Source organism: Phoca vitulina, unplaced genomic scaffold, assembly GCF_004348235.1.
Source record: "Phoca vitulina isolate PV1807 unplaced genomic scaffold, GSC_HSeal_1.0 scaffold53, whole genome shotgun sequence".
Taxonomy (NCBI): Eukaryota; Metazoa; Chordata; class Mammalia; order Carnivora; family Phocidae; genus Phoca; species Phoca vitulina.
In genome coordinates, this window is record NW_022589756.1 from 2,624,017 (window position 1) to 2,759,796 (window position 135,780).

The 135,780-nt window shown below is 53.8% G+C and overlaps 6 protein-coding genes across 23 annotated transcripts in view; 4 read left to right on the plus strand and 2 right to left on the minus strand.

Annotated features, from left to right (window-relative positions):
* The first annotated feature begins 9,625 nt into the window (after positions 1-9,625).
* Positions 9,626-31,494, plus strand: SORBS3 (sorbin and SH3 domain containing 3). 7 transcript variants are annotated; one of them, XM_032389197.1, is made up of 21 exons: positions 9,626-10,021; positions 12,552-12,708; positions 12,962-13,079; positions 14,750-14,943; positions 15,771-15,834; positions 17,897-18,063; positions 18,517-18,610; positions 20,572-20,659; positions 20,907-20,993; positions 21,087-21,140; positions 21,923-22,009; positions 22,592-22,638; positions 23,024-23,163; positions 23,386-23,438; positions 23,563-23,609; positions 23,796-23,910; positions 25,304-25,429; positions 26,607-26,915; positions 27,719-27,813; positions 28,364-28,470; positions 30,673-31,494. In XM_032389197.1, the coding sequence occupies exons 13-21, from the start codon at positions 23,100-23,102 to the stop codon at positions 30,732-30,734; spliced, it is 978 nt and encodes a 325-aa protein (XP_032245088.1). In that variant the 5' UTR covers positions 9,626-10,021; positions 12,552-12,708; positions 12,962-13,079; positions 14,750-14,943; positions 15,771-15,834; positions 17,897-18,063; positions 18,517-18,610; positions 20,572-20,659; positions 20,907-20,993; positions 21,087-21,140; positions 21,923-22,009; positions 22,592-22,638; positions 23,024-23,099; the 3' UTR covers positions 30,735-31,494. The 7 variants fall into 7 exon arrangements, with proteins under 7 accessions (XP_032245088.1, XP_032245082.1, XP_032245083.1 ...); XM_032389191.1 differs by having other exon boundaries at positions 18,025-18,063; XM_032389192.1 differs by having other exon boundaries at positions 18,025-18,063; positions 18,544-18,610.
* Positions 31,495-35,269: 3,775 nt separating this feature from the next.
* Positions 35,270-47,990, plus strand: PDLIM2 (PDZ and LIM domain 2). Of its 2 annotated transcripts, none has more exons than XM_032389101.1 (10): positions 35,270-35,314; positions 36,426-36,520; positions 37,217-37,368; positions 40,194-40,263; positions 40,379-40,530; positions 40,690-40,768; positions 44,310-44,392; positions 44,641-44,786; positions 46,291-46,408; positions 47,416-47,990. In XM_032389101.1, exons 2-10 carry the CDS (start codon positions 36,428-36,430, stop codon positions 47,591-47,593), a joined length of 1,071 nt encoding a protein of 356 aa, XP_032244992.1. In that variant the 5' UTR covers positions 35,270-35,314; positions 36,426-36,427; the 3' UTR covers positions 47,594-47,990. The 2 variants fall into 2 exon arrangements, with proteins under 2 accessions (XP_032244992.1, XP_032244993.1); XM_032389102.1 differs by lacking the exon at positions 35,270-35,314 and adding an exon at positions 36,176-36,221.
* A 5,382-nt stretch (positions 47,991-53,372) lies between these two features.
* Positions 53,373-57,944, plus strand: CUNH8orf58 (chromosome unknown C8orf58 homolog). Of its 3 annotated transcripts, XM_032389230.1 has the most exons (7): positions 53,373-53,453; positions 54,612-55,123; positions 55,475-55,654; positions 55,740-55,857; positions 55,993-56,105; positions 56,329-56,435; positions 56,955-57,944. In XM_032389230.1, the coding sequence occupies exons 1-7, from the start codon at positions 53,405-53,407 to the stop codon at positions 57,064-57,066; spliced, it is 1,191 nt and encodes a 396-aa protein (XP_032245121.1). In that variant the 5' UTR covers positions 53,373-53,404; the 3' UTR covers positions 57,067-57,944. The 3 variants fall into 3 exon arrangements, with proteins under 3 accessions (XP_032245121.1, XP_032245120.1, XP_032245122.1); XM_032389229.1 differs by lacking the exon at positions 53,373-53,453 and having other exon boundaries at positions 54,096-55,123; positions 56,353-56,435; XM_032389231.1 differs by lacking the exons at positions 53,373-53,453; positions 56,329-56,435 and having other exon boundaries at positions 54,096-55,123; positions 56,955-57,012.
* An 831-nt stretch (positions 57,945-58,775) lies between these two features.
* CCAR2 (cell cycle and apoptosis regulator 2) lies at positions 58,776-73,136 on the plus strand. Of its 4 annotated transcripts, none has more exons than XM_032389041.1 (21): positions 58,776-58,883; positions 59,749-59,843; positions 60,120-60,211; positions 60,639-60,730; positions 60,929-61,043; positions 61,212-61,341; positions 61,526-61,622; positions 65,645-65,764; positions 67,427-67,649; positions 67,736-67,849; positions 68,216-68,379; positions 68,833-69,004; positions 69,091-69,321; positions 69,431-69,652; positions 70,176-70,320; positions 70,443-70,522; positions 70,925-71,071; positions 71,243-71,354; positions 71,457-71,645; positions 71,802-72,007; positions 72,129-73,136. In XM_032389041.1, the coding sequence occupies exons 2-21, from the start codon at positions 59,786-59,788 to the stop codon at positions 72,171-72,173; spliced, it is 2,754 nt and encodes a 917-aa protein (XP_032244932.1). In that variant the 5' UTR covers positions 58,776-58,883; positions 59,749-59,785; the 3' UTR covers positions 72,174-73,136. The 4 variants fall into 4 exon arrangements, with proteins under 4 accessions (XP_032244932.1, XP_032244928.1, XP_032244929.1 ...); XM_032389037.1 differs by having other exon boundaries at positions 70,440-70,522; positions 72,129-73,135; XM_032389038.1 differs by lacking the exon at positions 58,776-58,883 and adding an exon at positions 58,942-59,514 and having other exon boundaries at positions 70,440-70,522; positions 72,129-73,135.
* Positions 73,137-73,168: 32 nt separating this feature from the next.
* On the minus strand, positions 73,169-115,313 carry BIN3 (bridging integrator 3). Of its 4 annotated transcripts, XM_032389043.1 has the most exons (9): positions 115,212-115,313; positions 93,694-93,742; positions 87,236-87,276; positions 86,767-86,828; positions 83,098-83,234; positions 82,553-82,593; positions 77,105-77,246; positions 76,771-76,905; positions 73,169-74,072 (listed from the first exon to the last, which is right to left on the minus strand). In XM_032389043.1, the coding sequence occupies exons 1-9, from the start codon at positions 115,217-115,219 to the stop codon at positions 73,926-73,928; spliced, it is 762 nt and encodes a 253-aa protein (XP_032244934.1). In that variant the 5' UTR covers positions 115,220-115,313; the 3' UTR covers positions 73,169-73,925. The 4 variants fall into 4 exon arrangements, with proteins under 4 accessions (XP_032244934.1, XP_032244936.1, XP_032244937.1 ...); XM_032389045.1 differs by lacking the exons at positions 93,694-93,742; positions 115,212-115,313 and adding an exon at positions 89,530-93,679; XM_032389046.1 differs by lacking the exons at positions 93,694-93,742; positions 115,212-115,313 and adding an exon at positions 88,155-88,256.
* Positions 115,314-134,462: 19,149 nt separating this feature from the next.
* The window catches only part of EGR3 (early growth response 3), a 4,487-nt gene continuing 3,169 nt past the window's right edge, over positions 134,463-135,780 (minus strand). For all 3 annotated transcript variants that reach the window (XM_032389175.1, XM_032389174.1, XM_032389176.1), the window contains exon 2: positions 134,463-135,780. This exon is cut by the window's right edge and continues 1,570 nt beyond it. The gene's annotated coding sequence lies outside the window, so the exon portion shown is untranslated.

Below are 135,780 nucleotides of genomic sequence, written 5' to 3' on the forward strand. Positions count from 1 at the left end.
AGACCTCTTACTGGGTTATGAATAAAACATATGAAAGGAGGGAAACAAAGTCTTGAGTAGTTATCTTTACCGATCATCATTTTTTTACACTCAAAGAAAAGAAGGAATTCTTCATCTGGATAGCCTCACACTCCTCCCTCCCCCAGTCCCACTCTAGAAAGGACCACTGTTTTGGAAATCTCACCTAATATGAAGGTCAGTCCACATGACAGATTTGATGGATGGGAGTCTCCATCTCTTTCTCCCTTTCCCCTAGCTGAGGCTGTTGTACATACATAATCTGCAGGTAGAAACCACTCTTAAGGGCTTCAGTCATCAGGCACGTAGTGAAATAGTTATTGAAAATCCTTACAAGCAAAAAATACTGTTCTAGTAAAAAGGATTATTATTTAGGAATGTCTTCATTATCTTCTCAAAAACAAGTTGTATAGGAAAGCAAGTTTCCGGGGTGCCTGGGTGGCTCAGTCGTTAAGCATCTGCCTTCGGCTCAGGTCATGATCTCAGGGTCCTGGGATCGAGCCCAGCGTCAGGCTCCTGGCTCAGCGGGGAGCCTGCTTCTCCCTCTCCCTCTGCATCTGCCCCTGCTCATGCGCTGTCTCTCTCTGTATCTCTGTGTCTCAAATGAATAAATAAAAAATCTTAAAAAAAAAAAAAGTAAAATTAAAAAAAAAAAAGAAAAGCAAGTTTCCTTGACAGAGGCATGGCAAAAGACCTATAAATACAGAGAACAAACTGAGGGTTGCCAGAGTGGAGGGAGGAGGGGCAAAGTGGGTGAAGGCGAGAGGGAGATCCAGGCCTCCAGTTATGAATGAATAAGTCATGGGAATAAAAGGCATAGTGTAAGAAATACAGTCAGTGATACCATAATAGGGATGTAAGGGGACAAATTGGTAGCTACACTTGTGATAAACATAGCATGATATATAAACTTGTCAAATCACTAAGTTGTACATCTGAAGTGTAACATGTATGTCAACTATACTCCAAAAAAAAAAAAAAAAAAAGGATGTATTTTACAGGTACCCTGTGAGCTGTGGAGGGATCAGCCAGAGAGGTAAGAAGTCATGATTCAAGAAAATCGGAGTGAGTTTACGATAAAGCAACAAGGAAGTTAGGTTTGAAAATTCAAATTCTGTTGAATTCTAAAGGTAGAGGTATTTCTTATGTTCTATAGAAAGTTGGGGTGTGTGCTTCAACAATTTACAAAGTTGGGTATAAATGTGTCTCCATGTGGTACAGCTAGCTTCTGAAAGTGAGACCGTCAATGTATACTTTCATCTGTATTTGTACCTATGACTCAAGACGGTTTAGAAGGCATGAGCCTTGGGGATATATATAGAGAGAGAGATATATATATGGATATACATATTGTGATAACAGTACTTGTTCTTCACTTTAGACTTCATTGGGGAGTTTTTAACATATTTTCAAATGTTTTAATCTAAACAGTAGCTCCCAGGATGGCTGGTTTCCTGTTCCGGGTTTGCCTAAGGCCATCATTTCAAACATTTTAACTGCTGTCAGAGCTCTGCAGTATCCCCATTTTCAAAGCCTCTTCTGTTTTATTAAATCTTCCCCCCGCGTGTCTTAAAGATACTAAAAACGCTTTTCTCTTGTTCTCCTTCACTTTAAGGTCCATAGGGACCTTATTTTCTTCAACTCCTCTCATCTGGGGGAAGAAAAACACTTCTTACATCAGTTCCCTAGACATGTTGGAGGACCCTTTTGTATACTTTACTGAAATACCATTTAAAAAATGACACTACCCAAGGACCAGTTTTTCTAATTTTGTTTTACATCTACATCATATGAAATTTCAAATTGATCAGATGACTGTTTTTTTAAATAAAAATTTGAAAACTCATCTAACACAAGCTTAAAACATACATCCTTTTTAAATCTCTGTGTTCTGAATATTTAGAGCAAAAACAACCCAAGAAGCCAAGGGTGTGTGTGTGTGTGTGTGTTTTTAATGGAATGCTAAAACAAAAGCAGCCTCAGTTTTCTTTAAAACCTCAAGGCAAACACTTGGTTATGGGACAGACATTGCTGATTCACTGGCCTTTTGTGACTGGATACTGACTGGCAAAGTGAAACTTATGTATCACACTCTAATGGGCTTGATCTGGCTCCTTGCCTAGGGATAGGAGAATCAGACTCTCCAGGAATATCAGTATTTCTCATATGCTTCTATCTATATTTACATTGCCTTTTCTGTTCCTACACAAACAGTTGTGGTTCAGTGAAGCAAGTTCCTGTCAATAGCAGAGATTTGATTTCTTATCCTAATAACTTAGGTATGACTTCCTGACACTGTTCAAAATAGGAAAAGAAAAATCCTTCTTTTGTTTTGCCAACAGAATATTATTATTTATGTCATTAAGGAGCAAGCGTGAAAATTCTAAAATTAGATAACTTTGGGGTCTTTCAGCCTTGTCTTTATCCCATAGATCCTCTTCTAAGTAATTATAAAACACAAAGTTTGAGGCAGCTGCTCTTCATAAGAAAAATATTGTAAACCATGCTTATGTGACATGCAGCTGGGCTTACATGGTCAAGAGTGTCCAGCCTCTCAGGAGTAAGGGTAAAATCACTTCCCTCCACCCTCCTTTGTTTTGTGTAAATATTGTAGCTGATCCCCAGAATTTTTGACTGTACTCTATCTATAAATATAAAACTCAAGCTCTTGAGAATTAACTGTTTAAGTTAAACAGTTTAGATTTAGGAAGAGCTTGCCCCAGATTGACTATAGTTTTTCTTTGTATTAATTATCAGATTTTTTCTCTAGTTTTTATATTGAAAATTATTTCTGAACCCATAAAGACTTGTTAAGACATCATTCTAGAATCCCCAATATTTATTATAGTTGTTATAGTAACAGTGGAACCCAAGTTTTTTTCAGAGCATTATTCAGCTTTTCATATCTAGGCAGAAACAATTTCAGAGGGAAGGTAAACCCAAAACCCCAGTTATGAGAATGAGGCTCCAATTTCCTAAATCATTTGTGGTTATAATGATGGATACCATCTTGCCTGGCACCTGGTCCACATCTTTCCCGAAGTCTACTATAAGAGGGAGTAAAGAGCAGCCTGTGGGGCCCCAACAAGAGCCAGAGGAGGGTCTGAATGACGTGAAGGGTAGTTCCAAAACACTGTATTGCCACAGTCCCTCTTCAGCACTGCTGTGATCAAACACTCATAGGAAAGCCAGAAGAAAGAGCAGATGTGTATAGAGGAAGAAAATTGTGTAGTCGGAAAAAAAGGGTTGTTACTGTTGAGTTGTCCAGAGAACTGTGTTAACAATAGAGCTTTGTGCCTTTGCCAGAGTGTGAAAGAGGGAACCTGTGTTACTCTGAGACTCATGGCCTGCCCGCCTATGTCTAACCAGCCAAAGTGAATGGGGCCAGGCTTAGCTGCCTTCATCTATGCAGTCACAAAGGTAAAGATGATACTGGCGAGGATATTCCCTCCCGGGAGGCCTTGGCCTCATGCCCCAGCAACCTTGGCAAGACTTGCTAAATAACACCTTTGTCTGAGACAGGGTTATGCATCTTCTCCTCTTCAACACCCTCATGACAAGTCAAGGTGGCTTAAGATCAAGAAGCAAGGACATGGATGTGGACCATCCCTCTGAGCAGCTCTAAAGTAGGGCCATGCACACTGCCTTCCTGTAAGTTCTTGCCCAGATCCCCTTCACTTCCTTGACATAGCTATCTCCAAATAACATTTTGTGGGGTTTTTTTTTGCATGTTAAACTGAAAGTGCATGTAATAAGAAGGAGGCCTACCATATATTTTGATTTGTAGCAATAAAGACAGGTTTTTTGGTTTGTCAGAGAACCTTTTTGAAGATGCCATCATCAACGCCTTACTTTCCCTTTCTCAATACACTGTGACCAATAGTATTTTTCCCAGTGGAAATGTTAGCAGGCATTTTCCAAGAAAGGATCCTGGTTTTTCTTCCTAAAAGGTGGTCAGACATAGATTAGCTCGTGATGTCATTTTTTAAAAGGCTTTTCTGAATGATGGATTATTTGCTTGTGCTGAGAGATTACTTACTTTTTCTTGCTTTTGGTTAGGTTAAAGAAAATGGTGGAAATGTTATTTATTGGCAGAAATTAACTAGTCTTTTTTGTGATCAAGAAATTAATTTGTTAAAACTTTCTTTTTGTAAATCGGAAGTCATCTTAAAAAAATACTGTTAAAATTAAATGATAACTTTACTGGCTTCCTGTGTCTTTATTTCCTTTATTTCCTGGTAGAGACACTTATATTTGGCTCTTACCCATTTAATAATTCCAGGGGAATTCAGGGGAAAGCTTGATATTTGATGTCTGGTCTGGTCTCTGATAAAGGAATCTCATCACAAAAAAAAGACCTCTTTCCCTTACCTCTTCAGTCTTTTCTTTAGTTTTAAATAGGTTTTGGGGGCTGCAGTGTTGCCTCTCGCACTCAGAATCTACTGCCTTGGTCCACCCTCCTTCCCTGCACTCTGCCCACCACTAACTCATGCTCAAGTCCCAGCTCCCCCTGTGGCTTCTCTGGCAGAGGCCACTACTTGTAGAAAAGGAAGAAAGACATCCCAGAAAACATATTGTCTTTACAAAAGATAAAAATAATTTTTATTGTAGTAATTTAATAACTCTGCATATGATCCTAATAATAGACAGGCATGAGTTCCATCTTGGGAAAAGTCAAAGGAGCCAGAGAGGCATTGAATGTGGAGCTGGACTAACAAGAAAAGGAAGTGTAAAACCAGCCTTTTGATTCCTCCCCCAAGTAGAAATATCATGAGGCGCTGTGGATTCACAAGGGAAAATAAGTGGAGGATGGAGGGGAGGGGAAGCACCCAGGGCCCTTGGAGAGGATAAATGTATCCATGAGGGCATTTTATCATTTCTGGCAGGAGAGGCAGAAAGTCTGAATCCAGGCCCTGCCAAGCCTGAGTAAGGCAATTGTACTGTAAGTGCAGCCCCCGTCAAGGGCCACAGTGCAGTTTACAGGCCGGAAAACAAGCCCAGATTCCTAATTTCAAATAAGCTGGGTATGCATTTTGGGATCTTTGTTATCCAAATAGCGTCCTGACTTAGCAATGTCCTTATACCTCAGCTAAACCTTCAGTAAAATGAGGCAATGTTTGCCCTTATTTCCAGAGTTGTGAAAAAAGTTATTTAAAATCCTGGAAATTAAGAACTAAAATGCAAACTCCTATTTACCTCCCACCAAATGTAGATTCAATCCCTACCTTCTTGCCTGCTATATGTAATTACGTGGTCTTCCTGGGTTTTCTGTCATGACTTGCAGGTTTTAGAAACTAATTAATTTTGGTCCAGTAGATTAATAACGTAGTGGTAAATTAGACAATCTTTTTGATGTTGATGCAGTTCAAGAGAAGGTTTGTCATAGAATTCAAGAAGTGGGAAGACCAGGTTATTCTTTGTTTGGAGGCCAGTAGACCCCGTGAAGTCGTGCTCTGATCAACAAACCAACCCTCTTATCTTCCTTATCTCCGTTTACCTGCGCCAGGAAAGAAGGTTGATGCAGACCTAGTTTTCCAGCCCCTGCTCTGTGTGCCCTTCTTTGTGGCTGAGTTCACTTGGCTGGGTTTTCCCTCTGAGGTCATCACTTATTTATCCTTCCCTCATAAAATCTGCTTTCTAAAGAACTGACAGCCACTTGCTCTTTCTTTCTTTCCTGAGAACTGAAAGAGGTTCATCCAGCTCAGTTCTTCTCAAAGACACCCCATGTGCACATGATGCTTGTTTGCTCATCCATAAAAGGAGGGAGAGAGAACAGTCGCTGATGTGATGTCAGTGTAAAGGCTTCCTTGAAGATAGCCTAGACAGTTGGGCAGAAGGCTGAGTTCTGTCGCAGCCTCCGGGGTTGGAATGTGACTGACTCTGAGAACCCTGCCTACATGATGCTACAGAGAGATGTGCGCAAGGCAGGCCTGAAAGCCCTGTTCTCCACTCCCGTCAGGGTCTGCTCACACACCTGGGCCGCCAGGTGCGGACCATATCTCACCTGCGAGGGATATTTTCTCCTCCATTCTGGTCTGCTCGCTCAGTTCCTCTGGCAGAAAGAGAACAGTCTTCTGGGAGCACAAATTAAAAACCTGCTCAAAGCCTAACCAAAAAATATGCCAGAGTTCATCCCTGTGGAGGAGAAGGGAAGGAATAGCAGATGCCCTTCCTTTGCCTAATGTGGGAGGACTGAGGCACAGGGCCAGGAAGCCACTTAGCTGCTCAGGGCAGATCTCAGAGTGTGACATTCAAATGCCAGACGCCCAGTACTAGATAAAGATCCTTCTCCAGAAATTGAGAGTTCAGGTGTATGTGTTCTGGGATCCCTGGCTTCCTTTTTCCCACTTGAGAAATAAAACTGAATTCGGGGCGCCTGGGTGGCTCAGTTGGTTAAGTGACTGCCTTCGGCTCAGGTCATGATCCTGGAGTCCCGGGATCAAGTCCCACATCGGGCTCCCGGCTCGGCAGGAAGCCTGCTTCTCCCTTTCCCACTCCCCCTGCTTGTGTTCCCTCTCTCGCTGTCTCTCTCTCTGTCAAATAAATAAATAAAATCTTTAAAAAAAAAAAAAAAAGAAATAAAACTGAATTCTCTGCTCACTTACAATAAAAAGCCACTTAAGGGCTCTTTCCATTCGTCCTTTTTCTTGGCGACAGAGGTCGGTTTTCAGAGTGACCCGTATTCCTGTATGAACAGCCACCTTCTTTCTCCCACTCCATGTGAAGAGCCACATCTATTGGGAGTCTTCTTGGCTAATCATCCCATAGTGTGGTGGGCATGGACGGATCTCTGTTGACATGGGTGCCACCTGGGGAGAATTGACAGAACAAAAGGTGGCAGGCTTGAGGAGCGGGGGTGGGGATGGGGCATACTGCTGACCAGGATCAGATAGCTAGGATAAACAGAGCAGTTATGTAACTGTGTTTACTATGGCTCAGGTGACTCTGAGAAGGCAGAGGCAGCCCCCTGACAGAAGGCAGTGCCAGAGACGGGGAAAGAGTCACAGGGAGGGAGGTCCCTGTTAGATAAGGGAGTCACCAGAGCAGAGATAGTACATTGGGATGAAAAGAATCTCTTTGTTGTTGACAACAGCCAGGTCACCTCGGACAGCCTCTCCCTAAACCATGCCAGCTGTCTGCGGGGTTAGGCCGGCAGCAAGTAGAACTGAGGCTGGAGGGAGGGGTTGAGAAATCAGATACCTGGTTCTTGGCTACATCCCTGGACTTTGCTACTTCCCCTCCCCCCTTTTCAGAGGAGGGAGTCTTCTCCCTAAATATGTGCAGAAAGGGAGGAATCGGTCGAGATTCCTTATGCTCTATGCTCCTACCAATCTCTCATCCTCTTTGCTATGAGGCCTGATGGCCACCAGGGAACATGCAGGGATCCTGTTATAGCTCGTCCTTGGTCCAAGCACATGGCCTAAGACTCAGAAGGAGAGTGATTTCCACTGGTACCAGGGCAGAGCAGGTTCTGACCTGAGAAAGGTGAGAGGCCCAGCAGAGCCTGGGCCTAAGTAGGCAGAAGTCAGAGCAGCTCAGGAGAAAGGTTCAGGTCTCCAGTGGGGCCTACCCGCCTCCTCCTACAAAGCTGTTTACTGGACTCCCTATTCCCATAGAGATGAAACTGGTAGCCAGTCCCTAGCTCCTCACCCCTGGCTGCTACCTCCCTTTGTGAGAAACAGGAAGTAAGGACCTTTGTCAGCTCAGCTGCACCCTCTACATTAAATATTTATCTTGGAGTCCAGGTCAGAGCCCTAGAGAATAAGAGACGCTCGCTGCTGGTGAGAGAGGGTATGGCCAGGATTCCTGGAATTGGAAGATCTTCAGCTTCACCATCTTTGGAGAGCAAGGATGAACATGAAAGAGATGTGGCCCTTCTTAGTCGCAAGGATTCTGACAGGTGGGAAAAAAAAACTGGTGACAAGGAAATGGGCATATATTTTATCCCTGAGGGAGGGAGGAGGATGGTGCTGAGGGTGGGTAGGTAAGTATCCAAGCTTTAGGGGTAGGACAATGCACTGCTGCCTGTCCTCAAGAAGTCCCAGAATGCCTACACTCCTTTCTGCAGCTGTCTTCTGTGGGTTGGGGCTACCCATCCTATCCTTCAGCTTTCCTGCAGAATTAGAGATTCTTGGAAGGGGCTTTAAAGGTGACCTCATTCAGCTCCCTTCTCAATGCAGTCTTTACTTTTAGAGAGATGCCCAATGATCAGTAGGCTTGGAACCCCTGTAATCCTCCTTGAAGTTCTTCCTTAGAAACCTTGGATCTGCTTCCAAGTATGCACCCAAGGGTCCCACTTCTGCTAGTGCAGCCATTCCGTTTCCACATGGCAGCCCTGCAGACAGGGGACGCTAGCCAGCATGCCTGTCTCTCTCAAGCTTCTAAACATGCCTCCTTCCTCTTCCACATGTGATATTGTTTCAAGCTGGTTCACCACACGGGGAGAGCTCTTTTAACTGAATTGAGAAAAGATAAAGCTAATAGCATCAATAATGGTGGACTTAAAAATTTTTTTTTCATCTTTTCTCCATTCCCTTCCTTCTCCACTTTTGAGTTGAATGATGTGGTTGGAAAACACCCTAAAGTGCATGGTGGTCTCAGGACACCAGTCTTACACCCAGTAGGCATGTAATAAATGTTTTCATATTTTTATAATTTATCTTTGATCACTCCCCAGATGGACGTGAAATTGCTGGATAACTACTTGCTATTGGTTGGTTTGGGGCTTGGGTCCCAGAACCAAGCCAAGGGCTAAGAAGTACTCCAGTTTTTCCTTTACCAGTAAACATTCGTTAAGCACCTTCACATTCTATAACATGCTCTGTGCACACAGAGGCTTGGAGGAGAAGGGAAAGACGGGATGGCCAGAGGGGTTGGGAGCCAATGGGCGCAGCCTCTTGAGACTGGTGTCAGAGCAGCAGGAACAGCGGAAAAGCAGCAAGATCAAAACAAACACGGTGTATGGGAACACCAAGACCCTGGTAACCCCATCCCCGCCAAAGGGACCCCGCCCTCATCCTCTTCAGGGGCGCGGCACGCCCAGGGGGCCGCTCCCTAAGGCCGATTTCCTCCCCGGGCTGCCCTCATCGGTGCTTGCACGTGTGTGAGCATCCGCCCATTTGCCGGTGCACGCGCATCTGTGTGCGTGTGTTTGTTTGCACACGCCCGGACGCGCGCTTACGAAAGCACAAAATCTCCCCAAGTGGGGAAGGAGGCGGCGGGACCTTAACTCGGTCCTCTGAGCCACTCTACTTGTTGGGGCGCCCTTATCTCGGCCCCAGCCTGTCTGCATCTCGGTCCCGTCTGCGAGGCTGCCGGTCCGGTATCAGTTGCTGGCTTGACCCGGGATCTTTAATCATTCCTGCCCTCTGTCCTGGCTCCGCCATGCAGGGCTCCCTTCCCACACGCTGGAAATGTCGCTGGAAACTCTGAGTGGCGCTCGCCCCCCCACCAACACACGCACCCCCCGCCCGGACGCCAGCCCTGCGGTGGGGGCCGGGGAAGGCAGCTGGGAAACCAGAGCGAGCTCCCCAGGGACCCTCGGCGGCCCCTCCCGGCGCCGCCCGCGGCCGGCCCGGCCCCCTCGGCAGGGGGCCACTTCGTCCCCGCGGCGCGGCCCGACGGAGGGCACTCGCACGCCCCAGCCGGCCGGCCCGAGCCCCCGCCCCACAGGCTGGAGAGGGAGTCGCCGGCCCCTCCACCCTACCCGCGCGGCCCACAGCGCAGATTGGAAGGAGACAAACTGCGCCGCCCGCCCGCGCTCCTCTCGCGGTCCTCCCTCCCTGCGCGTGCCCTCCGCCCCGTCGATCTCCCTCTTCCTCCTCGGGCGCCCTGCCTCGCGGAGCCCGTCCTGACCCGGTCACGAGGGCGAGCGGCACAGCCCGGACTTCTCCCTGCCCTACCTTCTCGAGGGCCCGCCGCGGCCGCACCAGGCAGCAGCCGGGCAGAGATGCTCCTGCCCTCCCCGGCGTCCTCAGTCGGTGCCACCTGCTCGCTGGGGAAGGTAGGTGCCGGGAAGGGGAGGGGGCGGAGAGGAGGCGGGGGCCCGAGGGTGGGGAGGGACCCGTGCCCAACCCGAAGGGAAGGCAGAGTGCCCCTCCCCCGGGGGTCCTCGTCCCCATCTCCAGGGTGGAAAGAGGTGAAGTCCCCTCTCAATCAGGAAAAGGCGAAATTCGAGAAAACCTGTCTTTGTCCACGTGGGTTTGTAACTGGAAAATACCTGGAAAAGCTCCTAGGGCCAAGCCCCCAAGGTCATGGCCATACTTGGAGGTGGAAAGGAGTCTGCCAACTACAAACAGTGGAGCGACTTCACATCTTCCAGCCCTTTGGGCGAAGGACTGCCAGAATTCTGGGAGGACCCCAGAGATTTCCTGGCACCTCTCTGTCCTCGGCCAGATGCAGGACCAATGCCTCCATGCCCCCATCTCTCTATGAGAAGTGGCTTTTAGTTTCTCCTGGCACAGCCACTGAGAGAAAAAGTGAGCCCACTCTTCCCCATGCACCCCTGTCTGTCTCTGGAGGTTGCCTGCCACAGGCAACAGTTGGGGAGGGGCAAGCTAGGCCACCAAGGATCAGTAACCCCTGAAAATTGGATGGTATGGGGGGACATCCTGTCCTCCCCAAACTACTAGAGGGCAGTTCTCATTGAGCAGGGAAGGGTGTGTCGGGAGGAGAGGGAAGGAGGCCGGGGTCAGCTGATGGTTGGGACTGCTGATGCTGACCTTGCAACTTGGCTTCACGCAGTCAGCTGGGAAGGGAGGGGTTGCTGCTAGGAACCAGCCTGCCTCAGGCCTCTGGATCTCCTGCTCTCCCCTGCCTCAATTTCCCCCTCAAGGGGAGGGAAAACAGCGGGAACTGGGGTGTGTCCGCATGTTTTGCTTTTGGTCGGAGTCCTAATTGGATCCAGCTGGTGAGCAGCCCCTCCTCCAGCCCCAGCCCTCACTCCCCCGCCCCCCCACAGCCAGGGATGAGCATGGAAAAGCTATGTCCCCAGTAGGTCTTTCAAATGTCAGAAGAAATCCCCACTCAGAATAGAGACAGGGACCTGTCACCAGCCTTGTCTGTACCCTCCAGCCCTTGTGGCCTGAGCAGGAACTGGGTACAGAAGTAATCACAGTCCCCTATTGTAACTTCACCCCCTCTAGTCTCCACAGTTCTTGTGCTGCTCATATGAACCCCCATTGCATACCCCCCACTACCATTCAGTTGACATCCCTCTGTACCCACAACTCCCAAGCTGCTCACATACCTCCCAGCCCTGTGGTACCTCCCACAAGTCACATTCACAGCACTGTACTCCCATTCCACCACACACAAACACAGCACCTCACCAGGCCCTCTGGGCCTTCTCGTGAGCCCCCAAACCCCACAGGCACACGCAAGCCTAACTCCAAACACAAATGCCAGAATGGGTCCGGCCCCAGCAGTGGAGGTTGGCTCAGCTCTGGTCCAGTCCAGCTGCACAGGTGGGGAGGCTGAGTTCTGCACCACAGCCCGCAGGGTTGAAAAGCCCTGTTGGACAGCCTGACCACCTCCATCTCCTGGGTGCCTGGAGTAACCTTTGCATGGGAGAGAAGAACCAGGCCAGCCAGTCAGGCATGGTGCTGCCAGGAAGACCCTCTGTTCAAAAAAGCCCTCTGGAGGTTAGGAGCACCTGGCTGGCTCAGCCAGTAGAGTGTGCGACTCTTAATCTTGGGGTTGTGAGTTTAAGCCCCACGTTGGATGTAGAGATTACTTTAAAAAAAAAAATCTTAAAAAACAAAACCAGCCTGGAGGTATAAAAGAAAGTGGTGTGTGGGGGTGGGGGACACTCAGCACCACGTCTCCATGAGCAAGTCCCACTTGGCTCCTATCCACTGCTTTGCTTTCCATCCCACCCCTCACTGGCCCCCTGAGTCCTCTGAGGCTTCAGTCCCAGGGAAGAAGGCCAAAGAAGGGAGCTGATACTCCTTTGAGCTCAGAAGGAGTGGTTCCTCCCGCCTGGAAATGCCCCCACACTCTCCCCCTCCCATAACCTTGGCCTTGCTGGGCAGTAGGCGGGGGGCCTTGCTGTTGTTCTGGGCCTCTCCCTCAGCCCAAGTAAGGCCTTGTGCCTGCTGGCAAGCAGATGCTCACGGAGGGACTGGAGGAGGCAGAGGGGCCTGGAACAAAGTCCTGAATGCCCAGGCCCTCCTGAGCCAGCTGCCCCAGTCCCCTCTGCCTTCCCTCTGGGGGAGCAGGCCACACTGTGCAGTGAGTAGGCCCGTGTGCCCAAGGCTTTGTCCAGCAGGCCCGCTCCCCGCCAGCCGCCCTCCTCCTCCTCACTAGCCTCCCCTCCCCCACGCCCACCCCGAGCTCCTGCCCAGGCCTAACAAGCAGCCCTTTGTGCCTCTGGGGGCCGCCTGGGCAGCCCTCAGGCCAGGGCCCACAGAGGCCTGTTTCCTGGGTCCTTGAGCTCCCACACCGCTGCCCCCTCCCCGCCCCCAAGGTTGAGCCCAGAGGGCACAGGCGGCCGAGCCCAGCAGGGCTTCCCCTTCCTCCTTCCTTCCGCACAGAGGACACACAGACGAGCAGCTGGCACAGCCGGAGCCCCCCAACCTTGACCCAAGCATGCAGGCCCCACCCTGCAACCTCGCGGCTGGGCTCAGCCTGGACCACCTCCTCCCCGGCAATCTCCGGGCCCACGGAGGGTCGTCCTCCCGGGGGGCACGGGTGAGTGAGACAGTGAGGAGAGGGTTCCTGTGGGCCCGGGGTGGACGGGGACCTCCAAGGACAGGTGAGGGAGCAGGAGGATTAAAGGAATGGAGGGAAGGGGCAGAAGACAGCTCCGGAGAGCCTCACTGGCTACCAGCAAAGGGGTCGGGAGGGCCCTCCAGCCCTCACCGTGGGGTAAACTGTGTCTGCGCTTGCCACCCTTCTGCGGAACCTTCGGGCCTGAGCTGCAGCTCCTGGCCCCTCCCCACAGGTGCCTGTGATCCGGAATGGTGGCTCCAATACCCTTAATTTCCAGTTTCATGACCCTGCGCCCAGGACCGTGTGCAATGGGTACGTCCCCCAGAGGAGAGATGCTTCCCGGCACCCAGGTAGGTCTGCTCAGGAAAACCTGCTCCAGGAGCCCCGTGTTGGGGGTGGGGGGATCAGAGCCTCCTGAGCCCTACCATCTGGCACCACCCTGTGATGGGCAGGAGGGGCATGGAGGGCTCTCAAGGTCCCGGGCCTCTGAGCTCATCTAGCTGCCCTTCTCTGTGTGAACACTGATGGCCTGTGAGTGTGAAATCTGCTGAGGGAGAGAGCAGGCTGACACATCCCTTCCCTGCCAGGGGAAGGAAGTGTGCAGGGGACACAGCCTTGGGAGGCACGGGGACCTCTAGCAGGTTGGGGAATAGCTTGGACTGGGGATGGAAGGGTGGAGGAATGTGAGCATATGTTGGCTGCAGAAAGAGCAGGGGGCCAAACCCCACAAGTCTGTACTCACCAGCCAAGCAGAAGTTTGGAGAGGCAGCTCTGAGAGCCCGTCAGCCCCTGGGCTCCCACAAGTCATCCCAGCCTGGGCCATGGAGTCCAGAAGATCCCAGGACCTCCTGGGAGCAGGTCAACCCCTGGGACCCCTTTCCCGAGGAGGCAGACATCCTTTACTGAGCATCTCACTGAGGCAGGCACTGTGTCAAGTAGTTTATTCATTTCACAAATAATTGTTGAACCCTTAGAACATGCAGGACACTGAAAAGACACACTATAAGCCTTCTCTCATTTAATCCCTTGATGTCCTAGAAAGATAAGGTACAATTATCAAACTCTTCCCAGCGAGGAACCGGAGTCTCAGAGATGTTCAGTCATAGAGTCCGAGCTGAGATCCAACCCTGGTCCTTCCAGCCCCAACGCTCTTATGCTGCAGCTCTGGTGACTTGGGGGCTGAAGGTTCTGGGGAAGTTGAGGACACAGTCACCATGTCTGGTGAATGAGTTTCTTTTTTTTTTTTTAAAGATTTTATTTATTTATTTGACAGAGAGAGAGATAGAGAGGGAATACAAGCAGGGGGAGTGGGAGAGGGAGAAGCAGGCTTCCCGCTAAGCAGGGAGCCCGATGTGGGGCTCGATCCCAGGACCCTGGGATCATGACCTGAGCCGAAGGCAGACGCTTAACGACTGAGCCACCCAGGCGCCCCTGGTGAATGAGTTTCTATCCCTCTTCAAGAGCCTTGTGACTGTGTGTCAGACACTGTGCTAGGCACGGTCATACACACCAGATCTCTCTGGATGTTTGCCATGATTACCCTCGTTTTACAGAAGTGGAAACAGAGGCACCAAGAGGTTGCTTGCTGTGCTCCAGGTCACATGGCCAGTAGGTGGTAGAGCTGGTGTCTGAATTCTTTGTCCCCCCTTCAAGCCCAGTGTCTTTTCTGCCACACCCTGCTGCCTTCCCAGCTAGGATTGTCCCCAGCATTCTCTGCAAGTAATGATTCCCAGCCCTCATTCTGAAGGCTTTTAGGACAGCCCTCAGAAAGGATAGGGCAGACACGGGCACCGATTTCTCAAGACAAAATCCATTTTCATTTACTTTAACTAAAAAATAAACAAAGGCCTCTGGTCCTGCAGGGAATGGGGAAGGCTGTAGAGTCTGTCTCATCAAGTCAAACAAACAAGATGTTGAAACTTTTGAACCCACGGGATCAATGTTCTGAAGAGCTAAGGGACAAACAAGTCCAGGTGGGGCCCCTGCCCATTGCTAATGCTCTGCTGCTCATTCCCTACAGACCCTGCTTGGTATCAGACCTGGCCCAGTCCTGGCAGCCGGCCCTCGGGGAGCCAGAAGACCCCTGCCTCCCAGCATCCCCAGAACTGGTCAGCCACATGGACCAAAGACAGCAAGCGTCGGGACAAGCGCTGGGTCAAATATGAGGGAATCGGGCCTGTGGATGAGAGCGGCATGCCTATTGCCCCCCGATCTGTGAGTCCAGGGCTGGGGGCCACTGATGATGGGGACCAGGGACCTCACGCTGAGCTCCACTTCTGTGAATTAAAGTGGGAGCAACGAAGAATGCACCCAAACCATTTCAGACTAAAGCAGCGGTTCCACCATGATGGGTGGAACCACATAAATTACAGGCGCTCTTGTGGTCTGAGTTGCACAAGTGGTCTGTGGGGGGAAAGGGAGATCTAGAATGCTCCCCCAGGTTCTCAGAGGTGCAGAGCCCCTGCTGTAAGGGCTGCCCCGGGGAAGGGACCCCCTCTGTTCATAGCCCCAGGGCCTGGCACAGCCGCTAAGTGAATGACTGGGCTGAATGAGCCGGCAGAGTCCTGAGTGAGATGCCCTCACACTGTGGCAGGCTTGGAAGGATCCAGAGCCCAGGCTCCGAGGGCCCTGCCCTTCTTCCAGCTGCCTGCCTTCAGTTCTGCATCTGAAAGTGAAGTAGGTAACATACCTCCCAGGGCTGTTTTCAGTCTCAGCTGTGAAATGCCATTCCACCCCTATATTATTGCATTTATTTGTCATTACATAGAAATACATGTTTGTTGTAGAAACATCAGAGATATAGGAAAGCAAAGAGAAAAAACAGAAATCACCCCAAATCTTACAGCCTCGGGATAGATCATCACTGAGGAGATCCTTCTCTACACCTTATTCATATGTAATGTGCCATATGAAGTTACTTTATTAGACCTATCACAACAGCCTGCCCACTTCAAGGGTGGCCAGAGAAAGGACTCAGGAAGGAAAAACTTCTGTGGCTTCCTATTAAGAAGGTGGCCTGACTTTGTCTTTTCTGATCCCAGAGTGTTGATAGCCCCAGGGACTGGTACCGGAGAATGTTCCAGCAGATTCACCGGAAAATGCCAGGTGAGACACCCTTCTAGGGCCCTCTCTCTGCTGAGTGGGCTCCAGCCCCTGGGGCTGGGGTACGAAGGGGCAGAAAAGGGAACTTAGCCACTCTGGGAGGTCTTCTCCACCCACCCCAGGCTCTGTGGTGGGTCCTCCCTAAAACAGGCCAAAGGGGAGGAGTCTCCAAACTCTTTTCTGTCCTTGGGAGGACAATGACGAGACACTGTCCCTCGTCTCCTCTGACAGTACTGGGAAGCCATGCAGTCACTCATTTGTTCAATCAGTCCCCTGACCATCTATTGAGCACTTACTGTGTGCCGAGCACTATTCTAGGTGCTGAAGATGAAACAGGGAATAAAAAAGAATGTCACTTCCCCAGTGAAGCTTAAGACAGAGGGAGAATAAACAGATACATATTTAATATGGCAGATGGTGTAAGGGCAAGGGAGAAAAAGGAAAGGTCAGTGCCCAGTGCAGACTGGTGAGGGAAGGCCCTGATAGGTGGCATTTGAGCCGAGAGCTGAGGGAGGGAAGGAGCCAGCCCTACAGAGCCAGGGGAGGAGCCTGGCAGCAGGGGGAGCAGCAGAGACCCAGGGGCAGAAGCAGACCTGGCCGGTTCTGGAGCAGCAAGGAGAGGCTGGACGGGAGTGAGAGGGGCATTGGTGGGAGACGGAGTCAGAGTGACGGGATCTGGTCACGGAGGGCCTTTGGGGCCCTGATCAGGGCTTTGGCTTTTACTGTGCAAGAGCTGAGGAGCCAAGGGGAGGTTCTGAGCACAGAAGAGTGACATGCTCTGAAGGCTCACTCTGGCTGCCAGCTTCGGTGGGAGATGAGGCAGTGAAGGACACAGCAGACCACTTAGAGGGCCTGGCTTTCATCCAGGCTAGAGGCCAACAGTGTCTCAGACCAGAGCAGTAGCAGCGGGCCTGGTGGGATTCTGGAGACAGTCATGAGAATTTGCTGATAGAGTGGATGTGGCATGAATAAAAGAAGTCAAGGGTGACTTGAAACCTGAGCAAGTCAAAGGATGTTGCTTCCAAAATCAGGGAGGACTGAGGGAGGTACGGTCTAAGAGGCATTCAGTTTTCAATGAGGTCCATCTGGTTGGAGATGTCAAGTAGGCAGTTAATATGCAAGTCTGTAGTTCCGGGGTGAGGCTTAAGCTGCAGATGGAAATACCTGGGATTCACTCAAAAAGATTTTGATTGAAAGCTCCCCAACTAATTCTAATGTGAATCCCTGCAATAGATGGGGTTTTTTAAGCCAGAAGACTAGACAGGATCACCTGGGGAGATAGACAGAGGCCCAAGCACTAAGCCCTGAGGCACTTGGATGTGTAGAGGTTTGAGAGATGAGCAGAAGTCAGCCAAACAGACTAAGAAGGTACAGCAGAGAGGAGAACCAGAGTTGTCTTCCTGAAGCGACATGAAAAAGGAATTTCAAGGAGGAATGAGCCACTGTGACAGATGTTGCTGATGGGTCAAGTATTTTGATTTGGTAACATGGAGGTCACTGGCGTCTTTCTTAAGAGTGATTGGGGCAGTCGTGGTGAGGCTGAAATTTACTTACGGGAAAGGGGAATTGGAGACAGTGAATTTGTTATGGCCAACTCTTTGCCGCAAAGGAAAACAAAACAATGCCGGAGCTGGAGGACGGTATGGGATCTGGAGAGAGGCATTTTGGTCTGGATTTAAGACAGGTGCTGTTGTGGCACGTCTGCATGCCAAGGGGATCAAGTGGGTTGGCGGGTCAGTAGCTTTTCCTAGGAGGCCCCGGAAAGTCATGAGCGCCATGAGGAGTGGATCTGGGCAAAGGGGGAAGGACCAGCATTGAGAAGAGGGTGCAGAAAGGGAAAGAGGGAGAAGGAGAAGTGGAATTTCCCCAACCTGACTTGGTGAGGGCCGGTTTACAAAGGTCAGGGAAAGGGTGTGTGTGGGAACGCAGGGAGGGAGGAGCAGGAGGGTTTGGGCAAGTCCACTGCCTGGGTTGGCTCACTCAGGCCCTAAGTCTGCCAGAGGCATTTCAAACCCTCCAGAGAACTGCCCTCCTAATTCCTTCCCTCCCTCGGGACATTCTTCAGGCCCTGACTCAGCCCCTTGTCCCCTGCCCTAGGCAGGAGGACGGCTGGGAGCCGCTGAGGCAGCCTCACGGGGCTCGCCATCCTCGCTTGCTGCCCCACCCCTGATCTGGTCCTTTCTGCTCCCGCAGACCTGCAGCTGGACTGGACCTTTGAGGAATCACCCAAAGGTGAGGGGGGGCGGGTGGCCCGCCCCAGCTCAGTGCCTGCATTTGCCCATCTTGTAAGCCATGCCTGGCTTTGAGGCTCCCCAGTTGGCTTAGTTCAACTTGAGAAGTTCGTATAGCCCATTTCCGGTGAGCTCCAAATTCCCTGGTAGGTGGCAATGAAGAGCCTCGGCTTCACTGTCCAGTGAGTGTCTTTGCCCTGGCTGTGATTTCCCTGGGCTTCTCTATCCTCATCTGTAAAATGGGGACACTACCTACCCCAGAGTTGTGAAGATTTAGTGAGGAGTGTAAAGCTTTTGATGCAAAGCCCCCATAGCGTGGTCCAGAGCACCCCTAACCCTGTTCCCACAGCCACCCAAGAGCATGTGTGGGAGTGGGTGCCAGAATCTTCAGTGCTCACCCAGTACCCTCAAGCTGAGCTCTCACCTCCCCTGGCCTGTCTTCTCCCACCTTCAGTGGCTTCCTCCTGTGCCGCCTCTACAGACTCCAGGCATCCAGGGCCCCAGCAAAGACCGGTTGCCAGGCCAGGCCAGGCCTCTTCTCTGAGTGGGTGAGTCCTCCTGGGAAAGGGGCCCAAGGGCTGCAGAGGGAAACTGGCTTCCTGGCGGGGACTGGCACCCCCTGGTGGCCACAGCCAGTACAGCCTCTCCCCCCACCCCATCTCGCAGCTCTGCTCCTTCTTAGGGTCCCCACCATTCCAGATACTCTCTCTCTCCCTGCCGGGGCCAAAGGGGAGTGGTGGGCAGGGGTGGACTTTGCACCCATTCCTGGTCAGGAATGCTTGCGTTGCTTTTGTGGTTGGCAGCAGGAACTCATCACGCCAAGATCCACAGGTCATAATGGGGTGAAGAGTGGGGTGGCCCATGGCTAGGTGTGGACCTGTGGCCATTCACTCCAAAGCCTGAGAGAAAACAAGGGATGTAGAGGATCCTAACTTTCCTCCCAAGAGGATCCGACTTTCCTCACCCTTCCACATAAGTGAAGGATGTATCCCTTTGCTCTGCACAAACCACACAAGCCCAGCCCAGGCTGCCGGGGCCCTGAGGGGGCTCAACCAGACTTTGAGAATCAGCAGCTTTGCCTCAAAGTGAAATCAATGAGTTTCTTATTCCTTTACAGGAAGGTATTAACCTCAAGAACGTGGCCATACCTGGCCTGTGGCTCTTGGCATCATTAATAAGATAGAGGCTAAGAGCTCAAGAGTTGAACGCAGAGTTCGGATTCAAGCTGGTGCGCTGCCACTTGCCATGTGACCTTGGGCAACTTAACCAGTCTCAGCTCTCTGCTGAGTGGGGACCACACCGTGGTTGTGAGGGTTTGGGCACATAGCAAGTCTCTACGTGTTACTATTTTTTAAAGATTTTATTTATTTTTTTGAGAGAGAGACACAGAGAGAGAGTACGAGCATGAGTGGGGAGAGGAGCAGTGGGAGAGGAGCAGAGGCAGGGGGAGAAGCAGACTCCCCGCTGGGCAGGGAGCCTGACATGGGGCTCCATCCTGGGACTCCAGGATCATGACCTGAGCCGAAGGCAGACATTTAACCAACTGAGCCACCCAGGTGCCCCTCCACGAATATTATTAATATACGGGCTCAACTATGACTAGAGCTTCCCTAAATTAGGAATGATGTATTCTATTCTCATTATCAGTGGTATTGCTAATATTATTATTTCTAAAATAGAGAATAGAGTCATAGTTACAGCCAATAAATCCTGACCCTCCGGTCAGACATTCCATCATTTGATAATCTTGGTACAGTGGTGGAAACATTCAGACTCAACAGAGTCTGGAACACTTAAGCCAGCCAAGAAAGGAGCCCTGGAGGGGAACGAAGGCAAATGTGACAGTGTGGAGCCTTGGTGGCTGGAGTGGTTTCACAGATGACATCACTGAATGCAGCACCCCCAGGGAACTGAGGCGCAGGGAGCAAAAATAGCTTGCCCAGGGCTCCCGAGTCAGGGCTGCAGGCCCTTATCCTGCCCGGGATTCTCCTCGGACTAGGATGTAGACCCACCCACACCCTTGGGCATGTGTGCAAGACCACTCGACTGCGACAACCTGGAAGACCAGCTTCCTCAAAGCTGCACAAACATACATAGCCACAGCCGTGGGGCCAGACTGAACACGCACGTAGGGTATTTCACTAAGGCCAGTAGGAAGGGACTGGCCACTCATGGAGCAGATGCACGTGTTAGGCCTTCTCCTGGGCATCTCACATATGTTCCCTCACCTGAGCTTCACCGCACCCTCACGAAGGTGGGACTCCTTCTCATATTATAGGTATTGAATCTGAGGCTCTGAGAGCTCAGTAACTTGCCAAAAGACCCCAGCTAAGTGATGAAGCTGGCACTTGAACTCCGAGCGCATAACTCTCCACTGTGTAACACTGTTTTCACAGGCTGGAGCCAGTAGCAGGGGGCAGGGGGTCGTGGTAGCATGTGCAGGGCTGTGTTCTCACTTACGCCGTACTCCCTAAAAGGAAACTGAAGAGATGTCCTCCCCTTTCTTTAGAAGAAGCTGGGACCCCTCTGAAGAGTTTCCTAGAAGCACCTTCAACTGCAATCCTGGAGCATCCTCCCTACACCAGACCCCAAATCAGGTACCCTTCCCAGCATCCTGCCCTCACTGCCCCGGCACTGTGCTCTTTGGCCAGGCCCCTCTGCTGAAGGGTAGGATCATGCCCTTTGGGTTTGGAGCCTGTCCTATGTGGCCAGGAGAGCCCAGCATCCTTAGGAAGGCACTGGCAGGCAGAGGGCTGAGGCAGTGGCCTACAAGCCTGCTTTTGGAGCCTGGATAGTGTCCTGGTGCCCCTCTGCTCAAGCTGATGCCCACCCACTTCCATGCAGGTGCCCAGACGCCAAGAGAAAGCAGACAATGTCTGGACGGAAGATTCTTGGAACCAGTTCCTGCAAGAACTAGAGACTGGACAGAAGGTGAGTGTCCTGCTAGCCCTCTGAGAGTGCACATGCTCCTTGGTTAGTGCATTTTGGAATCCTCCCCCTCTGACTCACCCTTCCCACCCTTAGCCCAAGAAACCGCTAGTGGATGACCCTGTTGAGAAGCCCTCCCAGCCCATTGAGGTGAGTGCTGCAGGATATGTTGGAGGGGGAGGGAGATAGCTATGCTTGGGGACAAATGAGGGAGACTTCTGGGTGGTTGTTGGCCCCAGTGACCATGGGCGGAGGCCAGAGACCCAAAGCTCTGACCCTCTCCAGTCCCATACAGTTTACGTCTGTATCCCCAGCACCTGGGACAGTGCCTGGCATACAATACGCACTCAAATATGTGTTGAATACTTGTCTAGTGACCAGAGTGGGAGCAGAGAAGGGAGTGGTCAGTGTGGACTTGTATTCTTGGAGGTGGAGCTGGGAGGGCTTGGCCAGGCAGAGAGAGCACGTGCTCAGTGTGGAGGAGTGCAGAGACAAAGGCTGGAGGGACAGTGGAAGGGAAAGCAGGTGGGGTACAGGCTGTGGAAAGCCATAGAAGACTTGATGAGAGAGGAACTGGGGAGCTTTATGGGCTCTCCAACAGCAAAGTAACAGGACAAAAGGCACTATCAGGAAGTACTAAGGTACTATCTTGGGAGTAGGGATGGGTGAGCTGGACCGATGAGAGGGCCAGTGAGAAGCTGTGGAAGGGCGGTCCTGACACCCTGAGACACAGCTCTGGGCAGGCCCACAGGCAGGGAGCCTGTCCTGGCCCTGTGCCCTGAGCCTGCCCTTTACCCAAGCACAGTGTGCTTTGCTTTGTCCTGCTGCCCACTAAGTTTCTCACATCTGACCTTCGATCAGTGCTCCCCCACTGTGCCCTCCACACCCCACCCCCCCACTGCCCAAGTCTCTCCCCATAATCCTCCCCCCAGGTCTTGCTGGAGAGAGAGCTGGCCAAGCTGAGCGCGGAGCTGGACAAGGACCTGCGGGCAATTGAGACCCGGCAGCCGTCCCCCAAGGTACCAGCCTCCCAGTCCCCTCCTGGGTGACTCTGGGACCCGGAGTCCCCCGCACAGCAGCGGAGCGTGGGTGGGAGGGGCAGGCAGAGCAGAGGTGTCGCCTCCAGCCGCACTCGGCACGACCTTGGACGGACTTCATCCCTGACTGCTGTCTCCTTTACAAAATGCAGGGCGTTGACTTTTCCAAATGACCCCTAAGAACCCTTCCAGGCCGATTCCACGTCAGCCTGACGTCCGGGTGCCAGGGGCTCCCCGCCCCTACCTCGCCCCGCCCCCCCCACCCCCGACCTCAGTCCACAGGGACCCCAACCCTTACCCGGCCCCGGTTTCCTGGGCCGGCCTCCCCTCTTCCCCCCCCCCCCGGCTCCCCCCCCTCCCCCCCCCCCCCCCCCCCCGCTCCTCGGCTCCTCCTGGGCTCTCGGCCCGCCCGCCTATGCGGGCGACTCTAGGACCCCGCGTCGCTCCTACCCCTCCCCACCCCGCCTGCCCTTCCAAGCCGCAAACTTTTCCGGAGGCGGCGGCGCCGGCTGCCGCGGGGACCCGGCGTCCCGGGCCCTGACCGCGCCCCGTCTCCCCTCACAGAGCTCCCAAGTGCCCCGACGGTCCCGGGAGCCGCGGCCCCCCGCGCGGTGAGTGGCCAGGCCGGGCGCGGGGGACGTGGCGCGGGGCGGCGGCGGCCGCGCGGGGAGGGGGCGAGCCCCGCGGAGGGCGCGGGAGGAGGGGCCTGGAGGCCGGCGAGTGGCCGCGGAGGGCAACTGTACCCGCCCGAGGACTGGGTGGCCGCGGCCCGCGGCCTCGCGCTTCCCACGCGCCCTCCCGCCTCCCGCGGCCCCAGGCCGCACCCTTTCCCGGCCGCGACTGCTGGGGAAGTAGGACATCCTGTTGAGAGCCCGGGACGTGGGAGACGCCTTGGGAGGAGGCGGCGGGAGACGGGGAGACTTTCGGGCGGCAGGGGTGAGTGGCGTAGGGTGTGAGGCCTCAGACAGGTGGCTCACACACTGTGTCCCCGCGCAGTCCGGCCCCCGCCTGGAGCTCCAGTTCCCCGAATGCACTTTACCGGGGTTCCTCCCGGCCCCTGAGCCCCCACAGAATGGCGGATGGAGCAAGCCCCTTCCTAGGTCGTAGGGACTTTGTCTACCCTTCCTCGGCTCGAGGTAAGGACCAGATCCTGCTCTTTTTCTTATCCAGAGGCCCGCCACCCTGCAACCGATATGCTGGTGCCCCGTGCGGCTGGGGTGGGGCTGGGGTGGGAGGAGGACGGTCACAGAGCCCCCTCTTAACACTGGCCCTGTGCTGGGGTGGGGGGGAGCAGAACCCCATCCCAACACCCCGCCCCAGACATGGCCTTCCCAAGCTGAGGTAGCGCTTTTTCACAGACCCTAATGCCTCTGAACGAGGGGGCAGCCCGGCCAGGAAGGAAGAGAAGAAGGTAAGGAGGGGTGGGAGCACTAGGGTAGGGTGCATGGGGATCTGGGGTGGTTCTCGTGATGGCTGTTCTAGACCTGCCACCTGTTTGACTAAGGTGACTCCCTCTGTCCTCTCCCCCTGCCCAGAGGAAGGCTGCCAGACTCAAGTTTGACTTCCAGGCACAGTCCCCGAAGTAAGTACCCTTCTCTCCAACCCCCACCCCCAAATGTCTCTGCACCCTGTGGGAGGAGAGGGAGGACAGGGCTGCTACAGCCTCCCGCAGAGGGTGGAGGAGACTCTGGGTGCACTAGACAGGGTCTGAAGGGAAGGAGGATTGGGAGGACCTCACCTTGCTGGATATCCTTGCTCTGGCCTGCAGGGAGCTGACTCTGAAGAAGGGTGATATTGTCTACATCCACAAGGAGGTGGACAAGAACTGGCTGGAGGGGGAGCACCATGGCCGGCTAGGCATCTTCCCTGCTAATTATGTGGAGGTAAGCAGAGGAGCAAGCAGGAGCCCAGCTGGGAGGGTGCATGGGTTTGCAGAGACTTAGAGTGCATACCCCTTTATCCCTGCACGGCCCCTCTGTGGAGCTGATTGCTCCTCCACATCTTACAGGCTTCCTGGTAGGTAAAACTGTGAACTCCAGAGGGCAGGGGCCAAGTCAGCCTCATTCATGCCCTCGGCCCCCCGCACGGTTGGGCCCAGTGCTTTGCCTGCACTCAGGACATGTTTCTTAAATGAGTGCCAAAGGTGGAGCCCAGCCCATGGAGAACCACATGACCCCGCTTCTGCACCAGAGGCCACCAGCCCAGACTGTCACCATTCAGCATCCGTCTCTCGCACGCTGTCTTTGGGAAGGATCCTGAGGGCAACTGCCAAGAGCATGAAGTGTGTGACAGCTTACAAATCACACATACATTCATCACTTCCTTTGTGTGTATTACCTCCCTTGTTCCTCTCATTAACCTGAGAAGTGACTAGTCATCCCCATTTTACAAATGTGTTTGCTAAGGTTTGGAGACAAGTGGTTAAGTACAAGATCCAGAAGTGTCTGGCTGGCTCAGTCGGTAGAGCTTGCAACTCCTGATCTTGGGGTTGTGAGTTCGAGCCTCGCAATGGGGGTAGAGTTTACTTAAAAATATGGTATCAGCATTTAATGATATAAATTTCCCTCTAAGCACTGCTTTACCTACACCCCATAGATTTGGATTTTTTTTTCATTCAACTCTATTTTCTTATTTCCTTTGTGACTTCCTCTTTGACCCATGGATTGGGTTGTTGTTTAATTCGGGCTCTCAATTTGACAAGCATCAGTAGGCCTCCCCTACCTTCAGAACAGTCGCTCTGATTCTGAAATTCCACAAAGTACAGCCAGTATTCCATCGTATCAGTAATTTACATCTTAGTATGAACTAGTTTACTAGCTTCTTGATTTTTTTATGAGTAGGATGAAGCAAAGAGAATATGGGGATTCTGGGCACTGGGTGGGGTAGAAGGGAGGGGAAAGAGGGACACTTGGTTCTCAGCAGTAGTAAAATGTTAGATCCCCACTTTCAGGTCAGATTACCAGGTGTGTGCTGCTTTTTGGAATTCCTCATTTACTTCTGGGCTCCAATTTAAGCTGTCTCTTAGGACTGGCTTCCATCTTGCCTACTCCACACCTCTAGGGGAAATTCTTCCTCCGGCAGCCTTCTGCGACTAACCATCCCTTGGCTGTGCTCACCCCAGCCACCCCCAAACTTGTGTCTGGTGTCCACGTCCTCACTGGCTTTGGGGGCAGATCACGCCCATACCATCGTCTCTTTGTTACCCTCCCAGGAGCCCCAGGTCTGTGCCCGGTTGATGCCCGGGCTGAGTCTTTCTCATGACCTTTCTTCCTATAGGTGCTACCTGCAGATGAGATCCCGAAGCCCATCAAGCCCCCAACCTACCAGGTGCTGGAGTATGGAGAAGCTGTAGCCCAGTACAATTTCAAGGGAGATCTGGAGGTGGAGCTATCCTTCCGCAAGGTTCGGCCCTGCAGGAAGTGGGGGTGGGGGCATGTGAAGACATAGGTAAATATGTGTAGCGTCAAGTGTACCCATCGTCACCCAGTATTTAAAATTTTTCCTAATCCCTTTGGATATGTTTCCCTTCATTTAGCCCATTTTTTAAAAAGTTTGAAACTAGAGTAGTTGCATTTTTTTTTTTCAGTTGCAGGTTGGTAGGCTGTGAGGATCACAGTCAGCATTTTTAGAAGAGCAGAATGGAAATGTTAGAATGTCTTGCATGTAGAAAGGGTATTTGGTCAAACTTTTAAGCAGTTACATATATACCCGTGGACATGTGCGTGTATAGGCTTGTTATTAGGACATATTTTTTGCTATAGACCATGGTCAAGGTAAGTTTGAGAAATGTTGTCCTAGAAAACAGGGAACTGGTCTCCCTTTGGTTGGTTTTTGGGACAGGCCATGTATGCCCCTTGTGAATGTCCTCCAGAAGAGCTGGCCCCAAGGAGAGAGAGGGAAAGGCTGGGTGGAAAGAGGTGGGGGGCAGGAGAGGGCTGGAGACCATCCTCCCCAGGGCCGCCTCACCTCATGTCAGCAAGCATGTTGGCTGGAGGACACACTGGCCGCCCTCGGAGAGTTCGTGTTTTGATGCACTGGTGATGGATCACCCAGCGAGGAGGCAGGGACAGGACTGTGTCGTGGCAGTGGTGGCTCATGCCTGTCCAGTGCTTCTTACCAGTCTGCCACTGATCTCCTTTGCTCCTCACAGCAACAGGATTGTTATCCCCACTAAACACGTGAGGAAACTAGGCTCAGAGAGGCAAAGTCACTGGTCCAGGGCTGCACAACTTGGAACTGGCAGAGCCCAATTTGTTAATAGCCACCAGAACTCTAGGGACCAGAACTCTGGGGAGAGGATGCTGTGAAGTCCAAGGAGTAGGTGTCGGGTAGGCTGCCCAAAGAGGCCGGCCTTGATCCACACCCAGTGAGGCACATTGTGGGAAGAGCCCCGACTTCTGGGCTCCCTCAGGCAGCCTGGCCTCGGCTCCTGACTCTACCATTGCCTTGTGACGTGACTGTGACTTCCTGCTCACCTGCTCGGAGCTGGCTCGCTTGCGCAAGGCGCCAGGTCTACATGAGACGGCCCCCCGGGCCTCCCGAGGGCCTTGCAGATGCTCATGGCCTTCTGCACCCCCAGGGGGAGCGCATCTGCCTGATCCGCAAGGTGAACGAGAACTGGTACGAGGGGCGCATCTCAGGCACGGGGCGCCAGGGCATCTTCCCCGCCAGCTATGTGCAGGTGTACCGCGAGCCCCGGCTCCGTATCTGTGACGACGGTCCCCAGCTCCCTGCGTCTCCCCGCCTGACCACTGCCCGGCTGGCTCGTCACTCCGGCTCCCCGTTAACGCCGCACAGCCCAGTGGATCCCACCGACTGGGGGAACCGGACCTCCCCCCGCCGCACCGGCTTCTCCTTCCCCACCCAGGAGCCCAGACCCCAGACCCAGGTAAGGTGACCTGCCTCAGACTGGAGAGCTGATCCCTGCTCCCCACACTATTTCCTCCATTCCTTTGGTGGATTTGCACTTTGGAATCCTTCCTGGTGTGCCCCAGGACAGAGCAGTGGGAGAGCAGGGCAGAACCACCCTAGCCTTGTGGCCCTCACACCCGTGAAGTTGGTTTTGGCCCTTGAGCTGCAGTTACAGCTGGGAGAGGCATGGGGCAGCCAGCCAGCTCTAGGTGTGACCCCAAAGCCAGCGCAGGCCTCCTGACCCTATAGACTCCACTCTCGTGATCTGCCTATATCAATTTCTGGGACACAGTCCTGAGGGAGTCAGAAGTCTGCCATTCACCTGCTGTGTGACCTTGGGCAGATGACTTACCCTCTCTGGATTGGGTTTTCTCAGCTGTGGAATGGGGTAGTTTGAACTAAAAGTTTGTAGTAGCTGATGGGTAAAAGACTTCATTGGTCCTCATACTGAGGTAGGCCGTAAACAAGGGCCTTCTCTCCTGTGCTCGTCCATTCTCTCAGCAAACCGACGTGAGCGGGCAAGGCTAGTGCACGGACGCCTCCCATCCCCTCCCATGTGCTGGCCGTTAGAATCAGCCTCCTACCCTCCCTGGGCCTCAGCTTCCGAGCACCTGTGAAGTGAAATGATCAAACAGACCTCTCTGTGTCATGGGGGTTGAGCGGATAAGATGGGGACAGGATGAGAAATGCTGCTTCAGGGAAGGTGGGGGGGGGGGCCATGACACTCTCCTCCCTCCCTCATGCTTGTGTGTGCCTGCCTTTCCTCCTGTGGACCCCCAGAGCACTCCTGGGTCAGCTCTGTCCCATCCTGGAGGCTCCAGCCGTCCCCTGGACCTGGGGATGCCCCCCAACACCACTCAGATACACTGGACTCCGTGAGTACCATCTGGGGATGCTTGGTCAGGGGTGGCATGTTGCTTGGCAGGCAGTACTGAGCACACTGACGCCCCCGTAGCCTGCCCCTTCCCCCCTAAGATGGATTTGGAAAACTCCTACCTCTGGCACTTAGGGATGATTTGGTGGGGGGCCACTTGTCTGTGATGGGCCTGACCTGTCCCAGCCAGCCCTATAGCCTTAAAGCAAGCCTCCCACTCTCTGTCCCTCGGCCTCAGCCTCCTATCTGGGTTTCCAGCCCTGAGGTCGGTGCGTGTATGTGTGAAGTGTGCGAACTGGTAGAACAGACTTGAAGTCAGTGGGAGCTTCGAGGAGGAGGGGTTGGGGTGGGTAGGGCTCGGAGCACAGGGAGCAGGCCGGGGAAAGAATGCATTGAAGCCAGACAGAGTCACCTTTCTTGGAGCTGGGCCAGGGGATAATGGGGTCCTCTGGAAAATTGAGGGGATGTAGCAACACTTGGGTTAGACTCTCTGGGCCTGACCTGAGGCAGGGGCCAGGCTCCAGTGGTTGCCGTGATGCTGTCTCCCACAGGTATCGGGCCATGTACCAGTACAGGCCCCAAAACGAGGATGAGCTGGAGCTGCGGGAGGGGGACCGGGTGGATGTCATGCAGCAGTGTGACGACGGCTGGTTCGTGGGTATGTGGGCCTGGTGGGTGGGCTGCGGGGTCGGCCAGAGGGGCCTGGTGGGTGGGCTGCGGGGTGGGCCGGAAGGGGCCTGTGGGTGGGCTGCGGGGCCGACCGGAAGGGGGCTGTGGGTGGGCTGCGGGGCCGACTGGAAGGGGGCTATCTGTGAGTACCCCAGCGGGATAGCTGGGGGCAGACCAGAGGGAGTATCTTAGGGTGCTGGGGGACAAGTCAGAAGGGGACATATTGGGGGTTGCTGGGGAGGTTTGGGTGGGCTGCCATGGCCTGCCAATGCTGGTTCAGCCAAGATTCATGTCTGATAGACGAGGCCAGGGTCATTGATGAGGTCGGTATAGACTCGGGGCAGCAGGTTTCCCGACCCTCACACCCCTGCTCCTTCCCACCACACACTTGTCTCTGGAGCAGTTTTGGGGGGAGGGGCCTGTCTCCTGAGACACTAAGTTCCTGATGGAAAGGACCAAGTCTCACTCACACCCATGCATCACCCACCCCCACCCCCAGTTAGCAGCTGGCTCCCTAGTCCACAGGGCTGGCCCTAGGGCAGCTCAGGCAAAGGACTAAAGCAGGAAGCCTCAAGTTGGCCTTGGCCTGGTTCAAGGTGACCAACCCAGCAGGCTTCACATGGCCTTTTTCCTCCGAGTGGACAGGGCCATATAGGCCTCTGCTCCAGAGGAAGGGGCCATCCTCAAAGAGTAATGAGCAGCCAGAAGCCCTTCCCACTGCAGAGCTTAAAGGGTGGCAAGGCTGCTTGGGCAGAGGGGGCCCCAACGGCAGTCTCTTGACCTGGCAACCCATCCTTTCTCATCTGAATCCTAGCACGTCATTGCTGACCAAGTTTTAGACACACCAGTGATTATGGAGTGCTAACTTGTTAACGGTTCTTGCCTTGGAGGGGTGGGCTTGGGGGCACATTCTCATTTTACTCTGTATACCTCTGCATTTGAATTTTTTTTTTTTACCACTCATAAAGTTTTGCAAATATAGACAAGAAGAAAAAACACCACTTTTGTGGTATTAAAACCACAAGTGCTTTTAGAGGAAAGGTTTAGAAAGTTCAATGTCTTAGTCACACTAGCACATTTCTTTCTTTATTTTTTTTTTTTTTAAAGATTTTATTTACTTATTTGACAGAGAGACAGAGAGCACAAGCAGGGGGAGCGGCAGAGGGAGAGGGAGAAGCAGACTCCCTGCTGAGCAGGAAGTCCTATGTGGGGCTTGGTCCTAGGACCCTGGGATCATGACCTGAGCCAAGGCAGACGCTTAACCAACTGAGCCACCCAGGTGCCCCCACATTTCTTTTTTTTAAAGATTTTATTTATTCATTTGACAGAGAGAGAGAGTACAAGCAGGGAGAGGGACAGGCAGAGGGAGAGGGAGAAGCAGACTCCCCACTGAGCAGGGAGCCTGAGGCAGATGCTTAACCAACTGAGCCACCCAGGCGCCCCACACCAGCACATTTCAAGTGCTAAGTAGCTACATGTGGCTAGTGGTTATCACTTCAGATAGTGCAGGCAGGGAAGGCTTCCTGGAGGAAGTGGGGGAGCTAGCCCTTAAGGGGCAGGTGAGGCATCCCAGGCAGTGGGACAGTATCGGCAAGGCCTGGGGGCAGGGTGAGCATGGGCTGCTCATCAGGAAGTCAGGATGCCAGCCTGCCAGGAAGGGAAGGTTCAGGACTTTAATTTCATTTTACATTCCTATATCTTCTAGCATTCTCTCTTCTCCACTCCAGAACACGGGTTTCTTTGGGGTTGTAGCAGACCAGAGGACAGGATTTTACTCCCGCCTCTACCCCTAAGCAACAGAGTGCTTTTGGGGAATTCACTTGGCCTTCTCTTTAGGCCTTGCCTGCCTGTCCCATGTCTAAATTGAAGGTGAGACCAGTGAGTTTCCTCCACATTTAAGTTCTGGATTCAACCTCCGGCTTCCTTGCTTTCCTGAGGAAGGTGAGGAAACTTGGTGCTGTGTGCCAAGTTACAGGGGACCCAAATTCCAAGTCCTTGAATTAGGAAGTGTAGCTTTGCCCCTCTTCCCACTAGGGGGCAGAAGTGAGTAAAACAAATCCTCCATCCCTGGGACAGGGACTCCACCTGCAGTTCCGGGCACTGCCAGTAGGGGGAAGGTCCCTCACCCCCACATTCCTACTCAAGAAGTCTGGGGAATGCCTTTTATGCCTTTTCTCTTTTTTTCTTTCAGGTGTCTCCCGAAGGACCCAGAAATTTGGGACATTCCCTGGAAATTACGTAGCTCCGGTGTGAGTGGTCTCCGTGGCAACTCAGAGCCCAGCCAGGATGGGGTGGGGAGCAGTAGCACTTATGGGGAGAGGATCCCCCCTCCATCCTCCTTCCCCAAGACCTGAGCTGCTGGCATCTGCAGACAACCCCAGCAGCCGTTCTTCGGAGCCCCCCTCAAAGCCCCCTGGACTGCTTCCCACCCACAGCTCACAAACATTCCTCCAGCAGCCTTTTTATTTCCTCCCCTACCCCACTCCCCAAATATAGAGGTCTGCTTTGAAGTGGAGACTGTTTCCAGGCCTTATTGAGACCAGACCCTGGAGCCCCCCCCACCCCCACCTCGCCTGGCTATGGCGTTTCCTCTAACAGGGACCGGCTCCCGGCTTTACCCCCATGGGGTTCCTCTACCAAGGACCAGCTTCCTAACCTAACAGAGACCAAAGGCCTCCTCTGCCTGGAGCGGATTCGTCCCCTTTCACTCCAGCTTGCCCACTGCCCCCTTTGCCTTCCTGCTTCCAGCTGGGTTTGGGAGTGAGGTGGGAGAGGGACACAGCACCCCTTAGTGCCCAAGGCCTGGCAAGAGGTCTTGCTCGAAGGCCCCCCCTTCCCCCAGGCTGCCAAGCCCTGGGCTGTGTGTGTGACCATGCTGCTGTAAGGCGCAGGAAGGGCTGGGCCTCAGAGGACTGGCGTACTCCAGGTATTCCCCAGGGAGCCTCCCCTCCTGCCTCCCCAGCTCCTCCAACCCCCAAGTCCCCTCTGGAAGAGATTGTAAAATAAACCTGGATACCAGGGACCTTGCCAGTCCTTTTCCTTCCGGGCAGAAGGCTCCTCCTGCTTAGGACTGTGGAATTCTTTCTGCAGTTGGCTGTGCTGGGAACCAGGTGGGCCGTGAGGCTGTGTGTGAAAGGGGAGGGTGGAAAAGTACCATCCTTGTCTGAAGATCTCAGCCCTCGGGTCGCAGGCAGAATGGGGCAGCCCCCAGGACAGGCAGCGCCAAGAGAGACAACGTCACAGGGCCCAGGGCAAGCCCGACCATGGGGAGAAACCAGAGATGAGCGCTGAATGCGGCCTTGTGTGCAGGCTGTTTGGATTCCGGAGCCGCCATGGGGCTGCTGGACTAGATGACATTTCTAGCTGTTCTGCTCCTAATGTTTTCCTTCTGTGTGCTCCATTTCCAAACCGAAGTGCTCGTGTATTTGCTTACTTTCTTCTTTGGGCTCGGGTTTTTGAGCCATCAACTGCGGGAAGCTGGGAGTGGTGGGGCACAGCTTAGCCAAAGCAACTCTTTTTGCCCAGGGTTTCAGGGTCCTGGGGCTTGGTGGTCCCTACAGGGCAACGGAGTGGCGCAGTCCGGGCCTGGTTGCTCTGCCAGGAAAGAAAACTCCATTCATTGGCAGCTGCTGGTAGCTGAGCAGGGCATAAGGTGTTCCCCGTATGCTCTCTGATGTAAGCCTCCCAGTGGCGGGGGTAGGATTCCATTTTATGGGACCGCAGCCTGAGGCGGAGAAATTAAGTTGTCTGGGTCACATCATTATAAAATGTGAAGTCAGGTACACAAAGTGCACCATACGCGCAGGCAGTCCTTGTCCTGGACAAGGAAGGTCATGCGGGAGGCCAAGGACTTCCCTGGGTTGGGCGTCTTCTATGTTCTTCCCGGCAGTCCTGTCTGCCAGGCCTGTCGCTTAGGGCACCCCGACCCCAGGTGGGTGGGAAGAGGTGGTGGTGCCTAGTTCTGCCTGTGAATGACAGGGCCATAGCCTGGCCCCGGCAGCTTCCTTGAGCCTGGGTGTGGCCTGGGCCCCAGTGGTGGTTAAACAGCAGCTGGGAGAACAAGACCTATGTGCCCTCCGTCTCTTCCGTCCACCCCAGTCCTCACCACGATCTGCTTTTAAGTTGGCGGGTCCAGCCCATCTTGTGGAAATGACCATTCTTCAGGAACCCACTGGCCTGTTCCAGCTCCCCTGTCCCAGCTTCTTCCCATTCCCTGATGCCCTCAAAAAAGTTATCAGCGTTGATTGAGACTTCCTTTCCCTGGAGCAGAAACCAAATCCACACCCTCTGATGGAGCCCTGAAACCTCTGCAGCACACCAACACTACGCCCTCGGGCTGCCTGCCATGACAGCCCTGCCTGCACAATGACTGCTTCTGTGTCTTGACCTGGTGGGAGGCAGGAGGGGAGGGGACAGGTCACGGGCCAAGGGGCGAGGGGGATCTGCGGGGTCGGAGTCGGAAAGCGCTGTAGGCCACTGGGGATGCTCATCCCATTGGAGAGGTGAGCTGAGTGATTGCCCAGGGCCGCAGAGTTGCTTAGAGCAGGACAGTACTCCTTTCTGGTCCACAGGGTCTTGCCCTTGGGTCAGTCGATTTTGTCTTGGTCTTGAGTTTTGTGAATGCACAACCCACAGAGCAGAAATCCTCCAGATTAACCTGTAGATGCTAGGGACGAGGGAAAAGTCAGGAGCACAAAGAGATGTAAAACAGAGGCTCTGCCACAAATTGGGGGTGAAGGAAGGGAAATGAATCTATTCAATCATTCAAACAATATTCATTTGACCTTTATTGAATGCCTACTCTGTGCCAGGCACTGGGCTAGGCTCTGGGGCTGGAGCAGTGAACTAGTCACCACCCTCTCTTGCCCTAAGAGGAAGCTGCATGCCAGTAGCTTTATATGGGAGGACAGTCTGCCCACAGGGGGCTAAGGTAGGCACTCTCCCCATTTTACCCATGGGGAAAGTGAGGAAATTACCCACGGTCACACACTAAGAGGCAGATCTGGCATTTGAGGCTAGGTCTGTGTGACCCCAAGGCTGTGCTTGCCCGTCCTGCAGTTTCCTGCTCCCTCAAGGGCTTCCAGTCTAGTTGGGTGGTAGAGCACCTGTGTCAGGCCAAGTGGCCACTCCAGGAGGCCCAGGACTGTTTGGTGGGAGAGAGGCTTACACACACCGAGGACAGAGGCCGTGGGAGGCTGGCTGCAGTACACTGGCTGGCAGTGCAGGGAGGATGAGACACAGGGCATAAGTAGGCGGGAGGAGTGGGGAGGGCACTCCTTGCAGAGGGAACTTGGAGGCAATGACTCATACCTGAGGCAGGCAAGTTACAGCTGTGCCCACAGGTGTGCTTCCCTGAAAACAGACCAGTCTGATGGAGTGCAAAGGGGAGACCAATGGGAGATGCCAGAGTCGGCTCTGGTGGGCCCTGACGTGTCCGGGTTGGGGATTGGCAGGTATGGTGCTGGGGAACCATTTGCCAGATGGTTCTGAGCTGGTGCCTGGGGCCTTTCCTCGGCTGCCCTCTCCCTCTCCCTAGAGCCTGGCTTCCAGGTGGTTGGCAGAAGGCTGGCCTCATGGGCAGCGAGGGCCCGTGGTGATTGCTGGGGCCGGCCCACCCCAGGCAGGGCAGCAGGGAGGGCGAGGGGAGGGCAGCCAGGAATGGAAAAGTATCAGCCCAGGAGAGTGCCCCGCGACCGCCAGCCAGGATTCCTTCCAGCTCCTGGGCCTCGAAGGTCGCCCTGAGCCGAGCAGCCTTGCGAGGCATCTCCAGCAGGGGCAGCTCTGCGCAGCCCCAAGAGCCCAGCAGCCCGCAGCCAGCGCCCGGGGAGCGCGCGGGCCGTTGGGGAACGGAGCTGAGGAGGGCGCGGGGGCGGCCCCGGCTCGGGATCTGTGGGTGTCGGGGCTGCATCCGCGCCAGCGGCGGAGTCGGAGCCGGGAGTGGGCGGAGGAGCCAGGCGGACCGCAGACAGGCCCAGCAGGCCCTCCCCCGCCCGGGCCCGGGGTGTGTGTGTGGGGGGGGCGTTGCTCGAGGGCCTCTGTGAAGGTGGGTGGGCGCGGCCGGCCTGGGAGAGCTTCAGGGGGCGACAGCCTCGGCTGTCCGCGCAGTGGGGCTCGCGACCCGTCACCGGAACGCCTCCCCGGGCCTCCCGGAGCAGTCGGGAGAAGGGCACCTCGGGGAGGACGACCGCAGCCTCTAGGGGGCTCTAGGGAGAGAAGCCCCCGCGCACCCCAGCAGGGCGCGGGCCAGGTGGCAGCGCCGGGGCTGGGCTGCGCGGAGGAGGCGGCCTCCCGGGCCAGGGGCGGCGGCAGGGGCGGCCCCGGGATCACATGGGCGGAGGCAGGTCCTGGAGCCCCGGGCGGGCTCTCCCCAGAGTCGGGCAGACGGCGGCGGCGGCGGCGGCGGCAGCGGCGGTGTCTCCTCACCTCCCTCCTTCCCTTCCCTCCCGGGTCTGGCCGCCCAGCCCGACGGGTTGGCGGGAGCCAGGTGAGCGGGAGCCAGGTGAGCGCGCCCACCTGCGCACCGTCCGCACGGCCGGCGACCTTCCCGGCTCCGGGGACCTCGCAGCTCTGCGCGCCCGCGCCCCCTCTGCGCTGCTCTCGGCGCCTCGGCTCTTTCCTCCGCCCACGGCCCCAGTCCCTGCAGCCTCGCCTGGAGGCCGGTGCCCCCTGCGTGCTGGGCTTTCCTGATCCCGGGCTCTCCTCCTCCAGCACCCGGCCCGCGGGTACTTTGGCCTCGGAGCGTAGAAGGAGCCAGAACTGGGAGAGCCGGGCGGGCCGACGGGCTGGGCACGTCCCCGCGGCCTGGGGCGCGGAGTCCACCGGCCGGCTCAAAGGTCTGAGAATCCAAAGCCTCTGTGAACCGCCAGCGCCGGCGGGCAGGGACAGGGGCTAGGCCTGGGCAAAAGGCGAAGCCAAGGACCGGGGAGAGGGCAGACAGTTCTTCTTGCTTGGGCGCCCTCTCCCCAGGCTCTTAAACACGGGAAGTGGCCCTAGTGTCCTTGATAGATTCCCACAGCACTTGCAGTCTCTGGGCCTCCCCAGGGGCAGCCCCTGGGGTGGGTGCTGGGCAGGGGGGTGGCCCAGGGCTGGCATTACAGCTTCCTGCCTGGGTTGGCTCCTGACTCCATAACTAGAGGCTCAGGAAATCCTACCAGGGCTGGGTCGGCAAGGACACTCCCTTGCCCAGCGGAGGGGGCCGCGGATGGGAGGCCTGCGGCCCCAGCTAGCAGGCAGCATCAGTCAGCTCGCCCTGCTAGCCATTGCCAGGGGGTGGGTGTGCCCAGCTTGGCAGATGAGCCCGTCCTTCTGGCTGGGGCTGTTCAGAGGGCAGCAGGCCCCTGGGGGAGGTGGGAAGCCTAGCCTTGCCTACCTGGACCGCATTGCCAGGGGCCAGGCAGGCAGCCCAGAGGCCCCTCTGAAGACCCTGGTCCGGTCCCCACCCAGCCAACTATTTGAACAGTCTGTGGTGGCATCACCCCCTTGTTTGCTGTCACTCCTGTTCCCAGAGTGGTGCCCTCCCCCAGAGTGGGGAGGAAGTACCTTGTGCAGTCAGTTTTGGGGACAGGAAGCAAGCACTGATGGGACTTAGCCTTGCCCGGGGCGGCCGGGGGGGGCGGGGCAGGAAACGGCGACATCTCCTACCACCTCCAGCCCCTGCCCGCCTGGTCTCCATCCAGCAAGGCCCTGTGAGGCACCCTAACGGCCTGCCTTCTGGGAGCTGCGCTGCTGAAGACCGTGGCGGTGAAGGGGGAACTCAGAGTCATGGCTTCCCAGGGTGGGGGGAAGTGAAACCAGGGTGAGGGGTTGAAGGAGGGAGTTAGTCACTTCCTCTACCCTCCCCCTCCCCCCCCTCCCCAGGCCCTAACTGGCTGCTCCCTGGACCTGTCATCTTCTCTCTTTTGCTTCTTCTACCACCTTACAGGGTCTCTGTCCCTTCTTCCTCAGATATGGCACTGACGGTGGATGTGGTGGGGCCAGGGCCCTGGGGCTTCCGGATCACTGGGGGCAGGGATTTCCACACGCCCATCATGGTGACCAAGGTAAGGGCTAGTTCCGGGAGCTAAGGAGGTACCCCCAGAGTTAGGGTCTACCCTGCCTACCTGGTCTCCACAGGTACCTTTCTTTTTTTATTCTGGAGTCAGAAGGCCTGCTTTTGCGAGTGTTAGCCTGGGGAGGACAGGGGCCCCATTGCCATGGGGATGTGGTGACCACTTCGGGAACAGACTTCTAGGGAGTGAAAGGGAGCTGGGCCAAGTACAGGGCCTGCTCTTTTCTCCTTGGTCACCAACCCTATACCTGCTGGCGGCCACTTGGGGGGGTTACTAGAACAGGAGCCCCAAGTCCTTGGTAGTGTCCTCTTGACCCAGGCCCAGGCCAGGGAGCATTCAGGCGGCAGCTACCTGTATGGTGTGCTTTGCAAGGGCAGGCCTCTCTATCCAGAAGTATTGCCAAGCACAGCCCCTGAAATCCTGCCATTTCTTCAGGAGGCTCTGGGAGGGTTCCAGTGCTGGGGTGAGGGGCGTGGTTCCACTCCAGCTCTGGGAGGGGATTAGCTGATGAGCTGGGCAGACACTGCTGGGCAGGGAGACAAAGGGGGACACGGGCCAGCCTGGTTCAAACCTGCTGCTGTGTTTCTTGGGCAGGACAGAGAGAAACCCCTATCCTCTATCCCTATAGGAATGTCATTGCTGTCTGAGCAGGCGTATCTCAGACCACTTGTTCCTCATCCCCTGCAGGTAACTGAGAGGGGCAAGGCTGAGGCTGCTGACCTCCGGCCTGGCGACATTATCCTGGCCATCAACGGGGAGAGTGCTGAGGGCATGCTTCATGCTGAGGCCCAGAGCAAGATCCGCCATAGCCCCTCACCCCTGCGGCTGCAGCTAGACCGGTAGGCCCCCCACCTCTGCTGGGCCTGCCAGCATTCTTCTCCCCTCTGCCAGCCTGCTGCATGGTGGCTGCCCTCACCCCCTGCCCTCAGCCCCAACCTGGCCTTCCTGGGCCTTTTTGGCTCATGTTTGAGAAGGTCCAGGCTCTGGAGCTGTAGCAGGATGGGCTGAGGGGTGTCCCTGTGCTGGCCGGGCATGCAGCCATGGGCAGGGCAGGCTGGCATCAACCACCTGGATGCCCGGGTTTGACTGGTTCCCAAGTGTGCAGGGTACAGGGTGTGGGTACGAAGTGGGTTGAAGAGGGGAAAGGTGTGCCTTCGGCTGGGTCTCCTGGGCCCCTGCCTCCAAGAGGGAATGGCCTTTGTTCAGATCCTGGGGGTGGTTTGAGGAGTTTAGGGGCAGCCCCCCATTGCCTCTCCGGGCTGTGCAGGTGAAGGCAGATTCCCAGGCTTGGGTTTTCAGCCAGGAGGCCTGGGTTGGGGGTGGGGGTGGGAACAGGTGGCTCCCTGGGGTGGAGCACCAACGTGAGTCACAGGGCAGGAATGCTGGGAGATCCCCCAGCCAGGAGAACCCTCTGGGCGGGCCTTGAACCTGAGTCAGCTACCTCCTGCCTCTCTGCCATCCCCTCCCCTCACTGGGCTCTCTCTGGGCCCTGGCTCCTTGCCCTCTCTTCACCCCCACCATCCCACAGTGCCATAGAAGCTGGCTCTCATGATGCTCTCATGGCCTTGGCTTCTTTAGTGACTCCCTCATGCCACTCAGGCTTGTGAGTGTTTGCAGGAGTGGGACCCAGAGGAGGAGGGTGGAGAGTACCTCAAGGCATCTGGGAAGGGAACCAAAATCTACAAGGGACTGCAGAGTGGGGTGGCGGAGGGGCAGGGGGCTGCTCACGCCATCACCTCCTGTAGGCTCCTCTTAGAGGGACCCAGTGCCATCAGGGAATGGGCCTGACCAAGTCCCTCCAGGTTTCCAGCTCCATGTTGGGCAGGTCAAGGTTCCCTGCCTCTTCTTTTTGTCTGGGCTGCTCCTAAACCCTCCCAGTCTCCTCTACAGGAGCACCCAGAAACTCTGGCAGGAAGCAGTGCTCTGGACTGGAGCCAAAGCCCAAGCTCCCTTCACTCTGGCCCCACACCCCTCCTTGGGGAGGCTGAGGCTGGTGTGGTGTGTGGTGACTGCAGTTCTTGTTGACCTCTCTAGAAGTGGCCAGAGATCCAGGAATGGTGTAGTGGGGTTGGGACATGGCAGGCTCTTTCTTCACCCTCAGCTAGTCCCAGCCCTCCAAAGGCCTCCTGTTCAAGACTCCAGTGGGAAGGGCCTTGGGGGGGGTCCCCGGGGAGCTGAGGTGGGGGGCACCTCTTTTGCTGGCTACCTTGATGATTGGTGGGGAGCTGGGCCTGCTTGTTGCTTTGGCTCTCTAGGTCCTGCAGGATGGTGTGGGGGCGGGGGGAGACAGGCTCCACCCTTTGTTTTATGGAGGAGAAGCCTTCAGAAGGGACCGGGAATGACCCTCTCAAAGATATTCGAGCCATTAGCAGCAAAGCTGGTGGGGGACAGCCTCTGGCTGGGCAGAGGAGAGTGCGCAGCGGGCCTGGCCACTGTTGGACTTTAGGAAACTCCCTTTCTCTCTCTGGGTTTCAGTTTCTCCGTGTGTCAAAGATAAAGGATTATTTATATGAAATCAGCAATCTCCCCCAGAATCGATCTATAAACTGATGCTGACCAATGACAAAGTCTAGATGAAATGCCCAAAAAAAGAAGAAAAGAGAAAAAAGAAAAAGAAATAAAAAGAGGGGGGCGCCTGGATGGATCATTCATTAAGCGTCTGCCTTCGGCTCAGGTCATGATCCCAGGGTCCTGGGATCGAGCCCCAGATTGGGCTCTCCGCTCAGCGGGAGGCCTGCTTCTCCCACTCCCCCTGCTTGTGTTCCCTCTCTCGCTGTGTCTCTGTCAAATAGATAAATAAAATCTTTGAGAAAAAAAAATAAAAAAAATAAAAAAAAGAAATAAAAAGAGGGGTGCCTGGCTGGCTCAGTTGGTGGAGCATATAAGACTTCATCCCTGGGTCTTGAGTTTGAGCCCCATGTTGAGCATAGAGATTACTTAAAAAAAAAAAAGAGGGGCACCTGGGTGGCTCAGCTGGTTAAGTATCTGACTTTGGCTTAGGTCATGATCTCGGGGTCCTGGGATCAAGCCCCATGTCTGGGCTCCACACTGATCAAGAAGTCTGCTTCTCCCTTTCCCACTGCCCTACCCCCCAGCTCGTGCCCTTTCATGCTCTCTCAAGTAAATAAATGAAAAATCTTTTTTTTTTTTTTTTAAAGATTTTAGTTATTTATTTGACAGAGAGAGACACAGTGAGAGAGGGAACACAAGCAGGGGGAGTGGCAGAGGGAGAAGCAGGTTTCCTGTGGAGCAGGGAGCCCGATGCGGGGCTCGATCCCAGAACCCTGGGATCATGACCTGAGCCAAAGGCAGACGTCCAACAACTGAGCCACCCAGGCGCCCCAAATAAATGAAAAATCTTAAAAAAAAAAAAAAAAGACAGGGATACTGTGAATTTTTTAATAAAATTGAATTTATGAAATTGTGTCCATTCTTCATATTGATGCTAAACTGTCCATTCCTTTGAGAAATGATGGTGGATATTAATAATAATTGTTTGTTTTCAACTTGGCCAAGTTGAAAGTTGACAACCTGATGTCCACATGTCTTGAACATTTTACGAGTCTTGAGAATCTGTTGTGGGAACAGCTGAAATCTGCAGCCCCTGTCAGGTGAGCGGGGTTCCTGGACTCCTGTCACCTGCCTCCCTCTGGCCTCTCCTCAGGTCCCGGGCTGCTTCCCCCAGGCAGACCAATGGGGAGAGCTCTGTGGAAGTGCTGGTGACTCGCTTCCAGGTAGGATGGTGCCTCCTGCTGGGAACTCCAGCAGCCTGAATTGAGGGGAGCCCTGAGGGGCTGGGCCGGTAGGGGATGGGGATGGGTGCTCCCTTCCCGGCCCTTCTCTCCGCAGGGCTCCATGAGGACGCACGCGGACAGCCAGTCCTCCCTGCGGTCTTCCTGCTCCAGCCCCGCGTCCTCCAGCCCCCAGCCAGGCAGCCCCTTCTCTACCCTGTCCCCCAGCAGCCCGCATGCCCTCCCTGGAGAGGCCGTGGTCAGCCACAGGTGAGTGCGGGGAGCGGGGGGGGCACGATGGCAACAGGGTCCAGAACAGGCCTCTCAGTCTCAGTAGCTGGGTTTAGGGGAGCCTGAGGGCACCCTCTGTCCCTGAGGCAGGCTGGGTGGGACACCTGACACACACACCGTCCGTTTCCCACATTTCAGTTTCCAGAGCCTGGCACACTCCCCGGGACCCACTGCTGCTGACCGCTTCTCCTACGGGGGCCGCCCTGGAAGCCGCCAGGTGAGATGCCTGGGGGGAGGAGAGAGCCTCCCATCCGGCCAGGGTGCCAGTGGCCCCCGTGGGGCTGCAGAGGGCGGGTCCCCCTGGGGCAGCCAGCACCTCCATCTCCAGCAACAAGCATACCCCTCCCCTGAGCCCGGAGGCCACTGTGTCTGCTGGTGGGCCATGCTTACTGTGCCCCAAGCCTGCCTGGCCAGTCCCAGGTGGCCTTCTACCTCCTGTCCTCCCACTCGCCACCTCCCCCCTCCTGCTAGCGTCCTCCCTTCCTGAGTGTTTCTCTTGGGCCAGGGCTGAAATAGTTTTGCTGCTGTTGTTGGGATGGTTCCCTTTGGCTCTGGCTGCATCTCTTGAACACATTCCTCCCCATTCCAAGCCCCATGCCCGCCCCCAACTCCCATCACCCCATCCCCCTTCCTCCTCCTCTGACTCAGCCCAGAGAACCACCAGTGGGACTGCGGTTCTGCCTCAAGTTGCACTTGGCTTACTTTCTGTCTGCCCTCCTCCCTGCCCTTCTACCCTGGACAACCTTCCACACCGCCCGCTGCCCCCCCCATCCCGCCAGGTCCCACTGTGAACTAGTGACAGCCCCCCCCCCCCTCCCCGCCTTGGTGGTATTTCTCCTCTCTAAGGGCAGGAGTGAGGAAGTGAGGGAGTGAGGCCGCCAACGATCCTGGGCCACAGCTGCTGGGGGCAGAGTTGCGGGGGGGGCATGTCCAGCCTTTGGGGTGAAGGGGATGAGGCCCAGCTGCTGGAATCCTACCTCCGGTTGATTTTGCATTCCAGAAAGCAGAGCCTTTGGAGATGGCTGGGGAAGGGCATTAGAAACTGGGGGCTCTGGGGAAGGAAGGAGAGGGCTCCTGTGGGGGCTGCACAGTACGGGTTCACCAGTGACTCCTTGTGGGGCCCACTCAGTGGCCTGCTGGGCAATGTAGGCATAGAGATGCATTCGATAAGATCCCCGTCTTTAAAGAATTTAAAGTGTAGTTGGGGAGATAAGACAAGCATGTAAAGCAGTTTGGGAACAATTAAGAGCTAAACAGTGTGGTCTTAATTATGAAAGCAGGAGGCATTGTGGGAGGGGAAAGATGAGTGTGGGCCTGGTGGCCTGAGAAGGCTTTGTCAGGAATTTTGCCGGACGTCCGAGGTAGGACCGGGTAGGGTTTAGATTAGAGAATGATAAGCCAGGGAGATGGGAAAGCAGCGTACAAGCAAGACCTGGCATGTTTGGGCCTGGGTGGGGGTGGGGAGGGGCTCCTCTGGGAGATCTTTGGGCTGAGCCCAGCTGGGGGTGCGCCTGGCCCAGGGCATGGCTGGAGAGGGCCCATCCATCTTGGCCTTCTTCCTTGTGGTTCCCAAACTTGGGCAAAGGGGAGATGCTGGTGGCACGGGGAGTGGCTCCCAAGCCAGCAGCAACACCTCGGAACCTGGGAGAAATGCACATTCGCAGGTCCTAGCCTGGACCTCCTGAATCAGATGCAGGGGTGAGGGTGTGGAGCAGGGGCACAATCTGTGTTTTACGGAGCCCTTGGGGACATAATGCAAAGATTTGAGGACCACCCACGTAGTGTAAACAGGAGCCCTGGGCTGGGTGGCAGGGAGACTTGGGGTAGTCCCACCTCTACCATCTAACCTTGGGTAAGCCCCTCTTTCTCTCTCTGGACCTCACAGTCAGTCCCCATGCTCCGAGTTCCCTTCTTTGGCCTGAGGACCGTGGTCATTCCTTCAACAAACTTTCGCTGAGCAGTTGCTCTGTGTCAGGCACCCTTCTAGTCCCTGGGGATGCATTGGTGGATAAACAGAAATTCCTAACCCAGTGAAGCTTGCATTCTGGTCTCTGAATGAGGCTGTGGTCAGATGGTGTGGGAGTCACCAGATCCCACACCTCCCTCTTGGGAGCCACTGTGTACTTTTAGCACCTTAAAGGCTCTAAGAAGTCCCATGAGAAATATATTTAATTTTATTAATTTCCTAAACTTATTTAACTACAGAATTTCTCCTGGCATTCCCCCCCCCCCCACACCTGCCACACACTTATTAACATCCCTGTGTTCACCAGAACACAGTTTGAGAGGTGTTGGCTACACATGAGCTCTTGGGGGGCAGGTGAGCCGCTTCTCTGGACTTGGGGGTGACAGGTTCCTTCTGCGAGGGCAGGTGTCCCTAGCTGACTGGAGGGAGGGAGGAGAAAGGCAGAGCTGCTCCCAGTGAGGGAGGTGAGCTCCTCTCCACCAGGGCACGGTGGTCTGGCAGGAGGAAGGGGGTTAGAGGTGGCTGTAGGTGAGGTGCCCCCACCCCGGTCTGCTGTGGCCGTGGCCTTGCTGCCGGCTCCTGAGCTGCAGGCACAGGACCCCACCAGCCTTTATGGGGCCCTTCTGGAAACTGGAAGCTGCCACCTCTGGGTAGGCCCACGCCTCGGTGAGCAGATGGGAAGTGAAGACAGCACCCCTCCCTCTGGCTGGCACGAGGACTTGGCTTGCAAAGAGAGCCGGGGTGGATTTGGGCCGCCCTCCCCGCTAGTCACTGCCCTGTTCCAGGCACAGCCCGGCCGCTGACGGCGCGAGGGCCGTGGTTCTTGAGTACCTGGTGCTGACGGCCCTTCTTGAGGAAAGCGTCTTACCGTCTGACAGCGGACCACGTGGCACCAAGAGCAAGAGGGATGTAGACTGGTGGAAGAAGAGTGAGGGTCGAGGGCTGTCTTCTCAAAACCCTCAAGTTTCTGTTTTTAGCTGAAAAATTCATGCAGTTTTATCATTTGACCCCGTACTTTGTCCCTGACTTTGACTCTTAAAATTGAGGGACTTTGGCCTTCCAGGGAACCGTGCCCTCAGCCCGGTGCACTATGGCCTGTCTGGTTGTTCTGAGGTACCCTCTCCGTGGGGGCTGGCAATGGAGAGGAGGCAGGGTAGGAGGGGTGGGTGCACAGGTGCAGGCCAGAAGGTGGAGCACAGTGAGGTTGAAGGCGACATTTCCACATAGACAGCAAAGTGTAAAGAGCCCAAGATGGACAGTGCACCCCTGGAGAGGGGGCACTGCTGCTGGGCCGTGGGTCCAAAATGGGCCTGGACCCCCAAGACTCCCTGGGGCAGAACCAGACCTCCAGGGCAGCCAGGAGACCTGGGCCCTCTCAGGAGAGGAAGTGTGTGTAGGAGAGAGGTCCCTCGTGCAGCCCCAGCCCTGACCCTAAGAGGGGTCTTGGGCCCCTCACTCCATCCCTTGTGCTTCCTTCTCCTCACTGCGAAAGGATCTGCTTACTTCCTCTCTGCCCTTCTGCCCCTTGCCCCATCTCCTTGCAGAACCATTACACTTCCATAATGGGGGCTGGCCACTCTCCCCTTCTGGGACTGAGCAGGAGCAGTCCCTGGTACCCCGAGGGCAGGGCTGGGGTGGTGGCCCCCGCCCAGGGCCTGCTGGTCAGCGGGAGCTGGGAGCCCTCTGGTGTTGGGCCTGGGGAACAGCCGGGCTTGGCTCGGCGGCCCGGACAGCTGTGCAGGCCACAGGCTCGAGCCGCTGACTCCTCCCCTGGTGCCTCTCTGTCCCACAGGCCAGCCTCACCCGCGCCGGCGACTCGGCTGTGCTGGTGTTGCCGCCTTCCCCGGGTCGGCGTTCCTCCAGCCCCAGGCTCAGGTAGCAGTGGGCCCGGGAGGGTGGGGTGGAATCCGGGAGGGCCTGGGAGCTTAGGAGACAGACAGGCTTTCCAGAGAGGAGGGATGGGGGCGGCGGGGAGTGGGGGGGTCCCGGCTGCTTTAAGCCCAGTTGGCTGTCCTCTGAATCCCCCCCAGAATCCTTTCCCCTAGGGCACTCTTTCCCTGCACCCATGCTGGTCCTCATACCCAGGAGGGACCCTCACTCCTGGCTGCCTCCTGTCCCCGCAGTGTGGACTCAGAAGGGGGAAGCCACCTTCTGGAAGAGGACTCAGAAGTCTACAAGATGCTGCAGGAGAATCGTGAGGCGCGGGTCGCCCCCCGGCAATCCAGCTCCTTTTGGCTCTTGCAGGAAGCCCTGGAGGCTGAGGAGAGAGGTGAGCCCCTGGGGGGTTTGAGTGTAGGAAGTAGGTTATGGCAGGACACCCCTGACTGGACGTGATATTGAACTGGTATTTCTTAAGTGCTCATCACAGGAGTAGGCACCAAGGGGAAGTCCCTGCACTAAAGGAGCTTTCAATCTGGTAGGAGTTACAGGGGTGCACCCAGAGGTGCTGGCTGGGATCAGGAAAGTGTCAAGGGAATGATAAAGGTGGGGGGTAGGGCCTGTGGGGGCTGGGTCCCCAGGGAGGGCTTCATGGAGGAAGATGAATTTGACTCGACCCTTGAAGAAAGATCAAGACTTTAACCAACAGCCTTAAGATGGTGGCAGGGAGTTCGAGCCTCAGAGAGGGCACTGGGGAGGGGGGTGGGGGGGGGAGATGGTGGCGGGGAGCACCATGGCCTGCGGTGGCTGGCACCCGGAGGGCTTTGGTGTGGGAGCAAGAGAGTAGCGGGGCCTGGTCTTGGAGGTTGAGTCCTAGCTGTGGGGTTTCATGTGCCAGGCGGAGGAGTGCCCTAACCCAGGAGGGCCCGTTAAATAATGCCAGGCCGATGCTGGAGTGAGCAAGAAGAGAGATACGGGCTCTCGCCAGCCATTCAGTTGTTCATTCGACAGACATTTCCTGTGCTTGTCTGATGCGCCGTGGTGTGCCGAGTGCGGGGGCCGAGGGCAGTCGGCACCTGTCGGCCCTTGAGGAACTGTTGATCGGGGCGGACAGGCCTGCACAGCTGCCCTGGTGGTGGTCGGGGTGCAGTGGTGCTGTGTGTGTGTGTTGGGGGCACTGCCTAGTGCAGGGGAGGGGCGAGGAGGCCTGGCCTGGCAGTGGTCTCAGGGAGGCAGGCGATGGGACAGGCGGGAGCGCTGGGTCAACAGCCTCACCAGTACAATACCTGGTGGCCGGTTTCAACTCTGACATCAGCTCCTGGGGTGTTCACTGGGGTCAGGGGGCAGGGAGCAAATCCTGTCCCTCGTGACCCCGCGGCCTTGGTGGGCCCCCCGGACAGGGCCCAGGGAGAGGCAGTGGGGTGGGGGGAGCGCAGACAGCCCGTGACTTCACCGCGGGAGCCTTGGAGTCCTTGGCTGCCCAGTAACAGCGGTGTCGTTCCGAGGCTCACATGCAACAGTGCCCAGAAAAGCCCTTTGAAAACCGAGTAAAGGTATTGTGGGGCTGCTATTATCTATCATTGCCATCTTCTAATTCATGTCATCTTGACTGGATCCCGAGGGGAAACGCCTGCTTGGTGGGGTGTGTGGACACAGCACAGACACTCCTCGGCTGCCGCAGCGTGGGCTACCTCGGCCTCGGCCAAGGAGCGGCCGCCATCACTCCCTTCGTCCCTTACCACCTACCTCACACCCGGTGGCCCCTTAGAGGTCGTGTGCAAGCGCGCCTTTCGGGGGTCTCCTCAGAGCTGTGCCGGAGGAGTGAGCGTGGCCTGCCCAGCTGCCGCCCCCGGGCCCCGCGCTCCAGTGTGTCTGTCTGCCCCCACCCCTCCCAGGTGGCACGCCTGCCTTCCTGCCCAGTCAGCTGAGCCCCCAGTCCTCCCTGCCCACCTCCAGGGCCCCGGCCACCCCGCCCAAGCTCCACACGTGTGAGAGGTGCAGCAGCAGCATTGTGTGAGTGTGGGCAGCCCGGGAGGCAGGCACGCCCCGGCAGGGCGGGGGCGGGGGGGGGTGCCCTCAGGAGGGCTCTGCGGAGAGCAACCAGTCAGGGCCCCTGGGGGGGGGGCGTGCCGCGGTGCGGCTGTGGGAGGGGGTCATGTGCGGTATTTTCAGGCTTCTCACGGTGCCCTGCTGGCTTCTTCCCGCGGCATCTCCTCCTTCCTCATTTCTTTCGCCCTCGGAGGAGGAGGAAGAAATGCTACTGCTTCTGATTTCTCTCCAGTAATCTCAAAGCCTCTGGAGATCTGCCTCTAGATGAGGCATTTTCCTTCTGGAAAATGTTGCTCTTCCCTCCCCCCTTTGGAAAGGGATGGATTTTCCAGAGGTAGATTCATTTTTCTCCGTGGGTGGCATTAGAATGCAGCCGGATTCTCCGGCAAATCGCTGAAAGCCCACTCCCCCTGCCGTAGACGTCTTGCACGCAGTGCTAACGGTCAGATGACTCACTTGAGGCAAATCCCTTAGCATCTGCGGGCTTTAGTGTCGCCTGCAGAATGGGGTACTCCCCGTGCCTGCTGTGCAGACGCGCATGGGGTGGTCCTCAAAGAGCAGCTGCGGAGCTCCCCGGGACCCGTCAGAGGGATTGCTGGCCCACACCCCAGAGCTTCCATTTTTCCAACTTGTCCCCAGGGAATGCGATGCTGTGGGTCCTTGTACCTGGGACCACTGCTCTATTAACAACCCAGAAAATTCAGGATGGAGTTTATCTGCCTTCGTGTAAAGGAGAAATGACTTTTTTTTAAAAAATTAGAGGTCCTGGGGGTGGGGGTTGGGGGGTTATTGAAGCGAGAGCCCTGAAGGAAGGCTCGGGGGAGTCAGGGTCTGAAATTTGGGGATCTTCCCTGAATCTGGGCTGGGAACTAGGCTCCCTGGGAACGAGACGGGCGGCCGTCCTGCGGGTCGCCCCGCCTCCACGCAACCCCCCAGGCTGACGGCTCCGCCCTCTCCATCGCCCCCTGCAGGAACCACGCTGTACGCATCCAGGAGGGGCGCTACCGCCACCCGGGCTGCTACACCTGCGCAGACTGCGGGCTGAACCTGAAGATGCGCGGGCACTTCTGGGTGGGGGACGAGCTGTACTGTGAGAAGCATGCCCGCCAGCGCTACTCCTCGCCCCCCACCCTCAGCTCCCAGGCCTGAGCACCTGGCTGTGCTCTCAGCCCGCCCTCGACTCTGTGGACACCTCTGTGCCAGGGCCATGCCAATAGCAAGTTGGCATGGAAGGGTGGTGGTGGGTGGTGGGGCCCCTTCCTCCACGCTAGGTGCGGCCAGGGCCTGGGACCTGTCCTGGGCTGTGCGTGAGGACGGCTTCGCCGGCCCAGGCCTGTGCTAGATACTCTCACTTCCCCCTGCAGGACAGGCCGTGCACCAAAGTCGGCGGTGGGCACCGCACTGGATATCTTTGTGCAACAGGGGTTAAGCAGGTTGGGACACAGAGAGAAATATGTAGAAAGAGAGGGGTGGTCATAGGCGAAAGGTATTCACTCTGTAAAGTTTTCAACATATGAGCTCTATAAATATATATACATGGACAAAACAAAGTAGATCTTTCCTCTCCTTCCCTGCCCCGGCTCCTGGGGATGAGTTTCTCTCTACCACTGGGTAGAAAGTCTTTATTGACATGTTTTTTCCCCTTTTATTTCCCCCCTTCCACCAACCCCTACTGAAGAGGCTTGTTTCTTTTAATGGAAGGTTGTGCTCTTTCTGGACACCCTCCCCTCTTTTTTAAAAAATATTTTATTTTTAAGTCTCTCTACATCTGATGTGGGGCTGGAACTTACAACCCCAAGATTAAGAGTTGCATGCTCCACTAATTGAGCTAGCCAGGCGCCCCTCCTGGACCCTTTTATCTATTTATTTGAAAGATTTTATTTATTTATGGGCACCTGGGTGGCTCAGTCGTTAAGCATCTGCCTTCGGCTCAGGTCATGATCCCCGGGTCCTGGGATCGAGCCCCGCATCAGGCTCTCTGCTCAGCGGGGAGCCTGCTTCTCCCTCTGCCTCTGCCCCTGCTCCTGCTTATGTGCCCTCTCTCTCTCTCTCTCTCTCTGACAAATAAATAAATAAAATCTTTCTTTTAAAGATTTTATTTATTTATTTGAGAGAGAGAGAGAGAGAACACAAACACTCGCCGATGTGGATGAGCACGAGGAGGGGCAGAGGCAGAGAGAGAAGCAGGCTCCCCACTGAGCAGGGAGCCTGATTGGGGACTCTATGCGGAGCTCGATCCCAGGACCCCGAGATCATGACCTGAGCCGAAGGCAAGCACTTAACCAACTGAGCCACACAGGCGCCCCACCTCCTGGACTCTTATAAAGATGCCAGTTTTACTGGGATAACCCTTGGTTCTTTAGAGCACGAGTTTCTCACTGGGAGCAGGGAGAGGCGGAGGGGTGCTGGAGGGTGGGCAGCAGAGAAATAGGAAGCAGGCCCGGATGTCCATCCTGTCCAGGCCCGGCTCAGGGAGACAGACTTGTGCTCCCCTGGCACTGGCTGGGCTGGCACTCTGTGCTCCTTGCTGTACTTGGGGTGATTGCTGCCAGCCCAGCTGACCTACCCAGATGAGCCAGTAGGCAGGAGAGGGGGCAACATCTAGAGTACGTCCTGCACTTGGCCACGGCTGTCTGCTCCCATCTGAGAAAGAGAATCACCAGAAAGAACCTTGGACAGGCTGCACGTTAGCCTTGCCTGGGAAGGACATGCCAGGGGAGCCCCCCACCCTGAGGGACCACCACCCACCAAGGGCCTCACCTCCAAGCCAGGGTTTTCTGTGTGCCCCTTCCCTGGGAGACCCTGCTGGTTCACTGCTAGTTGATTTGAAAACCAAAAAGGATGGGTGACCAGTGCTAGGCATGTCTGCCCTCAGGTATGTTGGAGTTGAGGCAGGGGGCAGGTCCCCTACCAGATTTAGGGCTTGATTCACCCACCATCCCCCAGTCCTAATCCCAGAGGACATTTCAGAAAGGGGCATGGGTGCTGCTGGGTGCTCCAGACCCACGCCGTCCCCCAGCCTGAAGAATGGGCCACAGCCTCAGCTTTATTTTCATAGAAGAGATCAACGCTGGACTTCAGAGACTGTGCTATCTGGCTTTTTGGAAGGAATCTTGGTGGAGACTGTGTTGGCTCCCCGGGCACCTGTTGATATAATTTACACCCTGACATAATTGTCTCACCTTTTGCCTGGATGGCTGCCTTTATTTTCACAGAGAAGATCAAGGCTTTCGGTGGCTCAGGAGTACTGCAGGCCAGAACACCTGGTCGGCAATGGGATGGCCTCCTTGGCGCCACCTACTGTCAGGTGTAGCCCACGACAGGGGAGAATGCCTGCAAAAGGGGCAGTCACCCCTCTGTAAATACTGGGTCCCGGCACAGTGAGAACACAGAAGAATGTAGCATTTTTTCATGCTTTCCTGAAGGTAATGGTCAAATGGCAGCAACTGAGCTGGCACGAATGAAATCATAGTACATGGCCACGAGTGCCAAGAGCTAATGTGGGACATACAGGCGTGCCCTGTGAGTACAGAGCAGAGGGCATCTGTGTGTAAGGATGAACAGGACTTGGACAGGTGCAGCAGACAAATGCTGACAGATGGGGGTGAGTGCAGGCGGGATGCTCAGTTTAGGGCAGTGGCTAAAGGATGTACCAAGAGAAGACTGGAAAGGGAGATGGGAGCCTTGAATGCCAGAAGAAATGGTTTGAACTTCACCTTGAGGCTCTGGGAACATTTTGAACATTTTAAGCAGGGAAGTGACAGGTTGGAAAAGGGGGGTGGGAATATTAACATGGTCAGATCCTCACCTGTAACAAAGCTTGGTGGGCCAGCAGTGTTCTAAGGAGTAGAGGAGAACAGATGTGGAGTGGAGACCCTTGTGAAAGGGGTATGCTGGAGAGTTGCTGAATGCCTTTCCAAGGCTGGATGGGTACAAGCTGAAATCCACCTGTTTAGTTGTGGCAGGCAGCTCTCCTTCCGCGGCCGGAGGGTTTCAGAGCGCTGTGCGGCTACACAGCCAGCCCCAGCTTGGGAGCAAACCGGGGAAGATGGACTTACTAGCCAAACCCACTGGTCAGAGGAGAAGGCTGGGGGCAGTCTTTGATCTTTTACCCCCGGCCTCAACCCCACCCCAAGCCAGCTGTGAGCGCCCACCCCCCATGACCCAGACATAGTACAGTGGCGGGGGGGAGGGGCACCTAATTTTAAGACAGCAATTTGTCCAGTGCTGTGCCCTCTTCACTTTTTTCTGCATCTGGGGGAAAAACTTCAGAAATGAGGACAGATTCAAGTTGGAAGTTCCCTGAGAGAGCATCTAATATAGCCCCCTTCAGTTAGAGATGGGAAGGTGACATTCCCAAAGTTACATGGCTAGATAATTCTAACATACAGATGTGTTAAGTGCTTTAATCCTCACAATTCTGAGGTAGGTATTGTTATCCTCCTTGTTCTATAAATGAAGAACCCGTGGACAGGGAGTGTGAGTAGCCAAGGACTCTGAGCTGGTAAGGGGAGGGGCTGGCAGTGGAACCTGGAGTCTGAATCCCGCATTTCTGGTTTGGGGTGGGGGGCTTTTGCCCCTCCATCACGAGAGGCTGCCTTCCCGGCCACAAGGTAGGTCACCGTGGCTCCCAGCCATCTCTATTCTGGCAGGAGCTGCCCCCAGCCTCCTGGCTTTGCCCTTCCTCCCACAGGGCCTAGCTCAGTGCTGAGCTTGCAGGAAATGTGCTTCCTGAAGCTGGGACTTCCCCACGGAGATTGAGGGGCAGCTGGGCATCCCTGCCTCAGCTGAGGGATGACTCTGCTCAGCCACTGTGTGTCTCAGGAACTCAGGGCAGCCGCTCACCTGTCAGGTGGGCATCGAGGGGGTGGCTGAGCGGCCCTTGCCACTCCTTCACGCACCGCTCGAAGGGAATGGATTCTCCTCTGGTAGGAGGCAGGGTGGGAGGTGGTCATGCAGGGGTACAGAGCCCTCTGGGTGGTCACAGAGCTGCTCCAGTCAGGGCTTCAGAAGGCAGACAGGAGGGAAGTGTGTGGCCCCCCTGAGGGATCCCCATCACCATGAGGGCTCAGGCACATCTGCATGGCGGGGAGGCCCAGGCACGTGGCCTGGAAGGGAGTGTGCTTGGGCGTGTGTTGGGGGGGGGGTGTGGGTTCTTTTGAGCCCACACAAAGCCTTGTGCTGAGACACTGCATTCCTGCTGGCTGGGCTTCCTGTTCCAGATGCATTCCTGCCCCAGAGTCACCAGGGAGACTGCTTGGAATCTGGCCCCACATTCTCCAAATTCAGGGCGAGATCTGGCAGAGGTTCCCTCCCTTTACCTCCCCACCCTCTCACTTTGGAGGAAGGAAGCCACCTGATAGGCCAGCCCTCCAACCCTCCTACCTAGGGAGGGCTGGGTGGGGTCTGACACTGCCTGTGGGGTTTGGTGCCACACATCCTGTTGGACAAGCATAAAGCAGTTCCTGCCAGGCCCTGCCTTCTGTTTCCCTGTCTATATCTGGGAAAGAGGAATGGAGTGGGGTTGCTGTCTAGGAGGACAGGGTTAAGAGGGCGCAGCCCAGGGGACCTATGCCTGGCAGGGAAGGGCTTAGCCTGAAAATCAAGGTGTTAAGAGATGGCAGGTAATTCAGACACTAGGCTCTCATTCTTTCTCCAGCCTTGGCTACAGGCCTCAGTTTCCCCATATTATACAGTTAGAATCTTATAGTTTGTGGCTCTCTGATAAGGCTCTTGTGTAAGGAAGGCGTTTGCGGAAGGGTCTGAAGGAGCAAGGAGCAGAAGAGGGTGGGCAGACTGTTTTCTCCCCTCCCAGTTAACGGCCACTTCCTTCCAAGGGCTCCAGCTCCAGCCCCTCCCCCAGAGGCTCAGGTGCAAGTTTGCACGTCCACCAGCTCCCTTATCTGCCTCCAAGGGATTTGGGTCCTGCTGGGATTTTTCCAGCCCTGTCACCTTCCTCAGGAGGATGAGGTTTCCTTAGAGGCCGGCAGCCCCCCTGGTCACCAGGCTGTGTTCCCTTCAGCAGCTGCCTGGGCTCCTAGCCTCCTTTCAGGCTGGGAGCCTTTGAGGGTGAGGGATGGTGGAATCCCAGGACCAAAAGACGGTTGGGGTGGGGACAGGGAAGTATTTACGCTTCCGCCGCCTCCAGGCTGCTTCCCTGTCCCCCTGGCTCACTTCCCCAGATCCTGAAACCCCCCACCCCCAAGCCCCAGATTTAGGGTCCTCGGGTGAGGGAGACATATGGGACGAGGAGGGGATTCAGATCTAGCCCAGGACTCAAGGCGCTCTACAGTTGTTGGAAAGGATTTCCATGCGGACAGGGATCACTTCCCCCTTCCATCGCGTCAGCTTTCTGAGCGGCTGAGTGACTTGCCCCAGGCACACAGCTGGGAGCGCAGGGACAACCCTGTCCCGGTCAGCGCTCTTTCCGCAGCCAGCACGTGGGGCTCCATTTCCTTCCGCGCTCCCGTCCAGTCCCCGCCGACCCTCCACCCCCATCCCCGGCTGCATTTCGGCGGCAGGAAGACAGACCAGCATGTGAACCGGGAGGGGGGGGTGCCGGGTAACCCCGCACCTCGAGCCTGACAGCGTCCGTAGGCGGGGGTCTCCGCTCCTCGGCCGGCGGCGGGAGCGCGGGGCTGCCCGGAGCCCGAAGGACGGCGGATCGAGGCCTTTTCCCGGCTCCCCGGCGCGCCCCGCGCGTCCCGGCTCCCAGGCCCCGCCCCCGCCCCCCGCGGCCGCTCCCGGTGCGCCCCCGCCCCCTGCTGCCCGCACACCTGCGCGCCCCTCCCCCCCTTCCCCTCGCTCCCCGCCGGGAGGGTCCGCGGGCCGCGCCCAGCCGGGGCCGGACGCGCGTGCGAAGCCGCCCGCCAGACAGCGGCGGGGGGACGCTGGCCCGGGATTGCGGGCCGGCTGCTGCGGCCGCGGCCGGGGCGCCGCGTCGGGGCCGGGAGCGGGGCCATGCTGGGCCGGCGGCGCGTCTTCGCCGTGGAGCCGCTCGGCGGCCGGGGTGAGTCGCCCACCCCCCAGGTCGGCCGGGGCCTGCCGCTCTGGAGCCGACTCCCGCGCCGAGCCCCGGTCTGCGCTCCCCGTCCCAGCCCGTACACCCCGCCCGGGGCGCCCGAACCTCGCCGCCTCCCTTCCGACGGGCTGAGTGATGGCGCCGTGCGCTTTGGAGACCCTCTGGGTTTGGGCGTTAAACCAGCCACCACCTTCCATCCCACTTCCCCCCGGCTCCACTTCCCTCTTAATTCCCGGTGTGGACCCTTCGCCCAGCCCTTGCCCCCGCCGGCAGGTCCAAAAGCCCCCTCCGCGGCGGCGAATCCCTTCCCGAAGGAGACTTCCTGGCTGGCTTCTTTGGCCAGGGGGGGCCTGGCCTGGCCTCCAGCTCCCCGGCGTGGCCGGCGGTGAGACGGAGGCGGCCCTCCATCATCTCCCGCACTAGTTTGTGCATCAGTTTTACAGCTGGGGACCCAGCGCGTGGGTAGGGCCTGGCGCAGAGGGGACAGTCTTCGGGAGCTAGCGCTGCTTCTCCTCCTACACTCCCCCCCCCCGCCCCGTCCCCAACTGTCCACCAAATCTTCACTATTTCTCATTTAAAAGAACAGAAGCCCGCAGCGCTTATAGCTATTCTTATTTCTATTACCCTCCCCCAGCAGCTCCCGGAGAGACTTCATCCTGCATCCTGATGCTAGTTTGGACCCCAAGCTTCCTCCTTTGTGCCCCTCCCCATTTCCCCGAGGCCAGAGGGTCACAGTCCTACTGCCCCGTGGGGAGTAGTTGGAGAGACTGAGGCTCCCCATTCAGGACTTGGAGGTCTTAGGCTGACCCTAGGCTCCTTAGCACAAGAAGAGAGCAGCAACCCCCTCAAAGGAGGCTAGGCCATCCAAGGAGCTGGTTGGTGAATATGCCCTACACGGCTTTGCCTACCACACAGCCCAAATCCGGGGGGTCTGTGATCGGCAACAAAGACGCTTGTGAAGGGAACCCGTGCTAGCTTCTCCCAGCCAGGGATGGGGAGAGATCTGGGCGGGGCTGTGGCTGTCCACCCCGTCTCCTCCCTTCACCTCGGCCCAGGACACTCCTCCCTGGGGAATGCTGCTAGTTGCCAGGATCGCTGGGGGCGTTAGGGGCAGCCTGCCCAGCCTGATGCTGACTCTCCTCGCAGATGGGGTTGGTGAGGACTTGGCACATGGTTGTGTAGTACCTGGAGTCAGCAGCACCTACCGACGGATCCCGGACGCTGCTCAAGGTGGCTCGCTGGACTCCTGGAAGGGAGATGGCCAGCTGAGAGGTCTCAGGAGGCAGGAGCCACTTCTCAAACTGGCCTCCCGGGACTCAGGAGTGGAGATGGTGGTTGGGGACAGCCTCCTGGCCACCTCACCGGGCGTTTCTCAGGACTCTCTGGACTTTGAGCCCACAGGGAGCCCTGAGCCCCTGGCCCTTGCTTCCACGGAGCCTCCTGCCCACCTAGGCCGGCTTCTGGCCAACCGTAAGCTGGAGCAGGTGCTGGAGCGGTCCCGCCAGCTCCCGACTTCCCCTGCCAGTATGTCACATCGCCCCCGCTCCCTGAAGCCCCCCAGCGAGCCTGAATATGAAATGCCCCTTTTTGGAGCCGGGGAACAGGAGGCCACTGAGGCAGAAACTGACCTGGAGGCAGGCCTGGAAGAAGCAGAGGTGGTGAGTGTCAGCTCTCAAGCTGGGTCAAGAGTGGGATGGAAATGGCCTTTTTACACGGAGGGATGGGTTGCTGGCTGGTGGGGCCTCACTGACTTGTTCTCCTTGGAGCTCTCTTGGGGTGGGGCGTTCCTTGCCGCTAATTGACGGGTTGTTCTCGCCTCAGCCCACTCCCAGCTGTGTGGAGGTGGGCAGGATGGGGGCCGGCCTGACAGCATGCCCGGCTGGGTACTGGGAGGCCAGCCGGGGGTGTGTGCCTCCTCTCCCTGGCCCCTCTGCTCCCATCGGCTGGCTGCCTGGGATGGGAGCCTGCTTGAGTTCCGAAGGGCCCCCCTACCTCACTCTGTCCCACAGGCGGGGGGCCTGGGGCCTGAAGCCCGGGCCTGCCTCCCAGGGCAGGGTCTCCGCTACCTGGAACACCTGTGCCTGGTGCTGGAGCAGATGGCAAGGCTACAGCAGCTCTACTTGCAGCTGCAGACCCAGAGGCCCCCACGGGTGAGTGAGCCGCAGGACCGGCGGGCCAGCGGGGGCCAGGTGAGTGGGGGCGGCAGAGGAGGGCTGGGACCCCTGGAACCAGCCCTCGAGTCAGGTCTTGAGTGCCCGTCTGTCCTGTGCACAGGATCCTGAAGCAGAGGAAGAGGAGGAGGTGGGGAAGCCCACCCTGGCCCCCTCACCGCCACCTTCTCGTGCCCCAGGCCGTGAGGTGCACGGACGGCCCAGCCAGACGCAGGAGACAGGTGAGGGGCAGTCGTGTTTCCTCTGTGTCTTACCTGCCCAGGGCTGCCCTCCTCCCCCGGCAGACCCAGTGAGCCCTGGGCTTGATGGGTGGCTTCCTGCTTCTGGCCCTGGGTAATCTGATTCTCTTTCTGAAGGGGCAAAATCAGCTGCGCCCCTAAAGGTAGGGCTGCCGGGTGTCAACCCTCCCGTGCTGTTAGAGGCTGCCGCAGAGCCCGCTCACATCTTTCCATCCTCCCAGGGACACAAGGTAGGTGCTGGGTATGTGTGGAGGCAGGGGACAGGATGGAGTGGGGCTGTGGGGTGGTTGGGATGTGTACACAACGTGAAGGCCAGGAACGCTGGGAAAGTGACAGAATCCCTGATTGGAGCAGGTGACTTGTCCCGGCTGTGCTGCCCGCTGGCTCTGGCAGCTTGGTCAGGGGCATGTTGTGGGGAGGAGCTCTGTGGTGATCCCCTCACCCTCTGCTCAGCGGGATCTCTCCCACTGGAACAAGGTCAAGGTCCTGCTCAACCGGATCCGTTGGAGGAGCCCGAAACACCCTGAGTCCCCTGCCCCTCCTGATGGCCCTGCCCCTAGGTGAGTCCTGGAGCCCAGCCCAGGTGAGGGCAGAGGAGGAGCCTGATGAACCAGAATGCTGAGATTGTAGGGCCAGTTGCGTTTTTTTGGTCCCTTGGAAATCTGAGAGACGTAGATAGTCTTGGAGAGGGTGCAGGAAGAAACAGAAGGTAAAGCATCCTGTTTACAGGGGAGGAGGCTGGGGATTAGACTGGGGAAGGAAGTTGCTTTCCTGAGGCTACCTGCGTGGTGAGTCCGTGGCAGAGCCAGGACCAGAGCATGGGAAACCCCCTCATGCCCGTCCAGCAAGCCCTCACCCCTCACAGCTGAACCTTAGGCCACCTCCCAGATTTGCTGGGAGAGCAAGGTTGGGACACAAAGGATTCCACAGTAGGTGATGGGGGGTAATATGGGGATAGGAAGCACTATGTCGATGTCCCCAGGCTCCCCACGGCAGATACACAGTGTTCCATCAACTCTGGGGCCATTGCTGCCTTCGTTTCCTCCTCCTAGCCTAAAGCTACCTTTTCTTTTCCACAGGATTGAGTCAAGGGGCGTCCCTGAAAGACCTCCATGCCAGCCCCTCCGGAAGACCTTTATGCCATCATTTGTGGTTAAGAAGCAACGAGCAAAAAACCTTTCTGTATGCTGAGACCTCCTGGTGCAGGGACGTGACCCTGCGTGGGGGTGTGTGCAGTGAAGTCTTCTTCCTCGCCCTTTGCCCTGTTGCTGCTTCTGGGCACTGCCAGGAAAAGCTGCTGATGCTCACCCTTCTCTCTGAGGAGAGGGCTGGATCTTTCACCTCTGGGCAGCCTGGAAGAGGAGTCCTGGTTCCCTGAGAGGCCCCAAAGTGCGGCAGCCCCCGGGCTCCTTGCTGGTTGCCAGAAATCCCTGGGCCTAGTCAATGTGAACTAACTTATTTATCAGGAGTCCATGGAACATGTTTGGCATGGTGATCTCCTGGGGCCTAGCGTGTCACAGATGTGTATTTGTGCAAAATGATACGTGTATCTCTGTGAGTCTGTCACTGTTGTGAACTGGCTGGATACAACCATTTCTTCTGAATCACTCACTCAAAGGGTTGGTCTTCTGGGTGAGGTAACTGCGAAAGGATGGAACTGAACTTCATTCCTCAGTGGGCAGTTACTGATTTGGAGTCCTGCTTTCCTTCTCATACCTTCATGGGTAGCCCCAGGACGGGCGGGGCGGGGCTCCTATCTTGGGTGCCTCTGCATGGAGTCTTGCCTGTGAAACAGAGCCCCTGAAGACCAAACCTGGAATGGAAGGGTCAGGGACAACATGGAGAAAAGCAGAGTAAGCTTCAAGGTCTGTCTTCAGCTGCTTTGGTCCCTAATAACCTTTACATATCAGAGCAGAAACCAGAGACATACTAGCTTTTAGACCTTGACAAAAATCCCTTAACTTTTCTGAGCCATAGCTTCCTACTTAATCTCCCAAATGGTTTAATGATACCTGCCCTACCTACCTCACAGTCTTATTATGAAGATAAAATGAGATTAAACTGTCTTGAAGTGCATTGTGAATGTTACATGAATAGGAAGGGGGAGGGCATGGGGTTGGAAGGAGGCCAAACTGGAGGGATGATGGGAAGGCCAGAGGATAAAGGAGGCCTGGAGTGGTTAATGCAGACAAAGGGCCAGTGATTAGTGGCAAGACTTGAAGCATGTCATTTCACTCAACTCTTAGGTTTCATATCTGAGAATTAGGGCACTAGTGCCTGACCTTATTTTCCAGGGTTGTGAGGACTAAAGAAAATGTTTCTGAGAACATTGTAGATGTCGACCAAAATATTGTGGTTTATTTATTACAGCATGTAGTGTTCCTAGCTCTTTGCTAATTGAGAAAGGGGAAAAGCTTAGTCTCCTGCAGATATCCAGAGGATGGGAGGGGACGGGTGTGTGTGTGGGGGGGGGGTGGGGGGGGGTGTCAATGGAAGGGCCGGGCTAGGGATGAAGTCATTGGCTTGAGTCAGACAGGAATGTCTCCTAGAAATGGCCACTGATCAGGCACTCTCCTCCTTCAGTCAGGAGGGGCTGCTTCTCTTGGGGCTGCAGCCCTGGGGTCTGCCAGAATGAGGCCAGGTGTCGGGTGGTAGGTGCCCTCTTCTATTTAGGGGTCCAGCTCCTGCTGTCTTTGTACCAGGAACCAATGCTCTAAAGCCTACTTTTCTAATGGGACAGTTAAGCGGGGACACCACCGAGGCCCTGCTTCCTAACGCGCATCCGATCGGGGAAGGCGCACTTCCGTTCCACAGTTGGAGGGGGATGGCAGGCCGGCGTGGGGGAAGGGAGAAGTCGGTGGAGAGGAGGGAGGGACCATATCCGGGAGAGTGGCAGCTTCCGACCAGTGGTCGCGCTTCCGGAGAGGCGCTTCCGGTGGTGGCGGCAGTAGCGGCTGTGGTGGTTCCGGGTGTCTTTGTCCCCCCGGTGTCGCGGCCCTGGCCCGCAGGTGGGTTGGGGGGCCCCCCGCCGCCTCTCTGCCCCTTCGCCTCTTCCCCGGCCGAGGGGCTGCGAGGGCCGGGCAGCAAAGATGCACGGGCCGCGGAAGGGGCCGAGCCCCCCTTCGGACTGCAAGTCCCGTCTCCCTGGCAACGGCCTCGGCCCTGGGGGCGGGCGGGAGGAGGAGAAACCGCGCGCCTTCGTCCTCCCACGGTGGCCCCGCCGCGGCCTGGCCCGGGAGGCCCGGTGCCCGCGGCTGCTGAAGCGGGAGCCGAGGCCCAGGGAGCACGGGAGCAGGAGGGCGGGCGGGTGCGCTGCCGGATTCGCGTTCGGCCGGGCCACGGGGCTACCTTCCCACCAGCCCGTCCGGGGAACAACGGGCCGGGCTTCCGGGGAGAGGGCCCACACCTTCTCCTCTCCGGCACCAGCCTCCTCCATTTTTCCGGGCCTTGCGTGGAGCATTTTGGCGGATGTATTTGAATGAATGAATGTCACTGGGGCCCTTTCCGATCCCCCATTCTCCCCAAGCATCAGCGGGTGGCGTGGCATCGTGAGAAGAGCGCTAAGTTGTTGGCGACCTGGGTGCGAGTCTCAGTTTTGTCACTAACTGGTGATGTGACCCTGGGCAAGTCTCAATCTCTGTGAGCTTCAGTTTCCTTTTCTTTAAAATAGCTTGACAGTATCACCCACCACTAACTTGTGAGGGCAAACTGGAACAATGTAATTTTTGCATTTCCTGCTCTTTATGTTCTCTCCATCTCCTCCATTCATTCTCCGTACCCACCTCCTCACCTTCATTAGATCCTCAGTTACTTTTTGGGGGTTGATGGAAAATTTCCCTCTGAGCTGTTAACTTCTTTCTTTTGCAATTAAAGGTTTTTTCTAAGACTCTGAAAGAGGACAGCATTCCCAATGTCCCAGTTTAAGCGCCAGCGGATCAACCCGCTTCCAGGGGGACGCAACTTCTCAGGTGATCACCTTTATCCCTATTTGGCCTCATACTGGGTATTAGGTGCTTTGGAGTTAGTCTTTTAAAATGTGGCTTTTGGGGTTTCCCTGGTGGAGTGCAGATTTGCTGCTAACGTTTCTTAGGAAAATAGGAGATGAGCACAGTGGTGGCAAGTGAAACCCTGTGGAGGAGTTGCTTGGAGTCACTCTGCCCTTTGGGTCTGCCATACCTTCTGTCTGACTCTAGTGCTCAAAATGGTAGATGCAGGTCCTGGAGATTGCTTCTCTGTCCACATAGGCGCAGCTTCAACATCTCTTCTGGGTCCTCCTCCTGGTTTGCTCACTCCTCCTGTGGCCACAGACCTGTCCCAAAATGCCAGGCACCTTCAGGTAGGTTGGCATTTTTTCTAGTGAGTGTCAGCATTTGAGACTACCACAGCATGCATGGGTGCCTGGTGCTTTCATTCTTGTATAGCTATGTTCATCCTTCCTGGTGCTCCTGACCTGGGCCAGGATGGAGGTGACTAGACATCTCTGACTGGGGAGTCCTGAGTTGTGGCTCTAGGGAAATCTTTTGGGTGCTTCCTGGAATTAAAGAACTGGAAATCCTAGAAGAAGCTTCTGACCTAAGAGTCAGTGTGATCTCTTCCTCCTCCTTGCAGTAGATTATGACTATTATACGTGTGTGTCTCCTTCATGTGAATCTCGATGCCATACTTTGTTGAAGCTGGGTGGGGTTTGGCTGCAGATGAGATGCTAACAGTGGAGCATGGACAAATGCTCTCTGTTACTTTCAAACTGCACTGTTCTCTTACAGGGTGGGGAGAAGCAGCGGGTCTTCACTGGTATTGTTACCAGCTTGCATGACTACTTTGGGGTGGTGGATGAAGAGGTCTTTTTTCAGCTAAGGTAGGCTTGAGGTTAGTCCCCTGAATGCCTGTTGAATTCAATTCTGTCGCCGCGCTGGTGGGGCCCCTCTGAAGCCATTGCTTTGCTGTTTTTATGCAAGGTGTGCGAAATCTTGAAGGGCAGGGCCTCCTAGGGGCAGTCAGGGTGGCTTGGCCAGGGTCTCTCTCCTGACTGGTCTCCTGGCTTGTGTGCTGGCAGTGTGGTGAAGGGCCGGCTGCCCCAGCTGGGTGAGAAGGTGCTGGTGAAGGCTGCATACAACCCAGGCCAGGCAGTGCCCTGGAATGCTGTCAAGGTGCAAACGCTCTCCAACCAGGTATGCGTCTTTCCGGCATGTGCATTGGAAAGGGGAGGGAGGGAAGCCCTAGTGCCCTGAAAGCTGGGCAAGAACCTTACTTTTGTCAAGGGGCAGGGCTGCATCTTTCCAAGGTAGTGAGCAAATCGACCACGGGATGCCCTGAATTTCCTGGTTACTGTCCTGCAGCCCCTGCTGAAGTCCCCAGCACCTCCCCTTCTCCATGTGGCAGCCCTGGGCCAGAAGCAAGGGATTCTGGGAGCTCAGCCCCAGCTGATCTTCCAGCCTCACCGGATTCCCCCGCTCTTTCCTCAGAAGCGTGCGTACCAGTGGCATGGATGTTGGGGTGTGGCTTTATGGGGCTACTCTGGATGAATGGGTCTGTAGCTCTCAGGTTGTTGCTCTCAGAATAGAAGTGGGCACTGTTGTCACTGGAGGAAAGGGACAGGGAAGTTGGGCAGATATGTAGGGTTTTTGAGTCACCAGCCATTTCTTCTCTGTAGCTCTGAGTCTCTTCCAAACATCCCACACACTTCATCTGAGCCACCTGAACAGATTTCCTGCTCGGGGCCCTCATGGACGATTGGATCAAGGCCGAAGGTAAGAGAATGATCAAACAAGGAAGCTATTTTATTTATTTGTCTCTAGGAGCAGTGTCTCTTTGCCACCTGTTACACTAACATTCTTTCTGCAGCTAGATCCTGGGCCCTTTCCCCTGAAATAGGCCGACGCACTGAGATGTATATGTAAACATTAGAACTTTATAAACTGGTTCAGCAAGCAGGGATTTGACATAGTTCATCTTTCAAAATACCATATTGAAATTTATAATTTTCTCTTTTATTTCTAGTCCTTAAGACTGAGATGCCAAAAATCAAACTATCCAGAAATAGTAATTGTCCAAAAAAATGTAACTTTGCAGTGTTTGTTTTAATTTCTAGTATAAAGTGTTTTTTTTTTTTTTTTAAGATTTTATTTATTTCTTTGACAGAGACACAGTGAGAGAGGGAACACCAGCAGGGGAAGTGGGAGAGGGAGAAGCAGGCTTCCTGCGGAGCAGGGAGCCCGATGCGGGGCTCGGTCCCAGGACCCTGGGATCATGTATGACCTGAGCCGAAGGCAGACTGAGCCACCCAGGCTGCCCTAAAATGTTTCTTTATATACACTGTACACATCAGTGTAGCATTAGAATCTGTAGGTTGCACTCTGCCCAGAAGTCCAGGCCCGTGCCTAGAACACGTAGATAGCTTCATGGCCCATATGTAGCCGGCATGGTGGATTTGGGACTTTGGGGGTGTTCTAGGCCATCCTGTATCATCTGTGAGCTTTGGGGACTGCTGGGAGCATGCTGCCTATTCTCTCCAGCTCACGTGTTCCTTCTCTTACCTTACTCTCCCTAAAAGGTTTTGCTTATATTCCTAGAGTTAAGCTCTCAACTAGTTTGCTTAAGACTTGTTTTAGTTATACTGGTGATCCTCATTTTAATTTTTTATTAGGGAAAATTGCAAATATAAGCAAAAGCAAACAGAAAAGGATGACGAACCCTCATATACCCACCCCCCAGCTTCAACAAGTATCAACATCTTCCATTCTTTTTCATCTCTACCTCCATCTGCTCCTTGCCTTGTACTTGCTGTTTTTTTTTTTTAAGATTAAAAATTTTATCACAAATATTGTATAGGTTGAAATGCACAAATCTCAACTGGACAATTTTGACATGGAAAAATCCACATAACTCTCACCCCAATTAAGATCTAAAACATTTCCATCACTCTAGAAAATTCTCTCATGTTCAAGTTCTTTTTTGAAGTGAGAACTGTACTGATAAGGAAACAATCCCCTATTCCCAGATGCCAGTAGATTATTACATGATAAGGGCTGAGAATGAAATCCAGTGTGAACTCTTAAAAGGACCACGGAGTAACTCTGAGAAAAAGTTTAGGCAAAGGGACGCAGCTAGTGTGCTGAAGCTAGTGTTTGTTCCCTTAGGCTAGGTCATTATGAATTCTAACTGGGAGAATGGTTCTGTGGTCTAGGATTGTTTTCCACCATGCCTCCATTACTTGAAACACCTTGTCCTGTTCTCAAGTCACCGGTAAATATTTTGCATACACCTACACCCCTTGTCCTGTGCATCTTCCTGGCCTTCAGTTTCCGAGGACTCTCTACCTCTCACATTCTGTGAGTTTATTAAAGGCGTCATCACCAAATCACAGCAAGTGCCCTGAGGGATAGTGTAGCTGGGGTAGAAATCAGGGTTGCTATTGACTTTCTGCTTTAGGTTCATACTCAGTCTTTCTGTACAGTCACGTGCATTTGATTGTCCTGGACATGCCAAGCCCCGGGCAGGCCTGTGTTACGTTCCTTTCGCCATAATGCTTCGGTGTCACGGCTTCTAGAGAAAGGAGACCTTACCGCTGGCAGGGCGGTACCACCATCGGTCAGTACAGAGAATCTGCGAAGTAGGAAAGGGGGCAGTAGGAGTTAGGTCACTGTGGGAGAAAAACAATTTACAAAGGAGTCAAGCTACTTGAGCGTTTTGGCTGGAAGCCAAATTTTATTTTAAATTTCAGGTTTTGGGACGGAGGTAACAGTGTCCCCGTTGGACTGCCAGTACTGAACTACTGAGGTTTTTGGACAGGCGTATCCAGTGGGATGCTGTCTCGGTATCCTGCTGAGGCTCCTGAGATGTCTCCCACTGGTACTGCTTTCTCATGCGTTCCTGACGATTCACAGTAAGGAGAGAAAACTGGCCATTGAATTCCAGGATTCAGTGGGACATCCACTGTCACTAGGGGTGGACAGCATTTACTGAAGAGTTCGCTCCAGTCGTGGGCGAGCTGAAGAGAGCTGTCAGAATGACTGTTAGAAGCGTGGAAGCGCCGACATCCCGGAAAGGCGAGAGTGGAAGGCAGCCTTTGGATGGATGCTAATAAGCCGGGAAATGGGCCAGGCAGATAGAGAAGGATGAAAAACTCTGTGTTGAATGTAATGAACTTAGATGCCCAGGGATGGAATGACAAAGGAAACGAGGCAGGCGGGTCTGAAGGGAAGGGCAGAGGCCTTCTGGTAAATAGACTGCAGTCAGCGCCATACCTGGGCCGGAAGAACGGACAGGTGATTTTATTTCTCTTGTGAGACATGGGGCTTTTCCCTTAACAGTCTGGCGTTTTATAATGGTCTGGAGGTTTTTCTTTTCTCTTTTTACTTACTGAACTCGTAACATGGTGATACTATCATAAGTAATTTTTTATAGAAACATATGAAGTAGTACATGCTATTATGTAGCGTTAAAATATAAAAATGTGTCATTCCTTCTTTCCCTTTAAAGGTAACCATTCTTAAAGACCTTTAGAAAATAATTTTGAAAAGAGAAATTACTTACTGCTACTTTTTTTTGGTCTGTGTTCTTGTGTGGTCTTTATATATGAGCATACTTTTTATAGTTTTATTGAATTTTAATTTTTAAAAATTTTAACTTTAGAGTCCAAATTGTTTTTATACGCTGTGATTAAAGTGATTAAACATTTTTTCCATATTGCAGTGTAATCCTCATGATTGTTTTAATAGCTGTATGATTATTGTATTTGTTTACTATAAAAGTTCAGGTATTACTGGATATGAATGTGGTTTTCTTACTCTCTCAGCTTAAATTTTTTCCACTATTTATAATCTGTTTTTCTTTTGAATTAACTTCCTTGGGATAATATTTTCAAGAGTGGATTTATTGGATCAAAGAGTTTGAGTGTTTTTATGACTTTAATTCGTATTGCTAAGGGTTTGTTATGAGAACTGTCTCTTAATAAAACTTCCTTTATAGAATCTTTGCATGGTACCATATATGTGTCTTATGTTAAAAATCAGTTAAAATCTTTTCTCATTTCAAAAAATTACATGTTAGCTATAATTTTTAAAGTTCAGAAAAATACAAAAAAGAAAATTATTCATAAGCTCTACCAGTGAGAGGCGTCCATCATTAATTCTTTTTTTTTTAAGATTTTATTTATTTATTTGACAGAGAGAGACACAGTGAGAGAGGGAACACAAGCAGGAGGAGTGGGAGAGGGAGAAGCAGGCTTCCCGCTGAGCAGGGAGCCCGATGCGGGGCTCGATCCCAGGACGCTGGGATCATGACCTGAGCTGAAGGCAGACGCTTGACGACTGAGCCACCCAGGCGCCCCTCATTAGTTCTTTCTTTCCTTTTTTTTTTTTTAAGGTTTTTTTTTTTTTTTAAGTATTATCTGCACCCAACGTGGGGCTCGAACTCACAACCCTGAGATCAAGAGTCACATACATGCTCCACCGACTGAGCCAGCCAGGCGCCCAATACTTCATTTCTTTTTAGTCTTTTAAAGCTTTTTTTGCACAGTCGAGGCACTACTGTATACATACTACCGTGTACTCGTCCTTTTGCTCACGATGGGTGGTTTTCTGGTACAAGTATTTAAATATCCATTTTAATAATTTTATAATAATGTGTTATATGGCTGTTAGCAGTGGCTTCTTGATCCATTCCTTTGGTGTTGGGGAATCAGATGGTTTCCAGTTCTTTTAGGCCAGTATGTATTGAATCTTAATGTAACAGTGTGGTTTCTTCCTTCTGGTGATGGATCAACCTCCAGCGATGACTATGACTCCAAGAAACGCAAACAGCGGGCTGGTGGAGAGCCTTGGGGTGCTAAGAAACCAAGGCATGACCTGCCTCCTTACCGGGTCCACCTCACCCCCTATACTGTGGACAGGTGAGCGATGAGGCTGGGGTGGGGGGTGAGGCTTGCGGCTGGTAACAGTTTCTTGTGTAAATGAGATACAGTCTGTGCAAGAGTAGAGTGTGTACGGGGTCATGTGCCTAGGACCTTTTTGTTTGTTTCTTAATGTGACAGTTTTTTAATTTCTAAATCTCAGATTTTGACCAGCATAGCACCACTGACAGGGGTGCCCTGATAGAACTTTTGTGATTTGATCATCAGAAATAGTTATGCCAGGCTATCGTTAAGGCTTACCCATCAAAATCCAGGTGCCCAATACCATTGCTAATTCAGGTAGGAAGTATAGATCATAGGCACCTTGGGACTTGTTTTCCAGGGGACTTCGGAATCATTTTTAGAGCGCTCTAGTGCGTGCGAGGACTCTGGCCCACAAGCTTACCTATCGCACTTAGGAACTGACTGACTAAGGCAGATGAGTGATTCCAGATTCTATCCAGCAGTGCAGAGGCAGGGCTCCGGCCACTGCCCCGGTAGCGGAGTTCACCGAAGCTCAGAGTGAGGTGAGGGGGCAGCCTCCCAGCACCTCTTCCTCGAGGTGGAAGGGAAAGAGGGCTGTCACTGCCCTTCCTGCATCACTGGTTCCTCTCCGCGGGGCCGGGCAGGGTCTCTCCTGTGTTCCCTGCTGACCCACCTGCCTCCCAAGGTTCGTCTCCTCACAGGACAGTGTGGCCCCCACATCACGAGAGGGGTGCACGTAGAGCCTCCTCCCATCAGTCAGAGTGACTGCCGCCAGTTAGCCCCACACACAGCTGTCTTTTTGAACATCTGCGGATGCCTCTTGTACGTACGTACCGTTTAGTATGTTGCTTTTTCACTCAGTGTGTCTTAGAATTTATTCCATGTCAATGTTGGTTAGATTGATCTCATTCTTCTCAGCACCTGTACAATATTCCAGTGAATGGACAGACCGTTTACTTCACCAGTTCTCTGTTTCCACGTTTTAATCATCCTAAGTATTGTTGTCCTACACATTCCTACAGACGTCTGTGCGGGCAGGTGCTAGTAGTTTACTGAGGGCAGTGCCTAGAAGCGGGGCAGCTGGCTCCAAGGGTCTGATTTTAAACTTGGACGTCCACTGCCAGTTCTCTCTAAGAGGCTGTGTCGGTTTCCCTTCTCGCCCACGGGGCCTGAAGTCTCGTTTCCCCACGTTGCTGCCAGCGCTATGTTACCAAACTTTTTGATCCTCGGCAGTCTCTTAGGCAAAAAGTGATACTCCGATTTGCATTTCTTTAATTATAAGTGAGACTGAGCATAGGTTCAGGGGCTTTTAAGTCTCCTTTCTTTTTTCTGGTAAGTACCTGTTGATGTCTGTTTCCCAGTTTTCTCTCAGACTTGTGAACCTTCTTGTGAACCTGTTAGTAATTTGTGGGCTCCTCTTCGATCAAGACAGTGAGCCCTAGCTGTCACGTACTGCAAATGTCTCTCTGTTTTTTCTTTCCCAGTTCGACTTTACTTTGCCATTAGGAGCGGAAACATTTTAGTGGTCAAATCTCATCCATCTTTTTCTTTTCAGAGATGTCTTCTTTCCCAGATGAGAAAATAATTTGCCCTTTTTTCCCCAAGTCTTTCATGGTGCCATTTTTAAAAATAATTTAGTCTTTGCTCAGTCTGGATCCCCTTGCTTTCCTTCTCCAGCCCCAGCTGTGACTTCTTAGAGCTCCAGCGCCGCTACCGCAGCCTCCTGGTTCCCTCCGGCTTTCTGGCTGTGTGTCTGAGCTGGCTGTCGGCCTTCCCTCTGAGCCAGCCCTTTTCCCTCCATCCTCCAAGCCGCATCCAGGTATCTTCTGAGAAGGAGCCGGCTCCAGATGCTGGTGCTGAGCCCATCCCCGCAGACAGTGACCCCGCTTACAGTTCCAAGGTGAGTGGGCTGGGGTCCTGCCCCCTTGTTCCGTGTTGGAGGCTGAGAAGGCTCTCGAGCATGTCCTTCACGCCGCCCCTGCACAGGTACTGCTGCTCTCTTCCCCGGGACTGGAGGAGTTGTATCGTTGTTGCATGCTCTTTGTGGATGACCTGGCCGAGCCGAGGGAGACCCCAGAACATCCTCTGAAGCAGATTAAGGTAAGAGCTGGAGTCCATGAGGCAGGACGCAGTCATGGATGATGGATGGCCAGGCCCTGTCAGGTTTTCAGCAGCTAGGCTCCTGTTCGTGAGCTCGTAGAAGCAAGGAGCCCTGAGCTGGAATACCGCTTATTTCACCAGAAGGACAGCATGGCTCAGGATGTTCTTGTCAGAAAAAGTTACATGGCTAGATCCCGTTCATGGGTAGAGAGATCCACCCTCCCCTGCTTCCGACCCTACGTGGCGGACTCTTCACCACATCCTGCTGCTTTCATTCCCCAGGGGTAGTAGGCTGCCTCATGGTGAGAGATCCAGGGAATTGGTTTTTGTTTTGTTCTTTTTTTTATCTTGGATCCATTTTTGCAGTTTTTGCTGAGCCGGAAAGAAGAGGAGGCAGTGCTGGTTGGGGGTGACTGGTCTCCCTCTCTGGATGGCCTCGACCCCAAGGGCGACCCGCAGGTGCTAGTCCGCACTGCCATCCGCTGTGCGCAAGCCCAGACTGGCATTGACTTGAGCGCCTGCACGAAGTGGTGAGTGGCTGCCCCAAGCTTGTCTGTGTGTGGCCCGTTGTATTGGCAAGACTGTTTAGGAGGCCAAGGTCCTGTGCCTTTCTGACCTGTTAGTGCTCTTCTCTTCCCCGGTCCCACCTCACCCTCCAGCCCTCGCAGACGGTCGTCTTGGTCATGAGCACGTATAGGGATGTGTATGGGTGTTGAGGGCCAGCCGACCCTCCAAGGCTCGTCCCATGCGATCGCCCAGCCACATTTAGTGGTCCTTGGTGCTGGGATCACCCTGGAGAGTCACTGTCTGCTTACTCACATTGGCCCATTGATGGACCATTTCTTGAGGATTTGGTTTCTTTTGGTTTCGTATTTTCAAAGCTGCGTGTGTAGTATGTGCTCATTAAATGTTGATTGGAAACTGAAGCACCTGCTTGTGAAGGTTGTGGGTCGGTACTTCCTTTTTCCTTTCGCTGTGAGCAGGTGGCGCTTCGCGGAGTTCCAGTACCTGCAGTCGGGCCCCCCAAGGCGGCTCCAGACCGTGGTGGTGTACCTGCCAGATGTCTGGACCGTCATGCCTACTTTGGAAGAGTGGGAGGCCCTGTGCCAGCAGAAAGCTGCAGAGGCAGCTCCCCCTCCCCGAGAGGCGTGCGGGGTAAGGCTGAGCCTTGCAGACCAGTGGGCAGAGCGGGTGCCCTGAGCTGCGGACCCAGGCGGTCACAGCTCTGGCTTCTGTCACAGGAAGCAGAGCCTCCGCACCAGGCAGCTGACGCATCAGAGCAAGGAGCAGACACCTCTAAACAGAACACAGAGAATCCAGAGGCCACCGCACAGCAGGACATGGACACTGATCTCCCAGAGGCCCCTCCGCCCCCTCTAGAGCCTGCCGTCCTGGCGCGCCCTGGCTGTGTCAGCCTGTCCCTCCATAGTATCGTGGAGGACCGGAGGCCGAAAGAAAGGATCTCTTTTGAAGTAGGTGTAGCAATCTGCGGAGGCTGTGAGGTAGGGTGTGTGGGATGGCAGGGCTTCGAGCATTCCCTTTTTCCTGATGCTCACGGACCTCTGCTGCCTCTTCCACAAGGTGATGGTGTTGGCCGAGCTGTTTCTGGAGATGCTGCAGAGGGATTTTGGCTATAGGATTTATAAGATGCTGCTGAGCCTTCCCGAAAAGGTGGTGGCCCCGCCTGAACCTGAGAAGGAGGAGGCGGCCAAGGAAGAAGAAACAGTCAAGGAAGAGGCTGCCAAGGAGCCCAAGGATGAGGTACAGAGTGAGGGCACAGCTGCCGAGTCAGACGCCCCGCCGGTGAGTACCTCTGCTGCCTGCACGGGCTCTGGGGCTGCACGCGGGGTGCCGAGTGGGTCCGGGCGCCGCTGGGGGCCCCGCGGGGCTCCTCTCACTGCCTGCATGCACCCCGTCCCCCTGCCACACGGCCGCACGGCTAGGAGGTGGTGTGCGAGGAGAGGGGAAGCGGGCCTGGAAGCATGGCCGACAGCGCCATGCCTTGAGGACAGGCGTTTTGGCAACTTGATGGTTAACTAGAACGCTGCATTTTCTTAACGCTTTCTAAAGCACGTGGGTCTCTCTTACCTAAATACCATCGAGTAAATGTGATCTCTGACGGGACTCAGATGGACTCCTAAAGAGAAGCCCAGGTGCCTGGGAATCGCCCTTAGTTAGCTCTGAACCCCACGTCACGGAACGCAGCAAACGAGACCGTGTAGACAGAACCCTTACCGCGGTGCCCGAACACGGTCGGTGCGCAGATGTTGGCACTTATCACCGTTAGCATTTACAGGTGTCCGTTCTCATCTTGGTTTGCTTCTAGAAGGAAGATGGCCTTTTGCCCAAACCTCCATCTTCTGGAGGAGAGGAAGAAGAGAAACCCCGGGGTGAGGCATCCGAGGACCTCTGTGAGATGGCCCTTGACCCCGAGCTGCTCCTCCTGAGGGATGACGGCGAAGAGGAGTTCGGTACGTGCCGGCCTCACGCAGCGGCCGCCCGGCTCTGTAGCTGGTGCTCTCCTGTCACCACTGTGGGTCTGGGCCCCGGGGGGGGTCCCTGCTCCACGCTTATCTCAGGCTTCCTGTAGCAGGAACCAAGCTAGAGGATTCGGAGGTCCGGTCGGTTGCCTCGAACCAATCAGAGATGGAGTTCTCTTCTCTTCAGGACATGGTGAGACCTCTTTCCTGCCCCCCTGCCCCACTGACCGTGAAGCTGGGCCAGGCCTCCCGACGGCGCTGGGAGAGGGAGACTTTACCGTAGGACTTCTGGCACCCTCTGACTGACAAAAGACAAAATGTGGTTCTTGGCTCGCGGAGCGGTACTTCCGTAGGATCCGGGACAGCTCAGTGTCTCCACCTGGGTGCATCCGAGTGAGGTACCCGAAGCAGGCGCGCACTCAGCTCCTCCGTGTGTGGGACAGCCTGTGGTGCGGCAGTGGCCCGGGTCCTGTCTCCAGCTGGAGGGGCTGCCCGGGTGTGATCGTGTCCGCTCGTTTTTCAGAGGGCTGCCTCCTGGGCGATTTCGCCGTTGAGAGAACTCTGTAAATCTTGTTCATCTTTGTTTCTCTTGCAGCCCAAGGAGCTGGACCCCTCTGCTGTGCTCCCTTTGGACTGTCTTCTTGCTTTTGTCTTCTTTGATGCCAACTGGTGTGGCTACTTGCACCGGCGAGACTTAGAGAGGATCCTGCTCACCCTTGGGCTCCGGCTCAGTGCAGAGCAGGTGCCTGTCCTCCCATCCCCCGGGTCCCTTCGGAGCCCGCGTCCCCTGACGGCCGTGCGCGCACTGGATTGCTGTGCGCGGCTCGGGGTGCTGCGGTTCCAGGTTGCTCGCGTGGCACGGGCAGGGGCTCGCGCCTTCTCATCAGTGGCTGTCCGGGGGGGTGTTCTCTAGGCCAAACAGCTGGTCAGCAGGGTGGTGACGCAGAACATCTGCCAGTACCGGAGCCTTCAGTACAGCCGCCAGGAGGGCACGGACGGCGGGCTGCCCGAGGAGGTGCTCTTTGGTGCGTCCTGCTGCCCTGCCGCCTTCCAGGGAGGACGGGCGGGCCCGGCTGCTCTCTCCTCTGGGGACCCTTTCCTTAAACCTGCTTCGTGGCCCCTTCCAGGAAACCTGGACCTGCTGCCTCCTTCGGGGAAAAGCGCGAAGCCGGGCGCCGCCCCCACGGAACACAAAGGCCTGGTGTCCCACAACGGCAGCCTGATCAACGTGGGGAACCTGCTGCAGCGTGCGGAGCAGCAGGACAGCGGGCGGCTCTACCTGGAGAACAAGATTCACACACTGGAACTGAAGCTGGGTGAGTGGCCTGTGGCCGCAGGGGCCCGGCCCGATGGGGCGCGCACACGTGTGTGTTTGGAGACTGAGAGGGATCCTGCTCCTCACGCTTCAGGCCTCCTGCCCTGGGCCGCGATGCTTAACTCAGCAGCAGTCTTTCTGCCGTTTCCCCCACCAGAGGAGAGCCATAACCGGTTCTCGGCCACGGAGGCCACCAACAAAACCCTGGCGGCGGAAATGCAGGAGCTGCGGGGCCGGCTGGCCGAGGCCGAGGAGGCGGCCCGGGCGGCCGAGCGCCAGAGGAACCAGCTGCAGCGGCTGCTCCAGGAGTTCCGGAGGCGCCTGACCCCCCTGCAGCTGGAGGTGCAGCGGATGGTTGAGAAGGTGGGCCTCCCCCCCCGTGCCCGCCCAGGTTCACCGAGGCGGCAGCCTGGTCTGCCGGCGGGGAGCGTTGCTGGGCCTCCCGTCTTGGCCCTTCCTCCTCGAGTCCTCATTCTCGTTCTAGGCGGACAGCTGGGTAGAGAAGGAGGAGGCAGCACCTAGCAACTGAGGGGCCTGGCGCAGGAGCTGCCCTCCTGTGAGGCCAGCGATGGAGCCTGCTGACGTCAGAGCCCTTCTGGTTGCCCAGAGAAGCTGGCGCAGGCCCTGGGAGCCGTAGGCGGGGGTGGCTGACCCCTGGGCTCAGCCTCCGTAGAGGAGCTCAGGCCGTCAGGGTGGGGTCTGTGCTATGTGGGACGGATGAGCGGGGAACCCCGGTTCCACCTGACAACTAAATCCAACACCTTCTGCACCCCTCGAATGTCATTTCGCCCTCCACCTTGGGATTTCTCCTGGGGCCCTTTAGTCTTGTGCTGACTTTCTCCTGTCCTCTTCCAGTTTAGAATAAGACAGGGGAGGAAAAGGCTTTTCAAGTTTGTCCTAAGGTCTGATGCCAATAAACTGAAGAAACAGCCGTGGAATCTGGCGGGGGGTAAGAGCCCTTCCTCTGGATGGCACAGATCCTGCTAGGTACAGGAGCAGGTTCTTGGGGGGAGGCTCTCCCTTGGCCACCGCAGGAAAGGTCTGTGCTAGCGAACTCGTGGTGTTGGGCTGTGTCCGCCAGAGAGCACTGTGTTCCAGCCACCCCGGACTTGCCAGAAGAAACCAGCACCTCCCCGTGTTCAGAATGTGGTATTGGCTCTGGCCCAGCCTTTTTCCCTGTTCCCCCATAAGTCTTGCCTCTTTCCATAATCCGTGGTTTCAGTTTGACTTTGTATATAAAGTTGTTTTTTTTTTTTTTTGGCTTTTTGTTTTTTAAATAAACCAAAGTCAAAAACAAGCCACGTGTCCTCCGTAGCTCTGCCCTTCCTCCTCTTGTAGGTCGTCCTGTGCTGCCCCCTTCCTCCCAGCCCTCCAGTCCAGAAGGTGGGCGGGGGCAGCGGGAGGGGCTGGCCCCTGGTGCTCTCGGCCCTGCCACCTGCTGGTCGAGAGAGGCAGTGCCGCAGGGGTGCGTCCAGCTGGACGGGGGGCAGCACAAGCCTGACAGACCTACAGTGGCGCTCTCAGTCACAGCACAGTAACAGCTGTCGATTTTATTGAAAACTTTACTTGAAAAAATAAAATTCCAAATACTCCGGTTCTTGCTCTGAGGCCTGTGAATCAGGCTGTGACATTTTGTGCGGTCGGTAGCCTATGGACACGAGCGGAGTCGGGTTTCCTAGGGAACCTACAAGGCTTGGGGCTTTTCTCTGCACTTGGCCTAAGGGACAGAAGTGGGCTAAGCCAGTTTTTGTCGTGCTGGGAGGCTGGAGTGAGGGGTCTGTCTGGGCTGGGGGAACCACTTCCCCACGGCAGTGTCTCGGGCCTCTTCAGAAAAAAGGAGTCTGAAGTGGAAAGGCAACGAGGGCGGGTGGACTCTCCAGGATAGGTCTTTGGAGGTAGATGTGATCACGGCCACGTAAGCAAGGCTAAGACCTCAGGTGAGCAGACAGCCTGGGCCTTTGAAGGCTGGAAGCTTGCTCAGGCCCTAGGCCAGGATGCCCTTTGGACGGTTCTTTTGGAAATGAGAAGGTGCCTGGAGTTTTTCTGCCCTGCTTACCTGTCTGGGCTCTTGCTATGGGTGGGGAGCTAGCAGCCTGCTTGGGGCTCCTGGTGCCAGGCTCACTGCAGAGGGCTGGTGAGGTAGAGCAGGGGCCACTGCTGTCCCCATACTTCTCTCAGGGGAGGGCCTTTTGCTGGCTGACACCTGAGCCTAAGCTTGACAAGGGCAAAGACCAAAGAGGTTGACTTGTGTCCCAGGAGTCTTCGAAAGGGTGGTGGGGACTCAGTCATCAGCCACAATGGAGAGGGCTCTGAGCTCACTCAGTCTGGCCTCGTTCTCCCTCTCCCGCTGCTCATCAGGGTGGCCAGGCTGGTCAAGCTGCTGGGTCAGGTCTCCAAAGATCTTCTGCATCTCAGAGTAGTACCCAACCTGCGGAGAAGGAGGTCGGCAGGTGCTGGGCTCCTGGGGTACCAGGCCCGCACGGCCTTGCACCCCCCCGGACACAGCAGGACAGGTGGGGCCAGAGAATGTCCCAGAGGCCCGCACGCTGCTGTCCCCTCAAGCGGAGCACTCAGGCTGAGCGAAGGGGGCTGGTTTCCACTTTTCCCTCCGTCACTGCCCTTGCCGAAAACTGCGTGGCAAGCAGGGAGACTGAAGCCATCGCCCCCGGCGCTTCAGGAACATCCACTGCTGCTGCCGGGACGGCAGTGAGTCAGAGGAGGAGGGAAGCAACGGGGCCTTGGCGAGGTGGACGAGGGGCTTCTGCCCTCGAGCCCTCCACGAAGCTGAGGGGCGGAGGGGCCGGTGCCAGGAGGTGGAGGAGGACAGCGCAGCCCAAGGCCGGGGTGGGGGCACTGGCAGGCCCCTTGGCAGGTCCTGGGGAAGCCGGGCAGTCAGGCACGGACTAGAGGCTGCTTTAGCGCAGCTAGAAGCCGAGAGCTCCGGCCGTGGGCGAGGGGGCGTGGCTGGCCGCCGGAGGCCTGAGAGCCGCTCTTGCTCTTCGAAGTAAAGGTGAGGAAGGTGAGCCCTCCCTAGCCTGTTCCTTCCTGACCCGTCCCACCGTTAACGGGTGGCACAGCCTGCTCAGCACCGCGTCAGGGCGGCCCGTCTGCAGGTCTGTGGGGGGGAAGGGGGCCATCAGGGGTGACAGGAGAGGCCTGCGGCAGGGCGGGTGCGGGTGTGCTGAGGGACGGGGGAGACCCGCCGGCAACTTTCAGACCCAGTGCCTTTTCCGGGGGCCGCTTCTGCCTCAAGTCGCCAGCTCATGACCCAAAGCAGACACCTACTTTCATGAAAGTGATGCACGTTACTCAAAGCACTATTTGGACACCCCTAAATCGTGTCATCTCCAGCTCTCAGGTGTCTCTGGGGAGAAGGGACTCTGCTTCCACTCCAGACCCCGGAGTGCTCTTACTGCAAGGGGAGGCCGAGCGGCAGGCTGGGTGGCAGGGCCGTGGCTCGGCTGCGTCGGAGGCTGTGTCCCCCCCACTCCCACAGCTGGATTTCCACTGGGCTGGGGGGAGCTAAGTGAAGGTCTGTCAGGGCCGCTGCCACCTGAGCGGGCGGGGCCTGGCCCGCCCTCCCCCCACTCCCGCCCCAGAGCCGCACTGCGCAGGCTGAGTCACCGGGAATGCTCACTTCTCTAGTGACTAATGGCAGCCACAGCCTCGGGAGGGGGAGGCTGGTGCTGAGGAGGCAGTAAACAGCCCCCAGCCAGCCCGCTGCCTGGTTACAGGGTGTCCCTCGTGCCTCTGGGCACCCTGGAGCTTCCCCTCGTGAACAACAGAATGGAGGGGGCAGGGGTGGTGGTGGCACAGGACAGGGAAGGCACAGGTCTCCTTAAACACACTCCTCCACAGCCTAGGCTGAGCTGCTGGAAGGAAGCCCTCACCTCCAGGGGCAATGCTCTGGGGGCAGGTGCACGAACCCCCACTCGCTTGTGCAAGTTCATGTTCTGCCTCATTTCTCCCTAGCAACCCAGGACATGGTCACTAACAAGGTCCAACTCCACCATCACTCCTGCTCAGGGTTCCCGAGGCCCAGGTGTGCAGCCCCATGCGTTTGGGTGTCCTCCAAAGATGGCAGGCTGGGGAGGCAGGAATCCGTCTTTTCCTCGGGCGCCTGAGACTGTTGAGTGCAAGGAACGAATGTGTCCACTGGAGGGCGCCAGACGCCCAGGCCAAGAGCAGAAGCGGGCTGGAGGTGGCTGAGCCTCTAGCTTTGTTACCTGCCGGGGAACTGAGGGCAAGGTGGCAGGATGCTGGGCACCTGCCGTGGGCTGGGGGTCCCACGTGGCGGAGACCTCTTGGCTTGGGCACCTTACCCTTTTCTCTTACAAATAGGGAGAAAACTCCCTGCTAACCGCTTGAAGAATGGCGGGCGAGGAGGGCGGGAGCTACACGCAGGTGTATAGTCGCTGTCCTTACAGCCTTGAGAGGTGGGAGACAAGGTCTTAGCCTGTGTCCCACCCTCGAGCAGCCGGGCCCCGAGGCCACCCCTGCAGCTCCACCCACACCCAGCCTGAGGCCAGCCTGCTGTTCCGGAAGGTGCACCACGGCCGGACACCCAGACAGGGGCCCGGAGCACGGCTCTCCCCAGGGGTCAGAGACCCCTCCAAGGGCGGCTAGAAGTCAGGACACCCTGCAGTACCCCGCCTAAAGAAGGGGGGTAACTGGAGTGGGGGAAGCGCGGGCGCGGGGTCCTGGGCAAAGGGCCTTCACCCCGTAGGCCTCTGTGCCTGGCCTCCCGAGCACGGCGCGCCGGGGGCCTGCCCACCAAAGGGAGGCGCTCACAGCGCGGCCTGCTTTCTCCTTGCCCTGTGGTACGAGGCCAGGAGGGAGAGAACGCGGGGGGACAAGCCCTTCAACAGAAACGACCCTCCTCCCAGGGCTGGGATGAACCGAAGAGCACTGGGGGAGCCCAAACGGAAAGTGGAGCAGGCACTCGGAGTGGGGGTCTGGGAGGCTGTGCCGGGGGCAGGGTGGTGGCGCCGCCGTCGTGGCGGAGAAGGGCCGAGCGCCCTTCCAGCTGGGGAGGGGGGGCGGCACGGGAGGTGCTACGGAACCGGGAGCGGCCCCCAAGGGAGCAGGAGTCCCGCCCGCTTCGGGCCGGGCGGGACTGGCCTCACCTGGGCTCGGATCAGGGCCTCGAAGCTGGGCTGGAAGTAGTCGAGCCGGCTGTGGTAGAAGCGCGGCATCTCGTCCAGGAGCTGCTTGTTCTTGGCCTCGAAGTCGTCCCGCACGGGCCGCAGCTCTTCTCGGGCCTGTGCGGCAAGACGCCGGCCTCAGGGCCCCCGCTGGCCTCCGGGGGGTCCGCGCCGGGCGCACGGTGTGGTGGGGGAGTATGGTGGCATCTGTGCCTTGCTCCCACTGCCCCGGAGTCGGTCCCCAGGTAAAGGAGGCCCACGCCGCGTGTCCCCGTGGGGCCCGTGGTCCACGCCCCCCTCTCCCTTCACTCGGTACCTGGTGGAGTTTGGCCAGCACGGGCCCCGTCTTCTCCTTCTCCTCGTACTTCTCCACCTTGGCCTGCAATCTCCGGTAGTCCTGCAAGGCCTGCTCCCGCCGTTTCACCGCCATGTTGAGGCTCGGGAAGACACTGCCGAACCTGCGGACACAGCCCAGGCGGATGCGGGCCCTTCTTAGCAGCTCGGGGCCCGTTCAGACATACCTCCCGAGGGCCTGCTCGGCGCCAGGCCCCGTTCACACGAGCGAGGGAGCTCCCGCGGCTGAGGCTGCGATCTGCGGGAAGGCCGACGGAGAGAAGGCAGGGCTCAGGGTCACCCCGCTGGCCTGAAAGGAGCCACGGGGGCAGGAAGGCAAGGAAGCCCCTGACGCGGCCACTGCCGCTTCCCCGCCCACGACAGAGACCCGGCACAGAGTGTGGCAGAGCCAGAGACCCCCGGACTGATCTGCCCAACGTCTTCCTTTCATACAGTGAACGAAATGGAGGCCAGAGCGATGGCACGACTTGTCCAAGGTCACCATGAGGTAGTGACCGTCCAGCAGAGAGCTCAGGTGTCCCAGTTCTCTGGCACCTCCCCACCTCAGGATGCCACCAGCGGGTGACAACTGCAGTCAGAACCTAGTCTTGGCCTATTTCTATCAGCTGACCACAGGAAAAGCAGGAATCCTCTGCTTCTCCCACTGAAATGGCTACACCGTCAAAGCAGATGTTTGAGGAAAATGGCTCAAGGGCATCTTCTTGCCCCACCACGACGACAAAGGACCACAGGGAAAGGCTGAGGAGTGCGCCCTTCACACAGAGCGGCAGTGGACACTTTGGCCCCTGTGGGCATCATTATGCAACAAGTGTCATCTTTAACTGGGAAAGGCGACGGGATCTTGAGATAGACACAGGGCAGGACTGCGTGCCAGGCAGGGATGCTGGACTTCCCTCAGTTCATGAGTGTTGGAGAAGGCAAGAGGCAAAGCTGCGAGCAGGGTTTCGTGGACAGCAGGGGACGGACCAGCTTCCTGGAACGCAAAGCCTGCAGGAGGTGGCAGGAGGTGTCCACCCTGCAAACCCGGGGCGCCGGCCGCCCGAGCAGATCTGGCCCCGCAACCGAGGTACACGGCGGCGGCGGAAGCGTGGTCATTCGGGGCTGCGAGGCGCAGAGGGCGCGACTCAGAGCGAGGACGCGCGGTGGGGCCTCCCCTTCATGAGCGCCCAGCAGCCCCCGCGCCATGTTTAGGCAGTTTAGAGGCCACATCGGGAACGATTCTCCGAGTCTGCCTCTCAAAGGAGCATGCCCACGAATTTGGGTTTCTTTCTTTCTTTTCCCATTTTTATTTAAAATTCTAGTTAGGTGAATTTGGTTTTTAAAAGCCTCAACAAATCAAGAGTAATGAATATTTTTTTGCCAGAGAACAGAGACTATAAATTTGACCAAAGCACTGAATTTGCCAGCCAAGGCTACAGAGGCAGGCAGCAGGGTCTGGTGGAACGAAAGGCTTACATCCCCGAGAAGGGCACTAAAATGAGTCCCTCTGATCGACGGGGTGCGCTAATGGGCTCACTGCCTGACTGGAGAGGCTAGAAGTGGGTAAGACATGCCCTTAGACAAATCAGTCACCAAATCAACACTGAATGACTGATCTGCCCGCAGAAGGGGTCTCCCCGGTGCTGTGCAAACTGGGCGTGGGGAGTGGCTACAAAGGTGTCCCCCCCACCCCCACCCCACGGCGGGTCTGAAGGGCTGAGACCATCGCAGGGACAGGCCTCGCCATTTGTGCCTCTGGTGGGGGCTCTGACGGGTCTCAGTGGCTAGGCGAGCCCCTCTCCTCTCCTGGGAAGAGTGTGGCCAGCAGCTAAGAGGCATGGGACTCGAGAGCAGGTGCTGTGGGGCCTGAGAAGCCACCCCCCCCTCCCCGTCCACCCCAGCCAGACTAAGGGCCACCGCTGGGCACCCTCATTCTCTCATTAGAAGTGACCTGATTGGGTGGCCCCAGGGCCTGGGCCTCTGCTGTCCACGCTGCTGGTGGCCCGGGGGGAGGAGGCAGGAAGCGGCAGGTGGAGAGTTTTCTCCTTTTGGGAAAGAGGGCAGCAGCGTGCACACAGCATGAGGGGCACGCTATGGGGGCCGGGGGGGGCGACCACCGCGCTGGCTGGCCGAGCCGTTCTGGATACCCTCTGACCCCAGCAGCACTTGTCTCTTCGCTCGTCCTCAGTTGTCACCTGGGGTCGATTCCCAGGGCCTGGGTCAAAGGCACCAGAGACGCTGACTAAATGCAAGCACTGGATCAGCTTACCAAGGACACAGGAACCCCGCCCGAGGGCCAAGTCCCGGGCCCCGAGGAGGGAGCAAGGCACGGGGCCAGGCAACCTCAGGGGCCAGGCAGTGTAAGAGTGGGGGTGCCTCGAGGACGCTCCTCAGCCTCTGGAAGCGAGACCACCTGGCCCCTGTGGGGAGGAAGTGGTTGCAGTGCAAACTGGCCCCGGCTCTGTTAGAGCCTCCAGGAAAACCATTTCTTCACCATAGTAACCTCGGCCTCCCACAATGGCGCCCCTCAGGCACACCAAGAGGCCTCAGGAGGCTTAGCTGGCTTAGGTCACCGCAGACGGGTCATGAGTCACTTACCACCTGGGTGGCTTTGGGACTCCCTAGGGGTAGAGGCAGGGGTCATGCCCTTCTTAAAGAGGGTAAACTGAGGGTGGGCAGGGAGACCAGACAGCGCATCTGAGGTGGCTGATGACAGAGTGGGGGCCCAGGGCTCTGTAACCCTGGTTCCGGTTACTGCCCTGCTGAGGCCGCACCTCCCCATTAACTATGGGGACACAACACACGGGACTCTGCCGGCTCCCTGCGGTGCGCGGTGTGGGCACCACGCTGGTGTGCAAGGCCAGCAGTTCGTACGGCAGCAGGCCCCGGGTGCGGAGTGTCCGGTGCTCTCCTCCATCCTCAGGTCGGGGAGGAAGGGGGCAGGGAGGTGGGGATAGGCACAGGGTGGTGGTCCTGTGCCTGGGGCCTCCCAGACTTGCTCCCAGGACCCTACAGAGGTACCTGCTGACTTCAGCTGACTGGGAAAGGTGGGGGACCCAGCTCTCCCTGAGGCCTGAAGTCCACACTTTCACTGGGCTGCCACAAAGAAACAAGGCTGGGAAGTTGGACCCTTCTGCTCAGTTTCCCACTTACCCCTGATAATTAGCAGTGATGGGGAACACGAAGTCCCTGGGCCAGGGCCCCAGAGCAGACTCCACCCTCCATAGGCAGCTCAACCCACCGCTTCAGCCCATGGACACCTCTGTCCCGTCCTCCTGAGCGTGGGCTGAGCCATTGCAGGGGTGGGGTTCAGGCCCCCCTTTCTATAGAGGGGGAAGCCGATTCAGAGGAGCAGGGACTTGGCCAGGGTCGTGGGCGGGCTGGGGGCAGGCTGGCCCGCCTAGCACTTGCCCCACTCCACTGTGCTGCACCACCTCGGCGATATGGATTATCCGTCCGCACTAGGTCACAAGCTCCTAAAATCCGTGTTGTGTCTACCCTCCGGAGAAGGGAGAACAGGGCTGGGCTGACACCAGACCATCGCTGAAGCTCTTCCCCAGGTGACTGTCCTAAAGTTCAACCAAACTGCCCCCCACTGGTTGAGCGGTGGGGTGAGGAGGCAGAGAGAGGGAGGAGGGGAAGGGGGAGGGAGAAGGAGGCCGGCTGGGAGGTAGGCTGGGAGCAGCCGGCCCTGGTGGGGAATGCCTGCCATCCCTCAATCTGTGCCCACACAGCCGGGATCTTCCACCCACCAGGAAAGGGAAATTGAAAGCATCCCCATCCGACCATGTGAACGCAGCCCAGAGACTGGGGGATTAGAGGCCGAGCCCCGTGGGGGGAGGCTGGGGGCGGCTGGGCAGCCATGTGGCGATGTTCTTCATCAGAGGACAGGAAAGCTGCAGTTTCCTGTTTCCGGTACCGGGGTCCCTGGGAGCTTCTCTCCTGGCAAGAGGCGGCAACATGCAGTGCCGGTTTTATGTGGTTGGGGGGGATGGCATGTCGGCGTTGGGACGGAGAAGGCAGCTGGGGGGGGCAGGCAGGCAGGCCCGGGGGGCTCAGGCAGAGGTCAGCGGATCCGCTGCGGAGATGGTGCCTGCCCCCCGTGCCACTCACCCACCTTCCTGGCAGGTGGTGGGCTGCTGGGGCGGTGGGAAGCAGCCGGGATTTCTCTCCATTTGGCTCTAGAAGCCAGGCATCAGATTTCAAGGCCGCCTCCTTGGTTGTGAAATCGAGATCGGAGTCAGTCCCCTAGTTCTCCGACCCCTGCCTAGCTCTGCCAGCCGTGGGTGTCCACAGCAGCCTCTGTGGTGGCCCCTGGTCCTTCCCACCCAGTTGCCAACCCTCGGTTCTGGAGACCCAGTCAGAAGGCCACCAGCAATGGAACTCCTGCTGACACACTCCCCTCTCGAGCCAGCAGCCTCCTCGGCACCCAGCTCCTCGTGGGACCCTGCAACCCGGGGCCCAGGGAAGGAGCGGGGTGCAGGGAGAAATCCCTTCCCACTGAGGCTGAGCCTCCAGACAGCCCTGGCTTAGAAAGAGCTTTCCCTCACCCCCACGTGGCCCTTGGACCTGAACAGGGAGTGAAGAGCCCCATCACCCCAACGCCAGGGGCTGGAGGACCAGAACCTGCTCTCTTCATCTCCGCCCCGGCCCCGATCCAGGCCTAATGGTAATTAGCGGAGCCTCGTTACCCAGGCCTGGTGAGGCAGCTGCCGGGGACCACCGCAGAAGAGGTAATACAGTGCAGCTGCCGGGCTGGGGCGGGAGCCTTTCTAGGTCAGAGTCTGTTTGGGAGAGGCCAGGGAAGAAGATGAAGTGATCGGGAGCTTCAAGGCACCGCTCCTGCCTGTCCCCCCGCCTCCCTGGGGACTCAGGGAGAGTAGGCCCGTCTGATCACCGCCCCGGGGCCTGCCTGAGAGAAAATGAGTCTCACAGAAGAATTTCTGACCCTGACAGGTCACGAGTTGGGGGCCTTCCCAGGCAGCACTTCCCCATGTGCGGCCACCCCCACATTTCAAGAGCCCAGCGCTGCAGGCAGCCGCTCTCCCAGTGTGGCGGGGAGATGAGAGGCCTTGCGCAGCCCGGGCGGAGGGCCGGCCAAGAGCTCTGCTCGCCTAATTCGGCAAGCTCTGGCCCTCCGCTTCCCGGTCAGGAACAAAGGGGAAACTGGCCAAGTGACCGCCCGAGCGAAGGCCGTCACCGGGGGCGCCCGGGCCAGGCGCACGCTCTGGGGCCACCGCGGGTCTCACCCCAGGGCCCTGGGTCACGTGGCTAGCATCCCTGCTGAGTTGCTGGTCAGCCCCGTGTGCATCTGGAGCCAGGCTGCTAGAGATGTCATCTGGTGGCCAACTGGCCAGTGGGCCTGCCTTTCCCGTAAGTGCCCCGAGCCCAGGTCCCTGAGGCCTGTGGTCCCCACATGACCTTTACTCACTTTTTTAAGGGTTCAATCACGGTCTTTTGAATCTGGTTCACCTGTTAAAAGAAAAAACCCAATGACATCAACACTGAGGGGAAGTCAGACTCTTCCTCAAACGGGAGGCTCCAGGCTCCTGAGAAGGGAAAGGCGGCCTCGGGGCTCTGCTGAGAGCCCCAGGCAGGGGCGAGGCCGCGGGGGGGGGGGGACCAGTGAGGCGGGCACCCCTAACTGCCGCTGGAGCGAGATGCCCCAGGGCAACAGGGAGTACCTTCTGGTTCCGGGTCAGCGCTAGCAGCCCTGCTCCGCGGGGCCGGTGGACGAGGACAGCAAGGGGGAGGGGCTGCGGGCGTGCAGAGCTACCCCGTCTCCCTCGGGGTCTCCCAGTGAGCGGGCCACGGGAAGCAACCAGGGCCAAGGCGGGGCCAGGAAAAGAGCTTCCAGGGCTTGCAACACTCGGGCCTCAGAGGGTGAATCGAAGACTGAGCCCCGTGAAGGACTCCGTGAAGGCCCTCCACCCACACAGAAGCCGTGAGAAGGGGGAGAGCAAGACCCCCACTTACCTTTTCCTGGTTGAAGGCGTCCATCCGCTTCATGGCCGTGTCCAGAGCTGTCACCATGTTCAGGAAGTCTTGGTCTTGCTCGCAGAGGGGATTGGAGAGCAAGTCCAAGGATATCTTCACGGCAGATTTGGACATGGCTGTAAGAGGTCAAGGCTCAATGAGCCTAGGATGGGACAGGCTTCAAGGTCTTGTGGTCAGGACCCCCATCCTCCTTCAGTCCAGGGGCCGTACCCTGACCTCCACCCTGGCCACAGACCAGAAAAGCATCAAAGTACCACAGAGCCAATGAGTCACGAGTCCTTACTGTACAGTGTTTGTTCCTGACCACCTGATGCTGCTCTGGGTAATTCTTTTGAGTAGCTTTACCTTTTGCAATGACTTAATTTTCTGAACTCTAGATTTTAATAGAATCATTTCGGTGGGAAGCTGTAAAAAAATACTTATTTCTAGCTCTACAGATTCTAATGCAGTAAGTCTGGAATCCAGGAACATGCATTTTAAAGAAACTCTTGGGGCCCCGGGGTGGCTCAGTCGGTTAAGCGTCTGCCTTTGGCTCAAGTCATGATCCCGGGGTCCTGGGATCGAGCCCCACATTGGGCTCCCTGCCCAGCGAGAAGTCTGCTTCTCCCTCTCCCTCTGCCCCTCTCCCTGCTTGTGCTCTCTTTCTCAAATAAATAAAATCTTTAAAAGAAAAAAAAAACTCTCGGGCACCTTGGTGGCTCCGTTGAGCGACTGCCTTCGGCTCAGGTCAAGATCCTGGAGTCCCAGGATCGAGTCCCGCATTGGGCTCCCTGCTCAGTGGCGAGTCTGCTTCTCCCTCTTCCCCTCCCCCTGCTTGTGCTCTCTGGCTCTCTCTCAAATAAATAAAATCTTAAAAAAAAAAAAAAAAGTCTCCGGGTGGTTTGGAGGTGAAGCTCGGTTTGGGACTCCCTCACGGACAAGAGTAACAGCGTTCCGCACCAGGGTCGGCAAACATACCATACAGGGCTAGAAATCAAGAGGTTAGGCTTTTGGGGCTGCATGGTTTCTGCTGCCACTGCTCAACCCTGCCGGAGACAACCCCTGCAGAATGGGGGCGCAGGCCCTACGGAGCAAGCGTGGCCCTTTCCCCGCCCCCCCCCCCCGCCCGCGATGTGTTGTCCCCCAGCAACGGGGACTTAAAAACCCGTACCCAACCCAAACCCCCCAAGCTCCCAACGGGTCCCCCCCCCCCCCCCCCCCCCCCCGTTTTATTCAGGGCTCCAACAACCCAGGAGACGTCTGGGGTAGTGTATTTTGGCTCCACTTTCCAGATGAGGCAGGTGAAGCTCAGAAGAGCTTATAACTCCTTCAAGGTCAGACAGCCGCAAGTGCTGAGCCAGGCCCAGCCTCTCTGGGCACCTGCCTTCTGCCTCCGGGTGCTCCGGCCTGGGGACACTGTGGGCAGGCCCCACGGGCTCTGCCCGCGTGTCTGCTCATGCTGTCCAAGGTCATTTCCCCACGGACGGCCACCACCGCCCTGCTGTAGCCTTGTTCATGTGTTCTGACACCCTGCTTGACGTATGGGGAGCCTGAAAATCACAGAGCAGCTCCGAGGCAGGAGGGAGCTCTACCGGCTGCTCTGGAGTTCTTGGTCCCATACAAGTTTTCAGGTCTCCATTATTTGTAAAGAAAAATTCTAGAGGGGCAGGAAGAGAGGCCGGAGAAGGGCCTGCCTGCTCCATGCTCTCTGTGCCAGTTTCATGGTCTCAGGGGAAAACAAGTTTCTGAGTGTATTTCTTACTATTTTATGCCATGAATTTAAGATGCTAGCAGCTGCAAGACACATCGTTACCGCACAAACCATCAAGAAAGGACAAAAATGCCAACTAAACGCTATCAAGTGCTAGTGTCTTGATTTGAGATGTTATTAAATGTGAAAAAACGTCTCTGCATTGATGAAATAAGGGCCACTCCAGTTCATGACAGATGTGGCCTTGCCTGCCCACTGCATCCGAGGAGGGAGCAGCCCTCGGCCCAGCCCCAGCCCGCGGCGGGGAAGGAGAAACAGAAGCCCGCCCAGGGGGCCCCTCCTCACTCGGGCGGATGACCGGCACGCCCAGAGCCCTGTCCTGGCTTTCTCTCGAATCTGGGAGCTTGCTGCCCTCACCCAGCAAACGGGCAAAATAGGGGAGAAGCCCGGAAACGTAAACCTCCCAGAAATGTTGAAGCAATGGAGCAAAAAACCCTCCTTCAAAGCCGTGAAGTGACTTTGCATGCTTAGGAGCGAACACCATGTGTAACTTGCCTGGATTCTGAGATGATCTCAGACAGTATAGTGAAAGGATAAAAACTTGGACAAAACTGGAAACGTGTTTGAAAAATTTCTTTCACTAATTTTTTTTTTTAATATTTGAGGGAAAACCCCTGAAAAGTCAGGATGGGGAGAAGACTTTCCTCCCAATTTTCCTTTTCTTTTCTAAAGCCTTCACATTTCATGCCTTTGTCTCTTTGTTCGAACCATCTGAACCATCTGAAGTCGATTAACAGCGTGGAATTACCCCCCTCCCCCCCTTGGGAATCCTCAGCGGCCTCTGTGAGCACCGCTGGCCCCCACTCTCAGGGACTGGGAGGGTGTGGCCAGCCCAGCACAAACTGGGAGGCTGGTGGTCTTTGAACCTTAAAGAGAGCGGGGGTCTTGGACACCACATGGGTCTCTGGAGCCCCGATGCAACCTCAGGATGTGAGGGTCAACAAAGACCGTCACGTGCAGACGATCTTGCTTGAGCACACGGGATAGGATTTTTAGAACTTGTTCAGGCAGCTGAGGAGATTCTGAGATCAGGAAATTGGATTCCTCTTAACTGTCTGGAGCAGCAGTTCTCAAAATGGGGGCCCCCAACCAGCTGCAGCAGTACTGCCTGGGGGTGAGCCTTCCAGGGACTCTCATGCACCAACTGTGGGGTGCAGGCCTTGGGCAGGGCTGGGGCGCCACTGTTTCGGGAGGGCCTTCTCTGCCCAGACTCCGCTTCTGACTTCGGGCTCCAGGGCTCCCCCGTTTATCCTGATTTCTTTATTGGAAAACCACGCTCTCCTCTTCGTGGATCCCTGACGTTCTACTGCTTCCAAAGCTGCTCACTATGACAACACTACCTTCCCTTCATCTGTGCTCGGGCCATACGGTCGTCTGGAGAAGCACCCAGGAAAGGAAGCAGTAGGTCACAGCCTCTCCTTTTTCAAGGATTTTATTTATTTATTTGAGAGAGAGCGCGAGCACAAGTAGGCAGAGCGGCAGGCAGAGGGAGAGGGAGAAGCAGACTCCCTGCGGAGCAGAGAGCCCGATGCGGGGCTGGATCCCAAGACCCCGAGATCATGACCTGAGCCGAAGGCAGACGCTTAACGACTGAGCCACCCAGGCGCCGCTATCACAGCCTCCCCTGTACTAGAAAGGCCGTGGCGAACGATAAAGATGCCACCCAGGTAACCTGGAGCTACCCACAAAACAAATAATAGATGGGCTCTGAAATCAGACCCCTGGCCCGCCGCACACACAGTCTGGAGACGCCAGGGCAGTCGTGTTCAGACCCACGCGCGTCCTCTGGATGAGTGGTGGCATGTGGCCCTGTGCACAGACCACGGGAGGCAGCCCGAACGTGCCGGAGGGCCACCGGTGCCCCTAGGCCAGGCCTGGCTCGGGGATATGCCACCTACCCAGGTCAGCATCGGTGCTCTTCTTCATGTCCTTCTGCAGCCTCCTGGTCTGCTCCTCCAGCCTGCAAGGCAGGGGCATGGCCTGGGCACCTGGCACCGCCAGCTTGCTCCAGCCCCCTTCCTTCCCATCTACCTGAGTTAAGCCCATCCTGACGCTCTGCATCGCCTGCCAGGAGAAGAAGGGGCCCCAGGGCTGCGGGGATTTGTCCCACTGACGGGAGGGCCACCGGCAGTCTGCATGAGGCCAAGCCCCCAAAGGCTATGAGTTAACGACTCTCACACAGCCGTCAGCTGGGGGAGAATTTCTGGCAGGCTGTGAACCGAGCTGCCCTCGGCTCCCAGGCTGTGGCGGGACAGAGGATCGGCCTGCTGCTGGCCGTGACGGATGGGGCAGTGGGAACTGAGCCCTGGAGGGAGGCTCCTGCCCTTCTCCCCACCAACCGCCGTCCTCCTGGGGTTCAACACTCACTGCTGGAGTTTTCCATACTCCCTCTCAAAATCTCTCTCCACCTGTAACCAAAGAGATAATTCAATCATCGGAGAAATGACAACACGTTGGAAAAAATCTGCCAGCCTACTGAAACTCCCCGCACACCCTCCCCGGGGCCGTGGAGAACCACCCCGTCCAGTCCATACAAGCACCTGCAGATCGTTAACGACACAGTAACCCTGTGTTCCCAAATTAATTAAGTGTTTGATTTAGGGCAAAAGACTCCCCTCCCAGATGGGCCAGCCAGGCAAGTAGCAGCGGATTGTGGCTCTGTTCCTCCACCACAGGGAGCCAGGCGCCCGGCTGTGTTCCCTCTCCTCCCCCGCCCCTCCCATCGTGTGGCAGGTGAGGTGCTCAGAATGTGACTGAGACTAGGGCAGCCCAGCAGGGAAGCAGGCGGGTCCCCTCCCACTCCAGGCCCTGGTTTCCTCACAGGGCCTACCACCTGCGAAGTCTGAGGTGGTTCGGGGTGGATCAAGAAAGCCCCTGTCTCCGTTCTCTGTGCTGGGATGTACCAAGCGCAAATACTATTACTACTGACTCAGGCAAGGCTCTCTTAAAATTCTTCCTAAGTTATCAGATTTCCCCAACGCCAGCAAAATTTACATCGGATGGGTGTGAGTCCTGATCCCAATTCTGCCGCCTACATGTCAGGTGAGGTCAAGAAAGCTACTTGCACGTCTAGCGCCTGAATGTCCCCATCCATCAACGGGGGCCCTGGCAATGGTCTCTTAGGAGAGTGGCCTGTGAGGTGTAGGACATCTGAGAGCCGCAAGGAGGGGACGGAGGCCTCTCTTCCTTCCCTTCCACACGGGCAGGACCAGCTCCCTGGGCGGCTTGCTGAGCCTCTGCGCTGAGGTGCTCCGGGAAAACCAGCTCACGCTCGCGGGGTGCTCACCACGTGCTTCCACAACTGGAGGAGGTAGGGGTACGAATGACCCTCCCTGTACTCAGGAGCTCCCTCGGCCAGAGGTGAAGCGAACCGTGCAAGATCACGGCACTAGTGAGTGGCAGAGCTGGGATGGGGACACGGGCGGCCTAGCTCCAAGGCCTGGGCTCTTAACCAGCATTCTGAGAAAGGGGAAAAAGGTATTTGCTGATGAATTAAAGTCATGACCTAAGAAAGGTGCCTTCTTGGCTGCTCCCCGAGACTCCTGCCAGTGAGAGCCCTGAACCCAGATTCTCACTCTCCTGACAGGCCGGCTGAAGCTCATGGGGTGCGGAACTGCAAAGTGTCAAGGCCCCACTGTTCTTCACCAGTACGCCCTTCCATCATGGTGCCCCATGAAGGAGCATCCGGGAGCCCCATGGACCCCATAATCCTCAGGTGCATTTAGGTAAACTCAACATAGTCCCAGAACGGCAGAACATTATTTGGGCCAATTATTTCATGTTACGAGTGGGGAGAACGAAGCCTGGAGGCGGGGGGTGATTTACGGAAGGATGCAGGGCTAGAATTCAGACTCCTAGCTCGGAACACTCCCCCGCTTTGAAAATAACATTCATTAATCCCACAAACATTTATTGAGCACCTATTAAGTGCAATGCTTTCTGCCAGGTGTGAGCACTCCACTGGTAACTACACCAGACGTGGGCCTGGTGGGACAGATGGAACAGAGTCACATACAAGTGTACATGTGTGACCCAAACCGTGGGCAGGGCCCTGTGAGAAGGGCACGGAGCACCTGCCTAGCCAGGGTCCCAGGGCATGACAGCGTGTCACCAGCCTTGCACAGACATACCTCACCTTCCTCATCTGAACCATAAAACTGAGAGGCGGGAACTCGGGGTCTCTCCTTACTTTATGCGCCCAGCATCTGGGGCCTGACAAAGCTGTGAAGTAAAGTTCACCACTGGTTTCCCCTCATCCTACAGTCTTTGCCCTCTTTTCAACAGACCCCCCCCCCTCCATCCAGGAACCTGACATCTTCATCATTGCCTTCCTTATGATCCATCAAAAGCTGCTCTAGAGAAATTCAAAATTCGCTCCCACTAAAGCATATATTCCTGATAAAAGCTTCAAGTGCCACCTATCCCGGGGGATGTGTAGCTGGGCAGGAATCAAAGTCTCAGCCCAAGCCTGAAGAGCGTCTGGCGAGACTGCAGGCAGGGGCTTTGTTCTGGGGCGGGGAGCCCGGCCCGGGCCCAGCAAGCGCGCACTGAGGCAGTCCCGCCCTTGCTCCCGAGCTGCCGCCGAGGCCGGTGGGGACAGCAGCGAGCAGACAGATGAGAGCTGCACTCTGATGCCAGCTGTGCAGCATTAAACATACTACCTAACATTCCGAGTCTCGGTCTCTTTCCTAGTGGAACGGGATCACCCTGGCTAGCCTCTGCCCGCGGAGATTTCCGGTGGCTGACAAGGCAATGGGGTAGCAGCGTCGGCCCCGCCGGCTTGCTTGGAGGATCCCCCAGCAGTCTGTGCTGAGCCCAGAGCGTGGTGCCTGGCCCGCTGACGGCGTCTCCTTGCTCCTTTCCTACATGCAGGGGCGCTGGGAGGACCAGAGCAGTCTGGGGGTGCAGGCCAGACCGTAACCCCTCGGCTGAGAGGAGGGGCAGCACAAAGCACGTGGTCGGTTGATAGCCAGGCCTTTGGCTAAGCCTGGATCCTGTGCCTGGGGGTTGTACCGGGGCCTCCCTTCACTGGACACATCCCCTCTCCTACTTCGTCGGATGTGACCGCTAAGCAGTCTTCACATACGATAAAGCCTTTTTTCTCAAAAGAACGAAATTAAATGAAGGAGGTCTTGGTCAGAATCCAGCTCTCCTGAAGAACATGGAGCTGGTGCTCCTGAAGGGGAGGCGGGTGCAGAGAAGGCCTGCCGACCCACCGGAGCCACGGCCTTGGCTCCCGGCACTCTCTTTTGCAATCCCCACGTGTGCTGATGCGTGTGTGGGATGTCAGACAGCACCTGGTCCCCCTGGCCGGCACTGCTTGGACTTGCACAGAGATGGAGCGACTGTGGGGTTCCAGCTGGGTTGGCTCACTCTGGCTGCTGAGGAACCTGAGGTCTCACGCTGGCAGCTGGGAAGTATGTCGGGGTGGGGCTGGATCCTTCTACTGCTGCTCAAGGCCATGCGACAGGCTGCCACGTCCATGAATGTTTCCCTCCTCTGCTTCTGGCGGCCAGGTGAGGGTTGCTCCTACAGCCGCTGGTCTCCAGAGCTCTCTCCTCCCCTGGGGAAAGATCCAAGGCAGCACAACCAGGGTTCTGGCCCCTCGGACAACGGCTAAGGGAACAGAGAGACACACTGGAGTCTCAGTCCAAGGTACATCCATTCTGAGGGAAAGAGCCAAACACAAAAGATCTGAACATCTTTGAACGCTTGATGCTTCTGCCAGAGGGGCGATTGGCCCCTGGTCAACAATGCAAGTGTAAACACATGTGCAGACTGTCAGCGGGCCGGGCCGCGGGGTGAGCGCAGGGGGACCGAGCCCCACACTGCAGGCCGCTCCCTGCATTCTCCGGGCCCCCGGCCGTTCCCGGGGTCAGGCTGGCACAGAGCCGGAGTCGGCATTTGTGAAGTGAGCGAGTGGGCTGAGCTCCCACCCCAAGTGTCACCCGTGAAGTGAGAGAGAGACGGGCAGGCAGGGCCGGGGCTGCAACGCTGGGGTGAGGCTGCGTCGGATCAGAGCTGAGGCGGACGGCACGCCAGGCGCGCTAAGGAGCCTCTCTCGGCGGAGTGCTGGGCGGGGCGGGGCGGGGCGGCAGCCTCCCCGTGGTCTGTCGCAACACGACGAAATGAGGCTGAGAGACTCTCCACTCGGCAAGTGAAAATCTCTCTCAAGTGAAGGCTCGACATGGCGCCCCGGCGGATGCTCTCCCCGCTACGGGTCGGAGTGTGCGCTCTCCTTCCCCCGGGAGAGCCGGGGGCACTGCTTCAAAGAGCTCCTCCCTCCACGCAGGTTACGAGGGAGGAACGGCTTCTTTCTGCCACGCCAAGATGCTCCAGCCGCTTGGTGGGACTGGAGGGGCAGGGGGCACTAAGCGGAAGGTTGGGACTGGGAGCTGGGGGAGCTTCCGTCCCTCCGGCCCACTGCGATGGCCAGCCCCTGCAGAGAACACGCTATTCCAGCCAGAGCCCCGACAATAATGGAATTCGTGTTAATGACCTGGGCACAGGAGAGCAGTGTGAGCAAACACACAATGCTTTCTTTGTGTCTGACAGCTGGGTGCCTTGAGCCAAAAACCTCCTGAAACTCCCTGAAGATAACATGAGTGTTTCTTCCCATGACAGGGGCACCAGGACTTCCTGTCAGCAGGCAGCCGCATCTGCCCTCTCTGACAGCGCCAGGGCAAGAAGAGCAGTGCGTCACCGACACGGCTGCCTGGGCTCGGCCTGTGCTGGGGGCCAGGAGGGGCCTGTGTGGCAGAGAACGAGGCCGAAGGGGCGGGCTCTCGCTCTTTACACTTCAGTGCCTCTGGGGAGTTGAGGGAGCAAACAACTCTCTTCCAAGCCCTAACCAGGCTTTGCTTCCTCCTGAGAGATCAAAGGCCGCGCCTACCATTCCCCCCGCACTAGGGGATCCGGCTGCTGCGGATAGGCTGCATCCCTGGTGGTTTAGAAAGAGTCAGATCAACTCCCTTCCCATCATGGAGTTAATATTTATTGAGGGCTCGCTATGTGCCGGACGCTGTGTTAAGTGCTTGGCCTCGTGTAGGACTCCGAATACATCAATGGCATGGGTACCAGGTTCACCTGCACTTAAGAAGGGGGAAAGCAGGGCTCAGAGAGCGTAAGGGCCTTGGCCATGGCCATCACACACAGCACGTGGCAGAGCGGTGGGAATCCAGGCAGGAAACCTCCCAAATCCGGCTTCTTAACCACTACTTGATGCCCAGTCTGTCTGGGGGAGCGGATTCCAAAAGTCAAAGGACCACGATTCTATCTCAAACAAGACCCCTGTGAGGAGGAGGAGAGGCAGGCCAGGGGCCCATCCGCGGGCCTGTCTGTAGGGCCATCCGTAGGCGCTGCCCTTCCTCTGGGGAGTCCTCACCACTCCTCAGATGAAAAGACTCAGATCTGTCAAAAAAAACTCTGGTAAAGAAGCTAGAAACTGAATTGTAGCCTATACTTTTCTGTGGAGAACAATGGCTATCTCCATAAAGGTAAGGGCGTTGGGAGAGTTTTCTGTTTGTCTGTTTGTTTTTTGGTAGTGAGTGTTGGGAATAAAAGACCCTTCTCAAAACCACTTCCCTTTCAGATCTGCCCCGGATTAAACTCTGGAGACTCAAAGCCACACCTTCCCACTTCCTGTAGCCGGCTGGAGCCCAACACTTGCACGCCCAGATTCTTTGCGCTTCAGCTGAGAGCCTCCGCAGATGGCCGGCCTCTGCATGGGAGGTAAACTCTCCGTCGTCCTCCGCCTGCCTTCACTTGAAAGAGAAACACAGGCCCACTTCCTTTTAAGTGGCCTGACTTCGGATTTTCCAAAGACTGAGCCATTGGTCAGATGTGTGCTGAACTTCCCTTCCTGCCAAACTGCAGCAGTATCTTTCCTGTAGTTCTGAGTCCTGGGCCGAGGAGGGCCGAGGTCATCAGGCCGAGAGGAGCGTCAGGAGCCCCAGCAGGTGGGCGGTGCCGGGCACAAGGACAGGCAGTGTGCAGTTAGGCTTTCCCACAGTAAAACCAAGAGCCTGCTTAGACTGGTGGCTGAGGGGGTTCAAGAGGCCGTTCTTGACCAGAATTCCCAAACCACGGGAGACCTTCCCAGCACAAGTGAGGTGGAATAAAGGAATGGAATGTGTATGGAACAGAGGCTCCAGCTTGGGTTCCAATTTCAGCTCTGTCACTGTTAGTTTTTTTTACAACCTTAGAAAGTCACTGTGACTTCGTGGGCCTTAGTTTTCTCGTCAGAAAAATCAGGTTGGACTAGATGATCAGTAAGGGCTTCCCATCTCTAACTTTCTAAGAATCTGTGACTCCTCTCCCATTCTGGAGATAAAATAGGGATAAAAACTGTGGGCTCTCAAGGAGGTAGGATTCAATCATGCTCTCCCGCTGACTCTGGGTCCTGGCCAAGATGCCCTTGGCAGTGGAGAGAAAGGGACCCCCTGGAGAAGCTTCCTGGTCTTCATGCAGCTTGAGGTGGGGGCCTATGTTTCAGGAGCCCTCTTAGGAAAGCACAGACTGCGCGCCAGATTGCAGAGATGGGCCGTTCAGAAGCAACGGATTCCTCCTCACCCATCACCTACCTCCTCGACCTGCGCGAGGACGATGGGGATGAGCCCAGGCTGATCTGCGGAAGGAAAATGTCCCACGCTAGGAGGCCCCTGCAAGCCCCAGTCTAGGTGAGATTCTAGAGCAACGCGGCTGGGAAGAAGGCAGCCGGGGTGCAGCCCTCCCAGGCCCACGATGAGCTGAGTCAAAGTTCTGGTTCTCTGCAAAGGCCACGTGAGACAGACTGAGCCTCAGAATGAAAGAATTGGGTTACTCACTGTTTTGGGGACAATCTGTTTCTTGGGCTGCCCAATCTTGAAAGGAATCCTATGAGAGACAGAGACAAAGGGGGCTTTTAGGAGAAATGGGGAAGGATGTGGCTGAAAAGCATTGATGAAGTCTAGGCCGCTGTCCCCCAGGAGGGCAAAGAGTGGTGGCGGCTCACTCCCAGCCCTCATGCCACCTGCCCCGTGGGTTTTGGGCTGGCGGCAGCCAGGCTGGGCTCCGGAGTGTCAGCTGGAAGTCCTGGGCACCGCCTTCTGCCCCAGAGCATCTCTCCTACCAAGAATCTGGTGTGCAGAGGTGAGGGCGGGAAAGGGGAGATACTGTTCAACTCACAGTCACTGTGTATCTGTGTCCTGAGGAGCTGCAAAGTCAGAAATTATAGGTTCGCCAGGGCAGCTATCATCCTTGAAAACAAGCGTTTAAAAAACACCATGAGCACCACTTCTCGTCTGTATTAGGTGCTTCACTACTTCTCTATAGAGGGACAAACAGTAGCCCTGCAGAGCTGCTTCTGTGGCTGGAGAGGGATGACAAACTAAAGGGGCATTAAGGACCAGCCAGGCTGGGTTATTTCCGGTAAGAACTGACAAAATTGAACTGTGGCTCTGAGTCTGGCCCAAGTCTGTCCGGAACTTGCTAGGAAGCTCTGCACCCAAGGTTCCCCACTTGGAAACGGACGACAGTTTGGCATAACAGAAGGAAGGTCAAGGTCTAGGCTCTAAACCAACCCACCACTGTTGCCTCCACCTCTGAGGAGCAGGCCGCCCTCTGGCAGGTAAGGTTGGCCCTGAGATTCATTTCCTACTCTGCCAAAGGATAGGGTTAAACTGGTAATTCAGAAGCTGCCTTGAGGCACTGAGAATTCTCAAGTGTACCAATGGCTGGAGAAAGGAGGCTCCCCGAAGCCCCCGAGCTAACAGTGAGTTAAGCACCCCTGGGATCATCTCAGGGGCCAGGGCAAGAGCAAGAGAGCCCTGAGGGGACAATGCCACTCCAACTCCCACTCCTTTCAGTGCTCAGGACGCCCGAGTCCCTTCCCGTTCAAACCTCCCGCTTCCACCCATCCACACCCTCCCCTTCCCTCTGCACGCCCTTCTGCCCAAGCCTGCTTTCTCTTGGCCCAAACTGACCAACACTGTTGCTAAACCCAATGGTATAATTAACCACCGATAATAACCCCAGACAACGATCCGGTGGAGAGGATGGGCCAGCCTGAGTCACAGTGGTTTAAATTTAATTTCTGGAGGACATCCTGTTTATTGTTAACCCAGCCCAGTAATTTGGGAGCATTAACCCTTTGGGGGCTGGCTGACTCACGTGGCTTCTGTAAACAAATAGTCAGTGGCTATATAATTAGCAGAGGGAAAAGGTAAGCTCTGGAACTGAAAAGGAGAGAAAAGAATTGCTCTTTCCCTTCTGCAGATCTAAAGAACAAAGGTTAGGGGAGCGGAGCTCTGCAGTCCCCTCCTCCTCTTGCTCCCCCCTCCCTTACTCTTCCCAAAATTAGGGATTGGAGTTGATTGACACAATGGTTTTGGACAGCGAACAACTGCCCTTAAGGACCATTTTGGTGACAGTGCACGTGAGGTCCTGGTGGCACTGAGAAAAGACTGTTCTGCGCGAAGCATGCTGTGGTGTAACAAGCTCTAGACCGGGAATCAGAGAGCCCGCTCTCCGCCTCTGACCAGTTTTGTGATATGGACAAATCATGAGCTCTCTGGAGCTCAGTTCCTTAAACTCTAAGACAAAGGAGTTGGACTAGGGGGTCCCTTCGCCCGTCTAAAACTTGCCTTCTAAACTGAATCTTTGTTGCAGGAACACGGGAGCCGGATGAGAATTCTCCAGAATTCTCACAGTGGTCTGGGAAATGATGCTAACTTGTCAGACTAGCTACAAAGAAATTAGAAACTTCGATGCTATTACTTGTGGTGCCACAGCCTCTCTAAATCTCAATTTGGAATCGCAGTATTTTTAGAATTGCAAGTTACCATAGAAATTGTTCCAGTTCAACCCTCTCATTTTGCAGATGGGAGAGCCAATCTGGAGAGGTCCAGTGACTCGCCCAGGGTCATGCTGCTGGCTCACAACTGAACCAGGAGTAAACAATCCCCTTGTCTCTCCGCAACTCATGGTTTACCACTCGTTCACATGAATTTGTTGTATTTCTTTGAAGGAACTAAGAAAAATCATCTGATCAAACTACCTAACCTTAACATAACTATGGAATTTCAAAGGGGCTCCTTGTTTTTTAAAAGACCGGAAACACAAGAAATGAAGAGAGCAGCGTTATCGGGAGGAAGGAGCCTGTGCTGATCTGGATCCTTCTACGCAAATCACAGGTTTCATGCACCACGTTGACTGTGTGCAATAATGTCATCAGGACAGCAGGTATAAGACTTGGACTGTCCAGGGCAACTGGGATATACGGCCACCCCACCCATATGGGATGCCTTCCCTTCTCCGGGCTGCATCAAAGCTGTTCTCAAGTCCAAAACCTTGCTTGCCTTCTTCCAGATGTCTAAGACTTTATTTGGCATTTAAAAATAGTCTACCTTTTATAGTTAATTGAAGTTTATCCTTTTAAAAAGTAAAATATAATCATCAGAGAAAACTTGGGAAATACAGGAAAGTATGAGAGGGAGGGAAGGAGGGAGAGAAGGGGAGAGGGGGAGAGAGTGAGAGTGAGAGTGAGAGAGAGAGAGAGAGAGAGAGAGAAAGGGAAGGAAAAGAAGGAAAAAAACCAAAACACAGCTCACAGTCTCATATCTAAAGATAACCAAGGCTAATGTTTTGGTGTTAATTATATTTTAAAAGTTTGCAGAAAGAAAAAAATCTGAAGCAAATATGCCAAGTGTTAGAAGTGGTTAATTTGGGGTGGTGTGAGTGTGATTACTGTTTTCTCCTTTGCACTTTCCATATTTTTCAAATAAACGAAAAAAAAAATCACTTGTTTTTTCCTTGACTACAAAAATAACACCTGATCAGTGTCAAACACTTGGAAAACATGGAAAACACAAAGAACACGCATGCACACACACACACACACACACAGAAAAATAAACAGTAACACCCTGGATCTGTGTGTACATACAATGTACATGGGTATATATGTATATTTACATAATTTTTAAAGAACAAAGGAAACATATCATGAAGGCTTTTCTATGCCAGTATGCAGTTGCCATCAGGCTGACTTGTACGAGCTACCTAGTATTTCATTCACCATTTTATTTTTGTGCCCCACATCACTTACTGGTGGTCATTTCAACTGTTTCAGATTTTTCTTCTATTATAAAAAACTCTTAATAGCGAAATCTTTGTGTACATCAAGGATTACTCACAAAGGATAAATTCTTAGAGTTGGAATTGCTGGGTCAAAGGATATATACATGTCCAAGACTTTGATACATTTGCCAAACTGCCCTAGAGGCAGATTGAGACAGTTTACATTTTTTAAAAGATTGAAATGGTTTACATTTTACCACTGGCCCTTTGGCCTGTTTTTCAGGATTTTTTTTCTGGCTTAGTGTTTGCCTTGCCCTTTTGTACATGTGTGTTTAATGTACAGAAGCTTCTGATTGGTATGAAGTCAAATCTACCAAATCTTTTTCCTTTACGATGTCTTCATTTGGTGTCTCACTGAGAAAGAACTGCCCTCTCCACCCCGACATATAAAAATTCACCTAAATTTATTTTATTGGTTTCCTTCTATTAACCTGAGTTTGCTTTCATCTGAGTTCTACGTGGGCAGAGTTTAATAAGACAAGGTTTGTTAAATGAGACATTAGGTTCTGCCCTCCCTCCCCCACCCACATCTCACTTGCCCAAGACAAGCGCTTTTGACTGCGCTGGTTTTATTGGCATCTACCTTTGCATCTCTAAATAAAAATGCTTCTATTGCTATCTCTTGTTAGGTTTTAGGCACTAGCTCCTTTTTGTTTTGGAAGGGGAAGATTTAAGAAACCAGCCAACCCTTTCCAGGCCTCCACCCCCATGACACAAAGGCACATCTTTTCGATACAGTTATGTGATTTGGTTAGATCAATACTAAGTAAACTATTAGGAGAATCATGTGATTTCTTTTCTTTCCTACATGTGGTGGCAGCCAGCAGATTTTTCCACCTCAGCCAAACCTTCAGCAGACTGCAGCGTTCGGAGCCAAGCCCCCCAGCTAAGCCACTCCCAAATTCCTGACCTGCAGAAACTGGTACTGTTGTTTTGAGACACCATGTTGTGGGGTAATTTGTTACACGGCAATACGTAACTGGTAACACTGCATGTTTCTGCTTTCCCTGACTGTCATTTTTCTACGTATTTATCCCTCACTCTATCTCTGTTGTCTCAATCCACTGTCAACCCATTTATTTGTATCAGGGGTTCACTTCTGGAAGCAGTGTCCGCGGCAGCCTCTGAGCAGCTCGGCCCCGGAGCACAGCTGACGGCCCAGGCTCTCCCTTCTCTTTCCTCACACCGATGCCTTCCGCCTCTCCCAGGAATTCTGACACCTGGAATGTCTCTTGTGTCTTCCTCTTTGTTGGTTTACTCCTCGTTTGCGTGGAGTGAAAGTGTGTGCAAGATACTTTTTTTGAGACTTTGCATAACCAAAACCCTTTTTACTCTGCCTCACACCAGTTAGTTTGACTGGGTATAGAATGTGGGCTGGACTTAATTTCTTTCAGACTCTCAAAGGCATTGCTTCGCCGGTTTCTCCTTTCCCAGTACTACTGTGGTGGTGAAGTCGAAAGCACGCTGATTTCTATCCTTTGTAGGTGACCTACTTCTTCATGCAAGCTTATTGGATCATGTTTGTCCCCGGTGGTGTGAAATGTCACAAGGATGTACCTTGTGAGTCTAATTTCACTCACTGTGCTGGGGTACGGGCCAAACTCTTTCAGTTTGGCAATTTATAATCATTCGTTCTGGGATTTAAAAGAACGTGGTCGTGGTTGATTTCTTCCCCCCATTTTCTCTGCCTCTTATTTCTGAAATTCTTGTAATTCCAATGCTGACCCTCCTTGGTTGCTTCTCCAATTTCTATTTTTCAACATTTCCTTATCTTGTCAAGTTTTCCATTTCTATCGTATATTTTTAAAAGTTTTTATTTAAAAAATTTTTTTTTTAATTTTTAAATAATTTATTTATTTATTTGACAGAGAGAGACACAGTGAGAGAGGGAACACAAGCAGGAGGAGTGGGAGAGGGAGAAGCAGGCCTACCGCGGAGCAGGGAGCCCGATGCGGGGCTCTATCCCAGGACCCTGGGATCATGACCTGAGCCGAAGGCAGACGCCTAATGACTGAGCCACCCAGGTGCCCCTAAAAGTTTTTATTTATTCATTTATGTAAGTAATCTCTACACCCAACGTGGGGCTTGAACTCATGACCCTGAGATCAAGAGTTGCACGCTCTCCAGACTGAGGCAGCCAGGCGCCCCCATTTCTATCATATTTTTAATTTCCGAGAGCTCTTTTTAATTTTCAGGATGTCCTGGTTTTTTTTTTTTTTTTAATTTATTTTTATTTTTTATGGTATCCTGTTTTTTACTTCATGGATGCCTTCTCTCTCTAAAGACCTTAATGATAGCTTTAGAAAACATTTCTTCTTCCTGGAGTCTCAGTTTCCCCTCAAGTTGTCTTTCTGCTTTTGTCTCCATTTTTCAAAAATACTCAACACTCCCCTCGGGGTGTGGTAATTCTTGGGTGTCTGCTCACATGCGTGACAGGAGACAAAACAGCTGATTAGAAGCCGTGAGTGCTCTGATGAGGTCTGTCTACTGTATAGAGTGGCCTGGCTGAGCAGTTTTGTGGGGAGCCCCTGACATCAGTATCTAGTCTTTAATTCTCTGGGCAGAGAAAATTCTTCTGCTGTGTCGTCACGGGAGTGTTCTTTGAGCTCAGTGAGTAGGTCACGTGTACACGTGTACGTGTATGTATGTGTGTCCTGCACGTGCCACAGGGGAGTGGAAGGGTTGTCTCAGCAGTCCCCACGCATTCCTTCACTTCATCCTCCTGCCTTGAGGCTGGCAGTCCTGCCCTCAACTGGACTTACAGTGGATCTGAGTTTTGTGGGCCTGGAGCTTATGATTTTGCATGCCCTTTTAAAGAAAAAGAATGCAAGTTTACAAATATAAACACAGGATAGGGCGCCTGGCTGGCTCGGGCGGTGGAGCAGGTGACTCTAGATCTTGGGGTTGTGAGTTCGAGCCCCACATTGGGTGTAGAGATTACTTAAAAATAAAATCTTAAAAAAATTTTTTTAAAAACCCCAAATATAAAAATAGGCATGAAAGTGTTTTAGACAGAGAAAAGAACATAACAAATTACAAGTTATAAAAGCTGACAAATAACACAAACATCAGAAAATCAAGAATAACCTAATATTTTTATTAATCATCTGACACACCTCTGTATTCATTTTTTGGCTGTGTAGTCTATGATTGCCTCTTCATGTGACACAGAGTGGGTAACATCATTTTCTTAGAGAGAAAAGAAAGGTAATTCAGCCTTTCCTTTAGTATGGTTGACTGAAATTTGTTTTCTATTACTGACAGTTTAGAAAAGCTTTTTTGTAGCTTACCAGTAATATATAAATATACTACAAATTTTAGGACTTTTGTAAAATTTAGGAAAACCTCATGTTTCTTTCAGAAATAAACTGTAAGATTTCAGGACACATTTCAGGTTTTCTTGTATGATGACTAATCTTAGCCGCTCTCTGAATTAATGGGGGTAACCGGCTTGTCACTGATGTCCCTGGAGGAGGGCACATCATGAGTTTTGTCATCTTCATTATCTTTTGCATTAAGAAATTTAAATGTTTTATCAATGTGTTCATATGAATTGCTCCTCCTCTTTATTAACTAGATTATCAAACAACCATCGCTCCTATTTAAAACTGATCTCGTTCTCGTAATGAATTATTAGCTTTTAGTACAATTTGAAAATGTTTTGTTGTACTTTGATTTCAGAATACCTATTGATTTAATTGCTCACCTTTGTCACTTTTTTGTGTTCTGTTATTTTTGACCGAATTCTCCCCTTAGCTTTTTTTTCTTCCTTTAAAAAATGTTTTCCAGCTTTATTGAGATACAATGGATACATAGAACATTGTGAAAGTTCAAGGCGTACAATCTTTTTTTTTTTTTTTAAGTAGGCTCTATGCCCAACGTGGGGTTTGAACTCACAACCCCGAGATCAAGTTGCATGTTCTACTGACTGAGCCAGCCAGGCACCCCTTTCCCTTAGTTTTTAAGTACATTTAAAGAGGACCAAAAAAGGTACCCTTTGTATATTTGCCACTCAGGAATCTGCAATTTCTTGTGGTTTTATCAAAGTTTTCAAAAAATGTCCTCAAATTGCAGCTAAAACAGCATACTCCCAATTCAATCCTCCAGTAGCATCCCAAAAAAGGCCTTTGCTACTCCAAAGCTGCCTGACATGAGGGGTAGTATAGAGCAGAAAAAGGAGGAAGTGAAGGCAGAGGTTTTCTTAACTGAGTGCAGTATAAATACATTTTTGATGTTTACAAAAACACAGGATCATGTGAACACACAGCTAGGGTTCCTTTCAGGGCCTTGGACAAGGTCCATGCAAGCCAGGGGCCCTGAAGCTTAAACTTTATTAAATAGTTTTCACACAGTAAATCCACCTTTGTGTACCTAGTATAGGAACTCCCTGTCTCATACTCTCCAAAGGGTGGGGCCCCTTCATTCTTTTGCTAGGGTGAGGCAGGGACAGTCTCCCAGGGACACTGGAGTTGGGGAGGAGATGGCAGGGCTCTAAACTTACTCAGAAACAGCTTTCAACCAGTCCTTCTAATCGGAGTGCTTGGCTTCACCCCATTTCTAGAAGTCCCTACTGCCATCAATTCCTGAACTTTTGAGGATTCCATAATGTAAGTTGAGATGGCTCTTGGTTTTCCTAAATGCCAGATTAGGATCTGGCTTTCTTGGAACTTAGACAGTTACTGCAAGTAACTGCATCCCAATTCCCAAATGTGGTTGATGTCTCTATTCTCCCTGAATCCGTAGATCTGTGCCTTAAAAACAAAATCACTTTACTGTGCTTTTTGTGGGATCTGTGAGGGAGATAAATTAGACGTATGTATTCAACCTGTCATCTTTACTTGGAAGCTGATTTATTAAGTTTTAAATAACAGCTTTATTGAGATATAATTCACATACCATAACATTCATCCAGTGTACAATTTGGTTGTTTTTAGTACATTCAGAAAGTTGTGTAACCATCACCACAGTCTAAGTTCAGAACACTTTCATCACCCCAAAAGAAACCCCATTATCTATTAGCAATCACCCCCCATTTCTCCCCTCCCTCCAGCCCCCTGGCAAACCATTAAGCTACTATGTCTATGGATTTACCTAGTATGGACGTTTCCTATAAAAGGAATTATATAAGTAGCCTTTTGTGTTGGCTTCTTTCACTTAGCAAAATGTTTTCAAGGATCATCCACGTTGTGGCATATATCAGGACTTCATTCCTCTTTTATCACAGAATAATATTCGATTGCAGGGATATACCGTCTTTATCCACACACCCACTTTCCATTTATCCATTCACTCACTGGGAGAGGGACACTTGGGTTGTTTCTACTTTTTGGCCGTTAGGAATGTTGCTGCTATGAACATTTGTGCACATGTTTGTGTGTGGACATACGTTTTCATTTCTCTTGGGTATATACCTAGGAGTGAAACTGCTGGGCCATATGGTGGTTATGTCTATGCTTACACTTCAGAGGAGCTGCAAGACTTTTCCAAAGTGGCTGTGCCATTTTACAATCACCAGCAGTGCATGAGGGTTCCAATTTCTCCACATCCTCACCAACACTTGTCATTGTCTTTTTTATTTTAGCCATTCCAGTAGGTATGAGGATTATTGCATCATGGTTTGGTTGACATGTCTCTAATGACTAATGATGTTGAACATCTTTTCATGTGCTTATCAGTCATTTGTATGTCTTCTTTGGAGAAATATTTATTCAAATCCTTTGCCTGTTTTAAAAATGGGTTGTCTTTTTTTATTGTTGAGTTGTAAGAGTTCTTGGTCTATTCTGGGTACAAATTCCTAATTGGATATATGATTTGCAAATATTTTCTCTCATTTGTGAATTGTTTTTTTCCACTCTTTTAATGGTGTCCTTTGAAGCACAAAAGTTTTAGGTTTTGAAGAGGTTTACTCTATTTTTTCTTTTGTTGTTTGTGCTTTTTGGTATCACGTCTAAGAATTCTTTGCCAAATTCAAGGTCATGAAGACTCACCCCTATGTTTTCTTCTTAGGATTTATAGTTTTAGCTTTTACATTTAGGACTTGATCCATGCTGAGTTAATTTTTGTGTATGGTGTGAGGTAAGGGGTCCTACTTCATTCTTTCCCATGTGGATATCCAATTATCCTGGCACTGTCGAAAAGACTATTCCTTCCCTGTTGTACTGTCCTGGCACCCTTATATATATAAAAAAATAAATCAACTGACCATAAATATAAAGTCTTATTTCAGTACTCTTGATTTGATTCCATTGATCTACATGTTTATCTTTATGCTAGTACCACAATGTCCTAATTACTAGACCTTTGTTGTAAGTTTTGAGATTGATAAGTGTTGAGCCCTCCAACTTTGCCACGATTATTTTGGCTATCTGTGTCCCTTGAATTTCCATATGAATTTTAGTGGTTTATTTTTTATACTTAAATCATTACTCCATTTAGAGTTTGAGTGTATGGTTAGCCAGTTGTCTTAACATAATTTAAACAACAAACTATCTTTGAGAAATCATTTCATTAGTGTGAAATACTTCTATTCCATACCACAGACCTGTCTACTCTTTTGCCAATAACACAGATTTAATTATTTAGGTTTGTAACAGTTCTTAATATCTACCCAAACAGATCCCTTCTCATTACATTTCATTTCAGGTAATTGGCTATTTTAATTTTTCTTAATATTTAGGATAAACTTCAAAGTCATATGCTGTGTGCCCCCCTGCCCCCCAAAATCAGGATACTTATTACTGAAAATGCATTACATTTATAGATTAACTTTTGAAGATCCTACATTTTTACAAATATTAGGTTTGCTCATTCAGGGCCATAATATTTCTTTCCGTTCACTCAAGTCTTTTTATAATGTGCTTTAGTCTTATGAGTAGGTCCTCTACTTTTATTTTGTTGAATATCAAGATCCCAAAGTAACACTTACATATGAAATTTTTAGCCCTACACATGGAACCAATTCCACTTGGTTACACTGCAAATGGAATTCTCTTTTTCATTTTATTGTCCTGGTACACAGGAAAGCTCTTGGGTATTAAATATTTACCCTGAAACCAGTCACCACACCTACATGCTTAACCTATATAGCCTGAGAAATTCAGCAAGAAAAAAAGAATTAGGTTTTCCAAATAGACAGTCATATCACTTGAAAATAATGACAAAACTTCCCTTTTCTTTCCCAATATTTTGTATCTACTTCTTGTGTTATAGCATTGGCCAGAAATTGTAGAAAAATGTTTCTGACTTTACTAAGAATGCTTCGGGGCTGATCTTTCACCATTAAATATGAAAAAGGCTACTGGTTTCAGCCAGAAAGCCTCCAATTAGTAAGGAAGTATCTTTTTGTTCCTAGTTTCCTACAAGATACAAACACTGGATTTTTGAGTTCTATCACAGAGCCTTCTCCAGCATGCATTTAGATGACCAGTCTGCTCTCCGAGACCCAGTGCTATGATTCACTGTTACACTCTGCTTGGTAAAGGGTCAGGCTAACCAACTTTGCTGTGTATACATCTTACTTTCTGATTATGACACATAAGCCCTCCAGTGCAGGGACTGAAGGTTATGCTTCTTTGCAATTTCTGTAAGTACTGTATTAGGTACAGTGCTATTTTCAAACTTTCATTGAATGAATATTCAGTAAATATTTATTGAGGGCCTCCTTTATACCTAGAACGACTCTAGGTTCTAGGGCTATCAGGATGAACAAGACTGACTCATTCTACGATCCCAGGGAGCTTATAGTCCAGTTTGATGCACACAGTAAGCACTGGATAAGTGGTTAAATAAAGGAGTAAATCAGTATGTTGCCTCAAGGACCCTATATAACACCATACTCTCATTTAAGTTTCCTGAAAGAAGTTACTCTCAGATAAGGCTTTATAAACAACAAAGAAAAGTAAGATCACTGTCTTTGGCCTCCCAATTCTTACCCGACTAAACCAAAGCTAAAAAGGGTCTCCCCAGCCACCAGCAGCAGCTGGGGTCAGGGGAAAGTACACTGGGTGCAGACCGTGAAAACGGAGCTGCCCCTTGGCATTGGCAGTAAAGCCTAGCTGGACATGGTATCAGAATACGGGTTGAGGGAAAACTTATTTTATTTTTAAAGATTTATTTATTTGAGAGAGAGTGCCCACGAGCAGGGGCAGAGGGGCAGAGGGAGAGGGAAAATCTCCAGCAGACTTCCTGCTGAGCTCGGAGCCCAACTCGGGGCTCGATCTCATGACCCTGAGATCATGACCTGAGCCGAAATCAAGAATCAGTCACTTAACCGACTGAGCACCCTGGCGTCCCCCAAAACTAATAAATTAAAGAGCTTAAGAGGAAATATGACAGGAGAAGAGTCTCCTGGGTTTATTCCAAGGCTGCCAAATGGCAGATATGCTCCCCTCTGCCGGAGAAATAGCCTGAAAACTGGGGCAGGTACCCTGAGAGAAGAACAGATTCTCTGCCACCAAAGCGGTGAAAGGTGGCCAGGGGAGAGCGAGAAGACAGGGCAGAAGGACTACACTTGAAGCAGCTCTTCTGCCTCTTCTCGGCACTACCTCCCTGTGGTTCTAGAACCCTGCTGGGTCGCAGGGACCTCCTCGGGAGAAACGGCTGCTCTGGAAGGCGCACGCGGCAAGTCCAACAGCATCACAGCATCTCCGAGAGCAGAGGCGCCCTGGTCCAGTGGGGGTGGTGGCTGAGGCCGGCAGTCCTCCGGGACACAGAGAGGCTCACTGGGCCTCAGGACCTTGGTCCCTCTCCTCCTCACGCTTTCCCCGGGGTTCTTCCCTTGGCATCGGGCAGGTAAGCAGAGGTCCGGAGAGAAGACAGGGCTTGCTCCCCACAGAATCTCTCCGCTCTGGAAGAAACCAAGAGGGCTCAGAGCTCCCGGCCTCCGGACTAGGATTCCTTAATTGGTTCTACTTGCCAATCCGTAAATATGAGCACCAGAGGGCAGGAGAAGGGATATTTTGGTCTCAGCAACAAAACGGAGAAAACAATTCTCTCAAGCCTACCCTTCTCCAACCCCCAACGTGCCCCACCTCAAAAAAGAAAAAAAGTTCTATGTGTACAGAGGGAAAGGGGGGAAAAATTCACTTTCACAATAAAGAAAAGTCAACAGGATGTTCTCCAAAGCTACAAATACACTTTTTCAAACAGTAAATATCTCTATTAGCAGCATGATGCCAGTTGGCTAATTCTGTCTGTCTCAGTAAAACCTTTCCAAAAAACTCCTGCTCTTGTGTAATGTCTATTTACAAAAACAGCTCTTCTGCATTTTCAATTTGCTAGGTTTCTCAATCTTTTGTTTCCCCAGCCCCTCTACTGCAGAGGCAGAGACAAGAGGCAGGCCCAGATGGCAGTTGGGTGGGGATCCCCTGGTCACCCCAGAAGATCCCTCGAGCCCCGCCTTCTTTGGAGAGTCCTCTGCTTCCATGACAAAGAAGAGTGGAAAGAAGCCCAAACCTACACATTCCTCCCTGGTCTTCACCTTGGCCTCTGGAAATCGTTTCTACTGAATGTGAATGAGCCTAGGCCTGGCTTGGGGGTGGAAAGAACCCTGAAATGATTCAGTCTACCCCACCCCACATCTTTCTGAGGGATCACAGTTTTGGGGGGAGGGAGGAGGTGAGGGAGGTGAGAACGAAGGGAGGGCTGAGCAAAGAGTAGGCGGCAGTTGATAGTGGCTGAAATCCTGGCTCCCCGGGGAGTGGTCTGGGCCTGAGTCACTGTCTCGGCAAGAGCAGGAAGGTGGGCGAAAGGCAGCAGCTTCTGCAGGCTGGAAGGACAAGCCCCTCCTCCCCCCATCCTTCTGTTACCCTATCCTTGGGTCGTTGCCTTCCCTGGTCTGAGGCCCCACCACGGCTACCACCACCTTGACACTTGGAGGGGAAACAGAGGGCTGGGGCCAGGGCAGGGCTTATGGAGAGGCGGCTGGCTCTGGCAAAGCAGCTGCTTGCGGGAGGTCATCCTCTCTGCAGGGCCAGCTGGCCACAGTGCCACCCGGCCACGGAGAGTTCAGCCCGAGCAAGGGCAGGAGAGACCCCATCAGAAGAGGAAATGGACTGAGCTGTAAAATGGCCATTTCCAGCACCTCTGACCACAGCCTCTCCACCCGCCCCTGCCCCCGTCAGGCCTTCCCCTAAATTAGCCAGATCTAAAACCAGAGCACACACAATACTACCCTGACTCGCCACCAGTCCGAAGAGGTATGTGCGTGTTTAAAAATAAAAGGCATGACTCTGTGACTTGGCTGATTTGTCACTTGGACTAGAACAATCCCCCAGCTCAGCTGTGATCCCTCCTTCCCCACTGCTCCCCAGGCTGACCTCTGAGAAGCTGACACAGAATGAATCACAGAATGTTCAGGGAGATCTCACAGAACGTGAGATCTTAGAAATCCTCCAATTCAAGTGACCATGTATTGAGCATCTCCTAGTGCTGCTTGGTGCTAGGTGCTTCAGAGACAACAGTTCATTTAAAGCAAGTGGTCCACTCCTGTATTCCTCACTAGAGGAGGCGCACTGAGTCGGGGGACAGACTCGGGGGACAGACTTGGGAGCCGGACTGCTTGGCTTTTAATTCTTCCCTCTGCCAACTGCCAGCTGTGGGGCTTTGGACAACTTAGCTCACCTTCCTGTCTCGCAGCTTCCTTGCCTACAGAATCGGACAATAATATACGTATCATGTAGGGTCACTGGGAGGGCCAAATGAGTTTAGTTCCTAAAAAAGTTCCTGACATAGAGTCAGCAGCCTATCAGTATGTGCAGTGAAGATGGTGGTGGGTGCTATTTCGATGATGATGAACAAACTGAGCCCCGAGTGGGTGGCTCGCACACGGTTACACAGAGGTAAGTATGGTTAGGAAACCTGAAATGATTTTTTCTGCTTTGGGGGCAAGCAGCAGTCCCGTAGGAGAGCGCATCACTGCCAGGCCCAAGTGAGTGCATTTGCCTACAATGAACGGGGACTTCCTCCCAAGTAGTAAAAGGATTTGTGACAGAAGTCTGGAGGCTGATGGAGGTCTAAAGGTCAAGAAACGGGAGGAAGGCAGGCAATTCAGGGAGGGAGTCTGTTTGTTTGTTTGCTCTGTAGCTCCTTAGAAAACGGGTTTCCCCATTTTATAAAAGGAACACAGAAGGCCTTCTGAGGTGAAAGGCTTACCCTGCTTACTCAACAAGCCGAGAGAAGCCTCCAATACCTGCTTGCCATTCGGATGCGTGAGCCGTGGCTCAGACGCCGACAGACTCTGAGAAACACCAGACCAGCTGTTTAGCTTCTGAGGCACTATCTCTAATCTCATTTTCACTTCTGTCTCTAACCAACCAGGAATTATACAAAGAGCTTTCACTCGACCTTTTCCCTTCTCTGCTGAAGGTCTGAAAGCAGGACGGAGAAGGAGGAGGGCTGAGGTGGAAACTCACTTCTAGGCCTCCCTCCTCAGGTCATCCTCACCTACTGGCCGGGGGAGGGCAATGATTCTCTTGCTGTGAACAGTGAGGTCGGCCCTAGCCGTGATGCCTGTCAGGCCAGGCATGACAAAAGTTAAGAGAAACTATTATCAATTATTGTAAACACTCAGAAAATGCTAGAGAAGAACTACCCATATGTTCACCCAGCATTATCGGGCTCTGACATGAAGACGTAGCCCCTCACGACACTGCTGAAGCCCCCCGCCCCGTGCTCCAGCCCAATTCCGTCCCCTCCTCCCGCTCCTCCTCACCCTGGCAGGGAACCACGGCCCTGCGTTTAGTATGTATTCTTTCCAGACTTGCATTACATACGTTTAAATCCATAAGCACAACACAGTATTGTTTCGTAGGCCTGAACTGTATGTAAATAGTACAATACTGAATGTATCACTTTGAAACTAACTTTTTATGTCCAGCATTATGCTTCTGAGATTTGTCCCTGTTGATATACATAGCTCCACTTCATTCATTTTAATGACTACCCGTTTCATTATGTAAAGATACCACACTGTAGAGGCTGGACATCTACAGACAATGAAGCAACCCCGCTCCCCTGCGGGAGTTTCTCTGGGTGAGGGGGTGCGAACGTTTCCAACTGCCACAGGTACCGTAGAAATCTCCAGTATCAATTTACACCACCACTCTCTACACCACCCTGCACCCCGGATGCCAGTGGGCGCGCGTTCCCACTGCTCCTCCTCCTTAGATACTTGGTGTTGCCAGACTTTAAAACTGTTGCCAGTTGGGTGGCTGTATGATGGCATCTTGTTGGTTTAATCTGCTTTTCCCTGATTACTAATAAACCAACATCTTGGTATAGGCTTTTGTCCACTGGGGTTTTCTTTTCTATAAAGTGATTGACAGTTTTCCCTTCTATGGATTACGTTCTTATAAAGCACATGGCTGGGGTTCTTTATAGTTGCCCCTTCTACATTTCTTCTTATAACCCACGGAAAACAACCAAATAAACCAAACACTATCCTCAGCTGGCTGGAGTCACAGATGTTGGCTTACAGTCTGAGCCCCTGTAATAAACTCCTAGATCAGTGTTTTTCTAACTGGGGTCCCGCATCAATCACGTAAGCTGCTACACGTTATCCCGCTGTAAACCTATCAAAATTAGTCATGAGATCAACGGAAGTACACCATTCTTTTAAACATGAAATAGAACATAAAATACTAGTGTGCATCACACATATACCACGTGAAGCTTTTATCTGAAGTATAAATGTAGGTGTGCTACAATATCAAAGGTGTTTCTGACTGCAAGTTGTGGTCAAAAAATTTAGGAAGCCACTGTCCAAGTTAGCCCCCCTGGCTCCATTCTTCCTCTTTTCTGAGCCCTCGTACAGACCACTGCCAAATTAATCCGATGAAATCACTCATTTCCCCCTGCCACTTCCATGCTCAAAACCCTTCCATTTTCAAAAGCCTAAGCTCAGTTTCGGCGCTCAGCGACGCACCGCAAGCACCGACAACGTGGCCCCGACTCTGGTGCCCCCCGTCATCCACGCAGCCTCTCCCCAAAGCCCTCTTCGCTAAACCCAAAGCCGGTGTCCTGGCGGACCACCTCGAATACTCTTGATGCATCCCGTCTCCACACAGCTTTTCCACGCCACCCTTCTCTCTCACTGCCCACTGCAGCACTGCATACTCGCTACTCAGGGTTCAGCTCAAATCACATCCTCCGGTTGAAATTTTTCTTGACGATGCCACACCGACATTTAGGGATTGGCTGTCATTCCTATGAATCCCGGGAGCTTTCCATATGCTGGCTGAAGACAGGCATCGGTTCCTACAGCCTTTGGAATGTCCCCCAACATGTGGCACAGGCCCTTGTACAGTAGAAATGTTCACTGAGTATTAAATCCACAAATAGTCATTGAGCACGACCTGTGTGCAACATGTCATACTGGGCCCTATTTAAATGGGTTAACCATGGAAATAATGGGTTCGGGGAAGCAGCTCTAATAGCTTACCTGCCAACCCTGAAGCTACCCCAACACATGTACATAAAGAGTACAACACGGAAGAAAACACCTTTGAGGAAGAAGCTGTGGGATTCAGGATACGTGGTTCTTTCCAAAAGTGGAAAAAGTCCCTTCCCCTCTCATTACGAACAGCTGAAACAAGAGTGAGATGTTTTACACCGGTGCCCAAAGCAACGTCAACTAGAGAATCACACAGGCTCCTCAAAGGGTCCGTCTTCTGGGCACCACCCTGCTCTCCAAAGAAGAGGAAAAGACTTAGGGAGAGTCTGGCCTGTCCAAAGAAGTGAGTGGGAAGGCTGCTCGAGGCAGAGAGGCCCCAGAGTAAGAAGCTGAGATGTTCCAGAACACCCGGACGTGTGCACGACACGGGATTTCCTCTACTGCGTTAAGTGTGAAAACTGGCAGCTTCTTGTAATTCACTACCACCCCGGCAGTGTTCACACGTGCTGGCAAAGCCCAATACCTTCCTTTGGGGCCAAATCAGCTTGGGAATGGTCTTCCATTGTTTGTTTTTTTTTTTTTCATCTCTACACCCAACTCAGGACCCCGAGATCAAGAGTCACGTGCTCTTCCCACTTCCCAGCCAGGCGCCCCTGGTCTGCCATTTTTCTAATGTTTCTGTTCAAGCACAGAGAATACTCAGGAGATGCAGATTTTAGTTCTGGCTCTGCTAGGTACTCCGTGAGTGAATTCACTGCATACTTCCGAGGGTACACGTGAGGACGAAATCAGATAATGGAGGGGAAAGTAATTTGAAAAGTTAAAAGCACTGTACAAATGTACGATGGCAAGGGTCACACTAGAGGGAAAAGAGACTCCACTGAGAACATGTGTGAAACAGAATGGGTGGTTCGGTCTGACCCAGCAGGTAACCTCCCTTTCTTCAGAGTCCATTCCTTTCATTTGACACTTGCCGATTAGGTACCTACTACGTGCAAACAGTAGACACACACAAAGGTGAAGAAGTAGTAGATCCTGCCCTCACGCGGTCTGTGAGGGAGAGGAACACATCTGTGGTCCTTGGAAGGCTGTGGAGGTACTACAGTTCTATGCAAGCATGGAAGAGGGCAGTGTGGGGACAGGGACAGAGGGGAGAGAACACTCAGTCTCTGAGGGGCTCTGAAGCCACTTCTTCCCTCATCGACTTAAGGACAGCACTCTTAGAGGCTCTTCATTTCAGGAAGCGGCCTATAGGTTCTGCACGTTTTTATCTGAAAAGTTTTCCTGAGCTAAGGCAAGTCAGGAAATGGAAAAATAGTGCTCACTCATACATCCAATAAACAGGTACCGACGGCTGGGGACACTGCTAGGGATACAGTGATGACCAAGACACAGTGCCTTTCTCGATCATGCACAGACTGGTGGGGTCACTGACAAGTAAACCAACAAATCAAGTACAGATGCTAATGAGGGTCAGAGGAGGGGCACCCAAGTCAGCTTGGCAGGGTGTGGGGGGCTGTTCAGGGAAGACCCTCAGAAGAGGTGAAGCCTCCCCGACTCCGGAAGGATGAGTATACGTCGGCCTGGCGGACGAGGCAGGAGTGAAGGGCATTTCAGGCAGAAGAACAGTGCATATAGAGGGGCAGAGGCACCAGAGGCCAGGAAAAGCTTAGCCACAGGAGGAAAGATGGACAGCCAGGTCCAGGAGGGCCTTATAAGCCATGCCGAGTCAGGCCTTTATCCTGAAGATGATGGGGAGGGCATACGGGGTGAGAACATGGGGGTGGGGTGGGGGCGGATGGATTCCAAGGAGTATCAATATTTAAGGGGGCACAGAGAGGTAGAAGAGCCCAGAAGAGTCAGAAAACGATCATAGTCTCCATTTTTTTCACAACAGGCTTGGGTGGCACAGCGTCAGCCGGGATTATCCACTGCATGTCACAGTGGCGAAAACAAGACAGAGGAAGGCTGAACGCCTGCCCAGGCCACCCTGTGAAGGAGGGAACCAGAACCTGAACTCACCCCTCGAGCTCCCAGCCACATTTCTCTGCACGGACCCTAATTTCCTTCGTTCTGAGTCAAACTTCTGGACCCCTAATAGAGGAAGATTTCCTACAGGACTCCTTTTTCCTTGTCACTTAAGCCTAAGAGCATCAAGGTGTGTAGTTCCAGGGAAGGCTACAATCCCTAGAGACAGCTAAGCCAGATTGAAAAAGCAAATTATATTCTTAATTCTACTGAACTCTCCCTCCATACAATAATAATGACACAGCCACAAGAAGAGAGAGGGGGAGACAAGCAGGAGAGGAGAAGGAAGCACTTGACTTAGGCCCAAACAGTGAATCAGTGACCTGAGATGTGAACATCAAACGCCTTCTTCCTAGCAGGGCACACCACTGGACCACTTGGCAAGAAGACACGTGGGTGGTCGGTGGATGAATGGATGGGTAGATGGTACAGGAAGGCAGCAGGTACCCACTAAACAAACAGGGGGTGGGTGGGCTGCATGCACAGAGGAAGCAGGGAACAAAGACCTCTCACTCTTCATGCAAAGTCCACAGTGTGCAAAGGGCATCAATACTGGACATTTCTCACTGTGACATTTTGAAAGCCCAGCCTAGCCCAGAACAATGGTTACCCTCTGGGGACCATGGGCTGCATGCCCCTAGGCCTTATTCAATGATGGCTGGCATACCCCATGTGCTTGGTGAACTTGACCTTGGGCATCGGCCTCCTATGATGGCCCTACGTCACTCTGGTCTCTTCCCCCACTGAGAATTCCAGTCTCGGATGAATGGATGGATTCATTCTGGGAGCAGGAAAACCACTCCAGGAGTGAATCAGAAGGACCCAGCCCCGCTCCCTTTGCCAGCCATTGAGCCAGGAACTGAGTGTGATTGTGTGCCCAGGCGCCGGTGCTGTTCCCCTCTCAGGGAGACAGGGTCAGGGTCCACGTAAGAGATGACGTAGAGGCCCTCTAAAGAAGAAGAAAAAGGAATCTCAGCTTTGAGGGACAAAGCCACCCTTTTGGTTCTGACCCTCACTCCAAGGAGGTGCCAAGTGCACATGTACTAGTAAGTTAATTCTGCAGGATAAAAATCTCAGCTTTTGCTGAACAGGCAGTTGTCAATTTCAATTCTCTGCAACCTGACAGGCCTTAGGAAACAGGCTATTACTTTTTCAGAAAAAAAGCCTTCCTCCAGACAGGTGGAAACAGCATGCTTCAGATCACCAAGAGATTCTTTTACCCTGGGCTCTGCTCTGTTCTTCTGCTTTGTGAAGAAAAGATTGATTTTTTAAAATTGTAAATGCCAATCTAAGCAATACAATGCATTTGTACTTCCTGGTTTTTACCCTGAAAAATTAAGCAAGAGAACTCCAAAGATCCCAGATGCGGCTGGCAAGAGGACATCTATATCACAAGGTCGGGGGACCCAGGCTGACACTTTAAGGAAGTAATTCCTCTAGGAAAGGGAATTGAAGGATTGCCACTTTGCTCATCACTAACTAGGTTATAACAAGATGGGAAAGTTAGCTTTTTAAGGCTCTAGCCCCCTATCGGCCTCCTGGAGCGAAGATGGAGGGGAAAGGAGCAGCTCCTGCCGGGGCTTATTAGGGCACTGCTCCTGGCTTCCTCACGTGCTGGCACCAACTGTGTGACATTTGTCCATCAATCTTTCTCTAAGAAGCAGGAGGGAGGAGGGGACAGAAATGGTCTACATTTTACATTAGAGAACTGTCCTTAACACTGGCTGACATTCGTTGCTTGTGGCCAGAGCGTAGTTTCCACTGATGGTCAAATGTGAGCCTGCGAGAGCCTTCCTGAAGGATATTCGACTATCTTCATTCATTTATGACCAGTTATCGTACATTTACTTTGTGTAAAGAAACAGGCTAGACTATGAGGAAGAGTGGCAAACACGTTCCCTATGCTAACGGACCTTGGATTCCAAGAGGTTTGATCCATCTTGTACATCTCTGGGGGTCATTGTATTCATATAAGCAAATGATAGCTGGACCCCCGGAGGTTTGGGGTTGTGGATACGCAGGTCCTTGGGCCTGAAGGTAAGGCCCTTTGGGCAAACCGAGTCTTACAAAACAAATCAACCATTATATATAAGAAGTCTCTACTATGAACCTTCATCTATTATGGGCATCATATAACAACATACCTTCCAACCCTGGAGCTGTGACTCTACTACTCTGAGACGCCTTACCGTCTTGTCTCATGGCCTGCTAGCTCCCACAGTGTTTAAGCTTACCTATGTCTATGTTCAAGAGAAAACAGTGAGTGGGTAACGGCCCTGTAAATGATTAAAACGAGTTCAGTCCCACACTCGGAGTGTGGGTGTGGCTTTTCAATTCTGGACCCTTCCAAAAGGGAAGCAAGTTCTGTCTTTTGAAGACTGTTAAGTGAAAGCGAGTGGGTTTTTGATCAGTGAACTGGGCTCCCAGAGTGAGGACTACAGCTCTGGGGCTACGGGAGCCGTGGAGAGATGTCCACAGGGGAGAAAGAAGGCATTTTACTCCACCTCAACGAATATTTACAAGAGGAGGAAACAGGAAACTTTCTCACTCCAAGCAGCTGGGAGAAGACGGGACAGGTTCCATGTAACAGAAGGAGTCAGGAAACAGACGCGGGATCCCAGGCCAAGAGGATTCCCCTGCCCCATCTCCCGGCGAGTCCTGCCGAGAGACGGAGCCTCCGGGAAAGCACCGGTGCAAGGGCCCTCGAAGGACCAAGGGCGGAGGGTCCGTGCGGGCAGGGCGGGCAGCGCGGGCGAGGGGACTCAGGTGGGCGCGGGCAAGGCGCTCTGCCGCCCGGGCCTCACTCACCAGCTCATGGTCCCGAACCTGGCCCTGCCGCCGGGGTCCTCGGCCGCAACTGGGTCCTCAGGGATCACTTCCGGATTCAGCCAGTCTCCAGGAAGTGACGTAAACCCCGCCCCCTGTGCCCGGAAGAGGCGGGAGTGGGCGGGGCCCGGGGCGTTAACCCTTCCGCGGCGGCGGGCGTCCAGCGCAGTTGCCCGGGCCCGTGACCTCGCGCGTGCCCTTAGGGGCTCTGGCCTCAGTCTGTGGCGGCGGCGTGGGGAACCCCGGGTGCGTTTTCTGCCTGAGATACTGACTTGTAAAATTCTCATTCGCTTACTACACGTGCCTCTTAACCTTGTTATGGCCTCAGTTTTTGTCTGTGAAGAAATTTCTAATCCAGAGACAGTAGCGGTCCTTGTCGCTGAGGGAAGGAGCCAGTTGGGCAGCCAGTGGGCGGGATTTACATTCACCGTATGGTCTTTTGTATCTTTTAAATTGTGTACCCTGTACATGCCTTACCTGTTACAAACAAAGACACAAATGGATCTGTTCGCTTCTTCAAGATGGCACAAGGCTCTGAATATAAGAGGTGCTTTTTGGGTTGGCAATGTTCTGTAGATTTACCCAAGGAAAGAGAGCAAAGAGTAAGTGTTGCTCCATGTCTCGCAGTCCTTTCCTCTGCTCTCCTTTACAGAACCCAAATGATGTGAACGGTCCCATTGTTTTTACTCAGTCATTTAACAAATATTCACAGAGTTCCTGCAATGTGCCAGTCACTGTGCTAACCTTAAGGCTACAACCCTGAAAAAGAAGTATGGATCCTGCCCTTATTCCCTCCCAGACCTAGTTACCTGGAGGGAGAGGTAACTGGCAACTAAGTGACCACATATGATGGGGAAGGACAGGGTGCTGTGGCTGCCTAGAAGGGGCTCCTGCAAGCTGCTCATGAGTTTTAGTGATGGCTTCTTGGAGAAGCCAATGTGTAAGCCAAGTCCTGGAGGCAACTCAGGCTAGCCAGTTTAATCCGAGATGAGGGCTGGAGAGAGTCCAGGCACAGGAAACCTGTTTTAGCTGAGAAGGGTACTGAGTTCCAGACAAGCAGCTCACTCTGGGTCTCCTGAAAGTCAGAATTCAGGGCCTTAGTGCCTCATAAGCTGCCTGGGGCCTTGGGCCGTGTTGGTCTCCTCACCCCCAAAAACCTCCCTACCTTAGAAGAGAAAAGCAAGCGGCGGGACCTGTGCAGGTAACTGCTGGTCCCACAAGGGCCCTCTCTCTGGGAATTCTCCTTCAAATGGATCTCAAGTGTTTTAGGGTCATTTGGAGAGCCCCTAAGCCACCGAACAGAAGATGTGCATTACTTGTTCTGAGTTCCCAGGGGAGAGTAGGTGCTTGGTCAGGAGGAGTAGGGGGCCTCAGAGGATCGTCCACAGGAGATGATCTCTTGTTTGTGTTTTCTGTTTCCATTGTTGAGAGTCTAGTGTTTGACTCAACAGAGGTTTTCCAATAGAGGATGGGCCCCCAAGTGCATTCCACACATCAGCTTCATCACCATGTTATTCCTCAGGAAACAGGCCAAAATGAGCACTAGAGCAGCCTGAAGAATAAAGAGGAAGAGAAGTCACCAAAGGGCAGCCTGGACAGAGAGTAGGGAAAGGGAGGGACAGTCCTTGCTGCTTTGTACAAGGTGTGGTAGATGGTTGAGGGGTGCTGTGGTTTTTGAACCTTCTGGTATTTTAACAACTGTAGATGGCTCTCCCAACTGCTTCTTCCTTTTCCCATGCTCTGTGTCCCTTAGTTATTGCCCCAAAGTGCTAAAGAATTTCCAAAAGTATCAGCCTAGGCAACCACCATATCCCAGGGGAAATCTGTTTCAGGGCTGGGGGTAGCAGACACATCCCATAGGACAAGAATGATGAGTTCTGGATTAGGAGTCTGGAGGAGTCCTGAGCTCTGGTTCCATCTTTGACACTAGGACTGACCTCAGGAAGTCACATCCCCTCTCTGAGCCTTGGCCCCCTTGTCCAGAAGATGAGTGGATGGATAATATCACCAAAGTTGCCAACACTTTGAGGTTTTAAGTTGACTGTCTTGTTGACTGAAGAGGTCCTCAGGAAATAGGAATATAGGGGAGGCCTGTGGGATGGGGTCTGAACAGAAAGGCAAGCTGAGAGAAGTGAGCAGCTCTGAGGAATCAGTGACATCTCAGGGTGGGGTGGGATGGGGGGAAGGGAGAGGGAAGGATTCAGCCTCAGGCCCAACTAGGGCTGTGCTGCTTACCTTCAACCCTGGCTCTTTAATGTGGCCAGCAGGAACTCTGAGGGTCCTGGAAAGAATTCTGGCCTTCTTGGAGTCTGTCTGGAAAGTGCCCTGCTCTGACTCCTTCTCTGTGGCTCATTTGCTCAGCTTGAGGTGTGCCAGGCTGAGGATGGATGGCCAGGCACCCTGCTGTCCTATGGACCCCCAAGCTTCCCTCCATGAGCATGACATGCCATGTCACATTGACTCCTGGGGAGCTGAACACGTGGAAGCATAAACACCTCCCACTGTCATAGAAAACTCAACTGCAGGGTCTCTAGACCCAGGGTTGGGAGTTACGTCTTTCTTCTGGGAACCAAAGGACAACACCATGTAGGTCAGGTTGATCCTGCCCCTTCAGGGGAGAGCTGGAAGAGGAGCAAATTCAGCTTCTATGTGGAAGCTGGGAGTGGAGAAGCTTCAGACAGAGGTGGATGCTCCTGGATGCAAGCCTGGTGAATACTGCTTCCTCCCCCAGAGTCTGAGCCTGAAGTTCAGAGTGTTCAGGTGGCAGAGATCTGCTTGGGCAAAGTTCTGTACCAGAGGGCAAGCAGCCAAAGAACCCGTTCAGCCACCACATCCCTCACCTCTACTCGGAAATTGGTAAGCAGGTGCTCCCCACTGACCCTCCTCTCTGGGCTTGTCCTATATGCCCTCCCCACACAGAGGTCTAGGGCTGACCCTCTGATTCTTTCACCATGCCAGCCTCTAATCAGCTAAGAGCCAGGATTCCAGAACTGGAGCTGGGTCATTAGGGACTTCATTACAGTGTAAGGGCTGAGACTGAAGGGACTGACTGTTAGGGGCCGAATTGATGGGCTGAGTTCCTTTGCAGCCCTGAAGGTCTTTGTGCCCCAGGAGGCTCCTGCAGCATAAATTCAGACCGAGACCCTCAGGTTTCTATATCGTTTCACTACCCACTTCCTTCTGCTCTGTGTCTGCTCAGCAAGATGCCCCAGAACAACAGGGTTCCCTGAGCAGCCATAGGCCAAGGACATGAAAGAGGAGCAAGGGTAGGAGAAGATGGAGGATATGTGGGTAAAAGTTTCCAGTGGTGGGAAACACAACTCAATGGCTCGAACGTCAGGGTAAAGTGGCCAGTCAGAGGCTGGGCTAGCTAAGCAGTTGGGCCAGGAATAGCTGTCTGGACCCTGGCTCTGTCTCCAAGGAGCTTGCGGGAGTCTCTTCCCTCTTTGGGGCCTCATTTTTCTTGACTGTAACATAAAGAGTCTGGGTTAGATCTGGCATGGCAAATGGGTGCCATCTCACTTGCCATCTCGAATTGCTTGTTCCTGGCTGCCAGGAGTGCCATGTTGAGGATTCTGGGGAATCTGCCATTGGTGGGGAAGTTCTGCGATTGATTAGCAATGTCTGCCTTGGATGACTAAGGAGGTACATTCTACTTTATTATTGAGTCGTTGTTATTATTTTTATTATGAGTTAATAACTGAGCACTCACAATATGCCAGGCACTGTTCTAAGTGGTTCCATTGTTTGCAATGACACTATGAAATCGGTCCTATTATTGTGATCAGCACAAAGCATAGCTGGTAAGTAGGGAGATGGAATTCTCCCACCTGGACCCCCTGGCCCTGAGCCTTATGTTTTTTGCCACTGTAGTGCACCACCCTCTTACTGCTGACTCCTGAAATTCCTACTTCTATAGACAACCTATAGTTCTGTCGAGGCCAAGTGGAAAGGAGCAGCACGAACACTGAATGGCTGTGTTGGGGCTGGAGGACGGACCAGCATGAGACCAGGCACCTAGAGGGATTCAGGGCTCGGCCTCATCCTGGGAGCTTTTATATGCTTCCTCCCGGTTGGCTGGCGAGCTCAGGACCAGCAGGTGGCAGCACCTGGCAGGGTGAGAGAAAAGGGCAGATTCTGGACTTGGCAGGCAAGTCCTTCAGGGATCAGATAGCCCAGATGTCGAGGAAAGCAAAAACAAAGGAGGGTGTGCAGGAAGGCTAGCCAAGGGCCGGGAGGAAGAAGGCCCAAGCCTCAGACCCACAGGGAGCTCCCATGGCCAATGCTTTAGTTCCACCCGCAGCAGGAGCCTCTCAGCTTGCATTTCATGGTGCCTGCTGTGGGCTTTTTTTTCCTCCACTCTGGGAGAATGACTAACTTTAAGGACTAAAAAAAAAGTGTTTTGATTACACTGCCTTTTTACCAACTGGGAGCATTAGTCACCGTGGATTGCTGCAGATAACGGGGAAGGCAAGCAGCGTCCCCCTCCTCCCCCTCCTTCTCCCTGATTAGCTCGCAGAAGCCAAGGAGGAGCCGCCAGTGAGAAAGAGCGCACCCAGGAGGGAAAACAATCCCCCTGGACAACATGTGTCCCGGGCATCAGTCCAAGGGCTGCTCCTCCGGGCTGGGCAGCCCCCCGATAGCTCAACCCATAATAGGAGGTGCCCACTGGAAAGAGAACCAACAGGAGGAGCACCGAGCCCACGCTCTCCTGGGGTCTGAGTTGGCTCCAGGTGGCCTGTTCCTCCAGGTGGGTCCAGGGTACACCTGGAAAGAGGAAGGCAGAGGGAAGTCACTGAAGATGCTGCTCCTGAGGTGGGGCATTGGTGGCTGAAGAGGATGACGGAGCCCATGATGGCTGGGACACGGGGCTGGTGCCCAGGCTGGGGCAAGGCTAAAGAATTGCTCCCTTGGGCTGGGGCTCTCAGGGCTCAGGCTGGGGTTGAGCAGCTCCTGCAGATGGGGATGGGTCCCACTTTCCACGCCCTCCACTCCAGCATGCTCCCTTCCTCTGCATCCTTGAGGGGGGCAGTAGCTGGTACTTTGGGTGGCCTTTGCTCATGCTTTGGTGCTGATGGGGCAAGAGAACCGGGGCGCTCTCCTGGTCTGTCCTGTAGGCCTGGGTGCCAGTGATGAGAGCTCTTCACCTCTCTGGGGAAGGTCTGAAGCAGGGAGGGATGGAGCTGGGCTGTATCGGGGACAGGCTGGCCCTGTGAATCCTATTCTTTCGAATCAGCCCTTTGATGTACTCCCCGCACCCCCAACCCCCATCATGGTGCTCCATCCTGGGAAGAAGGAATTTGTCTGAATGGTCCTTCACTTGGCTAGCCACTCATGGATATGTAAAGAATTCCAAGGATTAGGACAAATACCCTTTGGATTATATCAGTAAAGAAAAAGAAACAATTTTATTTCTACATCTCCCAAGATCAAAGCTACTTCATCTTGATCTTGCTGTTGCTGATTCTCTTTAAAAAATAAAGTAGCCACAAGTGTTTGGTGTTCTCTGACCATGAGGAGCTTATATGGCATCACCTTAGAGCAAACGGGGTTGCAAGAGGGAGGAATCCTGGGAGAAGTCCCCCTCACCCCCAGGGTCCTAGCTGCCCCAGAGGATGTCCAGGCACTGGGGTTGCTGTGTGGTTGGTCCCGTCAGCCCTGGCATGTTTCTTCAGGCTTTGCCCTCCTGAGTGTGGCACAGTTGGTTCCTGGTGCTTCCCATGCCCATTCTTTGCTCTTTGTGGTTGTCCGTAATAACAACCATCATTGCTGAGTGCTGCTGGTACTGGGTGAAGCATCTGACATGCATTCAATAATGTATCCTCTTTCTGTAAAAAAGATTTTATTTTTAAGTAATCTACACCCAACATGGGGCTCGAACTCACAACCCTGAGATGAAGAGTCACATGCTCTACTGACCAGCCCGCCGGGCATCCCAAGACAATGTGTTCTTCTCAGTAACTTGATGAGGCAGCTCTTCTGAGGACCCTTTTTATAGTTGAGGAAACCAAGGCTGAACCAATTGCTCAAGAGTCATAGAGTTGGCCAAATGACAACGACAGGCGATGGGCTTAGTTTAAAACCAGGTTTATCTAAACTGCCTTGGAGTAGAAGAAAAAGGAGCAAAAGGGGGAAGGAGCTAGCATTTATGGGATCTCACTCATGTGCCATCTCATTAACCCTTGCCACCCCCCCCAAAGGAAGACAATGAGGCTTGGTGGGCTTGGCCACAGGAGAGCCTGGGATGGTCAAACAGAAGTCATTCTTGCTGCAAAGCCCGTCTCCAGCTGTGGCTCCGCCCAGAGGTCAGCTCACAGACAGAAGGGGTACCCACTGATAGCAGATGGCAGTGTAGGGAGGACAGGCTTTGAGCTGATTATGCGTGATAGAGTGGCCTCAGGACTTTTGTCCCTTGGCTGGGATAGTCCTCCACTCTCCGCTGAAGCCATGGGGTACCCCAGGTGAGCGCAGCCCCCAGGAGGGCATGGCTTTCCTAGGGAATCCTCATAGGTCCCACGCACAGTGAGAGCAGATCTAGGGAGTGGGGAGGACTGCCCTAGCCTGACCTCGCTGTGGGCCTGGCTGCCCAGTGTCCGCCCCCTGCTGCTGTGGCCGAGACAGCCCCCAGACACCGGCAGGGCAGGTGGCAATTATCCCGAGGCACTGATTACACTGCAGGGCCAGCCAAAGCCCCAAATAGCCCAGCAGCTCAGCCTGGTGCAGGGAGTGGGGGAGGAGAAGGGTCCCGCTGGAGGAGATGGGCCAGGACCAAAGGGGTGTTGGGGGCAGATGTGTTTGGAAGGCCTGTGGGGGTAGGGATGGCATCATGTCAGGGTTTCTGCCTTTGGGGCAGTCAAGAACCCTCAAAGAAAGGGATGAGGTCTCCACTGTAGCAGGCCAACCCAGAGAAGGGGGTCAGTGGATGGGGCAGACACCACTCCTCCAGGCTTCCTGAGGGTGAATCCGCGCAGTGAGAAGGTGGTGCCCAGCATGGAGCGGCATGTAGAAAGGGTCTCATTGCCCTGTGGGAGGAACCAACATGCCACTGAGGCCAAGCCAGTGCACCTCCAGTCCTGGCCTGTTGTATCTCTGGACAGATCAGGAAAGAATTCCCAAAGAAGGCATGCGGTGCAGGGGAGAGAGGCTAAGGGAAGATGTGGAGGGGGCTGGGGGCACAAAGTCCCCCTGCCCCAGAGGGCCAGGCCAAGGTCTGTGTGCTGCCCAGGCATTAGCCCCTCTTCCAACCTTAGGCATCCCTTGGATGGCACTGTCACTTCCTGGACCTCAGAGACCCTCCGTCGGGTGGTCTTCAACCAGACACAAAGGCAGGCAGCTGTGGACTTGGGAGACTGGGATCCTGGAGCTGGGGCTCCGAGCCTTTGGGATGGGGTGCCTTGTGAAAGGAGTCAGGGCGAGGAGTGCCATCATTTCTAACTGCTCTCCCCACTGCCTGAGCTGTCAGGGAGGGCTTGAGACCTGCCCGAGCCTCGAGCCTCGGCAGCATGGGCTGGGGGAGGTAGTGAGAACCCAGTGTCTCAGACAAGTCAAGGGAAGTGGGCTGGACCTGAAGGCACTTGGGGGGAGCGTGCGGCAGGTTCCTTTGGGGGCCTCTCTGATCCACCACCCTGACCTGGATCTGGCATCTTTAGGGGCTTGCTTCTTGGAGGACCAGCATGAATGGCTAGAATGGCGGAATGGGAGGAGGCACTGGATGGAAACAAAATGGAAAGAGAGAAATACGCCCCCCAGCGTGCACCCCGTGTTCCTTCTTATGTAACGACAGATTCTCCTGTGTTGACCCCCCCCCACCTCACTCTGAGAGTGTGCCACCATCATGCGGTCAGCCAAGGGAGGGGGCCTAGCTGCTGCCCCCCGCCCCCCACACCCAGAAGCTGCAGCTGAGGGGAAACCAGGGCAGAGTTGTTCCCAGGATTTGCCAACTTGGGGACAAGGCGGGGCAGGAACCTGGTTTCCCGGAGGTCTCTGATTGAGGGAGTCACGGGGCTCCGCGGGGCCCAGTGTCTGCGCTCCTCTCCTCCCCACTGGGGGCCCTGGCGCCCCTCTGGCAGCACGTGCTTGAAAGCCACCTGTGAGTTCTCCAGACCCAGGTCGGAGAAGGAGGCTGCCATGGCTCCAAACCACCTCTCCCAGCAACTCTGCTAATCCAAATAAGATAGGGAAAAGGCAGTGGGAGGAAATGATAGTTTCATGGTTATTTTCAGAAAGGAAACAAAAAAAAAAATGCAAACAGGAGCACACCCTGCATTTTGGTGCAAAATCTAGGAGTCTCAGGGAAAAGAACCGACAGTGCTTCCTTCTTCTGGTGCCTTCACCAGATGCTGGGGAGGGGCTGCTTGGGCTGCTGGGGGCCTTGGGCTGCTTTCCCTCCCTGGGGAAAGGGGCGAGGGGCTTTGGGAGCAGATCACAAAGACCCTCCCCACAAAGGCAGGCTGGGAAATTGTGGAGCTGAGGCTTGTAAGGCACGGTGGCTTGTGTAGGATTGGTGGGCCGGGAGGGTGTGTTCTAGGAGCACAGCACAGAAAGGGAACGAGAGGGGGAGGGAAAGCAGGGGAGCCTGGGCTGTGGGAGAACGGAGCGGGGCTGCTGCGCGCCTGCGTGTGCAGGGCAGGCACAAAGATGGGGTCACGGGAGCAGGGCCCCACCAGGGCCGAAGCCTGTGTGAGGACAGAGCCCACCTTCCTGTCCTGGGGGGGAATCTGGGCTGTGCTCCATCACCTCTGGGTTCCCTGGATAATGTGGGGAGAGTGTGGAGGGAAGCGGTGACCTGAACCTCGGGAGGTTTGTCTGGAGGCCTGCTCTCAGGGGTTTGGTCCGACTTGTTTGGACAGCCCGCGGAGGCCGGAGGGTGTGGACGGGAGAGACGCAGGAACCAAGACCAGCTGGTACCTGGGGAAGAAGGGCACAGTGACCTAGGAACCCCTGTGGTGGCAGGTCAGGTGTTCTAGAGCAAGCATGAGAGAGAGCAGAGGACAAGCAGCCTCAGGGAACTGGAAGAGGGCCTTGGGGAGGCAGCCGGACTGGTGCCTGCCTGAGGCAGCAGCAGTGTTATTACCCCGACTTACCCAAGCGTCCGCTGAGGCCCAGAGAGGTTAGTTGCTCTGTCCAAGTTTCCATGACTAGCCAGAGAAGGAGCTGGGGTGGAGAGATGGGCAGGAAGCAAACTCACGCCATCTGTTGGGTGGTCTAGTTCGTGATGGGGGGGTCTATAGTGCTGAGGACATAGGAGTGCCCATGAGGCACTGTTTCCAGGAAGACAAAGTCCGGCCAGATACCAGGAAAATCCTGGTCCCAATAGGCCTGTGGGGCCTTGGAGGCTACCCACATGGAAGGGATGGAGCCTTCCCTCCCAGCTTGCTAAACCAGACCAAGCCCTGGGACCTGGGAGGGTTGGGGAGGAGATGGAGGTAATGACTCAACCCATCCGACACAGGCTTGACCTAGGGGTGGTTGGGTAACCCAGCAGACGCTCCAGTGTGGGGAAGGATGGAAGAAATGGGTGATGCTCAAGATAAGGGAGAAAAGGCGGGCCGGCAGGGAGGGGCCGATGGTTCCAGGCAGCCTGTTTGGGAGGAGGATGGGGAGAAGCACACTTGGTCTTTGGGGATGGGAAGAAGGAATGAGGCTCCAGGACCTCTTGGGTGGCCTCTTCTGAGATTAGGCCCCTGTAGGAGAGGCAGAGGCTCTTTGGGGCTCATATCCCAAAACAGAGGATTCCTAGTAGTAGGAATTCTCAGAGTGGGGGCCCAAAGGCAGAGCTCCGAGCCCTCCACAATTCTGCTACTCCCTCCCTAGGACAAGGGCTCTATTCTGGAGCCAGCCACCCTCTGGCGCCTTCCAGACCATGGGCCTGGGGTTGATCCATGCACTACAGGCCACTGCTGAGACCCCAAACCAGGGGACCTCACCAAATGTCATCTTACACACATTTGGCTTGGGCCAGAGAATGAGAGGCCCCAGGACATCAACTGGGATGGAAAGAGGACTTTTGAGCAGTGGCAAGCAGGGTCAGGTTTGGGCCCAGGAGGACAAAAGCAGAGGCCCTTTCCATTTCCTGCCCCTGCTGGGCCCCGGCTCAGCCCTCCAGCTATGAAGGGGGGAGGTGGGTCTTGGGTGATGGTTCTGGAACCTCCACACATCCAAGCTTGAAGTGCCATATGGATCCACCGCTAGCACCATCCACTTTTCTGACAGGGACTTTAAGACGGTGGGTGGCGGGGGCTATGGCTTTGCAAACATCATACAGCTTTGTCCTCACATCAAAGTCAAGATCAGGAGCCAGGTCTCCTAACTCCTGGTGTGGTACAGGAGTGTTGTCTAGGAGTCCCAGAGGTGTACAGCTGTTTGATGATATATATCCTCATTGGATGCAGATTTCAGCACCCTTAGACCCAGAAGGTACAGTTTCTAACAGGGAAGCAGAGATCATTCCTGGCCTGTCACCTCTGAACCATCTCATCTGGACCCTGTGTGGTTTTCCCATCTCACCTACTAAGAAGAGTGACTTGAGTTCAGACCTGGCTCCCAGCTCTGCCCAGAATGTCTGCCTGGGCTATTCACTTGTAGAAGGAGAAGAGTGTTCCCCAACAGTCTTCCTAGGCTCCTGGGACAGGATAGCTCTCCTTCATAATTTTGCATTGCAGTGGACCTCTCAACAGCCCTGTGGAGTAGGGGTTAATACCCCCTACAGATGGGAGATGGCTTGGCCAAGTTACGAGGTGGACTTGGTCTCTCTCATATCTTTTGGTCTGGTCTGGTCTAACACAGAGAGAAGAGCAATGCTGGGGCCAAAGCTACAGCCTGGGTCTTTTGGCCGAGAGGACCGAGCTCTTCAACCAGTAGCAAAGGAGTAGTAGGTGGGTAGGTTGAGGGAAGACAGAAGTTTGTCTCTGTTTGGAATTGTGGAAGTAGAACTCCAAGTGCCCAAAGAGAAGAGGATGTGGGACAGCTTTCTCTTTCCAGCTCACCATCTCAGGGCCTGGACCAAGGAACAGGCAGGGAGGTCAGGCCGAGGGATGCTCTGTGTGGAACAAGGAGAATCAGAAGATGGATCCCCCCAACTTAACTCCTCCCCCGGCCCTGGAAAAGTCTGCCCTGTAGCAAGAAGAAACAACCAGAATGTAACACAGAGAAGTGTCATCTGGGTTGGACAACCTCCACCAGGGCAGCCGGGCATGCTCCAGAGATACCAAGCTGCTATGTTGTTTCCTGGGGCCCGTGGGCCACTGGGACTCTCTTTTCCTCCCCGGGGAGAAGGACAAGAGAGTGAGCAGCCCCACGGGGCACCAGGTGAGCATCCTGGGGTGGATCCACTCCACCTAGAGTCCAGTGGGATCATTTACAAAGAGACTTTAGCTAGGCACTTGGCATGTAGTGAGCTCTCAGTACCTTGGTTTCATTATTATGGAGAGACATGGAAGAGGACCTTCTGAGATCCTCCAGGAAGTTTCCCCTCCCCCTGACCCTTGTGTCCCCCACCTCCCACTGGATTCTGATTTAGGCGTCTTTCTATCAGGGACCACCATTACATGACACCAGGCCCAATGTGTTGAAATCGTCTATGTGTCTGCCTCTCCCCCAACAGAATGGAGGACCCTCGAGGGCAGGAATGGTGTCCTGCTGGTGTTCATCTTTGTACTGCCTGCCACTCCCCCTGACCCCACAGATAGGCACTATACCCGGCTTCATATAGGTTTGCTAAATTAATGGATGAATGAATGAAATGGGAAGAAGCTCTGGATGATGATGCCAAGTTGCCAGAGAAAGACAGAGACTGGGGCTGGGGGGTGCTTTTGGAAAGACATGACATGGAAGGCCAAAGAAAGGAGGAGGGAAGAAATTTCTCTTTTCCAGATGAAATTGCTTAGACAAGTCTATAGAGATAATGCCACAGCACCAAGATTTGCAACAATCCCGGGACGCAGAGCTCATGGCGAGGATTATAGTGGATCGAGTGATTTCAGTAATGTCCCATCTTGCACATTCAGAGCTCAGGGTCAGGTTGAGAATATGACCGAATCGAAGGAACCTGGCCATCCACCAACTCTTTGCCAAGGCAGGAAACATGGCCAATCCAGCCACAGACGAAGGAGAAAGCTGGCTTTGCAGGAGTGATTTCTGCAAGATGAGGCCAAGGGAGATTCCCATTGTGAGACTGGGCAGTAGGAAGAGTCATCCATCTTATTAGGGACTTGGCACCAAGGCAAATGTCCACAAAGAGAGAGGGTTCTCAGGCTGTGTTTCTTGAAGTAGGCAGTTCTTTCTCTCCTCGGCCAAGCTGGGGTTTAGGAATCATCAGTGGCCTCTGAGAGGACATGAGAGCAAGGTTAAGAAGACTGCAGCTGGAGTTGGGGCAGTGGGGGGGAGGGGGCGCGGATTAGGAAGCCAAGTGGAGGAAGGGGGATCATTGAGGGCAGAGAAGAGAGGCAGCCTGGGCCAAGGGAGAGGGCCTGGCAGCCCAGCATAAGTCCTGCTCTCTCCCCTTCTTCCTGTGGTTGACCCCCTTCCGCACTTGTCACTAGCCACTCTGGATTCATGTGGCTCCTTGAAGAGTTCCAGAAGGCCACCACCAGGGCCTTACACTTGCCCAAATGTCCACAGGGCTGCCTCCAGCACTTACTGCATCTGTATGGACGCCTGTCCCCTTGAGGCCCTAGGACCGCTCCCTACGCATTTAATTGTAATGCCCACCCAGCACCTCTCATTCCAATCACTCTGCTGTTATTTTTCTCTGTAACATATATCACAATCTAACATATGTATTTTTTACCTGCTTCTGCTCTGGAGAAGGGAAGCTTTGTGAATGGAAGGATGCTGTATCCCTCAACAAATAGTACTGAATGAGGTAACCAGCACTTTCCATGGGCCCTCCACTGAGAGTCTGGATCTGAAGTCCTGGCTTATTGGATGTGATCTTAACAAAGTCATGGAACCTCTGGAGGCCTCTGATTTTTTTTTTTTTTTAAACCTGAAAAAGAGGGTGTTGGACTCTTAAAGTCCCTTATGACTCTACAAATGCAGGGGAACCTGCCCAAGGGGACGGGTTGGGGTAAGGGCCCTGCTGTCTGCAATTCTCTCCGAGAACATCATTGCCGGGAAAGCCCTGGATGGTGCATCTGCTCCCAAACTAGGCTTGGGCAGGGGCAGTTCCATCAGCCCTGAGGCTGGAAGCTGAGAACTGGCCAGAAGGCTGAGGTCAAGGATGGATGACTAAGAACAAACCTCAGATCCAGGGACAGGGACAGACGGGAGGAACTGGGACTGCTGCGTTTTATTTAAATCCCTGATAAGGATCAGGAAGCAGGCAACAGCCCAATGACACATTAATTAACTTTGCAGATGATACTGCATCAGGAAGGTGTTACATCCACCCATCTAAGTGAGAGAGACAAGAGGACCTGAGATGGGGTCAGGAGCCAGCCAGGAAATGGCAACAATGAACAGCAGCTGCGGCTAGGAGCAGGAGGGGACAGGACTTGTGTCCTCTGCGTGGACTGGGGGGTGGGGTTGAGAGGATCCATTTTCAGAATACAGATGTCCTGTGGAGGGCTGGAGTTGGGGGCGGGTGGTGAGGACCGGAGGTTGCCTTGGCTCTATTTGAACTGGTGTACGGATCTCTGGTGGACACCGAGCTTTCTTTCTTGCATCTGTGTTTGGAGGCTGGGGAACGGGGACAGGGCAAGGGACAAGGAAAGTAACACTTACGGCGCACCCACCATGAACCAGGCACCATGTATGTTGCCTCATCTGAACTCTATGATGGCATGCTAACACTGGAGGAAACCGAGGTTCGGAGAGACTAAGAAATCTGTCAGTGGTCACACCGTAAGCAAGCAGTGGAGCTGAGATTCAGATCCAGATGGAGATGGTGATTCCAGAGCAGGCTAAGGGCCCCAAGGGAAAAGCCAAGTAGCTGTTGGGTTATCAAACCACCTCCCAATTTTCAGGACAGAGACTTGAGTAAGGAACAAGTGCCCCAGGAGTCTTTCCTTCGTACCCTGGGGTCACACAGGCACTAGAAGTTTTCTGCCTTCCTGCTCAGATGGCCTGACTTTCCTAAGCAGGGAGGAGAAGGGAACAAGGAGGAATGGAAGACCTTCAGGCACCCAGACCACCTGGAATGGCAAAACACTAAGGAGTAGAAAGTGCTAGAGCTCTTGCAGCCTGTGCTTGAGGAGAAGCCAACATGCCAGGAGGCCCTGATCTGTTCTGGTCACTAATTTTTCTCCATTTGCCGGAGACAGGGACCTGATGCATCTGGAGGGAGGGGCAGCCACCCCCTGCCACCCCAGAGAAGACAGGTCCACAGACAAGGGTAACTTCCCCTCTGGAGGGTTGGGGTATCCCCAGCCTCAGTGGCATCAGATACCTCTTTTCCCCCCAGGGAGCCGTGGGGTGGAAGCATTCCTAAGACTATAACTAGGAACTCAGTGGGGAACTCAACAGGGACTCAAGTCAGCTGTCGGCTGGGTCAGAACAAAGCAGTCTGTTTCTGCGTGGGTCATGATGCCACTGTGAAGGCCTGAGGTTAAGATGGCTACAGGCCGTAGGCAGGCCTCACAGGGAGAGCCGGCCTGAAGGACTCGCGATCATGCTCCATGCAAAATGAGCTGGGCCCAGAGAATGTGGCTGGCAAGTGATAGGATGGGAGGGTTGGGGAGTCACAGAGGCCCCCAGGAACAGGTGCAGAGGAGACTGTTGGCGCAGGGTGGGTTGCCTGAGGTCCAGGAGAGTGCCTCCTCTGTCCTCTGTCCCGGGACCTTGAGAGGAGAAGAGCATATCAGTAACCCATGGAAGCCCCATGTCTCAGTCTTAAGAGAATGTGCTAGGGCCTTCCTGGAGACAAGGCCAAGAAGCAGGCGAGGCAACACTAAAGAAACCATATGGTGGTCAAACTCCCACCCAACCTGGACATTAGAGCGTTTCTGTTGAGTAGCCAGCACCATCTAGAACCTCGGATTCTTTCATTCTTGTTTGCAGCTTTTGGCCATGTTCTGTTTGCATCAGCTCCTTAGTAAGATGGCTCAGAAACCTTTCTTCTAGCCGTCTGTGTACTTGCCGGAAGGGAAGAAATACTGTTTTCACGCCCAGGTCAGAGGGCAGAGGAGCCCTGTGCTCTTGGTGGCCAGCAGAGGTGGAAGGCAGGGACTGTCCCACTTTCAGACGCCAGACAAGGCAACCATGATGAGGATGGGGAATGAGGATCCTAGGCAAGTGAGTCAGGGTCTGGTCCCTTCCTGCCTGGACATGGACATGTCAGCGACTTTAGTGCAAGTTGGGCAAGCCTCATCCCACTGCCCCCCACGCTGGCCCACCTCTGTTCCTGCAGAGGCTGTGAAAATGACCAACTGCTGAAAATATGAGGTAGAAAATATGGGGTAGAAAGGAACCCTCAAGCAAAAAGAGTGGTGAAGTTTCAAGAGCTGGGATGCTGGGAGAAGCTGACCAAGCCAGATGTGTCCCTGGCCACTGTGGATGACTGACAGGGGCCTGACTGCTTGCAGCCTTGTCCCGGGGACTGAGGTGGCCAAGGGGCTCCGAGAGTCACTTGGGTCTTTTCTCTTCCTCTGGAGACCTCATTCCTCTCCGTGCAAAGAGTGGGTTTTCTAAAAAAGAACCGCTTGGGATAGATTTAGGATTATGACCTCTTTTGAAAACTCCATGGCACCTTTTAGAAAGTCATTTCCCCCTAGTCGTTAAGCCAGTGTGACTTCTAGTCTTTGGGACACACAGAGGCCTTCTACTTTCCCGAGGCTTATTATTCCATGGCACTAGGGGAGCCAATCAAGGCCAGGGAAAGGCAGCTCACAACCCCTCATCTATGGCAGGCAAATTCTGGATTAATGAAAGGGGGTCTGTAGTGACTGGCCAGAAGCCATTACCCTGCTATCATCAGAATCCACCTTTCTATTCCTTTTTATATACTTGAGAAGAATACATAGACACACACTTACATTACTACTACCACTACCATCTAGAAAATAAGCCATTCCTTGCCCCTCACTTCTCATGAAGTATATCCTCATTTGCACCCAGCCCTAGTTCCTGGCGTACAATTTTGCAAAGAGTCATTGCCTTCAGTAAGCCACTCCCAAGATGAGAGAGAGAGGAAGAGAGAGAGAGAGAGATCCTTTCTTTCACCCCTAAACACCTTAGAGGTTGCTTTGGACATAGTTATGCCTCTTCCATTTTTCTATGCCTCACTTTGCTCCCAGACAAGCTTACATTGATTCCTTATCATGATAATTTCACCGAACCCTTTCCTCTACCATCTCTTCACTTCATCCCTAAGTCTGAGGGTTCAGTTTCCTCTCCCCATATTTACAAACCCAGGCAGGTTGGGTTGCTGGTGTGATGCTATCTGGGACAGCCTTATCTAGCTACAAAGTATGAATCAGAGATTACACCACCCAGGGCTGGTGCCAGCCAGGCGGGCTGCCATATTGTCAAGTAACCCAGTGGTTGGACCAGGTTGGATTGAGTAATATGCACCAATGGGAAGTGAGTTTATTAATCATGCAGCATAGTACACTGTTGACGAAAGTATAGCTCTGAAGGCCTGATTTGATTGGAGGACGTGCAGGTGGGGCTGGATGCTACCTACGAAGACACCCAGTGACGCGATCTTTCTCTGATAAATATGCACTTGAAAAACACAGAAATCTGGAAGCAAATATCTAGTTTAGCAAAGAGGTGGATTATATACTCACTCATTAGGACTTTTCAGCCATCTTGGATTCCCTTTGTTAAAAAAGGATACCTCCTTGCGGCTATAGTTGCAGTTCGGAATTTCGAAAGTTTCATGAGGTGAGAGAAGGGAATTCAAGATGGCAGCCCGTGTCCTAGAATTGTGTGGGTGAGGAAATGGAAGATTCCAGGCCGCATTCTCTTTATTGATCTCACACTTCAAAAACATTCTTTTCTAAGGACACAGCCCACCACCTCCACCCAGGTCTGCCCTCAACTTCTTGGTAACTTCAGCCAACCAGAAATACCACCCACATTTTTCAGGGTGATGGGCCTGACTGGGGCGGCAAGAGCAGTTTCTGAGCAGGGATGCTGTACTCCATTTCTGTCACTGTATGGTTGCTTCAGGCGGCAAGACGCTGTCCCCCAGTTGCTGTGTGGTGCTTCATCTACACAGCGCAGTATCAGACACCAAGCGCCTGCCCCCAAGCTTTGCTGAGGCGAATGATGTGCAAAATACATGACAGAAAAGCCCAACTAGGTGTTTTAGAGGGCAGGTAGGAAGAGAGAGAAAGGACTGATCTGTCCAAAGGCCATTCTTGAACAAGCTGCAGGAGGATAAAGGACTGTAAAGACTCACGCGGAAATAAGGTGAAGGAAGCAGGGCGGAGCTGGGGACACACGAAGGAAGTGGAGGGTACGTGTCTCCTTAAGAGAAGCGGGAGAAAGCTCTAGGGCTGGCCAAAGAACTCAGTGAAGAAAGGGGAAGATTCTGGGGAAGAAAGCTCATAGAGTAGGGGAAGCATCACCTCTATGGGCGATAGAAGTCATAAGATGAGAGGGGTTAAAGCTATATGAAATATTCCTTGTACATTCTCCAAATCCCAAACGTTCTTTCTCCTCGCAGAAACATCAGATCCCTGGGGAGTTCATAAGAGCTGCTTTTTTTTTCAGCCAAGACCCTCTTTCCCAGGCAGCTGCAAATAGTAAGGCCTGGAGGGTCCTGTCCTAGTGGGACTGAAGATGCCTACTTTTTAAATCTGATTTTTCCCAATTATCTGACCGCAATAGAGCCTCCAATCTCTCTGGTTATCTTGCCAACCTTGGAGAACCTTCTCTCAAGTCTCCACCTGTTTTTCAGGCTTCAGAAGTTGTAGCAAGAGCACTACTCAGTGTGGTTGTAGGGCCTCTAGAGGGTCCTGCTCTGGTGCTCCCTGTCACTGCCAGAGCCATAGTTCATCCACTAGATCCCCGCCTCTCTACCCTCAATACCCACTAGAAACCAGGGAGAAGGGTTCTAGAAGGTTCCGGTCCCTAGCCCTGTTTCCCATGAGTTTATCTCATCTGTTTGCCTAACCTCTCTGGCAGTCTGAGACTCCCAGCAGTGTGGAGGAAGAATCCTATTCTCTCAGAACCAGGGTAAACACTAGACACGGGGTTTGAAACACCAGACCCCGCACAAAATTCTGACTGACTTCTAATAATGCCAAATTCCATGTTTCACATTGAGTTTTCAGAGCAAGAGCAGCAAAACCTGGCTTAAGAACCTAGCAAACCAACCCTCAGCCGAAAACAAAACAAGACAAAAAACAGGCCAAACCAAAACTTTATACTATGAAAACAAGAAATAAAATAAGGAGATTTATAGGCCGGCTGATTGTCAGCAAACACAATATATTTACTGTATTAGCATTTGCTCACAGTGCAAATGGTACAACATTACACCATTTCAATATTTCGGTTTTTAAAAATGCTGTTTTCATTAACTATATTATATTGGCATAACAATGTGACAAAGGAGCAAATGAAATGTTGGTGAAGAATTTCACCTTTTCACAATATCAAGCATATTTTTTTAACCTTAGTATAAGGTACTATAAATCCAAGAAATAAAAACATCCACAAAATATATTACATCTGGTTTGTCTTTTTCTAAGTACTCAACTTTATACAAAAGTCTTTCAAAAAATATCATTCCCCATAGGTTTTCCTGTTTAAAACCTGATTTTTTTCTCTCAGTTCACATAAGTTAGAGTGCATTTTCTTTTGTTGTTGTTTTTTTAAAACATGCAGACATATAAAAAAATCTGGATAGCACAACCTTTTGGCAACAAAGTTATTTTTCTCTTAGTTTAAGCTTAAATGTCTGAGAACAGTTTTATTAAAACAAAGGAAAACTCAGATTATCATGCAGTGACATGCATAAACCAGAAGGAGCAAGGAAAAAATATTAAAGGATATTTGATTCCTCCTTCCAGCTTTGAAGTGACCAAAATTTTTGTTTTTAATAATCATCACATTATAAAAAGTATTCAGCAAAATACTGTCTCTGCAAAGAAAGATTTTACCCTTCAGCTGAAAAAATATGGGCCCTCCTGGCACACTTCATCCTCTTCTCTCTCCTTCTACAAAAAGTCCAAGTACCTGGAAATTCACAATCCCCCTGCTCTTTGATTTTTTTTTTTCTCTTTCACTAGACTCCTTTTAGTATTATTTATCCACCACCAAAGGAAACAAAAAACAAAAAACAAACCCAAAAAACAAAAAACAAAACAAAAAAAACCCCCGATGCTTTTTTTTCTCTTAAAAAAAAAAAAGTGGGAAACGCATAAAGTGACTTTAAAAACAGACATTCTGTAAACTCCAGACCTTTGTTCCTTCTCTCTGGGCAGCTTAGTGACCACAGGAGAAATAACGCTAAGAGGGAACAGTACATTCAGTCAAGACTGTGCTGGAAGCTGTGTCAGAGAGCAACCTTCCCTACTACTCCACTTCAAAAGAGTCACCCCTGTGTGGGGGAAGCGCTGGGGAGGAGGGGGTGCCTGAGAAGAGGTGAGGTAGGGCGGGGAGAAAGTGAGACTGGGTTGCGAAAAGATACGCCTCATTCAGCAACATGGATTAATGCAAAAATACCCATATCTTTAAGGAAAATTTGGACAAAGATGTGTGTATGTGTGTATACGCAGGTGTACATACATACATACATATATATGTTTATATATACATACACACACCTATGTAGATATAATCTCATCAGTTACATTTTTCATAAAAATAAATCATTTAAAGCTTATATACCTACAAATTCTCTTTATTCCGGTGCACTGCACTGGATAGCCAAGTACCTTAGAGATATTATTTTGCTAGGAGTACATAGTGTGTGTGTGTGTGTGTGTGTGTGTGTGTGATATATATATGCGTGTGTGCATATACACATACACGCACACACACACACACCGTATACATAGATCTGTATTCTACCTGTTGTGTTGGCGATGACAAAGAACGAAAAATGAGCCTGCTTTCCCATCCATGGGGGGAAGGAGAAATGGGTATGAGTGAGTGAAAACAAAAAGATGGTGAAATGAGGTGGCTGGTTGAGGCCTGCCTTTCTGGAAGAAGATTTTGAAAGAGGTGGGAAAAGGCTTTAGAGAGAAGGGGGAGGAGGGGGAGAAAGCGCAGAGGGCGAGCTCAGGAACACAGATTTTGAAAAGTGGGGCTGAGGAAATAGATTTGTTACAAGGCAGGTTTAGTGATAGCTGTTCCTTCTCCCCGCAGATCAAACTGCCCTGAGGCCTAAGAGGGAAGCGCTCGGAAAAGGAGGGGTACGGAGGGGCCGAACCCCACACGGCGGTAGCAGCCCCGCGGCGGCGGCATCCGAGGCATTTCTGTAAGAAACATTCTTTCCGAACAGATGGAAGACCGTCTCATCCGGCCACGTGCAGGCCCCCAACCTGGGACATTCCCCCAGCGGCCTGGGGACCCGATGTGGGGAAGAGTTTGGGGTGGACACAGCCCAGTTCAGCTCAAGAGTCACACACACCCACCCACCCACACACACACACGC

What these genes read in the sequence shown, in the direction of transcription:
- PDLIM2 (XM_032389101.1), top strand. Translation starts at nt 36,428, where the DNA reads ATGGCACTGACGGTGGATGTGGTGGGGCCAGGGCCCTGGGGCTTCCGG. An exon ending in CTGCGGCTGCAGCTAGACCG is followed by an intron (nt 37,369 to 40,193) that starts GTAGGCCCCCCA and finishes GCCTCTCCTCAG; the next exon opens with GTCCCGGGCTGCTTCCCCCA. An exon ending in GCCGCCCTGGAAGCCGCCAG is followed by an intron (nt 40,769 to 44,309) that starts GTGAGATGCCTG and finishes TCTGTCCCACAG; the next exon opens with GCCAGCCTCACCCGCGCCGG.
- CUNH8orf58 (XM_032389230.1), top strand. Translation starts at nt 53,405, where the DNA reads ATGCTGGGCCGGCGGCGCGTCTTCGCCGTGGAGCCGCTCGGCGGCCGG. An exon ending in GCCTGGAAGAAGCAGAGGTG is followed by an intron (nt 55,124 to 55,474) that starts GTGAGTGTCAGC and finishes TCTGTCCCACAG; the next exon opens with GCGGGGGGCCTGGGGCCTGA. An exon ending in CCTGATGGCCCTGCCCCTAG is followed by an intron (nt 56,436 to 56,954) that starts GTGAGTCCTGGA and finishes TCTTTTCCACAG; the next exon opens with GATTGAGTCAAGGGGCGTCC.
- SORBS3 (XM_032389191.1), top strand. Translation starts at nt 12,607, where the DNA reads ATGCAGGCCCCACCCTGCAACCTCGCGGCTGGGCTCAGCCTGGACCAC. An exon ending in TCCCTGCTAATTATGTGGAG is followed by an intron (nt 23,911 to 25,303) that starts GTAAGCAGAGGA and finishes TTCTTCCTATAG; the next exon opens with GTGCTACCTGCAGATGAGAT. An exon ending in ACTCAGATACACTGGACTCC is followed by an intron (nt 27,814 to 28,363) that starts GTGAGTACCATC and finishes TGTCTCCCACAG; the next exon opens with GTATCGGGCCATGTACCAGT.
- CCAR2 (XM_032389037.1), top strand. Translation starts at nt 59,786, where the DNA reads ATGTCCCAGTTTAAGCGCCAGCGGATCAACCCGCTTCCAGGGGGACGC. An exon ending in ACCCCGCTTACAGTTCCAAG is followed by an intron (nt 67,650 to 67,735) that starts GTGAGTGGGCTG and finishes GCCCCTGCACAG; the next exon opens with GTACTGCTGCTCTCTTCCCC. An exon ending in GCCCGAGGAGGTGCTCTTTG is followed by an intron (nt 71,355 to 71,456) that starts GTGCGTCCTGCT and finishes GGCCCCTTCCAG; the next exon opens with GAAACCTGGACCTGCTGCCT.
- BIN3 (XM_032389042.1), bottom strand. Translation starts at nt 86,929, where the DNA reads ATGCAGAGCGTCAGGATGGGCTTAACTCAGGTAGATGGGAAGGAAGGG. An exon ending in GAGCACCGATGCTGACCTGG is followed by an intron (nt 83,235 to 86,766) that starts GTAGGTGGCATA and finishes GACCTCTTACAG; the next exon opens with CCATGTCCAAATCTGCCGTG. An exon ending in AGGCCCTGATCCGAGCCCAG is followed by an intron (nt 74,073 to 76,770) that starts GTGAGGCCAGTC and finishes CCTTCTCCGCAG; the next exon opens with GTTGGGTACTACTCTGAGAT.